At 39.0% G+C, this 144,179-nt stretch overlaps 1 protein-coding gene across 2 annotated transcripts; it reads right to left on the reverse strand.

The window, feature by feature from the left end:
- Positions 1-230: 230 nt before the first annotated feature.
- Positions 231-119,980, reverse strand: LOC124623521 (spermatogenesis-associated protein 22). Of its 2 annotated transcripts, none has more exons than XM_047149043.1 (6): positions 119,852-119,980; positions 80,438-80,525; positions 45,403-45,940; positions 43,155-43,263; positions 27,427-27,568; positions 231-547 (listed from the first exon to the last, which is right to left on the reverse strand). In XM_047149043.1, the coding sequence occupies exons 1-6, from the start codon at positions 119,901-119,903 to the stop codon at positions 391-393; spliced, it is 1,086 nt and encodes a 361-aa protein (XP_047004999.1). In that variant the 5' UTR covers positions 119,904-119,980; the 3' UTR covers positions 231-390. The 2 variants fall into 2 exon arrangements, with proteins under 2 accessions (XP_047004999.1, XP_047005000.1); XM_047149044.1 differs by lacking the exon at positions 119,852-119,980 and adding an exon at positions 119,115-119,391.
- Positions 119,981-144,179: the final 24,199 nt, after the last annotated feature.

A 144,179-nucleotide genomic window follows, 5' to 3' on the forward strand; every position in this document is an offset into this window, starting at 1 on the left:
AAGACACAGATCCATTTTCTTTATATAGGAGCAACATGGCAAACATTTTCGTAAAAAATCATCTAGTGTTAAGAAACTTCATTTTTATTGGTGATACATTTTGGATAAAGATGAAATGAATAAATCCATAACTATTTTATGGAAAAGTGATCAATTTTTAACAATTTGTAATATAGGTCACACTTTTGAAAGTGCAAAGAGATTATTTTTCATTTAAAATATGACCTTGATGAAGCATACTAATTATGCTTGAATGCAAACTAATTCTGCTTGAACATGTAATGTTAACGACATTAAGGCAATGAAGAAGCAAAATGTTTGACTAGCGAACGTATAATTACAAAAGATTCACTTTAAGAACTTAGCACTGACAGGGTCCAACTGAGAGCTTCACTTCTGAGCATTCTTGTTGTAATTATCAAATATATTCTGAGCTGCTCTTTGAGATATAAATCCAAGTCTTTGTATAGTGGATCTTTCTGCAGGGGTCACCTCTCGCACTGACACAATCTGCATCTTTGTTTTTCCAATAAACCACCCCACACACCTTTGAAAAAGTAAAAAAACAATATCAGTATTGCATACATATCACTGTAAGTGCAGTAAATAACCTATAGTTCATTACACAATGTGGACCATTGGTACCCATCTAACAATCTCCAAACTGAATGAAATTTTGTTCAGATGTTCCTTACAGAATAAAATAAAGCTGTGCAAAATTGAACTCAAAAAACAAAATCATTGGTGGTTTAATGAGAGCTTCAGTGAAGGGATGCAAAATGTTATGTGAGCTCTTGACAGTTTTGACAAAATTGAAGATGGTTTAAAGATGAAAGTCTTAGTGGTCAAAAGGATATATTTGGATCAGATTCGCAGATTTTTGTGCTCTTCACACTACTAAAGTTTCAAGGCTGTATCACTCACAATTTTCATTCTACATGTGGCAAAAGTTGAGAAAAAATCAGTTGCAACAATTTTATGTCATTTTGTAACTGCAATAATGTTTGGGCAAATAAAGTCAGAGGAATGCCCTTTATCAGAGAAGTTACATGCTGTCAGTTCTACTGAACTACAAAAGTTATTTGTGAGTATTCTAGAAATTGTTATAAACATATAGAAATTGTTATAAACATCCATCAAATATTTTTGCATGAAATTTGTGCACATTTTGATATCATTACTAATCATAAGCACCTCACATTTTCACTATTTTTGTTTCATTAGAAAGAATGGGTATTGAAAGGTCAGTTTGTTTTGGAGACACTCTAGATTACATTAAAGAATGAGCTTGAAAATCCTACTGTCCAACATTTGCAAACCATCATTTCAACAAGTACATTTTCTATAACAAGCACAATAACCTTGTTTTCGTAGCTATATTATTTAATCAGACTATGAAGTATAGTTTTTTGATTAAAAAAAAAGTAATGATCCACTTACTGCATTTTCATTCTGGATAAATTCATTGTCCTACATGAAAACTAAAACACTGATTTTTATGTCATCAGAAAGGACTTTTCCTTTCTTCTTGCCAGGCATTACTAATGGAACTACCAACTGTTTATACTTTCTCAGTTTTTTGACCATTCAACCACATTTTAGAGCAAGTGTCAACATTTGCAAATTTTACCATTTGTAAAAACTCATTGCGCTCTCTCTCTCTCTCTCTCTCTCTTTCTCATCATAACACAGCTTCAACACTGTTGATCATTTCACATTTTCTGTATTATATCTGGCTTAAGCTCATCAGAAATGACAACCTGACAATACATTTAAATTTGTACTTGACAAAACCAAAGCTTTATGTAGCCTTGTGAACCTTCACTTGAGAGTTTTTAACATTTCAGAAGAGAATGACCAAGACTTGACAAACATGAGTTGACCCTCTCAATAGTTTCCATTTGTCCTTCACCTTCCACACATGAAGCCTTCAAGGAAAACAACAGAGCAGAAAGTTTCTTGTGAAACTCATTTTGGCAGCAAGTTTCATGTGGAACTCATTTTGGCATACAGAGCACAGTACTTGGCCTGGTAAGACTCTGCATCTTGTTAGCTTTCTTTATTCACCTGTTCTTGCTTCACCCAGAGCATGTAATCCCCCCCTCCCCTCCCTCCAAAGGTATTGCAGCTTTGTTTTTGAAAGAATTCAAACAGTCTTAAAAGAAAGGATTCATGATAGAAGGAAGGATTGGTGATAGAAGCACATCAACTGATCTGTTCAAATGTCATAACTAGAGTATAGTTACAGGGCAGTCTTATGGATCAGGTTATAATTCATTCAGTATCATTATCTGAATCGAGTCCTTTCTTTACAGTTACTAAAAAGAAAGGCCAGATGGCTATCCTGAACTGCCCAAACGATCCGTTGTGCAACACAGTAAGTCCAGGCCATCATATGGTTCTATCTGTGATGTAATAAATAATTTTAATTATAGGTGCTTGTGGTACAGCATGCAGCTGACCCCTCCCCCCCTCCCCCTACCCCACCCCGCCCCACGCACCCTATTTTTATTGAAGGCTTCACAACTATGTCCTTGAATGCAAAAATGACTGGTATCTTAGTCATAATTCAGAAAGTTCAGACCACCACTCACCTATAGATCATTACAAATGCACTTTTTCAAGTATTAGCCACATCTATGCATACTTGTTTCCAGATACAAGACACACTAGCTAAGATGTGCTTTGTATTAATTGTTAGTGGCAGCCACTAACCATTATCATTTTACTAGTTATGATCATATACAGACAGAAGTAAAAATATGGGCAAATATACATAATTACACCACCTAAAAATAACAAAAATCTATCAATCATAAAATATAACAACAACATGCAAATTTTTGATAGTATTACTTTCAAACTAATTTTTTACACCTTATCCAGAGCAGCACCAAAACAAACAAAGCCTTTCTCAGTATAAAACCATCTCCTCTAACTACTGACAAAAACAGACAGTAATAAACAGCAATATGATGTCAATTCACGCACAAAGTTGGTGCAAAGGTTTTTGATGTGATGTTTGCACGTTAATAAGTTATACAGTACTCACAAATAACTGTTGTAGCTCAGTACAGTTAATAATGGGCAATATCTTTGTGGAAATATTATAGTATAAGCAGTTCGTTCAAAGCTTATTGTAGCACAAATTGTTGAAAAATTCTCAAATTGTTTCTCTTAACTTTGACCTCTTGTAACATGAAAATGGTGGATGACACAACCTTGGAATTTTTGTGAATAGCATCAAAAGTGTGCATCTGATCCAAATATCTATTTTGGATTACTATTAGTTTCAATTTTGATGCATGTTAAATTCAGCCAAAACTGTCAGAGAACTAACATTACCTTTTGCAGCCATCTACTGAATGCCTCTTAAAACCTTGATTATTTTGTACAATCTTGCATAACTTGAATGTGCTCTATAGGGAACATCTCTGTAAAATTTCATTAAAATTGCAGATGGTCAGGTGGGGATGATTTTCAAGACTGGGCCATGTGATGTGGAATGACTGCAAAGCAACATTTATGTATGGGCCGCTACAGTAATGACGAATTTTCTGTCGTATGATAGTGGCATTTGATTGTGGGAGCACAAACAAAGCTAATATGTTTTCCTCTTTAGAAATCTAAGCGAAAACATGTGGAACCAGCTCCCTCTACATCTACATCTACATGGATACTCTGCAAACCACATTTAAGCGCCTGGCAGAGGGTTCATCGAACCACCTTCACAATTCTCTATTACTCTAATCTTGCATAGCACGTGGAAAGAACGAACACCTGTAACTTTCCATACAAGTTCTGATTTCCCTTATTTTATCATGGTGATCGTTTCTCCCTATGTAGGTCAATGTCAACAAAATATTTTTGCATTTGGAGGAGAGAGCTGGTGATTAGAATTTCATGAAAACATTCCGCCGTAGCGAAAAACTCCTGTTTTGTAATGATGCCCATCCCAAATCCTGTATCATTTCAGTGACACTCTGCCCCCGCTATTTTGCAATAATACAAAATGTGCTGCCCTTCTTTGAACTTTTATGATCCACTCCGTCTGGTAAGGATCCCACACCACGCAGTAGTATTCTAAAAGGGGACGGACAAGCGTAGTGTAGGCAGTCTCCTTAGTAGATCTGTTACATTTTCTATGTGTCCTGCCAATAAAATGCAGTCTTTGGTTAGCCTTATCCACAACATTTTCTATGTATTCCTTCCAATTTAAGTTGTTTGTAAAAATTATTCCTAGGTATTTAGTTGAATTTACAGCCTTTTCATTTGACTGATTTATCATGTAACCAAAGTTTAACGAATTCCTTTTAGCACTCATGTGGATGATCTCACACTTTTCGTTATTTAAGGTCAACTGCCACTTTTCGCACCATTCCGATATTTCTTCCAAATCATTTTGCAGTTTGTTTTGATCTTCTGATGACTTTATTAGTTGATAAATGACAGCGTCATCTGCAAACAACCGAAGACGGCTGCTCAAATTGTCTCCTAAATCGTTTATATTAGATAAGGAATAGCAAAGGGTCTATAACGCTACCTTGGGGAACACCGGAAATCACTTCTATTTTACTCAATGACTTTCCGTCAATTACTATGAACTGTGACCTCTCTGACAGGAAGTCACCAATCCAGTCACATAACTGAGACGATATTCCATAAGCACGCAGTTTCACTACAAGCTTCTTGTGTGGTACAGTGTCAAAAGCCTTCTGGAAATCAATCTGAAATCCCTTGTAAATAGCACTCAACACTTTCTGCCAGTAGTGAGCTAGTTGGGTTTCACAAGAATGATGTTTCCTAAATCCATGTTGACTGTGTGTCAACAGATCATTTCCTTCAAGGTAATTCACAATGATCGAACACAATATATGTTCCAAAATACTACTGCATATCAATGTTAACGATATGGGCCTGTAACTTAGTGGATTACTCCTGCTACCTTTCTTGAACATTGGTTTGACCTGTGCAACTATCCAGTACGGATCTTTTGTCGAGAGAACAGTTGTATATGATTGTTAAGCACGAAGCTATTGCATCAGCATATTCTGAAAGGAACCTAATTGGTATACAGTCTGGACCAGAAGACTTGCTTTTATTAAGGATTTAAGTTGCTTTGTTACTCCAAGGATATTTACTACTACGTTACTCATGTTGGCAGCTGTTCTACATTAGAATTCTGGTATATTTATTTCGTCTTCTTTTGTGAAGGCATTTTGGGAGGTTGTGTTTAGCAGCTCAGCTTTGGCAGCACTGTCCTCAATAGTATCTCGATTGCTATCGTGCAGAGAAGGCATTGATTGTTTCTTGCCGCTAAAGTACTTCACATACGACCAGAATCTCTTTGGATTTTCTGCCAGGTTTTGAGACAAAGTATTGTTGTGGAGACCATTATAAGCATCTTGCATTGAAGTCCGCACTAAATTTCGAGCTTCTGTAAAAGATCGCCAATCTTGAGGATTCTGAATCTGTTTAATTCTGGCGCATTTGTTTAATTGTTTCTGCAACAGTGTTCTGACCCGTTTTACGTACAAAGGAGGGTCAGCTCCATTGTTTGTTTACTTATTTGGTATAAATCTCTCCTCAATTGATGCCAATACTATTTCCTTAATTCAAGCGACATCTGGTCTAGACTTATATTGTTAATTTGGAAGGAGTGGAGATTGTCTCTCAGGAAGGTGTCAAGTGAATTTTTATCTGCTTTTATGAATAGGTATATTGTTTGTTTATTTTTGGAGGGTTTGTGGGTTACAATATTCAATTTTACTATGTCAACCCTGTGTTCACTAATCCCTGTATCCATTTTGATGCTCATTATCACCTACGTCCCCGGGAGTAGAGAATATTCCATTAGAACTACTGACAGCCTTGGGAGAGCCAGTCCTGACAAAACTCTTACCATCTGGTAAGCAAATTGTATGAGACAGGCGAAGTACCCACAGAGTTCAAGAAGAATATAATAATTCCAATCCCAAAGAAAGCAGGTGTTGATAGATGTGAAAATTACCGAACTATCAGTTTAATAAGTCACGGCTGCAAAATACTAACTTGAATTCTTTACAGACGAATGGAAAAACTGGTAGAAGCAAGTGAAACATGGAGGATAAATAGTTTAGACAAGAAGAGAATAGAAGCTTTCGAAATGTTGTGCTACAGAAGAATGCTGAAGATTAGATGGGTGGATCACATAACTAATGAGGAGATATTGAATAGAATTGGGGAGAAGAGAAATTTGTGGCACAAGTTGACTAGATGAAGGGATCAGTTGGTAGGACATGCTCTGAGGCATCAAGGGATCGCCAATTTAGTATTGGAGGGCAGCGTAGAGGGTAAAAATCATAGAGGCAAACCAAGAGATGAATATACTAAGCATATTCAGAAGGGTGTGGGTTGCAGTAGGTACTGGGAGATGAAGAAGCTTGCACAAGATAGAGTAGCATGGAGAGCTGCATCAAACCAGTCTCTGGACTGAAGACCACAACAACAACAGCATCAACTCAGGATAATTTGTTGCTAAGAGGTCAAGTGTGTTTTCACAACCGTTTACTATTCGTGTCGCTCAAGAACTAACTGCTCGAAATAATTTTCAGAAAATGCATTTAGCGCAATTTCGGATGATGTTTTACGCGTACCTCTGGAATTAAACACGTATTTTCACCTCAATGCTTATTCCGCATTCCTTACTAAAAATTTTGGGATGCAAATATATTAATGCTCTTTTAACACATAACATTCTAAATCCTTTAGCGCAGTCTCTCTCTGTGTAGTTAAGCCTTCATACTCAACGTCTCCCTCTCACTGCCACAATCTATATATGTCTTTCACCCACAGTCTCTTTTTTCTCAAATAGATTTACACTATATTCCATTGCCACTGTCTCCTCTCTCACTTCCACCGTCTCCTTTTGCCTTTCTTCCTCGCTTTCCCTGTCTCCACCAGAGCTCGGAAGCTCAAAAATTCTGGGGCCTCTAACTTATGTTTTCCACTATATCAAAGTGTTTAAAATTTTGGTCAAAATTGCACCCTCACCTACACCTATGTGTAAGTCTGCCAGCCTGGGAGGGTCTAGACCACCAATCTTAATGTACAGTCTCCATTCATCTGTATTTTTCATTTCCACTGTCACCTCTGTCTTTTATTCCCACTGCTACTATCTCCACCCATCTCTCTTTCTGTTTTACTGCTGCTGTCTCTCTGCCACTCTCTTTCAGCAAATAAAAGTGTGAATATGTTCCCATACCAAAATTCTGTTGAGGATGGCAGACTGAAGATTGAGGAAGCTGGTACCATAGTTTATTTACATACTTCGACACATTTATATACTTTGACATGTGTAAGCAACAAAGAATCATGCATGATACGAGCTTAACACAAAATCGTTTGTTTTACATTTTTCCTGTATACTTCACTCAGTGATCACAGTTCATCGGAAAACACCTGGCTTCTGATTTGTAAGTTACAAGACTAAAAATAGTATTACAAAAAGTTTACTGAATTTGCAGTCTCTCCAGTTTTACGTAATTCCTAGCAGTAATTTTATGTTCTTTTAAGGCATGTTAAGACCCTTTTCAGTGCTTTTTCTTTTTTATTATTATTATTATTATTATTATTACTGCATCTTCATATAAGTATGAAGTGCCAATTATACAGAGATAGAGCATCATAAAGTCTTAATGGTAGAAAAAAATGCTGACTGAAAGCATAGTTTTTTTTGTTGACATGTACATGTACCGTGGTGGACAGTGTAAATTGCGAGTGTGTTAGGTCTAAAAATATAAAAGTAAATTGATCAAAAAATGTATGACATGCGTAAAAATCAGTGATTACTGCAATCGTAAATGTGTTGTGCATAATATTATCACTCAAGTATCCAGAAAGTCATTCTAGAAATAGTGAATACCGGTATGTCTATGAAGTCAAATCAAATGGCTTACGAGTGTGATGTGCACAATGTTCTACCTCACGAAAATACAGCCATTGAAAGTGAAAATATCTTCTTCTTCTTCTTCTTCAGTAGCGCTACAGCCCTTGGTTTCTTCAACAATCTTCCTCCACACTTCTCTGTTATTTGCTGCTCTTTTCCACCCCCGGACTCCCATATTGGTGATATCCATTATTACCTCGTCAATCCATCTTCTTCTAGGTCTCCCTTTTCACCTAACTGAATGGATCATACTTTTCACCATTTTCTTTGGAATTCTATCCTCCGCCATTCTCTCCAAGTGTCCTAGCCATCGTATTCGGTGTGATTTGACAAATTTTACTATGTCCCTGCCTTGTATTAACTCTTGTAATTCGGCATTGTAGCGTATTCTCCAGCCATCTTCCTCCCTTATTGGCCCATAGATTTTGCGTAGTATTTTCCTCTCAATGCTTCTTAGTGCATTTTTATCGTGTTCTGTCAACGTCCATACCTCTGAGCTGTATGTGATAACTGGGCAGACTAGGGAATTATATATTAGCAGTTTAGTTTTTCTTGTGACAAGGCTGTTTTTGAAAAGAGTGCATCATAAGTATGCAATGAGCGATTCATACTTTAAAGAGTGATCTAACGAAACTTCAAAATGAAAATACTGAACTGTTAGATTATCTGAAATCGAGTGCACCACTCAAAACAAAATCTACAAAAACTGTAACCAGTGAGAAAGAAAAGCAGAGTGAAGGGACCAGAAGCAAAAATACTGCAGCGAGGGACTCAAGTGCTTGTGTTATGAATCACCCTGATAAAAATAACAGCATTAATACAAATGAAAACTGTAAAAAAAGTGATCGACCAGTGCCCCAAAAAATGATACACAGTGAAAACAAGAGTCAGAAGGTATTAATACTTTCTGACGGTCATGGTCGTCACTGTGAAAAATTATGATCAGTTTTCAAAATCAAAAACACTACATCTCTTCTGTTATAAAACCTAACGCTCAGTTAAAGGATGTGGTTTGTAACATAGACAGGAAGATGAAAGAATATACGAAAAATGACAGTGTCATCACTGTAGGTGGAACAAACGACATCCTAAAGAAATTTGTGGATTTCAAAAGTGCCTTAACAGATTCTCTTCAAAAGACAATCCACACAAAAGTAATCTTGTGCACAATTCCGTACAGGTACGATGTGCCAAAACTGAACAACAGAATCTAGGCTGCAAACAAATTCTCAATGAGCACTGCAAAAATTATGAGCATGTAATGGTAATGGACCTCCCCCCATCAACCATGGACCTTGCCGTTGGTGGGGAGGCTTGCGTGCCTCAGCGATACAGATAGCCATACCGTAGGTGCAACCACAACGGAGGGGTATCTGTTGAGAGGCCAGACAAACGTGTGGTTCCTGAAGAGGGGCAGCAGCCTTTTCAGTAGTTGCAAGGGCAACAGTCTGGATGATTGACTGATCTGGCCTTGTAACAATAACCAAAACGGCCTTGCTGTGCTGGTACTGCGAACGGCTGAAAGCAAGGGGAAACTACAGCCGTAATTTTTCCCGAGGGCATGCAGCTTTACTGTATGATTAAATGATGATAGCGTCCTCTTGTATAAAATATTCTGGAGGTAAAATAGTCCCCCATTCGGATCTCCGGGCGGGGGCTACTCAAGAGGATGTCGTTATCAGGAGAAAGAAAACTGGCGTTCTACGGATCGGAGCGTGGAATGTCAGATCACTTAATCGGGCAGGTAGGTTAGAAAATTTAAAAAGGGAAATGGATAGGTTAACGTTAGATATAGTGGGAATTAGTGAAGTTCGGTGGCAGGAGGAACAAGACTTCTGGTCAGGTGACTACAGGGTTATAAACACAAAATCAAATAGGAGTAATGCAGGAGTAGGTTTAATAATGAATAGGAAAATAGGAATGCGGGTAAGCTACTACAAACAGCATAGTGAACGCATTACTGTGGCCAAGATAGATACAAAGCCCACACCTACTACAGTAGTACAAGTTTATATGCCAACTAGCTCTGCAGATGACGAAGAAATTGAAGAAATGTATGATGAAATAAAAGAAATTATTCAGATAGTGAAGGGTGACGAAAATTTAATAGTCATGGGTGACAGGAATTCGGTAGTAGGAAAATGGAGAGAAGGAAACGTAGTAGGTGAATATGGATTGGGGCTAAGAAATGAAAGAGGAAGCCGCCTGGTAGAATTTTGCATAGAGCACAACTTAATCATAGCTAACACTTGGTTTAAGAATCATGAAAGAAGGTTGTATACATAGAAGAGCCCTGGAGATACTAAAAGGTATCAGATAGATTATATAATGGTAAGACAGAGATTTAGGAACCAGGTTTTAAATTGTAAGACATTTCCAGGGGCAGATGTGGACTCTGACCACAATCTATTGGTTATGACCTGTAGATTAAAACTGAAGAAACTGCAAAAAGATGGGAAGTTAAGGAGATGGGACCTGGATAAACTGAAAGAAGCAGAGGTTGTACATAGTTTCAGGGAGAGCATAATGGAACAATTGACAGGAATGGGGGAAAGAAATACAGTAGAAGAAGAATGGGTAGCTTTGCGGGATGAAGTAGTGAAGGGAGCAGAGGATAAAGTAGGTAAAAAGACGAGGGCTAGTAGAAATCCTTGGGTAACAGAAGAAATATTGAATTTAATTGATGAAAGGAGAAAATATAAAAATGCAGTAAATGAAGCAGGCAAACAGGAATACAAACGTCTCAAAAATGAGATTGACAGAAAGTGCAAAATGGCTAAGCAGGGATGGCTAGAGGACAAATGTAAAGATGTAGAGGCTTATCTCACTAGGGGTAAGATAGATACTGCCTACAGGAAAATTAAAGAGACCTTTGGAGATAAGAGAACCACTTGTATGAACATCAAGAGCTCAGATGGAAACCCAGTTCTAAGCAAAGAAGGGAAAGCAGAAAGGTGGAAGGAGTATATAGAGGGTCTATACAACAAGGTTGTACTTGAGGACAATATTATAGAAATGGAAGAGAATGTAGGTGAAGATGAATTGGGAGATATGATACAGCATGAAGAGTTTGACAGAGCACTGAAAGACCTGAGTCGAAACAAGGCCCCCGGAGTAGACAACATTCCATTGGAACTACTGACGGCCCTGGGAGAGCCAGTCCTGACAAAACTATACCATCTGGTGAGCAAGATGTATGAAACAGGCGAAATACCCTCAGACTTCAAGAAGAATATAATAATTCCAATCCCAAAGAAAGCAGGTGTTGACAGATGTGAAAATTACCGAACAATCAGTTTAATAAGCCACAGCTGCAAAATACTAACACAAATTCTTTACAGACGAATGGAAAAACTGGTAGAAGCCGACCTCGGGGAAGATCTGTTTGGATTCTGTAGAAATACTGGAACACCTGAGGCAATACTGACCTTACGACTTATCTTAGAAGAAAGATTAAGGAAAGGCAAACCTACATTTCTAGCATTTGTAGACTTAGAGAAAGCTTTTGACAATGTTGACTGGAATACTCTCTTTCAAATTATAAAGGTGGCAGGGGTAAAATACAGGGAGCGAAACGCTATTTGCAATTTGTACAGAAACCAGATGGCAGTTATAAGAGTCGAGGGACATGAAAGGGAAGCAGTTGTTGGGAAGGGAGTAAGACAGGGTTGTAGCCTCTCCCCGATGTTATTCAATCTGTATATTGAGCAAGCAGTAAAGGAAACAAAAGAAAAATTCGGAGTAGGTATTAAAATCCATGGAGAAGAAATAAAAACTTTGAGGTTCACCGATGACATTGTAATTCTGTCAGAGACAGCAAAGGACTTGGAAGAGCAGTTGAACGGAATGGACAGTGTCTTGAAAGGAGGATATAAGATGAACATCAACAAAAGCAAAATGAGGATAATGGAATGCAGTCGAATTAAGTCAGGTGATGCTGAGGGAATTAGATTAGGAAATGAGACACTTAAAGTAGTAAAGGAGTTTTGCTATTTGGGGAGGAAACTAACTGATGATGGTCGAAGTAGAGAGGATATAAAATGTAGACTGGCAATGGCAAGGAAAGCGTTTCTGAAGAAGAGAAATTTGTTAACATCGAGTATAGATTTAAGTGTCAGGAAGTCATTTCTGAAAGTATTTGTATGGATTGTAGCCATGTATGGAAGTGAAACATGGACGATAAATAGTTTGGACAAGAAGAGAATAGAAGCTTTCGAAATGTGGTGCTACAGAAGAATGCTGAAGATTAGATGGGTAGATCACATAACTAATGAGGAAGTATTGAATAGGATTGGGGAGAAGAGAAGTTTGTGGCACAGCTTGACCAGAAGAAGGGATCGGTTGGTAGGACACGTTCTGAGGCATCAAGGGATCACAAATTTAGTATTGGAGGGCAGCGTGGAGGGTAAAAATCGTAGAGGGAGACCAAGAGATGAATACACTAAGCAGATTCAGAAGGATGTAGGTTGCAGTAGGTACTGGGAGATGAAGAAGCTTGCACAGGATAGAGTAGCATGGAGAGCTGCATCAAACCAGTCTCAGGACTGAAGACCACAACAACAACAACAACAACAACAATGGTAATGGACTTCAATACATTCCTCAGCAGAAGCGAATATACAAAGCATGGACTTCACTTGTAAATGGAAGGCAAAGAGAAATTATGTAGACATTTACAGCTAGCAGTAGGTGCCAACTGCAAATATCAGCTCTAACAACAATACAAGGGTAAGTCAATTATTATCCACAATTTAGTTATATTTTTTTTATTTTGGTAGTACTGTTGTTTTACGTTGATGACACATGCTTTGATTATTTACTGTTGTATCTTTGCAATTTTCAAGTTGCTAGGTTAGTTTTGTTATCACTGCCGTGCTGTTAAACATGGCTGTTCCGCTGTCTATTTGCACCAAACAAGAGCAATGCTCAGTGATCCGTTTTTTGTGGTCGGAAGGTGTATCGGGGGCCGAAATTCATTGAAGACTTTCGGTACAGTACGGGAACAGTGTTTTGCCACAACAGAGTGTCTAGAAATGGATTGAAAACTTCTGAAATGGTCGCACAAGTGTTAAGCGCGATGAAGGAGCCGGACAACCATTTACCGCCACAAATGAAAAAACCATTGAGCGTTCAAGTGAAATGATTTTCTCAAACAGATGATGAACTATTGGCGAAATGGCACATTGTCTGCAAATTAGTCATGGTTCTGCCTACGAAATCATCCACAACAGACTTGGGTTTCATAAAGTCTGTGCAAGATGGGTCCCAAAATAACTCACAAAGTGGTACATAAACAAACACGCTTGGACATCTGCAAAAAACATTTGTATCGCTATGGTAATGAAGGGGACAACTTCTTAGACAGGATCATTACTGGTGATGAAACATGGAACCATCATTATGATCCGGAGAGTAAATGCCAGAGTTGGAATGGCAACATCCACATTCGCCGTGCAATAAAAAGTTCAAGACCCAACTGTCCACAGGAACACTGATGCTTAGGGTTTTTTGAGGTGCACAAGGCCCAATACTGGAACATTAATGGGTAAAGGGGCACAACAATAAACAGTGTACATTGCATGTGAGATGCTTACTGCCAGGCCAAAGCCTGCAATTTGAAGCAAACACTGAGGATTGCTGTCAAAAGGTGTAGTATTGTTGCACGACAATGCCCGTCTGCATACTGCTGCCCACACTGTTGAAATGCTCCAGAAACTTAAATTTGAAGTACTGGATCATCCTCCATATAGTCCTGATCTTGCCCCTTCTGACTATCACTTGTTTGGTGCATTCAAACAGGCATCAAGGGGCCATCGATTTGCCTCGGACGAAGCATTGAAAGAAGCAGTGCATTCCTGACTCGCAGCTCAACCGAGAACCTTCTTTTATGAAGGCATCAGGATCTTGTACAGCGATGGACCAAGTGTGCTGAAATGCAAGGAGACTATGTCAAAAAATGATATTCTTGTAAGTTTCCTGTTTGATTACAATAAAATGTTATAACTACTTTGCAGGTAATAATTGACTTACCCTTGTACAATATGAAGACCTTTCACCAAATATGAGAGTGAAAACACAAGAAAAATCAACAGCAAAAACGGATTTATCCAACTCAGTGATGAAAAATAAATGAGGTGTTTCAAGAAAAAACTGTACTACACCTTCATCACTCAAAGGAGACACAGCAAAACAAAACTACCATAGACTAAACCATGCTATAATACCAGCAGAAGAATCTAACCCGAAAATAGCAACTCAACCAAGTTCCACACCCCAAGATATTCAAGATACAACAAAAGGAACTCTGCACTGGAAACCAGTCGCAGTACCTACAGGAGACCCACTAAGGATGACAGCAGATCAAGTCTCAAAAAGTACCACCAAGGACATCTAATTTTACATGTATCAGTGAACACCAACAATCAACTATTACCACCCCAGCAACAGGAAGAAGTTCAGCAATTTCAGTAAGAAGAAATGTAAGGTGACCATGTCATCTGCAAGACTTTTTATTCCCAAAAGGCCTCAAAACCAACTTAAGATAAATACAGCACCTATCAACAACACCTCCAGTAGTAGTCCATGCAGCAAAACAGAAACCACATCAACATCAACCACACAAGAAGAATGACCAAAGAGACGGAGAACTGCCCCTTTTCACCATCAGGACATTTTCTTATGACCAATGGAGAAAACCAACTCACACTTCAAGATGAGAAGGAAGATTTCCCACATAATTTAAATTCAGGAATAAAGGTAAATGATCAACCAAGTACAATCAGAACAAACCTAAAATCTCACCAGGTCACTCTTCTTCATCAGAACATACAGTAACTTAGGAATAAATTAAGAGAGCTGGAAATCTTGCTATCAATTGAACTAAGATATGTTAATATACTTTGCTTAACTGAACACTGGCTGAAAGAAAATGAGTTAAACACAGTTAAAATAACAGATTATGTGTTACCAGCACAAACTTAGGCAGAACTTTCAGTAATGCTGCAGTACAAACATTCCAGAATTATCTCCAACAAGAATCGTGGGAGCTAGTGTAAGTAAAGAAAACATTTCTGATAAGTTTCGGACCTTCAGGAATAAATTTAAATATTATTTTGATTTTGCTTTTCCACTGACAGCCAAAACAACTCAAACCACTAAATGCAACAAGTGGATTACTAGTGATATAAGGATATCCTGTGCTACAAAACGGTACCTACACAATATTGCAAGAAGTTACAACACAACTCCAGAGTTTGATAGTTACTTCAAAAAATATAAATCTATCTTAAATAAAATAATAAAAGAGGCAAAGAAACGAGACAATGACAAATACATATAAAATGCTTCAAATAGAACCAAAGCAATCTGGCAAGCTGTAAAGAAAGAAACCCAATCTGACAAAAGTAGAGTTAATAATACTGAATTAAAGGGTGGCTTGAAAAACATTAATAACCCAGAGGAAGTAGCTAATATGTTTAATAACTATTTTATAAATGTAACGGAGAAACTACTACAACAGACCTCCAATAGAAAACAGCATCCAGAAACAGGGAAAAAAAGGCACAAGTAAATCAATGTTTCTGTACCCAACAAAAGTAGAAGAAGTACAGGTTACAATAAAAAGTCTCAATATGAGACACTCTGCAGGCGTAGATGATATACCTTATTTCATTATAAAGGAAATGTGGGGACTTGATTACTGAGCCCTTAACTCACGTATGTAATCTATCTCTTGCTACAGGAACTTTTCCTTTGTTTGAAAATAGCAAAAGTAAAGTCATTGTATAAGAAAGGAAACAAAGATGATATTTCCAACTACAGACCATTCACACTTCTGTCTGTTTTCTCAAAAATATTAGAAAGGCTCTTCTATAAAAGACCAACAGACTTCTGAGAGGATAATGGCATTCTGTCAGAACCCCAACATGGATTTGACAACTGGATCAGCTCTTATCTTAAGAACACGGAACAATATGTGGAAACAGATCATTAAAGGGATAATGTCATTAGGAAATATAATTCCAAGCTACTGACTGTTAAATATGGTGTGCCACAAGGATCAGTAATGGGTCCAGTTCTGTTCTTACTCTATGTAAATGATCTAAACATAAGCCGTGACAGCAGTAAAATATTTCAATTTGCTGATGATACGAGCAATATAATTACAGGAAACTCAGAAGAGACTCTTGTAAAAAACACAAGGGAAGCCACTGACAGGCTAACACGTTACTTTGATTACAATAACTTAATAATATACAATGGAAAAACTGTAGCTATGGATATACACACAGCACAAACAAAATATTTGATATCACTCAATCTAGAGCTATATGAACAGACAATTACCAAAACAGCCTGTACCAAATTTCTTGGACTTCATCTACAAGACAACTTGAAATGGAAAGCACATAATGAGCAAATGAACAAAAAATTAAGTACGACTTGTTTTGTGTTGTGTACATTAAAAAATTGTACCAGCTAAAACACTCTTCAATATGTATATTATGCACTCGTACAATCTCAACCCCGGTATGGAATTATTTTCTGGGGAAATTCTGGAGATGCCATCAAAGCATTCAAAATTCGAAAAAAAATTATAAGAATAATGGAAGAAGTAGATATTCGCAAATCATGAAAAGACCACTCATCACTCAAAAACACACAACACAGCTGTGATACCAAACAAAAATTGGATGTACATGTTCAAAGTGCCAACACAAAGTTATTTCAAAACAGTCTTATCCATCCTAGTATCAAACTATACAATGCCTCACCAGATACCGTTAAACACATACAAAACAATGGTCACTTCAAATCTAAATTGAAGTTGTACTAGGTTGATCACTCCTTTTACACAATAAATGAATATCTACAAAAATAAATTTTTCTATGTTAACCCAATGCAGTCTCATAGAGAGGAACATTTGTATATAATCTCTCTGTATATAGCGCCAACATTTGTTTAAGGATTCATCATTAATTGATACATCAATGTGTGTTATTATGTACAAAGGTATATTATATGTAAAATTGTTAATATTAACATAAAAATCCAAATACGTCTTGCACATTGTGCAGCTGTAGATGAAAATGGATCAATAAATAAAAGAAAACCTCATAACCCTCACAATTATCCTAGAATCTTTGCCATGTGTTCACTACATCACTTAAAACTACCTTGTTGCCTAAGTCTGGATATTATTTGCATAAGTACAGTAATTTTGAATCTCTGGATCTCAATAATGGGTAATTTTATCAAAAAAAGTTTGAAGGTTCTCCAAGAATATTGCCTTAAGAACATATGGTAAAAATTTCAATGATTACCCATGAATAGAAGTGGCCATACCCACAACCAGCACTTTTGGTAACCAAAAATCATAGTTTTTCAGGGTTTTCTCAGGAATTACCCACGAACAAATTATGCTTTTATAAGCCACCTAAGGTCCACAGTAGACCACGCCAGATGCAACACAAAAAAGCATAATTTGCCTGGGCTGGAGGAAGTGTGTAACATTTAAATTTTGACACTTTACTGTAGGGAACCTACAGTATGCCCAGTCTTCTGGTAGGTACACAAACTGTCACTAGGGCAAGGGCTTGGCATTCTCATCTCTGTGTTCAACAGAACCTGACTTATGACCTCTGAAAAATCACATTGTTGCACATACCTTTTTTGGATCATATTGGTACAGTGTACTCTCATGCTTGGAGTGATTAAGCAATCTTGTTGGTTATTGAGTTTCACCTTATCTAACTAAAAGAATATGAAACATTACATCAATAAACCTAGGGAAAGTACACTATGAAACAGTATCTTCAGAATGTGAAACAATCACTACAGGGTTCCCCACTTGTATCACTGTTGTCTCCAATCTTTTTCTTGTTAAACTTTGTGTGTGCCCCAGGGGAGTGTGTTGGGACATTTGCTGTTCATGCGGTATATTAAAGACTTTACAGACAATATTAATAGTAACCTTAGACTTTTTGCAAATGAGGCAGGTATCTATAAAGAAGTACTGCCTGAAAGAAGCTATCCAGGTATTCAATCAGATCTTGATAATATTTCAGAGTGATGCAAAGGTTGGTAACTTGTTTTAAATGTCCAGAAATGTAAAATTGTGCTTACCACAAAATGAAAAAATGCAGTATCCTATGGCCATAATACCAAAGAGTCACAGCTGGAATCAGTCAAGTCATACAAATACCTGGGTGTAACAATTTGTAGGGACATGAAATGGAACAATCACATAGTTTCAGTCATAGGTAAAGCAAGTGCAGCCTGTAATTAAGTGACAGAATACTAGGTCAAATGCAATCATTCTATCCTGGAACATTGCTCAAGTGTGTGGAAGCCATACCAAATAGGACTAAAAGGGGATACGGAACAGATACAAAGACGGCAGCACGAATGGTCACAGGATTGTTCAACCCATGATAGTGTGTCACAAAAATGTGAAAGAACTGGCTAGCAGGTGCATGAAGATAGAAGCAAACTGTCCCCTGAAAACGCACTTAGAAAATTTCTAGAACCAACTTTAAGTGACGAATCTAGGAATATATAACAATCCCATATTTATTGTTTCAGTAGGGATCGTTAAGACAAGATTACACTAATTACAGCATGCACCGAGGCATTTAAGCAATCGTTCTTCCCATGATTCATTCATGAATGGACGACAGAAAGCCCTAATAAATGGTACAATGGGACATTTGCTCCGTCATGGGTTTCACAATGGTTTGCAGAATACAGATGTATTTGTAGAAATGATCTGCTGTTGTATATTCAAGAAGCTGAAATAGTCCTCTTTAATGATTACCGTATTTACTCGAATCTAAGCCGCACTCGAATCTAAGCCGCACCTGAAAAATGAGACTCGAAATCAAGGAAAAAAAATTTCCCGAATCTAAGCCGCACCTGAAATTTGAGACTCGAAATTCAAGGGGAGAGAAAAGTTTTAGGTCGCACCTCCAAATCGAAACAAAGTTCGTCTAGTTGTAATATGAGACACAATTTAGGTCGAATGAATGACGATACAGCTGCAGTAGTTTGGTTCGAGTCGTAAGCTTAGCAGTTACGGTTTACCAGGTAGTCATTGCTACGCGTCACGCGCTCCGTCCGTATTTATACGGATATCCTTCCTTTTTCACGTGCTTCGTCTGGTTTGAATTGATTGCTTATTTTTCTTTGATCTGATAAGTGCCGTTCTCTTTATTATAGGTGTTTACGTCACTCCAAGCTGAAAATGCATTACTGCACTGTGTCATGCATTGTTTGTCGCATTCTGATAGTGCGTGTTTACGGCCTGTCGCCGCTCGCGGCGTGGCTTGCTTTTGTGCGCGCTACCGCCGCTTGCAAATAAAAAATAGAGAGGAGTCGTCTCATTAGCGAAACATTTGTTGTTACTTACACTACTGCTTTCTTTGATAATGATCAACAAGAACCAAATAACAGACTGCGTCTGATAGATGATGTTCTGAACGAAATTTTAGCGAAAATTTTTCTCCGTTCCAAAATCTTTGCAGGCGCCTCTTTAGTTCATTACATTCTGCACAGAAAAGAGACATCTTAGATTTAAAAATCTAGTCAGTTGCCGTGCTTCATTTCTGACTGTATCACTATCAGCCATAAGAATAATACGAATATAAACATGACATGATATGTATATTCTTCCCCGTTTGCTGTTGTCTCACTCTAGTTTCGTAGTTTATTAGGCAGACAGGATTTAAATGAGATAGTAGCGAACACGAAACAATACATGGCAAAATGTTTATATTCGCATTAATCTTATGGCGAAGAGAATACTACATGTGATTCACAATTCAATTCATAAAAGCTCCTATTAGCAACCATCTCTTCTCACAGGTAGGAAAAAATTCAGAACATAGAGTTGGCCATTGACAAACATCCCAAACAGTCTTGCCAGTCGGATTTTCGTAGTACATTGAAATGCTGCTACATTCGAAGATCAACAATACAGAATTTGTATTTACTTCGTTGGATAATGTACCAAAATGCAGTGGTCGAAACTCTGGGCGGAGGAAAAAGGCTCGTCTTCCACTTTTTTTTAAATTTATTTACTGACGCAGAGATTTTGGTGCCAGTATGTATCTTTGTGCCTACAAAGCATGCCTGTGTGGCGCTACATATATTCGACGGCAGAAGTTAGTTGTGGCGGCACCCACCAACATTTTTCAGAACTCCCGCTTGCTTTGCACTCGATTCTAAGCCGCAGGCAGTTTTTTGGATTACAAAAACCGGAAAAAAAGTGCGGCTTAGATTCGAGTAAATACGGTATGTATTATAATCAGTCCTAATAGAGAAACTTCATTACTTGAAAAAGAAAAAAAACTGTCTTAAAAACCTACATTCAGCCACAATGAATCACAGAAAGGATAGGAGACTGAGCAATAAATGCTTTTACCACTTACTCAGTGATGTAAAGAATCTGACAAATAATAAAACTTACTTCAAACATAAAGTGAAATCTTATCTGTCTGGCAACTCCTTCTACTCTACAAATAAAAAAGATGCATAAGGATTAAAGCAGAAGACAAATGTGTACCTGGTCAGCATACTGCCATATTTTCTTCATTGATGAAATTTATTACGTAACTAAACTAGTCGACACATTCCACATTGTAGTGACAGATTATAATTATGGTCCATATAACATGTAATTAATGTACTAACAATCTGTTCTATGCAAAATATTTAAAATTCCAGGAAACAGGTTTTAAGATATTGTCTCGTTAGAATGAAGTTTCAAGACTCCAGCACAGAAAGGATATATTGCACAAGATGTATAACATCCTTTGCAATACAAAAAACAGCATTGTTTTCCTCAGCCTGTCAAGTCAGCAGCTGACTTGGTGTGTATAAAATATGATCATTTGGCACATAGTCTATCATAAATACAAATTAATTATTTAAAACATTAAAAATCCAGAGATTCAATCATCTTTGTAAATTATGCTTATGTAATTCCTCAAACAATTTGTCCAGGTTAAATGGATTATAAGTAAACACCTGAGTCCCAAAACATTGTTAATGAGCCATGAGAGACACAACTCATATGCAAAATTCTGAAGCATCAGAGTTCTGACCAAAGTTCCTTCCGTTGAATCACTGAGCTTGTTCTCCAATGTTGTACTGTGTGGAAATATCTATGCGGAATAATGCAGTCCTGTGAAGAACATCACTACTACTGCTTTCATGTCTTGTATGATGACCAGTTAATGAGAGTTGATGAATAATTGGGATAGATTCACATTTGTGAGTATATGTGTTGCTGAGTGCGAGAATTGATAGGCTCCCACAAGAGGTTCATTTGCAAATGAGTAAAACAGTAAATTGCATGAAAAGTGGCATGAACAAACTAGATTGTTTTTGCAGAATGAATTGGGTTATCGTAAGCTACATAACGTGTTTTGTGATTGAAGGGAAACTGCATTTGGAGGTATGATTTTGGAAAGTGGATTATAGACACAACACACTTGGAATTAAAGGTGATTAACATATTAATGGTTAGGGTTTACCAAATAATAAGAGAAATGTCTCTTCTTCTGGTACCGCATGACACCGAATTTGAATCCACACCAGACCTCATGGACGTCGAAGACCCATAGAGGTCTCTGCACCATAAGCTGTTGCAGCGTGTGCTTCCTGGCCCGCTTTTAGTGTGGGGGCGCCACAGTGGAACACGTGGTCACAGCGGCCAATAGCGGCGCCCCAGAGAGCGTACTTAAGCGCCAGCCACTCGCTCATCCAGTCAGTCTAATCTCGCTTAAGTCGGTTTACACCTCGCTTGCGCTAGACTGCTTTCTTCCTGGTTCGTGTACGAGTTTGTTTCCTTGTGACTGTTGTTCGGTCTTGTCGTATTCATTCTGTCCTACGTTGGGCGTGTCCGTCCTTTTCCGTTGGGTTGTTGTTCGCGGGCATTCCGCGGGTCCCACCGCGCCTTCCGTCAGTGCTACCCCGCGACCGTCCTGGTCGCAGTTACAACACTTCTGTCATGGGGAACTGCTGAACAATTTAAGCTCTTTAAGACTAAGTGAGTAGTTATTTAGTGAAGGGGATCTGATCCTACATTAATTCAAATTTTTCATTTAGTCTACAGTTGCGGCTTAAACTCTGAATTTCTTGCCAGAGGCTAATACTTTTCTTTATGTTAATCTGCTCAAGTTCTAAATGTCATGCAGGCTGCATTGCCATTTACATCCACCTTTGAAGCATTATCTTTATATCGCTGTCCAAGTAACACACATGGGGACTACTGGCACATTCCCATCTTAAACAGATCTACACAGCAAACACATGTGTAAGATTCAAAATTGATTTAGAAAATACTGAGTAAAGTGACGCAGCTGTTAAGGTGCAAGATACATGTTCTCATCTAAGTTTTCTGTGTTGATTAAGGTGAATGTCAGACTGATTCATATAAAAAAAAATTACACTGAACATTTACTGCTCCATCCTAGTGTAATATGAACTTGTGCTCCATATCTGATAACATCGTTATGACAGAATTTTAAACCCAAACTTTCTTTCCTGTCTTGTTTTCAAACATACCATAAAACTCAAGAGTGCTTCCACTACTAAGCCCAAATACTGCATGTTTATGTAGCATGGAGCTATACTAATGTTGAAGATGTTCTTAGTGAAATATGTACAAATTTGTAAGCTTTCAATAGTATCCACCACTCTCTTTATCAGGAAATCTACTGACTATTAAAAAAAATTACAGATTTCCACAGCTGAAAAATGATGCAGTGGTGGCCACTGCAGCCAACATTGGCTGATTGTTAATATGTCATCTGCACCAATATTGTTCCCACCTTGATGTGTAATACGGTACACACCCAACTGCAATCTCTTTGGACCACACACTTACTTCCAGATGCCTTTGAGTGTGTAACACAAGCATGTATTACAATTGAAATCACACTCATATTTTTATCCTCACTGACATCAATCTGTGGAATAGTTCTGTCAAGTTTTGGAAATATTTTAGGACAATAAATGATAAGAGCCTAATAATTTTCAACTATAGCCTGCAAGAGATAGACTGGAGTCCAATATAGCATGGAGCTATATTAATGTTGAAGATGTTCTTTGTGAACCATTGGCTGATTGTTAATATGTCATCTGCAGCAATATTGTTCCCACCTTGATGTGTAATATGGTAAACACCCCACTGGAATCTCTTTGGACCAAACACCTATTTCCAGATGCCTTTGAGTGTGTAACACAAGCATATATTACAATTGAAATCACACTCATAATTTTATCTTCACTGACATCAATCTGTGGAATAGTTCTGTCAAGCTATGGATATATTTTAGGACAATAAATGATAAGAGCCTTATAATTTTCAACTATAGCCAGCAAGAGATAGACTGGAGTCAATTTTTTGATTAAAAAGATGTAAATAAGAAGTATAACACATACACACAAAAAGGTTTAACTTATGCAAGCTTTTGGAGCCAGTGGCTCCTTCTTCCAGCAGATGAGTGTAAGTAGAAAGAAGAGGGGTAAGGGTAAAGGACTGGAGAGGTTTAGGAAAATGGGTACAATTCGGAAAATCACCCATAACCCCAGGTCAGGGGACACTTACTGGACAGGACGAGAAGGAAAGTCTTTCCTTTTCCCGTACGGTAAGTCTCCCCTGACCCAGGGTTCTGGGTGGCTTTTCCGAACTGTAGTCCTTTTCCTAAACCTCTCCAGTCCTTTTCCTTCACCCCTAATCCTTCCCCTTCAACTCTTCTGCCGAAAGAAGACACCACTGTCTCCGAAGTTAAACCTTTGCGTGTGTGTGTGTGTGTGTGTGTGTGTGTGTGTGTGTGTGTGTGTGTTTTCTCCTGCCGCTGCTTGGTGGGTAGATTTTTTATCTATCCAATTACATTATACTTACATCCAAACAAAGATAATAAATCACTCTAAGAGTACATGCATAAAATCTGAAACTGAGAAAACAAAACAAAAACCATATTGAATGTGATGAAAAGAGAAACTGGCAGAAAAACAGAGAACATGACACACACACACACACACAGAAATTAATCAATATTTTAAAGACACTTGAAATGGGGTTTTAGAAATCTTGAAGTTTTTACAGTTCCACAAGAAGTAGTTGTCCATGACAGACTAAAACTGGCTGTAGTGATACAGGTCTTTCAAAAATGAGATATAAGTAATGTCAGGCACAGACTGAGTCTCTATTCTCTCACCTTCCACAATATCCTGAACAAAAGTCAATTTGGTGTGTGTGCTGGTCTTTGTACTGAAAAAGCAATCTTCTTCTTTAACAATAAAGTTTTGGAAGCCATTAACAGGAAAAATCTCCAGTATCATTTGCGATCTCTCAAAAGCCTTTCACTGTGTCAACCATCAAATTGTTTTGAAAAAGGCAGTATATCATATTTAGGTGGTACTGTCAGTTCATGGCTTCAGTTATACCCAAAGGACTGAAAGCAGACTGCAATGCTGGACGGCTCATCCAGAGAAACTGGCTCATCTGAGTGGGACAACAGAAGCTGCAGTGTATCACAAGGCCCTACTTTAGGTTGACTGCTATTTCTTAAGTTCATTAACAACCTCCATCTTTGATCTGTAACAAAGAGTAAATTTACCCTTTTCACAGATGATATTGCAATTCTCAGTGGTGAATTGCCAGATAATATTGGAACAAACTGTGAACAAAGTTTTCACTGATATCTTAAACTGGTTTTCGCCAAACAGTCTCTCACTCAATGCAGATAAAATCCATTATATGAGGTTCCATAAACCACAAAGAAATCTTGAAGCAATTAACGTAAGTGTAGAGATCAACCAATCTGAAAAGTTGAAAGGACAAAATTGCTGGGTGCCTATATTGGGAGCAAATCTAATCAGTCATTCCACCTTCTTCAACCTTTTAACAGACAGCTCAACAATATTTGCACTGTGGGTTATTGCTGCAGTGACTCAAGTAGAAAGAATTAAGCTTCCCTGCTTTGGCTACTTTCATTCATTAATGTTGTGTGCTACTATATTCTGGGGGAATCAATCTCTTGCAAAAAATAAATTAATTAATTTAAAAAATTAAAAAATCATTTCATAAAAAAGCTGTCAGAATAATGACTGGTATCCATTATAAGCACTCTTGCTGGTACTTGTTTTGAAAGAGGGGGTTCTTTCCATCTCCTCACTGCATATTTTTCTCTCTACAAATACAACAGAAAATATCATGGTTGCAACACAAGAATAAAAACAGTCTGCACATTGAGCTGAATAGTCTTAATCTGGTTAAAAAAGAAATTTATTACTCCAGCATTAAGCCGTTTAATGCTATACCATCATACATCAAATGTCTTCAGAAACAAATGCCAAAATTCAAACAAATTCTCAAAGAGTACCTAATAGAGAAAACTTTTCAAATGGTCAATTAACTTCTGAGAGAAAATGAATGTCACCACTAAACTTAACAATTGTTTTCGAGCTAGTTTTGATTAATTTTATTTTGAGCACTGCCAGAGACGTGTGAAAATTTGGTTTTTGGTATTCATGTATTTATTTTATACTAACTGAAAAAGACCCTCTTCACATGGTTTTTATTTTCATTTGTTTCCTGCAAACACCTCCAGATCACTCAATAACACTGAGAACACAGTAAAAATGAATATCCAAAAAATCATAAAAATTAGTATGTCACACTAAAAAGTACTTTCCAATGTTTGAAATGAAATGGCGAATCATGATGATGCCCTGTTCTCTATGTTGTTAGTAGTACGTGCTAATTGTCGCATTGGACATTTTATTTGTGTTAAAGAAGAGATGGACATGTCGATCCCTTCGTGTCCCTGTCACAGTCTATATGGGATGTTTTGCTGGATGAAACCATGTCCTATAGTTCATAAATTGAGACGATGGACTCGTCATAGGTGCAGGATGACTACAGCTGAAAAAGGGTCATCTTTAACTTCCGCCCATCCATTTTTAAACCATGTGAACCATTCATAACAGCAAGTACAGCTTAAGCACTCATCACCGTAGGCTTCCTGCATCATTTGGTGTGTGTCTGCAAAGGTTCTCTTGAGTTTCATGCAGAATTTGGTGCAGACACATTGCTCCTCTAACTCTGCCATCTCAAAATTTACAAACTGTGCAACACAGCATGCTACTCAATACAGCACTGAACAGTAACTACCAAACAGACAACAATGCAACTTCTGGCAGTTACATTAAACACAGGCACGTGCAGGGATGCCAACCGCATTTCGCTCCAACACACCACTGGTGCAAAATTGCAAATGCATAGCTTGGCCATTTTGTGTACTGAAAACTGACCCACACAAAAACTGTTACTTTAAAGGGAATAGTTTGCATCACTCTAGCCAAAAGAGAGCTGTGCTTAACACTGTGATACATACAGCTAAAAGTACGTTCCAAGAAACATTTTGATGTGATGCTTCCAATCTGTGCAGCAATATCACATGAAATTGATAACATATTCAGCTGATTAAATGAACTGAAGAGATTCTGCATCCTGTGAAGTATAGTCATGGCCTCAGAGTGCCATGTATTTAGAAAATTTCATATGAGTGTGGTAGGAGCTATGTGTGACAGCCTATGCAATTTCCCAACATTGTACTGAAACACAACATTCTGGCCCGAGATGATGCAACTGGCAGTCGTGTGTGCATGAGGTGTGTGCTTGCTTGCTTGTGTGTGTGTGTGTGTGTGTGTGTGTGTGTGTGTGTGTGTGTGTGTTTGTGTGTTTTACTGTGCCTGTCTGCAACTTGAAGTGTCTTCTTTACAATAAGTAGCAATCTGTCTTTCTTACACTGGTGATATTGCTACATGGAGTTTCCATTGTTTGTACTGAAACACAGCAGTATATTTCTAATACAATCATTTGTAACTGAACACAGATTATGAATATGCACAAGATTTTGTCAGAGCGCACACATCAAAATTACTGGGACTCAAGACATCAAAGCGGATGTGTCAACAGTTGTAACACATGTAAGGGTTGCCACTCAGTGACATGTGGATGCAGGAATTTGATCCCAAGATATTACAAAGTGAAATATCTCATATTACACACCATATTTGGACCCATATTGCTGTGAATAGCCTGTTCACATTCAAGCCAATATAATCTATGGTTGCAGGGGCCAACACTACATCATCTTTACTTTGTGGAATTCTGCCACTTTTTTGACAATCAGTACATTTCCTGGCAAAGACATGGATGATGCTATTGAAATTCCATCATTTTATACACATTTAACACGGCTAGTTCACTGAGAAAATTTTAAACGTCAATACAGTTCAATGTTCAATCTGTTGCCTTGGTTATTGTGTCAATGTCTCTCACTGACAGGACCAGTTTTACATCCGACAATGTCATGCTCACTCGTCATATTCTGTGAACTGAGGTGATAGCAGTGCCTTCCTTCCAGTACAAAAGCTGTCTCTAATTCAGTCGCTTACCATATTACGTTGCCTCATAGCTTACCTTATGTAGTCACCTGTCTGTAAGGATGGCAGCCTACGGTCAATTTCATAGAAGATACACTGCAAGATAGGCCCTGTTGGCTCCCGAAGCATAAGGACTTTCTGAGGGTACTTCATCCCTGGCTGAACAGAAACTAATGAACCTGTAAAGATAAATAAGACATAACAAAATAAATTCTTACTGAGAAAAATTATTCTTCATATACATGTGTTGCTGCGGGTTCCACTTACAAAAAAAAAACTAAACAACAGAGCTGTAAAAAGTATGTACAAGTTCAAAAAGTATATGTAAAATAACACAATACTACATTAAACAATGGAAACTCCAGGAATATCAACAATGCAGGAAAACACAGATTGCTACTTACCGTAAAGAAGAGATGTTAAATTGCAGAAATGCACAATTAAAAGACAGTTACACAAAGCTCTCGCCACAGCCTTCTCCAGCAAAAGAGAAACGCACATACCATTCATACACTCAAGCACACCTGATTGCTAACTCCTCGATCTGGCCCAAGATGCTGGATTTGGAGATCGTGTGTGCATGAGATGTGCTTGCTTGTATGTATGAATGGTGTGTGTTTCCCTTTTGCTGATGAAGGCTATGGCCGAAAGTTATATGTATATATCTTTTAAATGTACCTATCTGCAACTTAATGTATCTTCTTTATATTACCACATCAGTATGTTTAATCACTTTCAAATAGTTCTGGGTCATAAATAAATAAAGAATGATAAGCAACTGTAGGTACACAAATGCCATCAACAGGAAATATCTTCAGTTTCACAAAGCAGTTAAATAAGATAAGGACTTGTGTGGCAAATACATCACAGCAAGTGCCTGACTATTTGTCAGTTTATACATATGAATTAAAAATCTCTAAAGTGCACATCCTCGAATTCTAAGCACTTAAAGCATACAATAAATGTCTCAAATCATTAATATTTTGAATAACTTGGTGTTCATATCGACAGCTAAACTGATGTAGATTTAATTGTTATGCAAGTGACTAGCAGAGGAAGGAAAATCAAGGCAGTATTATGTTACACTACAGATATCCATCCATCTATCAGAACTTGAATCTGTTGACAACAAATACAGTGTGGAGCAGAGGAAATGGTACTAGTATTTGGCAACAAGTCAGGATATTGATCTTGAACGACCATTGGCAAACAGCTCAGACAATGCAGTTTCAGTCGCTATGCTCGACAATGCAGGAAAACACAGATTGCTACTTACCGTAAAGAAGATACATTAAATTGCAGAAACACACAATTAAAAGACAGTTACATAAAGCTTTTGGCCACAGCCTTCTCCAGCAAAAGAGAAACACACATACCATTCATACACTCAAGCAAGCACACATGATCGCCAACTCCAGCATATGGCCCAAGATGCTGGTTGAACAGAGAGATCCATGTGTTCGTGGTCGAGCAGTTCTTTAGAAACAATGATTCTGTAGCCATGGTTCAATGTCTTTTCTGTTGAAAGTTTAATGTTGGGTGTGAAGATGCAGTCAAAGATCAAAACACTACACTCCAATGGGTTGCAGTATTTAGAAGTACTCGATTTGTGATGGAGAAGAAACCACTTGGTCTTTCCCGTTCAGTTCAAACTCCAGAAAATGTAAATAGATCAAGAATGGCATTTCTTATAAGCCCGAAAGGATCCAATAGGCGACAGGCAGATTTCACTAGTGCAAAACAATGATTATCCAGTAGCTAAGTGAAATGGATTTTGTGTAGTACAAAGAATTTTGCAGTGTAATGGACACTGTTCTTATGGAAGATGCAGATTCCCAGTACTCATGAGTGATGAAGCCCTTTTTCATCTGTATGGTTATGTTAATGCACGAACTGTTGGTACTGACCGTTGGAGAACCAACTTGAACTTCACTAAAAACCTCTTCACAGATCAAAAGTAACAGTGTGATGTGGTATCTTCACAATAGGGAGTGTTGGACACCTTACTTATTTTGAAGAGGGAGGAACTGCAGTTGCTGTGTCATCAGTGCGCTATGTCAAAATGTTAAACAACCTTCTTCACTCACAACTTGAAAGGCATTGAGTGAACCTGGGAGAAATTTTGCCAAAAACAGGATCGTGCCACAGCACACAAGGCAAGAGCATCCATGGAAGTGGTTCGAGAAATGTTCCCAGGATATGTCATTTTATATACGGTGGTGTTCCTGGGCCTCCATGTTCACCAGATCTATTGATCTGTGACTTCTTCTTGTGAGGCTGCTTGAAATCATGAGTGTACATAAACAAGCCCCATACAATCGATGACCTCAAGATTTCCATTCATCAGGACATTGAAGCTGTGCCTAATCAAATGTTGGAGAGAGCCATTCATTAACTTTCAGGAGAGGATTTAAATTTGTATCCGTCAAGGACATCAATTAAGATTTTAAAAAAATAAAACTAGTTTCCATTACTGAGTAGTGAAAAACACGTGTTTCCTCTGCTCCATCCCGTATTTTATAGCAGTTCCTGTAGCACAGTTGTTTAATCCTTGTAGTCATCACAAAAATGCGAAGTGTCTATTGAATGATGAAAACCAACATTTTCCTTACAACAGGCACATCAGATAAAAAAAATTGATGCAGTCAAGCACTTCATAGTAATTACCAGTTTATTTAAACTGAATTAGGATGGAGTAAGAAATGGTCGTGACTGTTAATCTGCACAGCTGTGTAGCAGGCATACTTGACCACATTCATAAGACATGGTGATGCAAACTTATAATGCACAAATGACAGAAGTTTAACAATACTGTTCCGCTGATAAACCTTAAGTGACTAAGACCTATCAGAAATTATATTGTCCAACAGTTTTCTGAAAAATGCTTTCCACTGATGAAAAATTTCTTTATAAAGAGGCTGAATCACACTGATGGTTCTGGTTGAAATCCAGACTATATTAACAGTCTTTTTGCCATCCTCCTAAAGACAGAGGTGTAGAAGTGTATTTATATTAAGGCCAAGAGTCCAACAAAAGCAAGGACCTGTTTTCTGCAACTGGTAAGATGTTTCAGATATAAAATTGAAAATTATTCTCTCCTGTTTTTCCAAATTTTGCTATGCTCATTATAAGATTTTTGGAACTAAACAATCCTTAAAAAAAAATAAAAAAAATAAAAAAGTAAGTGCTCCTAATTTGCCTTGAGCCTCCTGAAGATAACTGTAAAGCTGAGGAAACAGTAATTCACTGATACTTGTCACTGGCATTGTTGTATAAGAATGTGTCATAGCATTCATCAATTCCATAAGCAACTCCTGTCTTTTTTTCATTCGAAATAATAAAGAGCAATTTGCATGCAGTTCTTGCATGAATCTGAATGATTACTTATTCACAGCACTTTAGGGGATAACCATAAACTTCATCTTCACATCAGCTACGAATTTCTCTATATTAATGATATCTCCTCTACATGTTTAGTTGAAGTAACCTTCGTAATTACAAGACTTCCTTTTCCGTATAATTTCCTGGATCTGTTTAACCAGGTCAAAGAACTATGGAAATCAGTAATGTTTATCTCACTTGCAAATCAGTGTGCCTCGTCTCATAGATCTCCCTCAATGAAGGTGCACTGACTTCCACGAGCAATTCTAAGACTTTTGGATAGTTTTTCTTTCACATTTTTGAGAGTTTCACGTAGAAACATTTTTTATACTTCATGTAAATCTTTTTCCTATTTATATAATTCACATCCAGATTTTAGTAAACGAAACTGGCTTTGCACATTGCTTTTACTTCAAGCATTTTGTCTCTCCTTCATTTAACCAAAAAATTTACAGCCTTTTTTTGTCACTGAAAGCTATTATTGTACATGTCTTCTTCTATTACTGTACATGTCTTTCTTCTAGGAATGTATTGCAGTTTTGTTCTTTATTGTTTGAACCACAGTTCATGGAATTGTAAGATTTATTTTCTGGTTCTTTTGTTTCCACAATCTCTAACGAAATGTCGACATCAGTCAAATGAAAGTCAAAGAAATTGGCTGATAAGTAACACATATGTAGGTCTTCAGGAGAAGTAGGTGAGTTTGACTGTATACAACGTTCCTCATATATTATCTTTGTAAGATTGAAAACATTAACTGTATTCCACATTACTATGAAACTCTGGAACTTGTACAAAGACAATTAATTAAGTTTTATCTTCACTGTCAACACTTAGCGGTACTGCAAAGGCAAATGCTAAATATTATGGATATTGAATGAGTTCCATATCCGAGCAAAGAATAACTGTCAACAATTCTGTCAGAGAAACTATCAACAGAAACCAAAATTTGCTTTGCAAATTATGATCATATTGTACTGTGTTTACAAATTTTCTATCTGCCAAAGATTCATGCCTGCCACAACAACTATGGTATGGGTGTACATTTCTCCAGCCGCCTGGCGAGCTACAAATTTGACAATTTTCAACATTTGTTTAAAATACTTGCAGTGTGTCTGGCAGCTAAAATTCTGCCATTGTGTTTATTTCAATGTATTCTTCCTTTGTAAAATATTTCAGACCAAGTTTCGACATCGTATTAGACTGTTCCCTTGTTACTTGAAAACCTGCATCCCTGTTGATAAAATTGTCTAGAATATTGATATGTATGGCCACTTTAAAAACACAATCCCAGAACGATGATGATGAGTATAAAACTTCAGTCTTTTTGTAAAACAAGTATGAGAAACACACTGCAGCACTGTTTACCATATGCTTACCTCAACCTATTTCTTATTTACCAAAAAGTAGAGATTGTCGCCCTGGGAAGTCCTCAGTCTCCCATGGTGGCCAAATACTTTATGGAAGACTTTGCGGAAAAAGTACTGCGGTCAACAAGTCTCTAACTTCCTGCTTCTGGAGGTATGTAAACAGTACATTTGTGGTGTTTCTACATGGAATAGAGACATTACCTATGTTTATTCAGCATTTGAACTCATTCCTGAATATTCAGTTCACCATGGAAATTGAAAATGATAGCATCTTACCATTCCTGGATGTCATGGTTACAAGAAAACCTGACAGTACACTGGGAGGGGCATAGTGTCTACCACAAGCCAACATGCAGAGAGATATTTGCAGGCCACAAGATGTCATCATCATGCTCTTGTCCTTATGCTCTCTTGTACGTAGAGCAGCACTTGTAGTCTCAGACAACGATAGTCTGTTGGGTGAGTTACACCATGTAAGAATGTTGCTCTAAGAGAACAGTTATTCTGATAAACAAATATGCAATGCATTCTGATCAAAGCGAGATCAATACAGGGGCATCCAGTTCAAGTGTTCATTTGTTTACTCACTTGAAGTGTTTGTTTATTCAATCTTGTCGCAGAACTGAGACAATATGTAGTTTAATTTATTTGTTATGGGTTTACTCTATCTTGTTGTGTAATAAAATCTCCATGGTGCCCTATTTCATAAAATTAACTTATCCAGACCAGCTAGTAAAAGCCAGATAACAATACTTCTGCTCTTGCTACTGGACTTCCTCCCCTGTGCAGTGTCTTCTGTGTTAGACACTGAAAGACAGCTGGACTCTTTCTCAATTTTACATACTGACCAACAATATTTCTTCTTTTGACACCAATCTATTTAAGCTTCTTTACACAATGAGCAAACTGTCATCAGATATGTATATTACAATCATATCACAAATGTTTGGATACAAATATATTGTACAGTGAAAATACATTTTGACAAGCCAGAATGATAGTTTATAAAACTTCTTTTGTTCTCGCTTATACAATGTCACTTTTGTTATGGCGAGCACCATTCTACCACGACTGTAACACACATCCAACCTGTGATATCTAAGAACAAGCAGCCCACAGCAGGCAGACATGCTAAACACATCATACCATCTTGAAGATAAGCATGTTCAGCAATCTAACTCATACATTAAAAGAGGTCTGTTCTGAAGACTTGATATTAAAAATTTAACATAACCAATTTTAAGCTCAAGAACAATAATTGTTATGTGCAGCCATCAATAACCTAACAGAATGAATGTAAAGTCGTATGGACCAAATGCCAATAAAAATACTATGTTCTAATTCTATCTCATTCTTATCCCTACACGTTAAATATTCTTGGAAATTCTACTGTTGAATATAGTGGGAAGTCCGCTTGTTCAGCACTGTGTGATACATCATCTACGAAAGATCTGTTTACAATTTTATGTGCTGTTTGAAAAGTGCATATTATTTATAATGGACTGTGATTTCTGGTAAGTTATATATATGAAATCTTTTTTTGCCTAGTTTCTTGCAACATGAACTTTAAATGTGCAAACAAATTCAAAAATTGCAGATTGTCCAATAAGAATGTTTTGTATAACAAGATGGGATGATAGACGAACAAACAGATGGGAGGTCAGACTGGAGTTTAGAATGCAAGTGACTATTATGAAACTGACATATAAATGGGTTGGGTATGTATCAAGATGAAATGATGGGAGATGGACAAAGAAGGTTATGTGTTGGGCTCTTTGTGATAAGAAAATACCTAGAAGACAGCCTCATAGAAGATCTGACATGAAAGAACTTATATGCAAAAATCTGAAGACTGTGTGTATAGAGAAGACTGGAAGATTCTTTTATCCAACAGCAGATGACAATTGGTTGATGATGATGATGGGACAGAATAGTCCATTTCATGCACAAATCTGTATCAGATTTTATACATGTGGGTACTGTAAAAGCCTACAACCTTCATTTGCATATCTCATCACAACGTAATGCCACCAAGAACTCCTGATGAGCCCTTTGTGGAAAGTGCCATTGATTCCTCCACTTTTACAAACTTTTTTACTAGGTGAGGTACATCAAAACTAAGTCTTCTGAAATTTTTGTCACTTTTCTTTCAGTCTCATGCACATGGCAGGCATTATTTATTGTGGAATCCAAAAGCCACATCAGTACTGAAGGCAATACAATACTGGTTGACGCCCTGGTTCCACCCCTGTTTTTATTGTACATATGAATTGCTGCTGGGTTGGGACATTTGTGTGTTTTTCATTCTGGGAACGAAATATTTTTATGAACTTGAGTGGTTTTTCCCCTAGCAAATCCGAGACAACAATGTCCACAGTACTGTCTATCCATTTTACAATTAAAATACCACCTCTTCTTCTTTTATGGTTCTTCAAAATATTTCAGTTTTACCGAACATCGCATAAAATTCTGAAAAACAGCAAACAGTCTCTAGATGTAAACAGTTGCTTCGTAAGTACAAGATAATAGTTACTGAACTATGCTGATGGGAAAGATAATGTAACACAATGTTATCTATACAGTTTGTACTGTACTGTACTGTACTGTACTGCCACACAATGGCATCTTCACTGACCTGTGACCCCACGTTCCGTCGGACATGTCTGATAGACGCTACTCAAATATATACATTTCTGTAAGAGCGCGGTGGCTGCTTGACATTTGTTTCAGTGTGGACGCACTAATATCATCCAAACTCCTATGGCAGTCAATAATTTGCAAGTAGGAGGTTAATAGGTGACAGACATTGCATTTCAGTGTGTGGTAAGTTCGAAATTTGAGTCAGTCAGGAGCCACATTCTGATGGCAGAAGCAGTCTTGGCAATCAGTCATGAGAAGCAGTAAGCCTGGGTTCGAGTCCTGGTCAGGCACAAATTTTCAACTTTTGCTATTGCATTACCACAATGCCTTGTGCAGCTGAAAGTCACAAAATGCCATCCATCCCTTCCTTCCCTTTCTTTCCCCATTATTGGTTTCATATAAATGTATGCACCAGCCATGTCATCATAAGTTGTATCTACTCTGTTGGACATGTCCAATACAACAGACAACAATTCAAATATATATATTACTACAATGATGTTTGTACAAAGCAAGGATCTATGTAAATATGACTGTGAGGTATGTTTTCACTGTTTTGTTGCACAGAAATTTGTACTATTGGCTTTGGATTATATTGATGTAAGTTTATTTTATGTTGTTTTACAGTTGTCATTTCCTTAAGAATGTGAACACTATAATGACAAAGTGTTTTATTTATTCTCTTGATTTAAACACCGCATGTTTCTATCCTGTTACGTACTTCTAACAACTTTCACATAATTATTCTTTTTAATGTTTCTGTGTTCCAACATATTTTTGAGTTGTGACCTTCTACAATTTCCAGATATGAAGATGACCATTTAAGTGGTCAAAACAAGTAATTATTGTTTTCTAACTGTGATCATTGCCAAATACAGGTTTTAATAAAATCTAAAACATTCAAGTTGACAGATCACTGTCTTCATTCTGATTATGTCAGATAGTTAAAATAAATTTTATTTCCAACTGCAATATGAATGTAACGTGAAAACTATGGACAGTTGTGAAAAGTGCCCTCTAAGTGTACATTCACTTGTTGTGTTCATGTGTCCTAAGAACACAAATTTGTCAATGGTGTCATTAATCTTTGCTACTTTCCTATCAGCACACTCTTCTTCCAAATAGGCCCAGTGGTATGAGTGACTGCCACCTCCACCGATAGTTGTCACCAGATGCAGATATGGAGGGGTATGTGGTCGGCACATTGTTCTCCTGGCCGTTGCCAGCTTTCATGACTAGAACCACTGCTTCTCAGTCAAGTTGCTCATCGATTGGCCTCACAAGGACTGAGTGCACCCTATTTGCCAACAGTGCTCAGCAAGCATGGACAGTCACCTATCCGAGTGCTAGCCAAGACTGACACTGCTTAACTCTTGTGATCTGACACGAAACGGTGTTACCACTGTAACAACAACAAAGGCTATCAGCATGCTAATTGACCATTATTTTGATCTTACTTTAATCTTACATCTGGCCCACTATAACACTTGCTCTGTTCAGTTCCTCCATCGTTCACTGGAGTTCTTCTGTACCAAAACCAACCAAAAAGCTGTTATCTCCAAATCATAGGTGGTTCGCATAATCCATTTATGCCTATTCCTTCTTCATCCCAATTTAATTGTTAAATTATGTTATCCTTGGTTGCACAAAATAGTTTCGGTGGAATGGATTCACCTTGTATAATTTATTTCTCAAGTTTAAAGTTTTCACTCTCTTGATATAATAAAATGGAACCAGTAACCTCCTTGTATAAATTCTTGAACAAACTGAAGTAGGTTGATTCTATTCCTTGGTTCTCAAATGCTGCCAGCATAGATTTTATTGCAGCAGAATCAAGCACTTATCATAGTCCAGGTATGGGGTTTCATAAAAAAGTAATAAGAATTTTTTAATTTTGCGGGCATTATAAATCTGCTTATCAATTTTTTTTATCTTATTGGTACACATGTATAAATTTAGTTTATTGTTGGCAGTCAAAAAGGTTATACATGTGAAATTACTGTGAATAAGACAAGAGGTTGTGAATGGTACAAATGTTTCAAAGAAAATCGAGAAGATGCTGAAGACGACAACCACCCTGGATGCACTAGCACATCAGTTACTGACGACACTGTGAAAGAAGTAGAGAAATGGTTCTGGAAAATCAGAGATGTTGCTCACAATGTCAGCACATCCTCTGACTCATGCCAAGCAATTTTTTCAGATGTTTTGAGCATGAAACATTCAGCAGCAAAGTTTGTTCCAAAACTCTTGTATATCGACCAAAAACGACATTGTGTAGACGTCACTCGTGAATTGCTGTAAGAAGCCGACAACAATCCAGAACTTATAAATGAGCTTAAACAACTGACAAAATGTGTGTACAGGTGTGACGTCGAGACCAAGGCAAACTGCCTGATGAGCCAAGGCTGAAAAAAATTCGACAGTTTCGATCATATGTGAAGGTTCTTTACACTGTTTACTTCGATTACAATGGCATAGTGCATCATGAGTTCCTGCCTTATGGTCTTACAGTCAATAAGGAATAGTACCTGGAAGTTATGTGCTATTTGTGTTGAGCAGACATAAGACAACAACCAGAAATTGCATCGTGATAATGCTCTTGCTCACACATCAATGATTGTTCGTGCTTTTTTGCCAAAAAGCAAAACCATTATGTTGCCTTAGCCATTGTGTTCACCAGACATGATCCCATGACTGCTTTTTATTCCTGAGGCTGAAGGAACTATGAAAGAATGTTGTTACGGCACCACTGATGAGATAAAAACAAAATTGCGGCAGGAGCTGAACACCGTAACAAAAAGTGAGTTCCAGAAGTACTTCCGATATTGGACAAAACGCTGGCTCAAGTGTACTATACCTGAGGGGGATTACTTTGAAGGGTATACAGCTGGTATCAATGCATAAATGAAGATTCTTTAAGAAAAACAAAACTTCTTGCTACTTTTCGGTGGTGGTGGTTGGTGTTTAACGTCCCGTCGACAACGAGGTCATTGGAGACGGGCTACTTTTTGATCAAACCTCATATTCCATACAAAGTTGTAACTGGTATTCGTTGCATCTTTCAGTAATCTGTGGGTACTATAGATGGCTCACTGAGCTACAATCACTTCTCAAAGCAGCTTGTTCTTTCCACTGGTAAATTTCTGAAGTTCTTCTAGTTGTTCAGAAAGAATTTTTGTAAAAGTCTTGTTTACCACTGGTAAAACCCAAATGAATCAGTTGTTCACATATTCTCTGCTTCTTTTCTTGTGGATTACAATCACAGCTTTGTTCCAACTATCTAGTATTGTCTGCTTACACAAACATTCTGTGAATAATTGCACAAGTTTTGCTTTCACCACCTGCCTCCCTGCTTAAATCATTTCTACTGCTACTCTATCCTTCCAGAGCTCTTTTTCTTCCAGTGCACAAAATTGCTTTCCCTTCTTTTTCTGGCAGTACTTTAGAAATGCAACCATTCTTCCACTCTATTATCTGAATGTTCATTTCCTTAGGTGCAACTAAATAGATTTTTGAAGAAATATTTGAGTACTTTTAGTATGAATTAACTATTCTCTCCTGACTTGTGGTGTTGATTAATGTGACAAGTGCACTAACAAGGGAACCTCCCCATCGCACCCCCCTAAGATTTAGTTATAAGTTAGCACAGTGGATAGGCCTTGAAAAACTGAACACAGATCAATCGAGAAAACAGGAAGAAGTTGTGTGGAACTATGAAAAAAAATAAACAAAATATACAAACTGAGTGGTCCAGGTGCAACATATGCAACATCAAGCAATGTGAGCTCAGGGGTGCCGTGGTCCCATGGTTAGCGTGAGCAGCTGCAGAATGAGAGGTCCTAGATTCAAGGCTTCCCTCGAGTGAAAAGTTTTAATTTTTTATTTTCAGACAATTATCAAAGTTCAGGCACTCACACATAATCAACTTTGCTCTCCAAAATTCCAGGATATGTTTACATTTGCTTGGACATATGCAGGATTTGTCGATCTACACACGGAAAGATTTGAAAACGTTAAAAACATATGTTTTGACAGAGCACAGGGAAAACTGTGCGACTGTGAAACTGTTGCATTCATTTGTTGCAGTTTATGTGACAAACTCTTACGTTTTCATCACTTTTTTGGGAGTGATTATCAAATCCACAAGAAAACCTAAATCGGGAAAGGTAGAAGAAACTTTTTACCCATTCGCCAAGTGTACAAGTTAGGTGGGTCGACAACATATTCCTGTCATGTGACGCAAATGACGTCACCAGTGTCTTATAGAATATATCAGACGTGTTTTCCTGTGGAGGAGTCGGTTGAGCTATGACCTTGCGATCAAATGTTTTCGGTTCCCATTGGAGAGGCACTTACCTTCGTCTACTAATCGCACGGTTTTGCGATGCGGTCGCAAAACACAGACACTAAACTTATTACAGTGAACAGAGACATTAATGAACGAACGGACAGATCATAACTTTGTGAAGATAATGAAAGTAAACTTTTCACTCGAGGGAAGACTTGAACCTAGGACCTCTCGTTCCGCAGCTGCTCACTCTAACCATGGGATCACGGTGCTCCTGAGCGCAATTTATCCTTGATGTTGCCTATCTTGCACGTGGACTACTCAGTTTGTATATTTTGCTTATTTTTTTCATAGTTCCACACAACTTCTTCCTGTTTTCTCGATTGATCTGTGTTCAGTTTTTCAAGGCCTATCCACTGTGCCAACTTATAACTAAATCTGAGGGGGGTGCGATGGGGAGGTTCCCTTGTAAGAATGGTTAATACAGCAAAGACATTACAAAAGTCTTCATGAGTACCTTTACAATGGTCTCCCAGTCATCAGGTCCATCTGACATCCTGACATGTGATATGATGTCTACACACCCAAATGCCTGTTCCATTTTTTCATATTGTCTATGTTATAGTCTTATTATTATACTTTTTGGATTGTCTCATAAATGTTTCTGAATACTTTTATGTAATTCAGTTAATTCTGTCTGAAATATAAGTTTACTATTCCCACCAGTGGACATTTGTATGGACACAGATGAGCTATTATAGGACTTGTGGCAAAGCAGTGCAGAAAGCTATAACAGACAGCAAGTGTGTAGTACAATATGTAATTAAATATTAAAGGGAATTTTTGTTTTTCTCGAAGAATCTTGATTTATTTTTCGACGCCAACTTTGTCCCATTCAAAGTAGCCTCCTCAGATATAATACATTTGTGCCAGCACTTTTTCCTATCTTTGAAGCACTTTTGGAAGTCACTTTTCATTATGGTGTTCAGCTTCTTCAACGATTCTGTTTTTATCTCATTAATGGTGGCAAAATGACATCCTTTCATTGTTCTCTTTAGCCTTAGGAACAGAAAGTAGACACAGGGGGGACATGTCTGGTGAGTACAGTGGCTGAAGCAACATAACGATTTTGTTTTTTGCCAAAAAAAATCATGACTTGGCTCTTCAGGCAGTTTCTATTGGGCCTTGGTTTCAACATCATACCCATATACTTATGTTTCGTCATCTGTTATAGCCTTCTTTAGAAGTTCTGGATCATTATCAACTTCATTCAGCACTTCCTTGTGTGATAAATACATTAAATAATTTCTGGTCCAAATTGAACAATTTCGGAACAAACTTCACTGCTACATGTTTCATGACTAAAACATCCAAAAAAAATTGCCTGGCATGAGCTTAAGGACACACGATCATCAGCAACTTCTCTGATTGTGATTTGGCAATTTTCCAGAACCATTTTCTTAACTTCATGCACGTTGTCATCAGTAATTGATGTGCTAGGGCATCCAAGATGGTTACCGTCTCCAATGGCATCTTGAACCCCCTTGAAACGTTTATACCACAACTAAACATTTGTCTCACTCTCAGTTGGTTCACTGTAAGCCACAGTCAACATTTCAAATACAGTGTTACACTTTATGCAATTTTTCAAGCAAAATTTAATCCAAATTCTTTGATCCATCTTTCTTGAACGTAAAAATCTGCCAAGCTCTTGGAAAGGCATATAACTTTTTGACTGCCAACAATAAAGTAAATAATCAAAACAGTTGGGAATGTAAACATGCATCAGGAACAGGTTTAGCAACAGGATATAAAAAGTTTAAAATCAGATGTATGAAGCACACGGAATTAAAAAATTGCCTTCATTTTTTGATCACACCTCATGTGGGCAGACCTGCTGCCCCAGGTGTTTACTTGTCAGCAGTCAGTTTTTTACTGAGATCGACTAACAAGGACATGGCTTCCACATCACACCAAGCTCTTGATTCTACATGTTACTTGTTCTCATCAATCATGTTGGCTGCATTTTTGCAACTACCTACGCAGTGTCCACACTCTCTGCTTGCCATAGGTCATAGGTCTTTATATGCAGAAATAAAATTTTTTCAACAATTGCCCAATAGCATAACGTGCCTGACAGATGGCAGAGCAAACTTTAAACCTAAGCTGTAATAATTTTTCCTGGACAACTCATTCTATTCCATGGATGACTTTCATTTAAAAACTGGTAGACTGAAAAAATAAAATAAATAAAACACACAGCTGAGTCAGACTAAAAAAATAATGTGTTGATTGACGTTAACACGAATCATGTTACATATCCTGTAAGTCGTTCCATGTCATTTCAATAGAAGGATCATTCAAATGATATATGCAACATGTAACTAACTAGTTAACTTCAGTGGTAGACCCTCTGCCCAGGAATAACACACCCTCTCCAATTCTGTGACAGTGGTCATGGCAGAAAACAGGCCATTTTCAGCCCTATGTGACCTTTGAAGCAGAGGGATTTAGTACACCTGCCAATGGACACGCATATGGACACAGGTAAGCTGTCAGTGGTCTCATGGCAGAGTAGTATACAAATATGGCACACGCAGAGTGTTATCTGGGCAGACTCCCTGACACAGGTATTTATTTGCAGTCAGTGATAGTCAGTCAGTTCTTACACTGAGATAAACTAAAAGGGATCTGGCTTAGAAAGTGTGTTGTATTCTTGGTTTCAAGTTTGAGTTGCGTCAATCATTCGCACTAGTTGCGCTTGTGATTTCTCTGTGCCTACACAGAGTTCTTTCTCTCCACTCCCCATAGATTGACCCATATGGCAAGCTTTTTCTCTCACAGGGTTCAGCTTTCCAGTTTCCCAGTCGAGCACCTATCTTCAAGCTAGAATAGTGACATTTGTGCCAACAGGATGGTTTAGAGGCATTGTTACACCCATGCAGATACAAAAATAAGAAATATGTTTTAACTAATATTATACTGCAAACAAGTAGAGATGTTGCAAGGGCACCGAGGAGCAAACAAAACAAAGTTTCAGAGGACAGAAGACAGCTGATTCTTCCATTCCATGCGAACTAGTAATTATCTGTCTTTTATTATGATTTATTTTCTATTTTGTGTTTCACCTTGGATCAATCAAAAACATGTATATTAATGTTGAAATAAATTTATATAATGTAGAAACTTCTTTTTCTTTCCACTCACTTCAGTTTCAATGCTACAAAAGATGAGTATGGCATAATCAACTTAAGGTTGAAGTTCTTTTGTCTGTGTTTGCCTTAACAATACATATGTTATTGGCTGTGGTCCACCTTTAGCAAAACACAATTTTGTTTTTCATCCCAAACATGTTTCACTGCTGATGCTGCCAACTGCAATGAAACATGTTTGAGATAGAAAACAAAATTGTGTTTTGCTTAAGGCGGACCCCACCAAAAACATCTGAGCATGATGTGTATCAGTATATGAGACATAGCCCTGTTCCCCACTGAACAGTTCCTAGATTTTAACTAAAGTAGTAAGCTAAAAATGACAACATTTTCATTTTCAAATAAAATATAATTTATGTAATTCCAACTAACACTGACCTTCAGTATCAGGCTAGTACCTTGAATGTATTATAGTAATGCCCCACTTATTGTGTAAATCTGTTTTTGGAGATGTGTCATAAGTGTATCAATGGAATTATTCTCTAGCAAGCACTTGCAATGCAGGCATTGGCTTGAGAGCGAATGTTAACATTTGAAACTGGTCCCCACCAAGAAATTGTACACAAATCTGACAGAAACTGAAACAAATGAGTTAACAAATTTAAGCAAACATTGCTGAAGACTCTTTATTTGTGAAGACTTTAACGTTTATTTTCAACATCTGTCTCAGATGTTGATTCCCAGCTTATTTTTCGCAATAAAGTTCTCAACATGGGTAGGAGATTAATAGTTCTGTCAGTGAGTGACTTATATATAAAAGTGAAAATATTGCAGAACCACAGAGAGGTTATATTTAAATATGTGTTAAAAAGTGGGTCCAGTGGACCCCATTGAAAAATACTTAACCAAAAATGGATTCCTGTTTACTTACCAAAGACTTCAAATAACAAGTTTGCAAAGCTCAGTATTTTTTCCCATTTCACTATCTTGTCCACAGTGCCAGATAGAACTCGTAAACCTGCAGTAGATGATACAACTTCCTGTTCAGCAGAGAAAGAAAGAAAGCACGGGATAGCACATCACTCATTTGGACAGTAAAAAACATCGGTTTTGTACCACGAAATTTACAACTACAAGTAATGCTGCAATAAACTGACCCATAAATTCAAAGCTTTAACAAACTTGAAGCCTAATTAAAGAACTCAAAAATAACAAAGATCCTGGAGAGGATTCAATTATCACAGAAATGTGGGAAAGAGCCAGCAACTAAGTAACTTCAATCACTTTTGGGGGAAATTTGAGAAACAGAGAACAAGAAAAAAAGATGGACAAAAATAGAGGTATCTGTTTAGTGGCTGTTACATACAAAATCCTATCCAGGGCCCTTAAAAATTATTTAGGATAATTAGACCATCAGCTTGATGAATACCATGTAGTTTTTAAAATCAGCCAGTTCTGTGTAGAACAGATCATGAATTTCAAACCGATCATAAGGAACCATTGTACAAGAAGCAAGAATCTCGGTGTAACCTCTGTAGACTTCATGAAATACCACAACTTCATAGACAGAGGAACAGTCATACATGCTAGAAAAAGTCAGTACAGACAAAAAACTTTGGCAACAATTGAAGAAACATGGACAGAAACATTGTCCAGAATAAAACTATCTAGCCTTTGCAGATGATTTAGTAATATTTTCTGAAAACATTGATACAGCAACTGAGCAAATCATCCTTTTGAAAAAGACTGCAGAAAAGATTGGATTACGCGTTTCTTTTGAGACGACAGAATTCAAAATAAACATTAAACATCCTCTAAATTTCTTAAGCACAATATATGTTAGAATCAACAGAGTGAATAAATTTAATTTCTTGAGAAATAATAAAACCCACAGTCTAGATAAAAAAGAAAAAAAAACACAGTCCAGAAAATGGATATGGCTTATCAAATAATGAGGGACATTTACAATAAAAAATCACTCTTAATAAAAACAAAAATCCAATGCTACAACATTGTCATATAAGTGGAGAGACTTTATGCAGCAGAATGTTAAGTTCTTAATAAAATGGGAGAAACTGACCGAGTTGGAGAAAGAGGAAAGAAGATACTGCAGAAAATACTAAGTCCAAGAAAAGTTGGGAGTACATGGATGAAAAGAGGTACATAATGAAGAAATCTGCACTCAAACTGAAAACTGTCTGATGCCCTCAGGAAAAGAGGAACTTCATTTTATGGTCACTTGGTTCAGTGAACCCAGAAAGACTGACTGAAAGAAATATCTGACCATTTTGGCAAAAATTCCAAGATGCAAAACAGTTTGTTCAGGGGAGTGAAAAAGGACATGCAGAAATTAACATTACAAAAGCTCAAATTTTAACTGTCTTATCTTTGCAGATGATTTAGCAATATTTTCTGAATACATCGCTACTGCAACTGAGGAAATCAACCCGTTGAAAGACACAGTGGAAAAGTCTGGGTTACAAATTGCTTCTGAGAAGACAGAATTCAGAACAAATATAAAAATGCTCCATAATTCTTAAGCACAAGGCATGCTAGAATCATCAGTTGTATAATGTGCCAACCAAAGGTGTTACAAGATCAAATTTACTCAGCTATGTGTGTAAGTATGATAGGCATATCCATTCCTGTACATATTTGCTGTAACATAATACACTTTTACTGAAACTAATTGCACATGCCCTCATTACAATGGCCTAAACAAGATAATTGCAGTTAAGATACCTTACATGCAAACCCCCCCCCCCCCCCCAAATGGCATTAACTAGGAAGCTCATTAGATATATAGTATATACATACACAAAATAACCCATTTATAATGGTACAACAGTACTATAAAACATGTCTGTATGAACGTGGAATGATAACAAACTGTGATCCCTCAGATTTTCTCAGGGTGATTTATTAATGGTATGCTTTGGGTCGATACCTTGGCTGAACACCTGAAAGAACATCATTAATAAGAAACCATCTTTTTCTCAACAATAACTTCAGTAAATTTTGTTAAAAAAGTATTCCAATTTTGATAAATAGATACCAGCAGCTATTAAATGGAAAAAGGGCAAACAGAATAACACGAAATGAGACAGAAATAGTAAAAGCAAACTCATTAAGTGCGAAAAATTAACTTCTCAGCTGCAAAATAATAAATTTGTAGTTACCTGTGATATTTTATTTGAATCTGATATTTTATTTGAATCTACTGCGATAAATTTTGTTGGTACAGAGTTGATTTCAGGCTTCTTTAAGCCACTTATTCGAATCTGAGATGTACCAGGCATTTCTGTATGAAATTCCTTGGAAAGTGAGGCATTCAGATTTTTCCTTGATGAAGAATCAAAACTGTCTTTAAATGCACTTTGCACAGTTTTAGATACTGGCTTTGTGCCAATAACTTTGGTACTTCTTTCATAAGACTTGTTCATTGTTGCTGTTGCAGAGGCACTTGGCATTTTTATTGTTCTTAAGTCATCATCAGTTATAGATGTTGACAATTCATTTGAATTATACAGTGGTGAATATAACTGTGGACTAGATCTTGAAGCCACACTCAAAGGGTTGCCAAATCCCAATGCTAGTTCTCCATTTGAAACATAACCATAGTTAGGCTGTGGACGGTATGGGTATGGATGTGTGGAATGTTGCATCATACTGTGAGGAGATGCTGCAACAGCCGCTTCAGGAGCTTCCAGACCAAACCTGGTAAGAAAATGCAAACTAAGAAATACTTCATATCATGAAATATGTAATATAAAAGTACATTTACCACATAAAAATACTATATTTAAGTAAATGGTAGAAATGGGTGTTATAGGGGACAATATGTCAGCTACGACTAAATGTACACCTATCAAGCCATTATAATCTGTACTTTTGTAAAAGACAATCTACACACACAACCAATGGAGCTTGCCCCATTTTATTCACAATAAGAGATGTATACAGTATGCTCCTCCGAATCAGTGCAAACTATCTTAAGTCCATGTTCCAAAGCAAAGTTCAGCTGATGCCAGATCAAAGGTCTGCCTGTGACAAATTAACTCTACAATATAAATACTTCAGCCAACCCGATGGCACACTCACCACACACTCCATAGAAGACATTCCAGCTGAGTCAGACTGGGCCTGGGCCAGCTTATAAGATGGATTCTAGTGCGGTCTCATTAGAGGGCATTCATGATAACAATCACCCCCTGGGTAGCAGCAGTAACACAGCTGTTGACAGTAATGCTTTGCCAGCTTTTTGGTTTGCATAGTGACGATTGGGAGGTGCCACAACATCTCCTCCCCTTCTAAACAGTAAGAAAGCTTCAGAGGGAATTATGTGCAGTGTTAGATATCATTTTCCTTGTGGAGCTGGGTTTTGAAGGTGCAGATACATTATTCTACACGAGTGTTTAAGACCATGTGAAAAGGCATGGTTTGAATGTGTTGAGACCAGTTATGGGCACAAAACTTTTCAAAGTCACAGGAGGACAATAAAACAATTAGAAAGATTCATATGTTCAATGAACTAGAGAAAGAGGCAGTAGTGTCATATTTCAAAGAGAACTTGAAACTTTTAGCTCAGAATAGGAGAATGTTGAGGAATTATAGCTCAAGTTTAAAAGAATAGCTGACCATGCACTGGATAGATATGTACCTAGCTGAACAGTTTATGATGGGAGGGGTCCTCCATAGTATATAATCACTTAAATTTCTAAAGAAACAAAGACTACTGCATAATAGGTGTAAAAGAAAGCACAAGGCTACAGATGGTGAGATGCTGAATGAAATACATTCAGCTGTCAAGAAGACAAAGCATTAAGCCTTCAGCTCCTGTTGTAGCAGAAAATTATTGAAGTATCTTTCACAAAACCCAAAGAAATTCTGGTTGTATGCAAAGTCTGTCAGTGGTTCCAAAGTTACTATCCAGACACTCGTATGTATGGGTAGGCAGTAACAGTTAAGAGCACTTGTATGCTGGTCTTCAATTGTTTCATGATTTCTTACTTGAAAATCAATGAATAAAAGACTACTCAGACCTAGTTTTCTGACTGAGAAAGACATATTTGATAATTACTGGCAGATACAGCCATTTTGTGTATTACAATTTGAGAATTATTTTGACTTAAGTATTAGTTCTTAAATAATAATCTAACATCATGCCAATGATTTATGTTTCATATTTGCACATCCATAAGTGGTATGTTATTGTTTCTGGCTAATGGTGAAGCACAATAGGACCTGCATCTTCAGAGTTTATGAATTTATTACTATTAACAAATAAAAATCTTGCCATGACCATTGCTCAGCAAAGTGTACATACACTGCACTGAGCATGACACATCACCAGCTACAGAAGCTAACAAAAAATATACATGAAATTAAATAATAAAAGGATAATAACAAGCTGCCTACAAGCAACTTTGAATCCAGCTATGCTATTGCTTTCTGTGGAAACTCGACAAAAAATACTGTGGATACTAAAAAGACAGAAAAAAATCATTAGAAATATGTGCACTGCAAATCATAAGGAACCATGTCACCCATCGTTAGAAAACTTAAAATATAAGGATGAAAACTGGAAATTTGAGATGGATACAATGTGTTATATATTCTAAGAAATGTCATTATAGTGTATTATTTATTTTAGTTATATTATTTATTAGTGTAAAAATCATTGTAACTGTATTATAAATTATTGACATGTGTACTGTGTGCAAACCAAATGGATTGTAAATATACATCATGAGATGAATAAACCACAATTCCACAAAATATCTAATTGAATCAGCTTTCACACCACATATAAAAATTAAAAGATATTCTTTAATTGTTATGATATTCTTTGTCAACAATTATTCATTAGTTGTCTAATGTTTTTCAGGATGTAGTTAGTAGTAGATAGTAAGAAATATTCTTTGAATCATTGTATGTCCCCCCTCCATGAACCAGGGACCTTGCCGTTGGTGGGGAGGTTAGCATGCCTCAGTGATACAGATAGCCATACCATAGGTGCAACCGCAACAGAGGGGTATCTGTTGAGAGGCCAGACAAACGTGTGGTTCCTGAAGAGGGGCGACAGCCTTTTCAGTAGTTGCAGGGGCAACAGTCTGGATGATTGACTGATCTGGCCTTGTAACAATAACCAAAACGGCCTTGCTGTTGTGGTACTACAAACGGCTGAAAGCAAGGGGAAACTACAGCCATAAATTTGTCCTGACTACAGCTGTAAATTTGTCCTGACGGCATGCAGCTTTACTGTATGGTTAAATGATGATGTCGTCCTCTTGGATAAAATATTCCATTGGTAAAATAGTCCCCCATTCGGATCTCTGGGAAGGGACTACTCAGCAGGACGTCATTATCAGGGAGAAAGGAAACTGGCATTCTACGGATCAGAATGGAATGTCAGATCCCTTAATCAGGCAGGCAGGTTAGAAAATTTAAAATGGGAAATAGATAGCTCAAAGTTAGATATAGTGGGAATTAGTGAAGTTCGGTGGCAGGAGGAACGAGACTTCTGGCCAGGTGAATACAGGGTTAGAAATACAAAATCAAATAGGGATAATGCAGGAGTAGGTTTAATAATGAATAAAAAAAATAGGAATGCGGGTAAGCTACTACAAACAGCATAGTGAACACATTACTGTGGCCAAGACAGATACGAAACCCATGCATACCGCAGTAGTGCAGATTTATATGCCAACTAGCTCCACAATTGAGGAAGAGATTGATGAAATGTATGATAAGATAAAAGAAATTATTCAGATAGTGAAGGGAGACGAAAATTTAATAGTCATGGGTGACTGGAATTCGATAGTAGGAAAAGAAACAGAAGGAAACACAGTAGGTGAATATGGATTGGGGGTAAGGAATGAAAGAGGAAGCCACCTGGTAGAATTTTGCACAGAGCATAACTTAATCATAGCTAACACTTGATTCAAGAATCATGAAAGAAGGTTCTGTACATGGAAGAATCCTGGAGATACTGGAAGGTTTCAGATAGATTATATAATGGTAAGACAGAGATTTAGAAACCAGGTTTTAAATTGTAAGACATTTCCAGGGGCAGATGTGGACTCTGACCACAATCTATTGGCTATGAACTGTAGATTAAAACTGAAGACACTGCAGAAAGGTGGGAATTTAAGGAGATGAGACCTGGATAAACTGACAGAACCAGAGGTTGTACAGAGTTTCAGGGAGAGCATTAGGGAATGATTGACAAGAATGGGGGAAAGAAATGCAGTAGATGAAGAATGGGTAGCTTTGAGAGATGAAATAGTGAAGGCAGCTGAGGATCAAGTGGGTAAAAATGTGGGGGCTAGTAGAAATCCTTGGGTAACAGAAGATGTATTGAATTTAATTGATGGAAGGAGAAAATATAAAAATGCAGTAAATGAAGCAGGCAAAAAGGAATACAAACGTCTCAAAAATGAGATCGACAAGAAGTGCAAATTGGCTTATCAGGGATGACTAGAGGGCAAATGTAAGGATGTAGAGGCATATTTCACTAGGGGTAAGATAGATGCTGCCTCAGGAAAATTAAAGAGACCTTTGGAGAAAAGAGAAGTATGAATATCAAGAGCTCAGATGGAAACCCAGTTCTAAGCAAAGAAGGGAAAACCAAAAGGTGGAAGGAGTATATAGAGGGTCTATACAAGGGCGATGTACTTGAGGACAATATTATGGAAATGGAAGAGGTTGTAGATGAAGATGAAATGGGAGATATGATACTGCATGAAGAGTTTGACAGAGCACTGAAAGACCTAAGTTGAAACAAGGCCCCAGGAGTAGACAACATTCCATTAGAACTACTGATAGCCTTGGGAGAGCCAGCCATGACAAAACTCTACCATCTGGTGAGCAAGATGTATGAGACAGGCGAAATACCCTCAGAATTCAAGAAGAATATAATAATTTCAATCCCAAAGAAAGCAGATGTTGACAGATGTGAAAATTACCGAACTATCAGTTTAATAAGTCATGGCTGCAAAATACTAACACAAATTCTTTACAGACGAATGGAAAAACTGGTATAAGCCGATCTCGGGAAGATCAGCTTAGAGTCCGTAGACATGTTGGAACAAGTGAGGCAATACTGTCCCTACGGCTTATCTTCGATTAAGGAAAGGCAAACCTACGTTTCTAGCATTTGTAGACTTAGAGAAAGCTTTTGACAATGTTGACTGGAATACTCTCTTTCAAATTCTGAAGGTGGCAGGGGTAAAATACAGTGAGCGAAAGGCTATTTAAGTTTGCACAGAAAATAGATGGCAGTTATTAGAGTTGAGGGGCATGAAAGGGAAGCAGTGGTTGGGAAGGGAGTGTGACAGGGTTGTAGCCTCCCCCCATGTTATTCAATCTGTATATTGAGAAAGCAGTAAAGGAAACAAAAGAAAAATTTGTAGTAGGTATTAAAATCCATGGAGAAGAAATAAAAACTTTCAGGTTTGCCGATGACATTGTAATTCTGCCAGAGACAGCAATGGACCTGGAAGAGCAGTTGAACGGAATGGACAGTGTCTTTAAAGGAGGATATAAGATGAACATCAACAAAAGCAAAACGAGGATAGTGGAATGTAGTCAAATTAAATTGGGTGATGCTGAGAGAATTAGATTAGGAAATGAAACACTTAAAGTAATAAATGAGTTTTGCTATTTTGGGAGCAAAATAACTGATGGCAGTCGAAATAGAAAGGATATAAAATGTAGACTGGCAATGTCAAGGAAATCATTTCTGAAGAAGAGAAATTTGTTAACATCCAGTACAGATTTAAGTGTCAGGAAGTCGTTTCTGAAAGTATTTATATGGAGTGTAGCCATGTATGGAAGTGAAACGTGGACGATAAATAGTTTAGACAAGAAGAGAATAGAAGCTTTTGAAATGTGGTGCTACAGAAGAATGCTGAAGATTAGATGGGTGGATCACATAACTAATGAGGAGGTATTGAATAGAATTGGGGAGAAGAGAAATTTGCGGCGCAGCTTGACTAGAAGAAGGGATCGGTTGGAAGGACAAGTTCTGAGGCATCAAGGGATCACCAATTTAGTATTGGAGGGCAGCGTGAAGGGTAAAAATCATACAGGTAAACTAAGAGATGAATACACTAAGCATATTCAGAAGGGTGTGGGTTGCAGTAGGTACTGGGAGATGAAGAAGCTTGCACAAGATACAGTAACATGGAGAGCTGCATCAAACCAGTCTCTGGACTGAAGACCACTACAACAACATCATTGTATGTATTGTACAACAAAATTTTGTATTTTTTCTGTTTTGTGTACTTAACTATGGAAAACTGGAAAATTAATAAGAAGAAAGGTGCCTGCAGTGCAGGACTTTGTCAGTGAAGCTACAAACCAAGTCTTGGAAAATTATATTGTGCTTATTCCTATGTTCTTTTGTGATCAGTTGTATACAAAGTACAGAACTTTTTTAAGAAGTTCCATGCTGCATAAACTTAATCATGAGGTGTACTAGATTTAAAAATTTTATTTTTATTCTTTTAACTTTGGGAATAGTATTAGAAGTTAATTAGTAATAACAAGCAATTACATATATGTGATAGGATTAGTTAATATTGAATCAATGGATAGTTAGTGATTTTTCAAACTCATGGAAAATGTTTGACTTATTGTGGTAAAGACTACAAAACAGACAAAGATGGATTAACTGAGGAAGGCAACATTAAGCCAATCACTGAAAATGTTGAGCAAACTGCTCAGATCAGTAAAAAAAAAAAAAGATTCAGTGGTAGAATATTCCAAAAACTGGAGGTGCTAGCAGGGACGATGTCCACTGTATTGAATCAAGAAGGTGTTTTGTCAGAAAAATTGGAAGATTTGTGAGAAAAACAGGAAGCTTTGCCAACAAAGCAGGAAATTTCCAAAATCCAAGCTGCATTTGTGGAGGAAAATTCCAAAATCCAGCTGCACTAGTGAAGGGAAGATGTGATTTACCAGCTATATGACCAAAGAAATTTCTAACAAGATTAATGAATTGAGGTAAGTTCAGGCTGGTTTGCCTGAAGCAATAACAAAACATACAGGAATAACTGTCAGAAACCATTTGTCGATTATGTGAGTGAATCAGCAATTTATAGCTTGAGCAGGAAAGAAAAATCAACAACAGTATGATTTGCATAGAAAACAGTTTGCAACCGAATTTGCAAATTGGGCATCTCAGAAAGACGAATAAACTGCAAAAGAAACCTGACAGTAAAGTTCAGGCTGCAATTAATCGTGTCTTAGGTGAGCATGATCTTTCAGCTAACACAGTGAATAACAAGCTACAAGAGATGAAAAACAGTTACGCAAGAATTTTTTGCAATTACATGATGCCATTAGCAAACAAATTGAGATGGTAAATAAAGAATTAGCTGAGGTTAGGTAGGTTCTTATGGTGTCATCGATACATCAAAGAGCAAGTCTCACAGATGGCATGACCACTGACATCACTAGCACGATCAAGTCACTGAGTCCCGAAGGGACTACCGATGACATGGCATATGGGCATGCCTCCAAGGAAGCTTCAGTGCGCCACCACTGCCAATTAGTATTTACCTCTGACCACAGAGCTGAGTGGGCAGTCTGTATTTGCCTCAAGTCTCATTACTACGGAGCTTATCAAGTGTGCTATAGAGTAGTCAACAAGCTACAATGGGCTCAGTACAGGCTGCCTAATCCATGTGAAAGGACTCTACATATTATTGAACACTTATCAGTGACCTGGACACTATGTTCTTTGTACAGTGTATTGATGTAAGAACACACTCGTGGTTGACACCCTCCTATCAAGTCAATTGTCTTACAAAACCAGTATATTTTAGTTAAGATCGTGTCACCATTCTCTACTGTTTTAGGACTGTTTGTTTGTACCTCCAAGCAGTGACACAACATTGGTGACAAGAATTTTGAACTTACAGTGCTGCATTCTTCCCCAATTGAGGGCAATGTTATTGGTTTATATTGTTTTGTGAGCATTAGCTTCAGTGAATTATCCTGTCTGTGCCATCACAAGAACATTCTCTGATGGATGTGGTTCAGTTGCAGGGGCAACAGATCAACAACTGGTGCAGAACATCACTCAACTGACACAGGTACTTGCTGAAATAAGTACAGTCACACCTTAATACCAATAATTTCATGGCCAGCAAGAAGACTAGGCTGAATACCATGCTCAACTTAAAGCCCATTTCTCTACTTGCAACATAAAAGATATGAAGCATAAGCTTATTTCCTTTCTGACATGGGTGTTGAAGTGTTTTGGTTAAGCATCAAACTGTTTCTGGACTCTGATTCAGAGGAAGTTGATTATGAGCAGTTACTTCAGAAGTTAGATGAGCACTTTGATTCTCAGGTGCATGTAGCAGCTGCCAGATACAAGTATTTTAAGCTTAGGAAGCAATCTGTTCACACAAATAAACTGTGGGTTGTGGAACTAAGAGGTTTTTGTTGTATCACCTGGTAATCAATTCCTCAGCGCATCAGCCAGGCTGTGACAGCAGCCATCCTTTATGATCCGGGCTGTTTACCACAGAGTTACACATTGCCTCCATAGCATCTGTCAGCACCAACGTCACTAACAGGCAGTGTGCCTGTTACAGCAGAGAGCAATGTTAGCAGGGCACTAATTTGGTATGCTAGGTCACATGCCCTCGCAGCCCCATCAGGATATCCATCCACTCCAGACTATTTACGTCACCGCACAAACTCCGTTACACCCTATGTCTCAAGTCAGCAGTACCAGCAGTTCCACCCACCTGCAAAACAGTTCAGTTCCAGCACTACCATTTGGCAGTACCAGCAGTCTCAGTACTCCACGCCAGAAAGCATGGCCCAGCTCATCCTGGTCTGCACCAGCAGCACACCAGCTGTCCAGCAGCACATCAGCTGTTATATGCCAGCAGCATTGGCCCAGTAACATCACAGGTCTTCACACCACTGCCTACTTCAACTCTCGAGTGTAAGCACATCACAGACAATGTCACAGGAGAGGTATTTCTGTCATACGTAGTTGTGTGGATATTCATTCAAGGACATTATAACTGAGTTTCATGTTGTTAATAAAGTTAGTCTTTTAAAAGTGTCTTCAATCTCTCCTCAGAATGAGGACACTTCAGTCATTGCAAATTTAAGTGTTCATGTGGTTTACTCTATAGTGATGTCATACTCTGTGATGCAGTTACTCAAAATGTATGAGATGCTCGCTTAAGTGCTCCTATTTTGAAGACATTTAATCCTGATTTAGAAAGTCTGCTTTCTGTCACTGAGTCTCAGAAAACTGTAGTCATAGCAGAGGTAGGTTCAGAGATTCCAGTCTTTCCTGTAGTTCAAAGTGGACACCACACTCAGTTCTCTAAGCAGACGGAAGTCAAATGGTAGGTAAAGCCAAGGGTTAAAAACAGTCAAAGGGGCCATGCACACACTGCATTTCAGTGCGGTACAAAGGAATCATGCCTGCAGTGTTACACAGAGCGCAACTGAAAACAATGCCCATTCAGGGAGGTGCAGTGCTTTTCCTGTGGGAGGTATGACCACATTCAAACAGTGTGTTTGAGAAACAGTCATGCCAGGTGGCAGTCAGACTCCAGTTCACAGTGTCCCTCAACAGAGGTAAATTTAGAGTAAAGGGACAAAGTTATAAAATGAGAGTTGGAACCACCAGAAGAAAGCCATGTTAAAACCAAGCCATCAAGTTGTCGCAACCGGTGATGGAATTACATAGTCAGTGACTTTGCAACACTTCTGTGATGGCAAACACACTTGCTGCCAATGTGTGACACAGCCTGCAGGAGTATTGCAACCCAATTACAATAGCTTGGGGGGGGGGGGGGGGGGGGGTTTACTGACATGTTCCGTATGATTCGGTGTGACACACTACACACTAAACATGGGAAACACCAGAAATCAGCACAAAGAAGCAGTATTTAAGGAAACTTGAACCAGCCTGTCATCGTTGAAAAACTGGTCAGTGATAGATTTTGAACCTGTGTTACTCTGCACTGTGCCTATGATGCAGGCACTTCTGCCTCAACCAGCGCATTAACTGCTGCCTACTTCCTAAGCCTCTGGGCACCAGGGGCAGCTCAGCACTTGGCTGCCATCTCTGGAGTATGGTGGGAGATTCCCAGCGATCTCTGCCCTCCCCAGGGCACCAACAGAAGACCATTATGCCCCAAACCCACGAGCATGATGCAGCCCAATGTCCTTGTAGCCACCGCTGCCAACCACGCTCATTATGACCAGGAACCTGGCAACACAGCATCAACTGCCCATCAGCAGAATGCGCAGTTAGCAGCTAGAGGCTACTGCCTTGGGGAGACACCATCACATTCTCCACACTGCCCAATAATGGTTGTAATCAAGCCCCAATAAACAAGTCATTGTAACCATTACTGAACTTTCTTCAGATGCCCAACACACTCCCTCAACGGAGAATCCTAGCCCACACTAAGCTATCAGATCCATCCTGTTATAACTAGTGTCAGAACAACTGCTGAGGGTGAACATAAAGGAGAGTATGTACAGCCAGAAGACAGCAGCCAGAACCTTGAATCTCCTGATGCAGGGGTGTCTTATGCAAAAATATGAATCAGTACTGAATTCAGTGTTTTGTCTGAGCCTGAATGGTTGTTTTCCTGTTCTTTCTTCATTACGTCATTTTTTGGGTATACTGATACCTGGGCTGGTAGTAAGAAGGCAATATGGAGAAAGAAGTTTCACCTCAGGACGCTATTCAGTAGGTAATAAATCAAGTAGCCCAGTAACCTGCATAATTAGGGCAACTAATGGAGGAAAGGATGGATTGGATGCTTCCTATTACACCTATCCTGGATACCAACAGCACTGCATTGGTTACATCATTTTCCGGTAAATCAGGGGAGGATACCTTTTTATTTTTTGATCATTTGGACATAGCCCCTAGGTTGGAAAATTGGAGTAATGAGTAAACAGTTGATTATAGCCCAGCTACATAAATTAGCAGGGGATGCTAACACATATGTGATGTCCCATGAAAAGTTAAGGGAAGCGCAGTTGTTCAATGTCTTCAGGAAAGTGTTTGTAGACGGATAGAGGAGGAAGAACACATTGACCTGCTACTGTGAGCAACTTAAAAGTATGTTTCAAAAGTATGGGGAATGAATATACAGTCTTGTACACTGTATACGCAAAATTAATGTCAGTACATATGAGCTCACAGAAGATGATAATGCTAACAAAGCCAACATGCAGGAAGCTGAGCAGAGAGCACTTGACATGTCTTTACGGGGTTACAGGCACAAATGTCTTGAAGATTTCAGATGGAATTTCCAAAAACTCTAAACAACACTGCAGAAACAGCATTACTGCTAGCCAAAATTGATGAGATCGCCAAGATCGTACTTAATATAGACAATAGATGTTTTAGCTGTGGACATAGGGGTTTATGAAGCATAATTGCAGAAAATGGCAGTGCCAGATACGTGGTCGGTTTGGATATTTGAACAGTATTGTAAGGACAGAAATTCACAGAGGCATGGAAGGCCACATAGTTAAACAGGGCAGGGGGCGATGTGTCCACTGTATAATGCTCCCTGTAAGAGTTAGCACAAGTGGGAAATCAGTAGCAACCTTTTTCCTGACAGGTTATATAAAAGGAAAATTGTGTGAATTTTTATTAGATACTGGATCTCCAGTACCTGTGGCAATTAAGGGTATACTTGGTGAAGTGAAATTAAATCTGCCACACTGGGCATTAAGCAGTGTAGGTTGGGGTTGTGTAGGTTTACTGAGTTCAACAATAATAGGTTTCCGAGTGGGGGGAGGTAATTTCTGCGATGAGGTAGAAGTTCTTCCCTTACTCAGCAGTGGCTATGAAGTCTTACTCGGTTTAGTTTCTAGTTGCACTTCGCACCTAAGTTGACTTGGAACAGTGTATAGTAGTTTCATCTTGGCTCTACAGCCAGAAACCATTGCTCTTATGAGGTTCACCACTAGGCCTGAGGCAGCCATTCAAATTGCACACAAGATCTCTTAAAGTCAACTCGTGCAATATCATAACAAAAGGTACAAGAAAGATAATCTGGGTTGATGTAGGAGCTGATTTGCTGGTGAATTCTTTGTATGTTGTTGAACTTTTATCTGAAAATGAAGAACTGGACAAGGTGAAGTGTTTTGCACATAGTTTATTCAACACAGAGGAAACTGAAGGAAGCATGATACCTTTACCCCTGAGGAGGTACAGCTATCATGCAGTGCCCTGAGAGTTAATTTAGAAGTACTTGATGAAGACAAATAGGACAGGAATTTCATGTTAAATTACAGAACACCGGCACAGTCAGTCAGCTTGACCGCACTGAGAAATAAAATACCTCCTTAGAGACCATTAATTATCCAGTCGGCTATTTCTTAATATCTGCATGTGTAACTGAATTTTGATTTTGTTGGGGGGGGGGGGGGGGGGGTGATGAACTGTAGCAAACTGGAAACACTCCATCTGTTATTTTTTCTACTCCCATCAATAATCAATATGTTTTTGATTTTTATTTTATTTTCAATACAATTACCAATGAGTTTTTCTACATTCCAAAAACTGCACATATTTCACAAGGTAAATTACTGTTAATACTTGTGGTTCATCCTAACAAAATTTAAAATATTCTATTTTCAAATGATTATATAGCTTCTGAAATCAATAAATATATTTTTGCTAGTTTTGAACTCTTTCACATACAACTAATTTGACCAAAAAACACCTCTAGAAGTACACGACTTACTTTTATTGTCAAAAATTCATACAAGCAACATATTTATAATAGAATGAACATAATTATTACCATTGTACACAAAAATTCAATTTTTATAATCATTGTTGGTCACAAGGGAGGTGGTTCATTTTTTGTACCACCGTGCATCAAGATGCATGATAGTCTTGGAAGCATGTCTTCCTTTTCCCTAAGCATAGAGGAACCTGACACACACTACACATCCAGTCGGTGCGAATTTGTTGTTTCTTGGAATTACATGCTGCACATCTCCTCCTTGTAGATCTTTCTGGCCGATGAGATGAACTTTCAAGACCCACAGATTTCGGAACATTGGGTTTCTTCTTATTGAACTGGAGATGGCTGCTCAGACTTCGCTTTTTACCTCTTGAAGCTACCAAGGCAGGTGCCACTAAATCCCTTGCGATTTCTCTTCTGAAGTCCTTCTGAATCATCTTAGGCAACTTCATTTCTTTATGGATGATGAAAGCATTCACCACAGTGGCATAAATAAACTACCAAAATATTCTGTGCCACCACTTTCTGCTCTTTCTGTCAGTTTCATATACGCCCTTCAGCTGGTCAAATTTATCTACACAATTCATGTTGGCATTGTAATTGGAGAGAGCAATCGGGCAAGAAACTTTTATTTCATTTCCATCTTTTTCCTTTCTTGTAACCTCTGTTGTTTGAGTTGGGTCATGAAAATCTGAAAGCAGATGGACAGCTCTCTTATCTTTCCACTTCATCACACTAAGGCCTGTATTGTTAGTAGCCCAATCATAGTCACCCCTTTTCATTTCCTTGTCACTTTTCAGCATAGGTAAAGATTTTCTACTTGGATTCACTGTACCACAAGCATGTATTTTGTTTTCTTTCAAATCTCGAAGGAGATCTGGGCTACTGAAATAATTATCAAAGTAAACTCAGTGATCCTTACCTTTAATATTTTCAATGAGGTCTTTCACAGCTCTTTCTCCCAATTCCTTTTCCACAGCATTATCTTTCTTTCCTGTGTAAATATCCAATTTCCATGCATAGCCAGATTTGTCTGCTAGTACCCACACCTTGTAGCCTCTCTTGATAGGCTTCTTTGATAAGTACTGTTTTATAGGAGATCTTCCTTTAAATTTAATCATAGATTCATCCACTGCCATACAGTCATTTGGATTAAGTGCTTTCTGAAAGTTATGCGAAATTCTTTCTAGGAAAAGACACAATTTATAAAGTTTATCATAGTTGGTGTCCCCTCGTTGTGGCATTTTACTATTTTCATTCAAATGTAAGTTGGTGAGAAACCATTCGAAATGCCTCCTTGACATCAGCTGGCTCACATAACTATCACGTAGATCAGCACTTGAACTGCAGTAGTCTCTGTAACTAGGAAGTGGTTTTATGCCCATTGAGATATTTATCCCTAAGAAAGTTTTTAATTCTTCCATGGATGCTGGCACATAAGGTTTACCAGTAGTCAGAGATGACTGTTGCGCATATAAGTTCGTCTGAAACAAAAATAAATCCATAATATCATCTGAAAGCAGAACTCCAAATAACTGATATGGTGTTGGTGTGCCTAACTCCACAATAAAAACACTGGGACCACACTGGGAAGTAAATACAGGGGCATCAGCAGGGCATTCAGTTTTGCTCCACTTATGTTCAGTCTTTGACTGATGATCAGCAATCTCAGATGGAGTCTGATGCACTGTGACGGTTTGACTTAGCTCAGTCTCTGGTGGCCTAATTACTGAAACGGTAGCTGGGCACTCATCCTGAGAATCACTTGACGTATCAGAATCAAACAGAATAGTTTTGGATGTAGTTGGTTCAAGACAATAAGAATTGTCATTGGTGTCATTACTGTCCCCACTATCAAATGATATGTCAGATGGAATATCCTCTTCAATGGCTTTCAAAATTTCAGACTCAGTCAGCTTTCTCTGACCCCTCATTATTACTGAAAAGTAAAGAGTAAGATTTACCTATGTTTGAAGTAGACTGACTGTTGTAGTACAGTGGTACATATTTTGAACCGATGAATAATTAGCTACATTTTAATAATTTCTCATAGAAATAATCTGAACAACACAAAAAACTACAATAAACAAATGTACTTACATATCCCAATAGAAATTTTGTTGGAAACTTCCGTTAGCGGGTAACAAATAACAATGTTGCACAAACAATGTCTCCACAGTGTACTTGAGCACACCTGATGAAGAAATATGAAGTACTGGTGCTGCTACAAGAACCCAGTAACAACTGCCACCTGGTGCATACACCTAAGAACTACAAAGAGCATGCCCTGCTAGTAGTTCAAGTAATCTACAATGAGAATGCGCTGTTCTACGCATCCAAATTGGTGGTACAAATAATGTACCACCATACAACCTCGGTGCAACATAAGGTGGTACACAAATTGTACCACCAGACTTGAAAGAGTTAAATAATCAAACCCCACCCAAAATCCTCAGTCTTGTGTGCACTAGTATGCAAGAAACATCTCTGTTGGTATCTGTAATAATGTTCCAAAGTCTGCAGTCTGAAAGCTGACAAGCAACATCTATGTCGAGAAAATCCACACCCAACTGTCATATTGCTAACGTCTATTTGTAAAAAGTGCACAAGAAAGTCTGGGCTCAGATATAGTAATGGTACCACTTGTATGTAACTAGTCCATATGAAGTCTGCACCTAGCTACCAAATGTGTGACATCTTTATGCAACACTGGCAAGTAAAGTTCATATTCAGAAAGAAGACATAAAATATCTAAGTGTAACTGTTCCATAAAGTTTACTCACTATTTTAGTCACATTGTTGACTTCCACCATGATGAAAATGTGTATTATGATACATTGCCACAGAGTGTGTTAGGTTATTGTGTTGATTCTTTGTTCCTGTGTTATGTGGCTAGGATATTCTATAAGAACTGCAGTAAGAGATTATTGTCGTTCTGAGAACTATGGCTCACTATAATGCTTGCACAAGTGCCACAATTGTTTATATCTGGAGAGAGAAGTGTGCACAACATGTGTGAATGTGAAACTGTACCTGTTCATTGCACTGTCTACAGTGCTAATAAATGTGTGGAAGAACAACATATTCTAACATCAGCATAGTGTAAGCCATAAATATGAATACAGAAAACAGTTTTCTGCTATCTGACGAACATGTCAAGCTACAAGACGCCGAAGACTGGACAGAATATGCAAGCAGGGCACTGTCACATTTGATGCCCCAGTTTTCAGTGCATATCACAACAAAAGCAATGTGTTAATTAACTTACATGAGTGTGAAAACATTGACATGTGAACATTATGAACTGATGGACAATAAAAATAAGATAAGAAATGAGTAAGGAAAGATAGACTTGCAAGCACAGTGTCAGTCAACATTAGTATGTGGCAAAGGTGTACCTAGACAGTGGGACAGTGCAAATAATATTAATGGAAGAACATAATGAATCTCCGAGATGTGAAGGCAAACAACAACCACGTGCTGCCCTGGTGGATTCATATTCTTTCAGCCAATACAAAGATAGGGTCAGAGAGCACTACTGCCAGAGGGAACAGCCAATCGGTGGAGACTAGCCAATACCTACACAGCAACACGGAAATATATATGGATTTCTAGAAGACAATAGTTTGACAGCAGCTGCATTCTACTCTGAAATAATCTAAGATAAAAGTGTTCTTGTTAGCAAATGTTGTGTACTATCTGGTCACAACGAGTGACAAAAAGGAAAATGACAGTGCGTTTAATTTTAAGGAACAAATGGTAAAAATCAACAGTAAACCTTGTAATGGCAATATATTTGAAGATACATATCAGGAACAAAAATTCATAAAGGAACAGAGGGCAGTAATTAAAAGTGAGCTTCAGAATCATGGTGGGGTAAATTAGAAGAAGTAACCCTTTATGGTGACGTAACAGATAGTCAACTAGCTGACAAAATATCAAGGACTTCACCTAACAAATATTGTGATTACATACAGACAAATATGAAGTAGGAATGATGAGTAATATAAATGCATTTGGAACAGGGTGTTTGGATGAATAACAATAAGCAGAGTTTAGTGGAGCTGTTAATGGAAATGAATCAAAATATACATACCAAGAACAAAACAATGGAAATTCCAGGTCAGAATATCAACAATTATGAAAAGGATAGATTGTTAATCAGCCTGAAGATGACACACTGAGTTGCAGGCAGGAACAATGAAAAGACTGTTATACATTTAGGTTGGTTGGTTGGTTGGTTTGGGGAAAGAGACCAAACAGCGAGGTCATCGGTCTCATCAGATTAGGGAAGGACGGAGAAGGAAGTCGGCCGTGCCCTTTCAAAGGAACCATCCCGGCATTTGCCTGGAGTGATTTAGGGAAATCACGGAAAACCTAAATCAGGATGGCCGGACGCGGGATTGAACCGTCGTCCTCCCGAATGCGAGTCCAGTGTGCTAGCCACTGCGCCACCTCGCTCGGTTTATACATTTAGCTTTCGGCAAAAGTCTTCTTCAGAAAAGAAAGAATACACACATTCACACAAGCAGGCACCCCTCAAGCACACGTGACCATTATTTACAGCCGATCTAGCCAGACTGTAACTGTTGCGTTGAATGAAAGCAGCAGTCAGGAGTGGTACAAGGAAGGGGAAGGGATAGCAGGGTATGAGTGGGGGAATAGAAGAAAGATGTCTGGCAGAACAAGCAGAGATTAGAAGGCACCAGAACAAGGCTGCCTGATGCAGTGTCATGGGGCTGTAGAGGATGGGGAAGGGGAAATGGGGGGGTCAGAAAAGGAGGCGATCAGAAAGGGGAGAAGACTGGTGGTTGCATTGTCAGAGAGCTGTGCACAGTGAGGGTGAGGGGATATGAATTGAGAGAAGGTATAGGACAGAGGGGGGGGGGGGGGGGGGGGGGGATTTTGGGTGGAAGGTGTGGGGGCAGTACATTATGGTAGGTTGTAGTTGGGATGATTTCTGGGGCAGAGAATGTGTTGTAAAGTTAACATCCATCTGCGCAGTTCAGAAAACCTGGAGGTGGAGGGGAGGATCCAGATGGCCTGGCTGAGAAGCAGCCATTGAAATCCAGTATGTTACATTCAGCTGCATGTTGCCCACTGGTTCACTTTATATTTGGCCACAGTTTGGCAGTGCATCCATCTTGGTGGACAGCTGGTTAGCCATCATACTAACAAAAAGCTGGGCAATGATTTCAGTAGAGCTGGTATATGAAATGTCTGCTTTTACAGGTGGCCCAGCCTCTGATGGAGTAGCATAAGTCTGTGACAGGACTGGAATAGAAAGTGCTGGGTAGGTCAATTGGGCAGGTCTTACATGTGGATCTTCCACAGAGATATGACCCCTGTAACAAGGGCCTGGGATTGGGAGTGGTGTAAGGATGGACTAGGATGTTATGGAGGTTGGGTGGTCAACAGAACACATCCTTAGGAGGGATGGGAAGGATCTTGGGTAGAATGTCCATCATTTCAGGTCATGTAGATAGACAGTCAAAGCCCTGACAAAGGATGTGGTTCAGTTATTCCAGTCTGGGCTGCTACTGAGTGACAAAGGGGGCACTCCTTTGTAATTGGTTCTTGAGGATGGTAGGACAGCTAGAGGTGTGTGAGGAAATGGCATAGGAAAATTGTTTGCAGACTAGGTCTGCAGGATAGTGCCTCTCTGTGAAGACTTTTGTGAGACCTTCTGCCTACTGGGCAAGAGAATTCTTGTCACTGCAGATATGCTGTCCCCAGTTGGCCAGGTTGTATGGGAGGAATTTTTTGGTGTGGAGGGGATGGAAGCTGTTGAAATGCAGGTACAATTAATGGTGGTTGGTTTAATGTGGACAGAGGTGTAGATGGAATCATCAGAGAGGAGGAGGTAAACATCCAGGAAAGTAACATGCTGAGTTGTGGAGGAACAGGTGAAGCAAATGGGAGAGAAGGTGCTGAGGTTGTGAAATAATGAGGATAGGTTGTCTTGGCCCTGAGACCTGATCATGAATATATCACCAATGATTCTGAACCAGGGGTTGTGGTTTTGGGAGGCTATGAAGATTTTCCCTACATGGTCCATAAACAGTTGGCATAGGAGAGGTGCATTTGTTTCTATACTTCCCCTTCAAAGGAGAATTAGTCATGTGTTATGGTAATGTTAGCAAGTTGTATAAGGAATGAGATAGTAGTTCTGGTGTATGAAGGACATTTGGAGAGGTAGTAATCAACAGTGGAAAACGATGGGCATGAGGAATATTAAACTATATGAAACTGGTGTCAATAGTGGTTAACAGGGATCCAGTGACTTAAAGGGTTGGGGGATGGTGGAGAGTCACTGCAGGAAGTGGTTGGTATCTTTGACATGGGAGGCTAGATTTTGGAACTGGAGGTATTGGACAATGAAGGCCGAATTTCTTTCAGTCAGCACAATAAACAGCTAACTGTAGTACAATAGGTTGTTGATACTGCCAGAACTGGTGTGTCGAAGATTACTGCAGGCGCCACAAGCACCATTTTGGACATCGCCATCAATGAAAAACCTGCTGACCAATGACCAATTAAGACCATCAGGACAGTGTTATAAGAGGCAGCCACATTGTCATCCGTTAGCTAAGTCTACATCTACTTCTACTTGTAGTTCCATGCTTCTAATGAGAGCTCCGTGTTGCTAGTTGGTGCCCAACTTACTCCAAGTTGTTGATAATTAACTCTACTGGCAAACATTCAGTATACAAATGCACACCAGTGTCAGGCCTCTGCTTATTGCTAACCGTGGCTGTAACAAGTTCTCAACGGTGTAGCAGTTCTTCAGAATAAGTTGAATACAATATGTTTACTCAAACTGCATTTGTGTCAACTAATTGTTTGCTTGCCTGTCCAGATTCCTATGGTGACGGATCCTTTGGCCATTTTCCACTCATTTGTCATTAGCAACAAAGGGCGTAATGGTTGTCGACACACAACACAATGCCAACCAGCTACAGTGAGGCAACCAGGATTACTAGGTTTTTGGATTTTGGGGAACATATAGAAGGTGTGTGTGTGGGATGTCATAGGGGGTGAGAAGGGAAATGGATTAAAGGGAGAGGTTCTGGGAAGGGACTGGAGTTTATGTTGGACTTCTGGGATGGGATCACTCTGGCAGATTTATCGGTGGAGGAGTCAGACACTGGCCACTGCATTCTGCTAGATAGGCACTTGTTTCATAATGATGGTGAAACCTTCGTACCCAGGTAGGATGATTAGTTGGGATCTGTTTTGAGACTGTGTATAGCTGTCCTTTTTTCTGCTGAAAGGTTAGTGTTCTTAAGAAGGGACTTGGGGATGGATGGTAAGGTCATGTTGGAGGTAAGGAATCCCTAGAAGACAAGCAGGGGGTGGTTAGATGGGAGGAGGTGGGGGAGGGTCACAATTGGATGGTGGTATGAACTTGGAGAGGCAGGGTTCAGTGCTGGGGTTATGTTGGATTTGGTTGGAGGGTTCGGGAGAAGGAAAGTAGGTCTCTGAAAAATCCAACGTGGTTGAATATGGGTATAGGGCTGAAAGTTAGGTCTTTGGATAGGACTGAAACTTCTATGGGACTAAGGATTTTGATGGGAAGGGTAACAAAAGAGCTCCATCATTGTCTCTGTCCTTGATTTATTGGAGTGTTGGTAGTGAGTTTTGTGGGATCAGCAAGACGAGAACGTCAGCTGGGCAGGGTCTGGGTTCTATGAGCGGTTGAAGAGGAGGAACACTGTGAGTAGGATAGGGGTCGGACAATGGTGCCCCAAGGGGCCAGTAGCATGCCAACAGGCTGGATAACTTATGGAGGTGCTGTCTGGAATGCTTATCCAGGTGCTGGAGAGCAAGGGATTCAATTCCAAAGGTGTGATGTATGTAGTAAGGATTGCACAGATTCAGTATCTTGCGGAGTGTGCCAAGGTCATTCTGGGATGCCTGTGCCATGGGGATGTGTTTTTTCGGTACCAGTTTTGTGAGGTACAAAGATTGGTGGAATCAGAAAAGGGGAAAGTCATATCCCTGTGGAATGCCTAGGTCCAAGACCTGCCCAGTCCACCCACTTAACACTTCCTATTCCAGTCTTACCACAGACTTATTCTATACCAGCAGAGGTCAAACCACCTGTGAAAGCAGACATGTCATATGGCAGCTATGCTGCAGTCATTGCACAGCTTTTTATACCGGTATGACTACCAACCAGCTGTCCACCAAGATGAATGGCCACCCTTATGCTATGGCCAAGGGCAAAATAGACCACCCTGTGGTACAAAATTCAGTTGAACATAACATGTTTGATTTCAATGGCTGCTTCACAACTTGGGCCTTCTGGATCCTCCCCTCCATCACCAGTTTTTCTGAACTGTGCAGATGGGAGTTATCCTCAAAACACATTCTCTGCTCCCAAAATTATCCCAGCCTCAGCATACGATAATCTACTGTCGCCACAACCTCCACCCAACCATTTCCAGCAACTCTTTTCTATCGCCTCCTCTCAGTTCTCATCCCCTCTGTCTCATTTTGCACTTCTCTCTGCCACCATACCCACCAGTCTTTTACCCTCTCTGCTCCTCTCCTTCTACGCTTCCCGTTTCTCCCCTTACCCCCACTCTACCCCTTACAGCACTGCCTCCCAGAGCTGCACCAGGCAGTCTTGTTCAGGCACCTTCTAATCCATGCTCACACACCACACAGCTCTCTTCTCTCTATGCATCTTGCAACAGGACGTCCTCCTCTACCATTACTTTTCCTCAACAGTAGTTGTCAATGGCAGTATTATTTTTCAAATTTTGGACAGATGCTTTTCTACTTTTCTGAAAACTTTCATATAATTTTATACACAATATGTTATACTTCAAGCTAAAACTTATGAAAAGGAATTGCTTTATTTTCGATGTTACAACCAACAAGTACTAGCTCTGAATGTACAGTTAAAATTACCTTTTTTACATACAACTGAAATTATGAATTATTTGGCACACCTAAAATTTCTATTATTAATTACGCAGTCTAGTACTGTTTACTATGTTTATTTCTGGATTCATTTCTGAAAATAATTGAAACTAATAGAAATTCATTTGTCAAGAAAAATGGTAAACCCTTTGGAATATTGTTATTTCCACTGAGTGAGACAGTAGTAAACATGCTTCTGATGTGATCAAACAATGTAATTTCGGCTTTGTTAATGTGAAAAATCAAAAGACTGTATGATATACTAAAAAGTGCCAAAAATAATAACATAACAACAAAAATTCTGCAACAACAATCTTCAAATTTATTTAGATCAATTCAACCATGAGGACCTAAAATGTGAGAATTTCAGCTTCAAAAATCAGACCCCTAGAAAATAAGAACTGGAGCCAACTCTATGTGAAAAGGTAAGTAATAAGTAAACTAGAAAGTTTATTGTAATCTTCGTTCCTCTCAAATCTTCATAAAAGACTAATGTGGACAATAGCTGCAGCTAAAAAGAAGAGGGTAGATTACAACCTGTACTCTGCTATCCCAATCCCTCACCCCCTACCCAGTCCATTCCCGTTTTCTGCTTTTGTTCAATGCAACAGTTGCAGTCTGGCTAAAGCACCCAGAGATAGTGGTCATGTGTATGTGAGGTGTACCTGCTCGTGTGAATGTGTAAATGTTTTCCTTTGTTTTCTGAAGACAGTTTTGGCCGAAAACTAAGTGTGTAACAGTCTTTTCATTGTGCTTGTCTGCAATTTGACAGTCATCTTTATGGTGAGTCACAATCTATTTTTTTCATAATTGTTGATATTCTGACCTGGACTTCCCCTTATTTGATTTTGCCTATTGGCTTTACTTCCATCCCACAATCCTGTAATGTTTTCCTTTGTTACTCTTCTCTAAAGTGTTATTTACTCATTATCCATTCTTTCTCTTCTTTCCTGCCCCCCCCCCCCCCCCCCTCCATCGCCTTCCCATTGCACGCGTTCTGACATCCACATCCGAGCCACTCTTTATCCACAGTCTCATCCACACACAGCTATGCGACTGTGTGGTATTGTTGGTGCAGTTTCTCATGTCCCAAATTCTTCCCATCAATAATTTTTATTATTCCTATTGATCCCATCATGTATTTTCGTATGTTATTTTCCACAACTGCCAGTGCCACACACAAACTTGTGAACCTTGACATAACCAATCCGCAGTTCCCCTCTCTCTCTTTCCATTCATCCTTTTTTCCCACTGTTTTGTATATTTTTTAAGTATTTCTATAATTTTTACATATTTTCACATATTTGTGCATATTTTTACGTATCTTTGCAAATTTTTGCCTGTCTGTGCATATTTTAAGTGTCTTTTTCTATTATCCAGTCCCCCTCACAACCACCTAACACCTTCATTTGCCTATTTCCTATGTCATTTCCTGTTTCCCCAACACCTTCCCTACCACAGTTGACCCCTCCTCCATCTTTCTGCACCAGTTCACAAAAGTGTTCGTTTCCCAAACTAAAACCTAGTCCCACATCCTGATCCTTAAATGCTGCTTAAGACCTGTACTGCAAAAACATATCTCCAACACACAGGCATCCCATAACAGCCTCCACTCCCTCCATAAGATACTGATACTGTGCAATCCATACTACATACATCACATCTCGGAAAACTGAATCCCTTGGTCTCCAGCACCTGGACGAGCATTCAAGACAGCATCTCTATCAGTTATCCAACCTGCTGACAACCCACTGTCACCTTGCGACACCACTATCCAACCTCTGCCCTATCCACAGTGTTCCTCATCTTCAACCCTTCATGACATCCGGACACTGCCTAGCTGACCTTTTCAACTTGCCACATCCACCAAAACTTCCTGCTAACACTCTAAAAATTCCAACCCAAAACAAACCTGGAAAACTGTTTTTAACCCTTCCAACAAAATCATCAGCCCCATACAAGATTCAGTCCTATCCGAAGGCCTTACATTCAGCCCCACAACCAAATTTAACTGTGGCAGACTCATCAAAGATGTAGTCTCCTTCTCCCGATCCCAGCAATGGAAACACTTCACTTCATTGCGACCAATCCCTCCAACCAAAAGCCAATCTAATCTCAACATGGAACCCTGCCTCTCCCAGTTCATACCACCATCCAATCATTGACCTCCCCCCCCCCCCACCCACCTCCTCCCCTGGCCACCCTCTATCCTAACAGACAACTACTTCTCCTTCAGAGGGAAGGTATACAAACAGATCCCGATCCCAGCAATGGAAACACTTCACTTCATTGCCACCAATCCCTCCAACCAAAAGCCAATCTAATCTCAACATGGAACCCTGCCTCTCCCAGTTCATACCACCATCCAATCATGGACCTCCCCCCCCCCCCACCTCCTCCCCTGGCCACCCTCTATCCTAACAGACAACTACTTCTCCTTCAGAGGGAAGGTATACAAACAGATCCGCGACACAGCCATAGGCAACCACACGGCATCCTCCTATGCCAACTTGTTTATGAGCCATCTAGGGAAAATCTGCGTAGCCTCCCATTACTCCAAACCCCCGATCTGATACATGATCTGGACTGAGGGCCAAGATATCTTGTCCTCTTTCTTTCACAACCTTGACACCTTCTTTCCCATCCACTTCACCTGGTCTCCCTCATCCCAGTGTTCCACCTTCCTAAATGTTGCCCTCCTTCTCTCTGATGGCTGCATCCACACCTCCGTCCACATTAAACCCAACATCATTAATTGTACCTGCATTTCAGCAGTTTCAATCCCTTCCACACCAAAAAATTCCTCCCATACAGCCTGGCCAACTGGGGGCAGCATATCTGCAGTGACAAGAACTCCCTTGCCCGGTGCGCTGAAGGTCTGCCAAAAGCCTTCTCAGAGAGGCACTATTCCACAGACCTAGTCCACAAACAGTTTTCCTGTGCTATATCCCCCCCCCCCCCCCGACACACATACACCCAATCATTCCACCACCCCCAAGAACTAATGACAAAGGAGTGCCCCCTTCATCACTCAGTACCTCCCTAGACTGGAACAACTGAACCACATCCATCTTTATGGCTTTGATTACCTATCATCATGCCCTGAAACGATGGATGTCCTACCCAAGATCCCCCCCACCCAGTTAAAGTGGTGTTCGATCACCCACACAACCTCCATAACAACCTAGTCCAGCCTTATGCCAATCCCAGCCCCTTCTCGCAGGGGTCCCTATGGAAGACCTAGGCTGAAGACCTGCCCAATCCACCCACACCATCAGAGGCTGGGAAACCTGTGAAAGAAGATATGTCATATACTAGCTCTGCTGCAATCACTGAGCTTTTTATACTGTTAGTTCAGCCACTGCCGAACTGTGGCCAAGAGCAACATATGGCACAACATGTAGGTGAATGTAACGTGCTTGATTTCAATGGCTGCATCACAACCTGGTCATCTGGATCCTCCAACCCACCACCAGCATTTCTGAACTGCGCAGATGAGAGTTATGATTACAACACTTTCTGCGCCCTTAAAATCATCCCAGCCTCAACTTATGATAACCTACTGTCTCCACATCCTCTGCCCAACAGTTTCTACTCCTGCTGTCTTATCACCTCCTCCCAATTCACATCCTCTTACCCTCATTGTGCACTGCTCTCTGAGAACATCACCAACAGTCTTTTCCCCTCTGCTCTTCTCTCCGCTTCCTCTTCCCCCTCCACCACAGCCACCTGACACTGTGCCAGGTAGCATTTTCTGGCTCCTTCTAGTCCCTTCTCGCTCTGCCGGACAGCACTCTTCTCTCTCCCTCCCGCTTCTCTGCCTTACTCCCAATTACTACTTCCATCCAACAGTTGCAGTCTGGCTAGAGAGGCCGGAGATAACAGTCATCTGTGTGTGAAGTGTGCCTGCTTGTGTGAATACATGCGTGTTTTCCTTCCTTTTCTGAAGAAGGCATTGGCTAAAAGCTAATTATGTAACAGTCATTTCATTGTGCCTGTCTGCAATATGATGTGTCATCTTTACAGTGAGTAGCAATCTACCCTTTTCATAATTATACTAAGAATGACTTTCATAACCTAAACTGGAAAATGGGCACAAATGTGTATGATTTAAAACTAGAACCGAAAAGTGACATACTTAGTTTAAGGTCAGATTTAGACAGACAGGTTGAACAGATAGAATTAATGAAAACTTGTTTTGAAAATTAGTTAGGAAAAACAGCAAAGGATTTTGGATCAAAATTAGAATCCATCTGATCTACATCTACATCTACATTGATACTCCGCAAGCCACCCAACGGTGTGTGGCGGAGGGCGCTTTACGTGCCACTGTCATTACCTCCCTTTCCTGTTCCAGTCGCGTATGGTTCGCGGGAAGAACGACTGTCTGAAAGCCTCCGTGCGCGCTCTAATCTCTCTAATTTTACATTCGTGATCTCCTCGGGAAGTATAAGTAGGGGGAAGCAATATATTCGATACCTCATCCAGAAACGCACCCTCTCGAAACCTGGCGAGCAAGCTACACCGCGATGCAGAGCGCCTCTCTTGCAGAGTCTGCCACTTGAGTTTATTAAACATCTCCGTAACGCTATCACGGTTACCAAATAACCCAGTGACGAAACGCGCCGCTCTTCTTTGGATCTTCTCTATCTCCTCCGTCAACCCGACCTGACAAGTTGTCAAGTAAAAATGTAACTGAGAAAAAATGTAATATGGGAACGGAAGTTGTGGTTAATTGCCAGACAAGAAAGTCCAAATTGTCCTGGTGATGATGCTAATGAAATGGTTTCCAATATAAAGTGTGTGTATGCTGTTGATGTCATTGATATGATGATAGTGCAGATTAGATTAGATTCAGTTCCATTTTCGTTCCAGAGACCCAAAAACGAGATGATTCTCTTGGGTGAGGAACAAGTTAGAAAGTATAACATAAAAACATAGAACACCTGAATATAATACTCACTACCATGATCATTTGTCAGGAGATTGACAAAATATGTGAATACATTACAGTATACGGGAATTGCTGATTTTTACTGAATTAATACACTGGTAGGAAGAAACACTGTTATGCACATTTAATAAATTTGTCATACACAAAATACCTAATATTAACTGTTGTGACTAAGTGCTGTCAAAACTGAAATACAACAGATGTTTGTACTTAAGTTGGTCTAACAGTCCCCCTTTAAGATATTCATCTATAGTTTAGAAGGAGTTACTTATCAAAAAGTCTTTCAAACTCTGTTTGAACTGTGCTTTATCTGCAACCAAATTTTTTATGGTTGCTGGCAATTTACTGACAATGTGTGTTCCTGAATACTGGACCCCTTTTTGGACCAAGGTAAGTGATTTTAGGTCTTTATAAAGATTATTATTATACCTAATATTGGTACTCTGTACGGAGCTATTGGTTGGAAACAACAGACACATAATATCTACAACAAATTCCATTAAGGAATAAATACTGTATACTGAGAAGCGTGATTAGAAAACCCAGTTGCTTGAATAGGTTTTTACATGATATTCTTAAATTTACACCCCAAATGAGTCTTATTACATGCTTTTGCACCCTAAAAACTTTTGCTCGGTTGGATGAGTTACTCCAGAATATGATCCTATATGACATAATAAAATGAAAGTAAGCAAAGTACGCAAGTTTTTTTTTTTAATATTTATATCTCCTACATCTGGCAACATTCATATTGCAAATACAGACTTGCTTAGGCACTTGAGAAATTCTGTGGCATGCCCTTCCCTTAACTCCAGAAATTTGACACTATCAACCTCTTCGATCTGCATGTCTTCATATGTTACACACATAGTGGAAGGAAATCTCTTACAGGTTCTGAGCTGCATAAGTGGATCTTTTCAAAGTTTCATGACAGTGAATTAGCTTTAAAACATTTATTAATGTAAGTGAAAAATTGATTAGCAGCAATTTCTAAATCTGTACTTGACTTACCATTTATTGCAACGTTTGTATCATTCGTAAACAAAACAAACTTAGCATCTGACAATGTAACAGACTAGAGTCATTTATGCACACAAGACAAAGCAACAACCCAAGATGGAACCTTGAGGAACACATAAAGGCTGATTGCTTATTCCACGTGTATTTTGCAATGACACTCTTTGTTTCCAGTTAGTTATGTAGGGCTAGAACCCTTTTGCAGCCCTATTAATGACACTATAATTTTATAATTTACCTAAGAGAATGCTGTTATTTGCACAGTGTAATGCTTTTGTCAGGTCACAAAAAATGCCAGTAGCCTCTAAGTTGTTATCTAATGAATTAAGTATATTCTCGTTGTGGATGAAAATAGCCTTCTCTACAGGGTGGTCCATTGATCGTGACCGGGCCAAATATCTCATGAAATAAGCGTCAAACAAAAAAACTACAAGGAACGAAACTTGTCTAGCTTGAAGGGGGAAACCAGATGGCACTGTGGTTGGCCTGCTAGATGGCACTGCCATAGGTCAAACGGATATCAACTGCGTTTTTTAAAAAATAGGAACCCCCATTTTTTATTACATATTCATGTAGTACGTAAAGAAATACGAATGTTTTAGTTGGACCACTTTTTTCGCTTTGTGACAGATGGTGCTGTAATAGTCACAAACATATGGCTCACAATTTTAGACGAACAGTTGGTAAAAGGTAGGTTTTTTAAATTAAAATACAGAACGTAGGTATGTTTGAACATTTTATTTCGGTTGTTCCAATGTGATACATGTACCTTTGTAAACTTATCATTTCTGAGAACGCATGCTGTTACAGCGTGATTACCTGTAAATACCACATTAATGCAATAAATGCTCAAAATGATGTCCTCAACCTCAACGCATTTGGCTATACGTGTAACGACATTCCTCTCAACAGCGAGTAGTTCGCCTTCCGTAATGTTCGCACATGCATTGACAATGCGCTGTCGCATGTTGTCAGGCATTGTCGGTGGATCACGATAGCAAATATCCTTCAACTTTCCCCACAGAAAGAAATCCAGGGACGTCAGATCCGATGAACGTGTGGGCCATGGTATGGTGCTTCGACAACCAATCCTCCTGTCATGAAATATGTTATTCAATACTGCTTCAACCGCACATGAGCTATGTGCCGGACATCCAACATGTTGGAAGTACATCGCCATTCTGTCATGCAGTGAAACATCTTGTGGTAACATCGGTAGAACATTACGTAGGAATCAGCATACATTGCACCATTTAGATTGCTATCGATAAAATAGCGGCCAATTATCCTTCCTCTGATAATGCCGCACCATACATTAACCCACCAAGATCGTTGATGTTCCACTTGTCACAGCCACCGTGGATTTTCTGTTGCGCAATAGTGCATATTATGCCAGTTTACGTTACCGCTGTTGGTGAATGACACTTTGTCGCTAAATAGAACGCGTGCAAAAAATCTGTCATCGTCCTGTAATTTCTCTTGTGCCAGTGGCAGAACACGACGTGCAAAGTCATCACCATGCTTATTCCTAGTGCGTAGAAATATGGTACGGGTGCAATCAATGTTGATGTAGCATTCTCAACATCGACGTTTTTGAGATTCCTGATTCTTGCACAAATTGTCTGTTACTGATGTGCGGATTAGCCGCAACAGCAGCTAAAACACCCACTTGGGCATCATTTGTTGCAGGTCGTGGCTGATATTTCACATGCGGCTGAACACTTCCTGTTTCCTCAAATAATGCAACTATTCGGCGAACGGTCCAGACATTTGGATGATGTCATTCAGGATACCGAGCAGCATAAACAGCACACGCCCGTTGGGCATTTTGATCACAATAGCCACACATCAACACGATATCGACCTTTTCCGCAATTGGTAAATGGTCCATTTTAACACGGGTAATGTATCACGAAGCAAATACCGTCCACACTGGCGGAATGTTAAGTGAAACCACGTACTTATACGTTTGTGACTATTACAGTGCCATCTATCACAAAGCGAAAAAAGTGGTCCAACTAAAACATTCATATTTCTTTACGTGCTACACGAATATGTAATAAAAAATGGGGGTTCATATTTTAAAAAACGCAGTTGATATCCGTTTGACCTATGGCAGCGGCATCTAGCGGGCCAACCATAGCGCCATCTGGTTTCCCCCTTCAAGCTAGACGAGTTTCGTTCTTTGTAGTTTTTTCGTTTGACGCTTATTTCGTGAGATATTTGGCCTGGTCACTATCAATGGACCGCCCTGTTTATCAGAACCCTTAAAGAACCCAAACTATAAATTGGACAATATATTATTTGCAGTCAGGTGCTTAATGAGACACTTGAACACAACCTTTTCAAATATTTTTGAAAAATCCAGCAAAAGTGGAATTGGTTGATAGTTCGATGGTATCCCTTTATCCCCCTTCTTGTAAAGAGACCTAACTTCAGCACATTTTAACCAATCTGGGAATGTACCACTGATAACAGATTGATTACACAAATAACTTAAGACAGACCTCAGTTCACATGAGCACTCTTTGCATAACTTCATTGTTATGTTATCATAACTAGTACAAATAGTTTGATTTTTAGGATTTTATGATGGATGCTACTTTTTTGGGAAACGTGTATGTCATTTCCGTTTTATTATTCATAGAGACTGGTCTCACATAATCCACTGCACTGTTTAGAGAACCTAAAACCCAAAGCTGTCAGTAACAGAAACAAAGTATTACATGCACTTGTTACCAATGTCTCATTTATTTTAGAGATATCTCCTCCTCTTCCTTTTTGACCCCAACTGTTCCGTCTTCACCATATCTCTTATAGTTTTTATTTTGTTGCCTGATTTAATTATCTTTGCCTCATAATAAAGCTGCTTAGATTTCTAGATTACTTGCGTCAATATTTTGCAGTACTCTTTGTAATGCATTACAAGGCTAACATCAGATCTGTCCCTAGATAGTAAATGCAGTCTCCTTTTGTCCCACGATTTCTTTGTTCCTTGTGTAATCCAAGATTTATTTTTAAACTTCTGTTTGATGTGAGTTACCTTTAGGGCAAAACAATTTCCAAATGACGAAGTAACTTTATTAGTGAATGCTTTGTATTTCCCTTTTGTGTCAGAAGTATTGTAAACATCTATCCAGTTCATGACTGAGCAATCTCCTAAAATTCTCAATTTTTTACTGATTTAATACTATCCTGCCCTCACATTTAAAAGATTTTTTATACTGACAAGTTTCAACATTTAACATAAGATGCTGCATGTCATGATCAGATAGCCTATTTACTATTTGTTTTGTGATATGACTTTTTCCCTAGATTTGTCTACAAAGATATTATCAATAACAGTCTCAGGGCATTTACATACCCTAGTTGCACAATTCACAGTAGGAATTAAATTGAATGAGAGTGTTATTGATTGCAATAACTATTCACTTACAGAGCTTTTCAATAAATCCACATTAAAATCACTAGCAACCACTATTTCCTTGTTTTTTACTGTAAGGTGGAGCAACAGAGTTTCCAGATTTTTTATGAAGAGGTTAAAGTTTCCTGAAGGTGCTCTGTACACACTTACTATTATAAAGGACTGATTATGAAATACTACTACCGTTGCACAAGCTTCTAAGTGCTGCTCTGAGCAACAATTTATTAATATCAACATTCTCGAAATTATTTCCCCATATTTTCTCTCCAAAAGTAAGAGGCTAACTTGAACCCTGTAACATTAACATATCTATACCAGTGGTCACACAATGTTCACAGAGGAAAATTATATCAACTGGTTTGCTCAACTCTAATTCTTCAACACAAATAAGTAACTCATTAAGCTCAATCCTTGGATACTCTGATGCAATAAGGATAACTAATTTTGTGCACTGACTCATTTGCACCTGATTGAACCTAATTTATCTGTCAATTTTTTAATATCTACAGTTTCAATCAGAGGCTCTTTGCATGAATTGTGTACATTAAAATTTGCTTTCTGGCTAGCTATTTTATCAATTGAATGTCACTTTCAACCTGTCTCTGAATATCTTTTGTTTCTGCCCTCCCTACCCTACAAAAAACTGCTGTTCTCTCACTTGTAACCACTGATACTTTACCAAATGCGATAGCACCCATCCTTAAGTTATTTGCTATTAGCCCTAACAGTTGTTAATATAAATATTTATACAGTTTCTGTTGACATAGTGTGTATGGAAGTAGTGAATGAATTTATTCAAAGAGTGGATGGAAGTGTAAATGAAAGTCAGTTTGAGAATGAGTACAGAATCTTGGAGATTAACAATAATGTAAATAATTTGCCATTAACTGCATGTAATGTAAGTGATGGTGAGATATCTTGTGCGCAGTTAGTAAATGATATGAATGCCAAACTCGCAATGACACAACGAAAGAGGAAATGTTTCATTCATATCAGATGGCCATATTTAAAAGTAAGTTAACCATTGAGGGGCAGTTAAAAGTGATGACAAAATGTTTTAAGCAAGTTGGTAATAATATTAGAAGTTAAATAATAGAGAGATTGTATGATATCATCTTTAATTTTTGTTCTAACTTAGACCCAGTGCAAGATTGCTTAGTGAAAGGAAATGGCACAGAAAATATAAGGGAAAAAATGTTGAATTGAAAAGTGTACAGGTGGTCAATGAATGTGGTAATAATATAAATGACCTTGCTAAAGGAAAGTGTTAAGTTTCTGTAGTTAGTAATAAAGTGAGCAAAAAGAAATTCGTAAAAGTCAAAGCAAGCAATGCTGCGATGAAAGGTGCGCAAACTGAAAAGAGAAAGGTTGTTAAAACAAAGACGCTTATCACTAAGTTTCCAACTGTAGATGTGGACAAGTTATTAGAAGCTGATAATGAGGGAACGGTGTGGTGAATGTAGAAGACTTATTGGAGTTGACAGAAAAGTAGATAATTTTCAGAAAGACATGTTCAATATAAATATGCAAAAGACAATTCAAAATGTGGACATAGCTGTTGTGAAATGTTCAGAAATTTTGTTGTGTTTTGTAGTGGAATGGGTAAGGTTTTGAATATGAGTAAGGTTCCGCTCAGTGTTCTAAAACTAGATGGGCAAGCAGAGAGGTCACATTCATTGTTAACCCATTGGTGGTTAGGGGGTTCACTGCTCTTTAGTGACAATTATCCGAATGACTGCTTAACCAAACTGGTACTCACTCCCATGTGCCGCCCTCTCCTGCTATGGTCTTGCCCCTCCCCGTAGAATAACAGGTTGCCAACAACAGTATCCATTTGCACTCTGTTATGATCATTTGTGTCAACTTTGTCGTGTAAAGTAAATTTGCAATGTAAAATGTCTAAAAATGTAAATGTATTGTCATTTCTATGAGAAATAAATACAAGATTATTAAAGGGATAGAGGAATATGAATCTGCAAACAAATTATCGAATAAGTAAAATGATGGTAAGTCGACACAAATACTGGTATAAAAAGCAAAATATAAGCTTTACAAATTCTACTGATGGATCGGTATGTCATAAAACTATGAAATTTGTCAAGAACATAGATCCAGATGATGCTGTTTGCAAGTGGTTTAAACAAAAAAGATCACAAGGGCAACCTATCTCTGGTCCCATTCTATGTGGAAAGGGAATTCAATTCAATGAAAACCTTGCCGGGCTATCGAATTTTAAAGCAAGCATGGGCTGATTAAAAAGCTTTAAGTCAAGACACAGCATTTGTGAGCTCCAAATACAAGGAGAAAATCTGTCTGCTGATTCTTCAGCAACTGATACTTTCAATATCAGCCTAAGGGATGTGTTGAAGAAAGAGGATTGTGCTCTCAAAAACGTTTACAATGCTGACAAAACTGGGCTCGATTCGAAATTTTGACCACGAAAAACTCTTCCTTCATATCATGAATTAGCAGCACCTAGTCATAAAATAAGCAAGGATTTCTTTACTGCTGGTAACCACCAAGTGCCTATGCTTATTACTGGTAAAAGTAAGAAATCATGCTTTTTCAAACAAGTTAAGACATCTGTTATGCCTATTTGTTTACACCTCATAAAAGAGCACCTGAAAGGTCAGTATAATATACACTGAATGGTTTATGGAATTCTTTTTTTCACCATCTGTAAAACCTCAGCTATTAAAGGATGACAAAAGGGACACTGCAACATTTCAATAACATATTCCAATTTAATTGAAAACTAATGATGCAAACTGCGATAATTTGCTACAGCAGATTTTGCCTCAATGCTTGCAACACTACACTTACATGAACTACATGATATACATCAGTAATTGATTAAGTATCTCATTAATATTATGCAGAATTTAACATCATGTAACATGTTTTTTGAAATGGCAGCTGCCCTTGTAAGTAGGGTACTTCTTCCAGGGCAGATCCATACAATAGCTTCATGAGGTTTCCCACATTCCAAAATCCACACATATTTCACAAGCCAAATTACTGTTAGCACTTATAGTCAAACCTAAACAGCAAAATTTAACCTAGTCATTTTTAAAATGATTATGTAGTTCTCAAAGTCAATAAACATCTTTACACCAGTCTTTAAATAGTTGAACCCCACCATAAATACTCAGTACTGGGTGCACTTGTAAAAAATGAACACCCCTGTTGGTATCTGAAATAACGTTACAAAGTCTGGAGTCAAAAAGCTGCAAAGGAACATCTACATTGAGAAAGTCCATGCCTAGCTGTCGTATTGCATGAAACTTCATCGGATTCTTCTTCCTCATCCACCCTACAACCCGGATCTCACACCTTCCAACATCCACCTGTTTAGGCCAATGAAAGATGCACTCCGCAGGAAGCAGCGCACGGATGATAAGGAGGTTATTCATTAGCAAGATGTTGGCTCCAATGTCGACCAGTAGTGTAGTACCATGTGGGTAAACAGGCCCTCCCAGTATGGTGACATAAGGCTGTTACACTGGATGGAGATTATGTTGAAAAATAGAGTTTTACAGAAAAAGAGTGGAGAATAATATGGTGCATTGGAATCCTGAATAAAACCAACCTGCTTTTTTTTTACAAAAAAAGAGGTGTGTCTCGTTGCTATAAACAGAATGCAAAAGACTTTCATATAAGAGGCTATAAATACCAGCACAACACAGAGGGGAAAATTAGTATAGCTATTCCAAGACAAAGACTGGTAAAAGCAGCCCACTTCCCCCAGAGTAAGCACCCTAAAAGGGCACTAACAAACTGCCACCCCTCAGCATGGTCCATGTTGTCTAAATTATTTTTACAAAAATATATAAATGGTTGGCTGAAAATACATTCTATTACATAAAAGAATTTTTTTAGGTACAGATGGTGAACATGTGTTAAAATTTAAAACATTTACTAAACATCCATAATCGTGTAATTAAGTATATCGATGTTATGTAGGCAAGATGGAGGCTATTTTGTTGTATTCATGGTCAGTGGTGGCCAAAGATGAATAAAGACATCTTCTGGTTGCTTCACTTTCTTTTCGTCAGACAGCGTATTTAAGAAAATGTAACAGGCCTTGTTTTAATCTACCTTGCAACAAATGCTTTTCTTACCTAATCTGACTATCATGAGGATATCCAACTGGTGGGTTGTAGCAACTATAAGCAGATGATGGACCTGGTTGTGGATTCTGGTACAAGCCTGTAAGGGAAAAAATCTTTTAACCAGATTAACGCAAGCCCAGCGCAGGTAAAAGAAATCAATGTAGCAATCAAGCATTCACACATACACTGTGGCTATCTAAGCAATGTGCAACTAAACATAAAATCTAGTTAACTGATTGTCCTTCCTTAGATATCCAAAAGTACAACCAAATTACATTTTGTGGCGATGACTACAATTAGAATGAATGCACGTAAAACGATGAGGTGCAAATGGTGCACTTATTTTTTTAAAAAAAGTTTTTCATAACCTTGTCACCTTTAACGTACTCTCCATTATACATCATACATTTGTCCAATTCATGAATTCCGAGAAAACAAATAAACATGCTAAACTGGCAGAACCATTGTGTTCCTGCAATGCCAATTAATATTTTAAGCACAAGTCATCCTCTCATACTGGATGATGGACTAAGGGAAATGGACACTTCAGAACACATCTAGAAATTGACGTAGAAAGCTGTGACAGTTGTGATGAGGACAGTCACGAAATTCAGGGAATGCGGAGACTGAAATTCCTCTTACATTATCTTTCACTGTAAATGTGGTGGCCAGACAGTGCTGCCAACAGCATTGCTCTCTTATTTATTTTAATTTTTTTCTGAAGGCAGCATCACCACAATAACTATAGCACACCCTATAAAGAAGGCAACCCAGGCCATGGAGTCGGTTTGCTTACTCCAGCCATATACTGTTCAGATGCCACATGGAAGCTAATCTTACTATGATTATTGATGTGGAACAGTTTACAAAGTAGATACTAATTCTGACAGGGCCTGTTATATACTCTGTTGATGATTAGCTAGTCTCAGTTAACAGTGTCAGTATACTTTTATCAGTGCTAATATGTTTTGACATGTGTTGCAATAAACTGTGTTACATGGACTCCTCTACAAGATGGACTTATCAAGCAACAAATGTTGTTGGGACTGCTATAAAACTAACAGGAACAGAGGAAACTTCTCCAACTGCATTGCAGCCAATATCACCAGCGACCCCATTACCCCCTTTTAATGAGAGAACTATCAGAAATACCCTTATCATCTTTTTGATGTACACTGGGAAATGAACCCAACAGTTCAGCAGACACTGCTTTTTGCTTGGTCTTCTCAGAGAATAGTTTTCTTCACAAATTGTGCTCTCTGTAGAACTCCAATACTCCACACTTTTTCAGTACTTGTGAGTTGATGTCTGCAATACTGTAGCGAACATACACATGTAGTTGTAGCATGCTTGCAGATGCTTCAATTATAGAAGTTCCTGCCACAATCCTACTCAGACTGGGTGACAAAATTGAAACACTGAAGTCAATATTGTGGATCTGTTTGCAAGAGTCCTCAGTGGGGGAAATCTTATGCAGGCTCCAAGATTCATGATTGCATCATAAAAAAAGCCTCAGATAAAGAGGTTCGAGTACAGGCATTATGTTAGCGAAACCCACCATTATCTGAAGTTTTGGCATAAAGTAATGAATCAGTTCAGGCATTAGAACAGCACCTTCAGTGCTGTCAGCATGTGGCCATAATGAACAGTCAGGTCCTGGTCATGCCCCATCTAGCTCTGGTACCTCCTCCTACCATGGAATGTACACATGTCACCTGGCCACTCCCCAAACCCCACATATACACTGAAGTGCCAAAGAAACTGGTATAGACACGTGTATTAAAATACAGGGATATGTAAATAGGCAGAATACAACCCTGAGGTCGGCAACGCCTATACAAGACAATAAATGTCTGGCGCAGTTGTTAGATCATTTACTGCTGCTACAATGGCAGGTTATCAAGATTTAAGTGAGTTTGAATGTGGTGTTATAGTCGGCACACAAGCAATGGGACACAGCATCTCCAAGGTAGTGATAAAGTGGGGATTTTCCTGTACGACAATTTCATGAGTGTATCGTGAATATAGGGAATCCAGTGAAACATCAAATCTCTGACATCGCTGCAGCCGGAAAAAGATCCTGCAAGATCGGGACCAACGAAGACTGAAGAGTATTGTTCAATGTGACAGAAGTTCAACCCTTCTGCGAATTGTAGCAGATTTTAGTGCTGGGCAATCAAGAAGTGTCAGCATGCAAACCATTCAACGGAACATCATCAATATGGGCTTTCAGTGCCAAAGGCCCACTCATGTACCCTTGATGACTACACAACACAAAGCTTTATGCCTTGCCTGGGCCCATCAACACCTACGATGGACTGTTGGTTACTGGAAACATGTTGCCTGATTGGACAAGTCTCACTTCAAATTGTATCAAGCACATGGACATGTACAGGTCTGGAGATAACCTCATGAATCCATGGACCCTGCATGTCAGCAGGGGACTGTTCAAGCTGGTGGAGGCTCTGTAATGGTATGGGGCATGTGCAGTTGGAGTGATATGGGACCCCTAATACATCTAGATACAACACGGGCAGGTGACACGCACAGAAGCATACTGTCTGACCACCTGCATCCATACATGTCCATTGTGCATTCTGACGTACTTGGGAATTCCAGCAGGACAATGTGACACCCCACCCGTCTAGAATTTCTACAGAGTGGCTTCAGGAACACTCTTTTGAGTTTAAAACACTTCTGCTGGCCACCAAACTCGCCAGACATGAACGTTATTCAGCATATCTCGGATGCCTTACAACATGCTGTTCAGAAGAGATCTCCATTTATGAACAGCCCTGAAGGATTCATGATGCCAATTCCTTCCAGCACTACTTCAGACACTAGTCGAGTCCATGCCATGTCATGTTGTGGTACTTCTGTGTGCTTGCGGGGGTCCTACATGATATTAGGTAGGTGTACCAGTTCTTTTGGCTCTTCAGTGTAAGTCATAACATAAGCTCAGTTCACCTGAATTCTGCATAACCGCCAACAGATACATCAACAAGTCATATTTCCTTGGTTCCTCACCACAACTATCTTTTGTCATGATACAGTAATTTTGTCACACATTCTCACCAGAACTTTGGACAGAAGTGGGCTCAATATTTCTGCTACTAGGAGTTCAGTCATTTTTGTTCAGTTTGTCAGTCTCTTGTTATCTGTCGTGTACCCTGATTTGAGCAGAATGATGCACTGACATACAGTGGCATCTGACAATGGGTAGGCCTCACATATTATTTATTTACTTACTTATTCTGGGCCAATTCCTGGTTTATATGGGAAGAACTCTCTCACTGACGCATTGACAAACTTATTTGCCATAGGGATTCCAAAGCTGGTACCTCACAGGCTGTGTGAACCGCGAAACTAATGTTGCAAACGAGTGTATCACTGAAATATGCACTAACTTTAAGAATGTCGATATTGTAGACATAAACAGATTGGAGCGAAGGTTCCATACAGTCCATGAACTTCATTTAAATATGCCAGGAAAGAAATTACTAGCCGAAAAAATATGTATTCGCATTTCGAAGAAGAGTGAAGAAAAAAGTATAAGTGACAAACAAACGAAGATTAAGAAGTGCTTTAGACGAGTTAAAAGCTGTGTCATCGGCCAAACGCAAATTACGAAGTGGTTTAAACCGATTAGGCAAGAAGCAATCAATCAAGTCGTCAGCCAAACGAAAATTACGAAATGGTTTAAACCGAAGAGGACAGATGTGGATGAAGCAAAACTTTTACAAGCTCCAGAAGTTAACTCACCTGCTGATTGCCACCAGCGAACAGAAGCCACACACAAGAAAGATACAGAAAAATTTTTAGGGTAAGTGCTGTATTAGAAATGCCATTAGATAAAGAATCAGAAACCGTTTCAACTAAAGCTACTAAGTACCCAGATTTTGCTATACTACACCATAATGCTCAGTCACTCACAAATAAAATTTCCATGTTGGAAGCACTACTCCAGTATGCACTAAACATAGACATAATTTGCATTACTGAACATTGGCTATGAAGTGACGAAGTAAAATTAACCTCAATCTCAGGATACAGATTAGCAAGTCATTTTAGCCGAGAGTTTTCCAAACATGGTGGCTCTGCTATCTTTGTGAAAGAACAAATAAAGTTCTGTGATGTCAGTAAAAGTTATATTGACTCAATTGAAAAAGACTTTGAACTTTCCATTACCAAACTGCCAGAGCTTAATTTCATAGTTATTAACATATATAGAGCACCAAGTGGAAATCTGTCAGTCTTCATGAATAAACTAGAGGTTCTGCTGAACAAGATCAGTACACTAAATATGAAGATAGTGCTTTGTGGGGATTTCAATATTGATTTTTCAAAAGATAGCAGTGGCAGAGATGCTTTGATAAATATGACCAACACATTCAATATGATCCCCACAATACACTGTCCAACAAGATTAACAGAATGCACAAATTCCATTATTGACCAAATATTCATCTCAGAAACAACTTACAGATTCACAAGCAGAGTACTGAGCATGGGTTATAGTGATCATGAGGCACAGCTGCTGTGTATAGAAATGCCAACAAGTAATAGCAGTTCCGGAAAAGTAGTTGAAAAAAGAACCTTTTCTGAAGATAACATTAGAATTTTTAATCTCTCACTGGCGAAGGAGAACTGGAAAATCATCGCGACTCAGAACAATGTTGATAGCATGTACATGAGTTTTCAGAGCATCTTTCTTCACTATTTTAATGTAGCATTTCCAAAAGTAGTAGAAACAGTAAAACCTAACAATAATTAGCAATGGGTAACTAAAGGCATAAAAATTTCCAGTGAGAGGAACAGATTTCTGCAGTACTCTTGTAAGAAATATAGAGTAACCCAAGAATTCGCAGATTATTCAAAAGCCTACAAAAGAATCTATGGTAGAGTAGTCAAAGAGGCAAAAATTATGTGGAATGACAATTTGATAAGAAACTCATCTAACAAAATGAGATCCACGTGGAGATTTATAAAGAAAGAAATTTGTAGTTCAGTGCCAAAGAAAAAGAATGTATCATTAACACTAGAAGGCTCAAAAGTCACATACCCAAATTCAGTTGTGGAAAAATTCAATGAATACTTCACCTCACTAGCTGAAGACCTCATTCAAGTACACCGTCAAGGACCAGTCTCAAGTTTCTCCAGCAAGTCAGTGACCTTCAATGCTTCTATGTATGTGTATGAAACAAACCCCAATGAAATTATACGTAAAATTAAATCATTAAGCAATAAAATGTCAAGTGGTCTTGATGAAGTACCTGATTTCATATTAAAAGCATGTGCTCACCACATAGCAAACCCCTTGGCAAAAATTTTCAACCTCTCTGTAAAAACTGGTGTATTCCCAGATATTTTTAAAATAGCAAAAATTTCACCACTGCTAAAAAAAGGTTCTTCTGAAAAAATATCAAACTACTGACCCATGTCACAGTTAAGTTCCTTCTCAAAAATTCTAGAAAAGCTCTTCTATGACAGGCTTTTAAGTTTCATAAATAAATATGCACCTCTTACAGTACAACAACATGGTTTTAGAAAGTCTAAATCTACACAGACAGCAATTTTCGAATTCTTAGACTGCATTTTAAAATCCCTTGATCAACATAAATTAGCTGCAGGTATTTTTCTAGACCTATCAAAAGCCTTCGACGTCCTGGACCATAACATTAGAAAGACGAGGAGTAAGAGGTGTAGCACATAGCTGGTTGTGTTCATATCTAAAAAACCGCAGGCAGGAGGTATCACTTCAGTATGAATTCAACAAAATGAATAAAACAAGAAACAACTCCTTTCTTTCTAGGGAATTACCAATAAAATATGGTGTACCACAGGGCTCAGTCTTAGGTCCACTACTCTTCTTGATTTATGTGGATGACTTAGTTGAATATATCAGTCCTACAAAAACTATCCTGTTTGCTGATGACACCAGCATATTGCTCACTGGATCCAGTCCAGGAACTTTGCGGTCCACAGCAGAAAGTTCTATGAAAAGACTTTCTGAGTGGTCTACAAAAAACAAACTCAATATAAATACTGAAAAAACTGTGTGTGTCGATTTTCATTTAATTCCTCCAACTAACCAAATGTCTATTCAAGCCCAATTAAAAAATGATCCCCTGGAAAATGAAAGTGTCACAAAATTCTTGGGTCTTTGGGTTCAGCAAGACTTAAAGTGGGACACACATATAAATAACTTGTGTAGAAAACTATCATCTGTGTGCTATGGCCTAAGAATTTTAAAGGTTACAACAAGCAAAACAACAGTACTGCAGGCATACTATGCACAGTTCCACTCACTAATCCGATATGGGATCATTTTCTGGGGATACTCAACTCACAGTGTAAAGGTTTTTAGAATGCAAAAAAGAGCTTTAAGAATAATTTGTGGCCTTAAAAAGATGGAGTCCTGTAAATCCCATTTTACTGAGCTTGGTGTTCTAAATGTTCCAAGTTTATTCATTTTTGAAACTATCTTGTTCACTAGGGGCTACCTCCTGAAAACAGGCAAACTGCTACAGAACAAAAGTGTACACAACTATAGTACCAGAAGGGAATCAAATATACATCAAAAATATCACAGAACAACCACCTATCAGAGGAGCACAATTAACATTGGTGTAATACTACACAATAAGATACCAGAGGAAATAAAAAATACCACTCATCCAATATTTAAAGCTAAACTAAAGGCATTTCTAATAAAGCACTGTTTCTATTCTGTCAGAGAATTTCTGAATAAGTAACAAAATTAATTGTAGTAGGTACCTAATTTTAATTGCTAATACTATGTATTATTGTAACTTATCTTTGACCTGTCCAATATCAATTGCACAATTTGTGCTATATGATAAAACTGGACCAATAAAAAATCAAATCAAATCGTGAGGTCGAAGGCAGTTCAAATCCAATTAAAGATCAGTCCACAGTCCCAGTAATTGACAAACACATTTACAGGAACATAACCTTTTTGGTACTACTGCCCACAAATGCTCTATAGATATTTGGACTAGATTCTTTTAATCAGTATGGTTTCTTGGTACATGAACAGATTTCCCCAATTTCTCCATTTATGTTGAACCAAGCAGTTGAGAATTTATGCATGGAATTTACTGATTTATTTGTCCCCAGTTTAGGATATGTTAAGGAGTTTGCAGTATGTATTACAATGCAAGAGTTAGCTACAATACAGTTTGTTTAGACTCTTTCTATTCCTCATGTAACACATGAACAAGGCTGAACTACACTGAACCAGAATGAAAGGTTGTTTGTCACTCCAATCTAGCCAGTGGCTGGCATGCGTCAAAGTGATTTGTAAACAAAATGGTTCAGCCATAGTCCATATCAATTCAGGCAGGCTAGGAAAAAATCTTACCTTCATAGTCTTGGATGTTGTTGAATTTGGCGTATGTTAAAATGAATGACTGAATAAGGAACATGTATTTTTTTTTGTTTTCTCCAAAAAAATTTCTGCTCCAAGACATAGCCCTCCAAAGATGACACTGCACATAACATTTTGAAGATGCGAATTTTGGAAAAAAATTTTAAAATGCTGTATCTCTGGAACAGTTCTAGATACTTTGCTGTTTTTTTTTTTTTTTTTTTTTTTTTTTTTTTTTTTTTTTTTTTTTTTTTTTTTTTTAGTTGGAAGGTAACTGCTTTATGATTACAAAGAAATCCTCCATTTGGACTATCTGTCAAAATTCTTTTACTATAACGTTCTGAACTTTCACTATAATTTATGGAAATTGTTTTTTCCAACTGCTTTTCTCCCCCGCTCATTTATTTCTCTGTTGTTTTTTAAATCTTCCTGTATCAGGCTTCCTAGGTGCTTGAAACTCACCACTCTCCTCAATCGTTCCCCACCAACTGTTATTCCCGTTGTTCCCTTCTCCTTCATCTCACTCTTACTTATACTAAATTTCATCCCATATTCTTGTACTATTCGTTCCTATACATCCAACTGCTCTTGTACTGAAACTTCCTGGCAGATTAAAACTGAGTTGTGCTTGGGTAGCTCAGTTGGTAGAGCACTTGCCCGCAAAAGGCAAAGGTCCCAAGTTCAAGTCTCGGTCCGGCACATAGTTTTTGCCAGGAAGTTCCATATCAGTGCACACTCCACTGTAGAGTGAATATTTCATTCTGGAAACATCCCCTAGGCTGTGGCTACGCCATGTCTCCACAATATCCTTTCTTCCAGGAGAGCTAGTTCTGCAAGGTATGCAGGAGAGCTTCTGCGAAGTTTGGAAGGTAGGAGACGAGGTACTAGTGGAATTAAAGGTGTGAGGAAGGGGCGTGAGTTGTGCTTGGGTAGCTCAGGTTGGTAGAGCACTTGCCCGCAAAAGGCAAAAGTCCCGAGTTCAAGTCTCACAGTTTTAATCTGCCAGGAAGTTTCATATCAACACACCCTCTGCTGCAGAGTGAATATTTCATTCTGCTCTTGTACTTCCTCCTCCTTATCCCCCCAAATCATCAGCTCATCTGCAAACACCATAGCTTTCAGCTTCCTTTCACCAATTACTTGTGCTACTGAATTCATTATAAAATCCATCACTACAATGAAGACTAATGGTGAAAGTGCACTTCTCTGCCTCAAGCCATTCCTCTGTTCAATCCAATCTGATCTTTCTCCTCCCACTTTCACACAGCTCACATTTCCATGATGCATTTCCCTTATCCTCCAAATAATCTGTTTTGCTACTCCTCTATTCTCCAGGGCTTTCCACACTTTACTTCTACGTACACTATCGTACGCTTTTTCAATGTACACGAAGGTCATTAGTGGATCTATTCCATATTCATAGTGCTGTTCCTGCAGATGTCATCCAGCAAAAATTAGATCCATCGTGGACCTTCCTGGTCTGAAGCCATGTTGCTCTTCTCTCATTCTTCCTTCTCATTTTGCACGAATTCATGCTTCCAAAATTTTCTCAACCGCCATATACTGGCCCGTACCAAGTTCTCCAGTGCTCATCCAACACCTATGACATCCAGATAAAAGATTCAGCTGTTACAGTCTCTCTCAACAGACTTAAGCCTGCTCATGTCAAGCCCATGTCTTGAACGTGCCCTCGGTCGAGGTGTTTGTGCCTGTCCCCCCAGACATAATCCATGACATCTCTATAATACTATGCGATGACACGTTGTTTGTCGTATGTTTCCCTTCATCTGGTGCTCATGACACAACCTCCGCCATTCCCTGCCCGACGTCGACCTGGACATGCTTCATGTGTTCGCCACGCCCACTGGAGACATCGTCGTGTGGCGCCAATGAGATCGACACCAGTATTGATCTGAGCATTATCTTTGAACATAGCAAAACATTATCTTTGTGTAGTTCCGCTATTCAGTTCTCTGTAAGCCTTACTTGTGTGAAGAGGTAAATAAATGAACTCCTGATTATAAGGTGTTGTTTGGTGTATCACACCCGAGCTTCCACCTCACAAAGATACAGCATTTTCAAAATTTTTCTGGAATTCTCATCTTCAAAATGGTGTTTGTAGTGCCATCTTTGGAAACAGAAAGTATCTCGGGACAGGATTTTTTTTGGAGAAAACAAAAAAACACGTGTTTCTTACTACTCCTGAATTTTAACGTATGCTGAATTCAATGACATCCAAGACTATGAAGGTAACCCCTGTTTCTGAAGTGATACGGATTATGTCATTCAGATTATGTGGTTATTTTAAGAAATCAATGCTCAATCTGCAAATAATATGTATTCTTTCACCTCAAAGGAGGTGAATGTTATATGACAACAGATTTATGAATTGTAAACCTCCATATTATGCTGGATGCAAAATTAAAGTTTTTTTCTTGTAGTTAATACTTCTTTCAGCCTATTTCAGTATCAGAGGGTCCATTTCAGTGTGGCCGGTACTTCCTCACTCTTTCAATACTCCTTAGTACAGCTTATACCCAGCAGAATCTTACAGCTTTCCCTCTAACATATAATTGACACCCTCACTCATATGTGTAACTGCTTATGAGTGTCATGCATTTTTCCTGATCAGCTAAAAGCATTCAAAGTTATTCATATATTCAAGCTGGTGACAAAGATAAAGTGAAAAACAACTGCCTCATTCCAATAACAACCTGTTTTTCAAAAGTATTAGAAAAAGTAATGTGCAATAAATTAGTAAGGTTTATGAACAAAAATGGAGTATTAGCCATGGCTTTCATACTAAGAAATCAACTGAGATGGCAATCTATGAATGCATAACCACTGTTTTAAAAGCTATTGACCAAAAACAGGAAACAGCAGGTACACTTTTAGGCTTGACTAAATCTTTCGACATGGTAAACTGCAGAATTCTTCTAACAAGCTTGAGTACTATGGCAACAGGGGACAGCAAATCTGCAACTACATCTACATCTATACTCTGCAAACCACCATGAGGTGCATGGCAGAGGGTACGTCCCATTGTGCCACTTATTAGGGTTTCTTCCTGTTCCATTCACGTATGGAGCATGGGAAGAATGATTGTCTGAATGCCTTTGTGCATGCAATAATTATTCCAATCTTAGTCTCATGATCCCTGTGTGAGAAATACATAGGGGATTATAGTATATTCCTAGTCATTTAAAGCCAGTTCTTGAAACTTTGTTAATAGACTTTCTTGGGATAGTTTATATCTATCTTTAAGAGTCTTCCAGTTCTGTTTCTTCAGTATTTCTGTGACACTCTCCCACGGATAAAAAAAACCTGTGACCATTTGTGCTGCCCTTCTCTGTATGTGTTCAATATCCCCTGTTAGTTCTAGTTCGTATGGGCCCCACACTCTTGAGCAATATTCTAGGATGGTTCGCATGAGTGATTTGTAATCAATCCCCTTTGTAGACTGACTTCACTTCCCAGTATTCTACCAACAAGCTGAAGTCTTTACCCATGACTGAGCCTATGTGATCATTCCATTTTATATCCCTACAGAATGTTACACCCAGATATCTGTATGAGTTGGCCGATTCCAACAGTGATCCATATATATATTTTGTGAAGTGCAAAATTTTACATTTCTGAACAATTAAAGCAAGTGGCTAATCTTTGCACCACTTTGAAATCTTATCAAAATCTGACTGAGTATTTATGCAGCTTCTTTCAGATAGTACTTCACTATAGATAATTGCATCATCTGCAAAAAGCCTGCTGCTACTATTGACATTGTTGCAAGGTCATTAATATACAACATGAACACCAGGAGCACCAACACACTTCCCTGGGGTACACCTGAAGTTACTTCCACATCTGATGATGACTCTCCATCCAAGATAACAAGCTGTGTCCTCCCTACCAAAAAGTCATCAATCTAAAAAAATTCACTTGATACCTCATATGATCATACGTTTGACAGTAAGCATAGGTGTGGTACTGAGTCAAATGCTTTTTGGAAATCAAGAAAACTGCCATCTTCTTTGTTGCCTTGATTGAGAGCTTTCAGTACGTCATGTGAGAAAAGCGCTAATTGGGTTTCACATGATAGATGTTTTCAAAATCTATGCTGGCTGGCACTGAGGAGGTCATTCTGTTCAAGATACCTCATTACATTTGAGCTCAGAATATGTTCTAAGATTCTACAACAAATTGACATCAAGGATATTGGACGCTAGTTTTGTGGAGCACTTCTACTACCCTTCTTGTAGATGGGTGTGACCTGTGCTTTTTTCCAAGAAGGGGACATGAATTTCTGTTCAAGAGATCAACGATAGATTATAGTTAGAAGAGGGGCTAATTCAGCCACAAATTCAGTATAGACCCTGACAAGGATTCCATTGGGGCCTGGAGATGTGTCCAATTTTAATGATTTCAGCTATGTCTCAACACCACTCACACTAACACTTATTTCATTCATCTATTTGGTGGTATGAGAATTAAATTGGGGAAATTCTCCTGTGTTGAAAATGGAATTAAGCATTTCAGCTTCTGCTTTGCTAACCTCATTTTCATGCCTTTATATATGACCAGAATTTCTTTGGGTTCTGTGAAAAATTATTTGACAATATTCTGCTATGGTAGTCATTGAAGGCATCACATATTGCTCTCTTGACAGCCAAATGTTTTCTTTCAGCATCTCTCTATCAATAGCCATATGCTTTGTTTTAAACCTATTATGCAGTAATCTCTGTTTCTTTAGAAGTTTCTTTACACTGACTGCATACCATGGAGGTTCCATCCCATAATGGACTTTTCTACTGGGTACATATCTATCCAGTGCTTGATCAACAATTCTTTTCAACTAGAGCCATAGCTCCTCTACATGCTCCAGCTCTGTGCTGAAAGTTTCAAGTTGCTCGTTGAGGTATGGCATTACTGACTTTTTTATCTAGTTTTCTGAACATATATATCTTTCTGCTTGTTTTAGTTGTCCTTTGTAATTTAGTAAACACTGTTTCCACAATCGCGTCATGGTCACTGACACCAATTTTGACATGAATATCCTCAAAGACATCAGGTCTATTTGTTGCTATTAGACCCAATATGTTTCCATCATGAGTGAGGTTTCTAAATATCTGTTCTAGGTAGTTTTTACAAAAGGTATTTAGTATTGTTTCACAGGATATCTTATCATGCCCACCACTAACAAAACTGTAATTTTCCCAATTAATTGTTGGAAGACTAAAGTGCCTACCAATGATTACGGTATAATTGGAGAACTTATGTACACGTGAAATGAGGTTTTCTTTAAAGTTTCCGCTTACATTAGGAGGCGAGTCTGGTTGGCGATAGAAGGGTCCAATTATCATTTTATGCCCGCCCTGAGACTAAGTGTTGCCCAAACAAGCTCATATGCAGCTTCAGTTTCTATCTCAGTGGAACTGAATTTCTTGTCTACTGCAACAAATACACCACCTCCATTTCCCATTTGCCTATCCTTTCGATATACACTTAAATTTTCCTCAAAAATTTCACTGCTATCAATTTCAGATTTCAACCTTCTCTGTACCTAGTATTGTGCAAGCTTCACTGCTTTTATGTGCACTTCAAACTTTGGCACTTTGTTGTGAATGCTTTGGCAGTTTACCATTGGGATTTTAGCACTATCAACTATATGAGGCATTTCTTTCAATCTTACACTGATACTTCTGTGTTCCCTACAGCTAACGTTATCTGAATTGGATTGAGTGTCACCTAATCTAAAAAACCCTTTTGTGCATCCCACACATAGTCAGCTTGAATAGATTCCTTCATTTCTCAGTGACCTCAAGCAAAAAGTGTGCATTAGACATATTCATGAAAAAGCACAAATTGTCTCTGAATACCTGTCGGAAGAGTGCCCAGTCTATGAGGTACCTCAAGGGTCAGTAATGGGACCTCTTCTTTTTTTCATATAGAGGGTGAGCACAAAGTCTTGCCCTGACTATAAAAATTTATAACACAATAACAGTTTGACATAATAAGTTATATTTGATGCCATTACATAGGTTAGTGTTACTAGATTTTTTTTTAAGACCACTTACTTTAGTAAACCTCAACGTGTGCTCCCTTGGTAGCTCGGAGAATGTCGAGATGGTATTCCAGTTTCCACCAGGTATTTCATAACATGTGTTCTGTCATAGTACCCACAGCAGCTTGTATCCTAGCCTTCAGTTCGTTGATGTCAGCAACTGGTGTGACAAAGACTCTGTCTTTGATATACCCCCCAGAAAAAAAAGTCAAGGGGCGTAATGTCTGGAGAGCGGGGTAGCCAGGGTGTTGGACCGTTCCCGTTCCTTCCAATCCACGGATCTGGACATTACTCTCCTCTCCAGACATTACGCCCCTTGACTTTTTTTTCTGGGGCTATATCAAGGACAGAGTCTTCATCACACCAGTTGCTGACATTGACGGACTGAAGGCTAGGATACAAGTTGCTGTGGATACTGTGACAGAACACGTTATGAAACACCTGGCGGGAACTGGAATACTGCCTCGAAATTCTTCGAGCTACCAAGGGAACACACGTTGAGGTTTACTAACGTAAGTGGTCTTAAAAAAGACTAGTAACACTAACCCATGTAACGGCATCAAATGTAAATTATTAGGTCAAACGGTTATTCTGTAATAAATTGTTATAATCAGGGCAAGACTTTGTGCTCACCCTGTACATCAATGACCTGGGTGTGCATGGTGAATCACACAAAATAATCCTGTTTGCTGATGACACAACGGTATTAGTAAAAGCAGCAAAAATTGAAGATATTCAACATGAAGTAAGTTCTGTTACAGATCAACTAAGTAAATGGCCAACAATGAATCAGCTAATAATAGACAATAGGAAAACAGCAGCGTTAGATTTTCATAATTGTCAAAATACTACCTTGCATTATTCAGATATCACCAACAACCAGCAAAACCATTGTGAATAAAGAGGTAACAAAATTTCTTGGTATTTGGATGCAAAGTGACCTAAAATGGGACAAGCATTTTGAACATATTAATGCCAAGCTGAGTGGAGGCTGGTATCTTCTGAGGGCTCTAAAAGGATACATAAATGCATAGGTACTAGTGTCTACCTATTACACACATTTTAATGCACATTTAAAAGACGGACTCATATTCTGGGGAAAATCACCAGCATCTCTGGGGTCTTGAGAATCCAAAAGAGCCATTAGGATTATTACAGGCAGTAGAGTTAGACAGTCATATTTAAAACACTGAAAGTTCTACCACTATCATGCTATTCCTGACACACTAATGCATATTTTAAAAATGTAATTGGAAATGATAATAGTATTAGAAAAAATTGTGACTTACATAATCACAACACTAGATTAAAAAATAACTTACATTTTCTCCCAGGCAATAAAAGTTTGTAACAGAAAGGTACATGCTATATGGGAATTAAACTATTCAATAAGTTGCCAAATGATATAAAATGTATACTAAATACTAATGCTTTCTAGAGATCTATTACAGAATATCAACAGTACTGCTGTTTTTGTTCAGTAATTAAATACTGAATTACAATAAATGCATGGATCAGTAACTTTTGTAACGTTTAACTTGTGGAAATACATACCATCTTGAAAACTGTTCTCTGTAATGACTAGAGTTAAGTCCACTGCCGTTTTGTACATTGTTCTATAGATGACCAAAGTACTAAATACATAAATATTCACCCATTTCCTGGGTGTGTCAATTACTGAAATGATTTTCAGACACTGAAACTAAAATTAAAATCCACACTAGGCTTTGTTTTGTGTAGCCATGTCAAGCCCTCTCTAATAGCTGCTGACACAACAGATTACGGCATAGGAGAAGTTCTTGTTAATAGAGAACCAGATCAAACTTTGAGAACCTCACAGCATATACGAGGTCTGTCTAAAAAGTCTCCGACCTTTGATTTTCCCGCCCAAAATAGAGACGATAGCGCGTCACCACTGTACACAGTAAAGTAAGAGACCTTTATGTGCATGCGTGAATTTTGTCCCCGCCTTCCAGCGTGTCAGTCGCTGCCTGTCGGTCACTCAGTGAGGTGCTATGCAATGTGTTCGTCGGATTATCGATTCTCTCATGATGACTGAACGTGTTGAGCAAAGATACTGCATCAAATTTTGTCAAAAGCTTGGTGATCCTCAAAGCAAAACAATTCATAAGATTCAGCAGATATTTGGAGAATATGCGAAGGGTGTAACACAAATTAAGGAGTGGTTCAACCGATTCAAAAATGGCTGCACATCAGCGGAGAGTGACCAACGTTCTGGCAGGCCCCAAACTGCTCGGAGTGCAGCTGTTGTTCAGAGGGTGCAAAATTTGGTGATGGCAGATCGTCGTTTGACTGTGCGGGAGATTGCCCAAGAGGTTGGAGTGAGTAAAGATTCTGCACATGCAATTTTGCATGATGATTTGAACATGCACTGAGTGGCTGCGAAATTCGTGCCCAAGTTGTTGTTGCCGGAACAAAAAGACCTCCGTTTTGACATTGCACAGGACCTTCTGGACACTACCAACACTGATCCTGGGTTTCTGAACACCGTGATAACTGGAGATGAGTCATGGGTGTACGGGTACGACCCAGAAACCAAAAGACAGTCATCGCAATGGAAGCATCCCGAGTCTCCAAGGCCGAAAAAAGTGTGGCAGGTGCGAAGCAAAATCAAGGTGATGCTGCCTGTCTGCTTTGATGTCCGCGGAATTGTGCATCTCAAATATGCACCAGAAGGACAAACAGTGACAAAGGGATACCATCAAGATGTTCTCCAGCAACTCCGTGACGCAGTTCGGCGCAAAAGACAAGACGTGGACAGCGAAAAACTGGCAACTGCATCATGACAATGCCCTCGCACGTTCATCCCACTTGATCCAAAATTTCTTAACCAAACATGGAATTACAGCCATTCGCCAACCTCCCTCCTCCCCAGACATCACTCCTTGCAACTTATGGTTGTTTCCACAATTGAAGACGCCACTGAAAGTATCCCATTTTGAGAGTAGAGAAGAGATAATGCAGAACATGATGACAGAGCTGAATGCCATTCCAAAAGAAGACTTTCAGAGGTGTCTCGGTGGGCTAAGTGTATGCAAGCACAATGGGCCTACTTTGAAGGGGATTAGGGTTCCAGCCCCGTCAGGTATTCAAAATATTTTTTCTGGCCAAAGGTCAGATACTTTTTAGACAGGCTTCATATATCTGAAGCATTAAACCCAGCAGATGGAATTACACATAGACTGAAAAAGAGGAAATGGCCATCATTTGCATGATCCAGAAATTTCACTTTTATTGCTACAGTGTAGAATTCCAACTGATAACTGACCTTGAAATCACTTACCCTTTCTGACATCTTTTAAAAGTGAGCCTAACAATGACGCTGCACACGTGGTGCACAGTTTCAGAAGTGGTATGCAGAGGGTTTTAAACTCATTTACCACCTCTGACAAAATGCTCTCCACAATTCTCAATTTGTACGCCTTGTAGGAATAAGTGTTCCACATAACTGTTATGTGAACACCAACTGCACCTCCATCATTTGTGGCCCCCTGGCACCACAGCCACAAAGCACTGGATGCTCTGGTCAGGCACCATCACTATGGCCAAGAGTACACAATGGTTACCAGCAAAGGTCTAGTGCAAGGAAACTGTCTGCAACTTCCCCTGCTGGTTTGGGCACCCCTACCTGTGGAGTGCCCCCTTAAAGGTCCAGAATCTCCTTCCAGGTAGTCAGAGACTTTCAACTACAGTGACACAAATACTCTAGAACCATCAGCACCTCCAGATGAGGTGGTTCTTATCATCATGCAACCAATGCAACAGTTTTACATCCCCTGACAGAAACCTGTCCATTTGTTGCCATATGTTCGAGACCCATTCAGGAGAGTATTTGACACAAACAGTCTTGATATCAATATGGTCACCAAGCTTCACCAGTCAAGGTATTGTGATCACTGCCAGAGAAGATGTTCTCTAATTTATTTGAAACTTTGGATGAAGTGATGTTATCACTCAGTCTACAGTGCCCTATTCAGATGGCCAACCCCGGCTGTTATGCAGTCTACTTACTCGAGCCAAGTACTACTCAGATGACACCAAAAGCCAGTCTTACATGTTAGGGAACTGTTTATGAACTGAATATTGATTTTGGCTGGTCAGTGCAGTGGCATATAGTTACACTCTACATACATTGTACATATTCTTTAAACTTTGTATATTCCATTAATTGTATCTATCTGTATTACCTTTTTACTAAAGTTGTTTATTTTTATTGTTTTTTTTTTTTAACTTCATTTTTTCTTGTCTACAATATTGCAAGAGAGTGGCAAGTGCACAGTTATTTTTAATTCCATTTTTTCACACAATATTTGACAAATACTATAGTTAAAAGAACACAAAATCTCCATGACTGTCAGTGGTTTACAGATGCCTTAAACTTAGCCAACTTCAATGGGGGAGGGTTTTCGTAGTTTCCACAAAGAAACTCTGTCTCGAAATCTGGCAAAAAATCCAAAGATATAAAGTATGGCAGTGGCAAGACACCATCAATGCCTCAACAGTGTGATAGCAGTGATGTCAGCGATGACAACACCACTCAAGAAATTCTTTCACAAAAAGATGCAGCAAAAACAAAACAGTATTTAAATCACAAACAGCTGCCAACACAAGTTAAGTTGCAAGTTGATATCCTCCTTGAAGCAAATCAACTTAAGTCACTTCATAAAGGTAAGGCTACTTGTCCAGATTGTGTACCAATTAGGTTCCTTTCAGACAATGCTGATGAAATAGCTCCATTTTTGGCTATCATAAACAATTGCTCACATGACGAAAGATTTGTACCCAAAGACTGGAAAGCTACACAGGTCACATTAATAAAAAGATATGAGATAGTTTAAATCCACTAAATTATAGTCCCATATCACTGATATTGATTCATATTAGGATTTTGGATTGTATAATGTGTTTCAACATTATGAAATACCTTGAAGAAATCATCTATTGACGCATAACTAGCACGGATTCAGAAAATATAATTTTTATGAAACAAAACTGGCTCTTTATCTCTTAGTAATGAGTGCTATAGACATGGACTCTGAATTCGATTACATAGTTCTAGATTTCCAGAAGGCTTTCAACACTGTTCCTCATAAGTGACTTCTAATCACATCGTGTGCCAATTAGAGTATAATTACCGCTGTGTGACTGGATTCGAAATTTCTCGTCAGAAAAGTCACAGTTGTCAGTAACTGATGGAAAATCATCTAGTAAAACTGGAGTTATATCTGTGGTACTCCAAGGAATTGTTAAAGGCCTTCTACTGTTCTTAATCTAAACAATTAGTAGACAATCTGAGCAGACCTCTTAGACTGTTTGCCTATGATACTGCCATTTACCCTGTGGTAAACTCATCAAAAGGCCAAAGAAGAATTACGAAATGATTTAGATAAGATATCTTCATGACGCAAAGAGTGGCAATTGACCCTGAACAATAAAAAGAAATTTTTTTTAATTTTGTACATCACACTGCTGGAGCAGCAACCACAGAAAGAAATCTTCATGAGGAAGTAATAAGCAGCTAATCAGTTGCAAAATGGATGGTTTATTTAAACCCTTTGACCATTGTTTCATCATTTATAAAAACGTCTCCTTCAGAAGAATATTAGTTACAACCTTACCAGGTTAACAGTGGATACATGTTAAGATGTATATACAGGAACAATAGTAACTTGTCACGGATACGAAAATTATTCAGGCTCACTGTGTAGTTAGCTGGGTACCTGTATGTAGTAGCAGATGTTGAAACCATGGTCAAGGGCTTTAAATAAACCTTCTGTCTTGTACGTGATTGGCTGCTTATTATTTCTTCACAAAAAAGAGAAAAATTGTGAGGTCCTCCACATGAGTACTAAAAAATTCCATCAAATTTCAGTTACACAATAAACTGTGTGAACTTAATGACGCGATTCAATTAAATGCCTAGGGATTACAATTACAAAAAACATAAACTGGAACAATCACACAGAAAATGTTGTGGGGAAGGCAAACCAAAGACTGTGTTTGAGTGGTGGAACACTTATCTACCAAAGAGACTCCCTACACCACACTTGTCCTCTTTTGGAGTACTGCTGCACAGTATGGGATCCTAACCCCACAGGACTGATGCAGTGATGATAATAATAATAATAATAATAATAATAATAATAATAATAATAATAGCTTTATTCAACATCGAATGGTACATTGCACATGTACAAAGAAACAGTTATGATTACAGTTATTTGCACAATACACAAGACACATTCTTCTGAATACGTCATTAATTTACAACAAAATTACAATAAGATGTTTACTGCTTTCTATTTACATAATATCACAAAGTATTTGTTGCTCTTCATATAAGTATGGTATTCCTGTAAGGTGTAGAAAGGGTGTTTTACTAAAAGTTTCTTAAGCTGATGTTTCAGTTTAATTGTAGGAAAAGCCATGACTGCACTAGGCAGTGCATTAGCTAATTTTATGCCTGCGTACTGAGGCCCCTTTTCGTAAAGTGCTGTTCTGTGGCTGCCGATGTAAAATCTTTCTTTACTTCTAGTATTGTACTGGTGGAAATCCAAATAAGTGTTTGGTTGCACTCTTTTCACAAGCAATATAGCTTTTAGAATGTATGTATTTATAACAGTTAACACCCTTGTTTTTGGAAACAAGTTGTGACAAGATTCCCTATATTTTGCTCCACAGATTATTCTCACACCCCTCTTTTGAAGAATGAGTAGCTTATCTAGATTAGCTTTGGTTGTTGCCCCCCAAATTTCAATACCCTAGACCAAGTGGGAGGAGAAAAGAGCTTGGTATGCAGTCTTTAGGACTACAGTGCTAATAGTACTGATTGCAAATATATTTTTTGACAACTTAGTTGCTAGGGAGCCAATATGTGTGTCCCATTTCAGGTTGCTTTGGATTGTTAGGCCGAGGAATTTTACACTAGGCTCTTTCTTTACCAATTTGTTGCTAACGTATAATTTAATTTTATTATTAAAACTACTTTTGTTAAACTCCATCAAACATGTTTTACTGGTGCTTACATTTAAGTGGCTTTCATTAAAAAACTGAACAATTTCTTTTGTCACATTATTACACTTGGCATCTAGTTCATTACATGATTCCTTTTTACACACAATGGACGTGTCATCGGCATACAGAACAACTTTTGAATTTATAGTACAGTATTTAATATCATTTACATTGATCAAGAACAGAAGGGGACCCAACATCAAGCCCTGGAGCATGCCATATTTTATGTATGTGATCTCTGATTTGTAGACACCACTTTCCATTTTAAGCAAAACAAACTGTTTTCTATTGCTCATATAACACTTTATTAGGTCATAAGCAGTGCCTCTAGTGCCCATGTTCCATAGCTTGTCTAATAGGATGTCAACATTCACACAATCAAAGGCTTTTTCCAGGTCTAGGCATACACCCGCCACATGTTCCTTGCTTTCGATACCCCCTAACATCTCTTCAATTAGTTGAGCAGCTGCAGTGCTAGCTGATTTACCTTTTAGGAATCCACTTTGATTTTCAAACATCAGGTTGTGTTTGTTAAGAAAGTTTATAATCCTGTTGTATATAACTTTCTCAACTATTTTGGAAAAGACAGGAAGGATCGAGACTGGTCTGTAGTTTTCTATTTTGTTATGGTCACCTTTTTTAAAAACATGTGTTACCTGTGCTATTTTTAGTCTGTCTGGAAAGGCGCCAGATTCTATCATATTGTTGACTGCTACAGACAGAGGTACAGAGACATTTTGGCTACAGGCTTTTAAAACTTTGATATTTAGGCCATCATGCCCAGCTGAATTAGAGGGTTTTAGAGAGCTAATGATGTCCATTATTTCTGCACAGTTTGTGGGGGCTAGATACGAGGGTTATTCCAAAAGTAAGGTCCGGTTATAAAAAACTAATCAAAACTAAAATGTTTTTTCAAAACAATTGTTTTATTTACATTCCTTACATCTTTATCTATTTTTCTACATAACTTCCATACTTATTTAAACATTTGTCACATCGTTCAACAAGCTTTTGAATGCCCATGTTATAGAAATCGGCCGCCTGTGACGATAACCAGTCCTTAACTGCTTCTTTCACTTCATCATCTGTGTCGAAGCGCTTGCCGCCGAGAAACTCCTTTAAGTAACGGAACAGGTGGAAATCACTTGGCGCCAGGTCCGGACTGTAAGGAGGATGGTCCATCTGTTCCCATCCAAATTTCTTGATCAGAGCTTGCGTTTCATTTGCAGTGTGGGGTCTGGCATTGTCATGCAACAACAAGATTCCAGACGACAAAAGACCACGTCGCTTATTCTGGATTGCACGTCGAAGTTTAGTCAGGGTAGCGCAGTAGGCGGCTTTATTAATCGTTGTTCCTCTCTCCATAAAGTCGACTAACAATACTCCACGTCTATCCCAGAACACAGTTGCCATAACCTTACGTGTTGAGATTGTCTGCTTTGCCTTGACCTTGACTGGCGATGACGTGTGACGCCATTGCATTGACTGACGTTTAGACTCTGGAGTGATGTGAGAAACCCATGTCTCATCCCCTGTGACAACATTGTCTAAAAGACTGTCACCTTCCTTATGATATCGTTCCAAAAAATCAAGAGCAAAAGCCATTCTTTTCATTCGTTGGGGCTCAGTAAGCAGCCTGGGAACCCAACGGGCACACAATTTGTGAAACTTCAAATGTTCAGACACAATTCTGTACAAAGTTGTTCTACTCACATTCGGAAAATGCATGTCTACGTCTGTAATAGTGAAACGGCGATCTTCACGAATTTTTTTGTCAACCGCATTGACCAAATCATCTGAAATCACTGATGGTCGGCCACACCGTGGTTCATCGTGCACATTATCCCGTCCTTCATTAAAAGCTCGCACCCACTTGCGCACTTTACTGTCGCTCATTATGTTAGGACCGTACACTTCAGTAATCTGCCGATGGATTTCCGCTGCTGAATTGTTTCTTGCAGACAAAAACCGTATCACTGCCCTTACTTCACAATCGGCGGGCTGATCAATTGTCTTAAACATTGTAAAGTGACACTGTGAACTACACTCAGCAACAGTAACAAAGCGAATGGCGGCGTTTGACGCGCAAGGCTTGCTGGGAGTCGGCGCGCATGCGTGTTTTGTCATTGGCGCCAAATTTCAATAGTTACGGCGAATCGGACCTTACTTTTGGAATAACCCTCATATATACTATGGTCACATGCATTACCTTAAAACTGTAGTGCATGTTTTTATGTTTGTCATTTATGGCTTCCCCTATGGAAGAAAAACATTGATTAAAAATATTTACAATTTCCATTTGGTCTTTTATGAGCATGCCATTGTGGTTAATAGTAAAGTCCATACAGGATTTGTCATTGCAGGTTCTAAAAGTGTTTATGACTGCCCAGGTGCCAGCTGTTACGTTGTGTAAGTTTTGATGCTTATTTGCAACATAGTTGCTCCTGGTCTGTGTGAGTAAGTCCTTATAGTGTGCTTGATATATTCTGAAGGCTTCCTTTAGCTCAGGAATCTCTCTAATATTCAGCATTGCACTGTGGAGTCGTTTTAATTTTTCTCTAGCTTCAATTTACCCGAATATTTTTGTTTATATTTTTTTGTTTGTTTCATTTTTGTGATTACAACTGGGCATGTGGTATCAAAGCAGTAATAGAAGGCAGCAGCAAAGCTATCATACGAAAAGCTATTATTTTTAAACCATTTTATATGTGCTACCATGCAGTTTGGTCGTGGGGTAGGTAGGTCATGTTTGTTATTATATTATCAAGTCACATTTTACTATTGCCAATTTCTCTAGTGGGTTCCCGAATGAGTGGGGTCAGGTTAAATTCATCACACAGGAGATGTAACTTTTTGGTGCTGACATTGTTTGTTAATAAATCTATATTTATATCCCCTGCAACTATAAAATTTACAAGACCATTTGGCCCAGAAAATGTTGTGTCTATATATACAAGCAAGTCAGAAAGATTAACAAAAAACCGTATCTGTATTTGCTGCAGGTGGCCTGTAAACACCGATAACTGTTATGTTATCTCTACCCCATTTTAGGTTCATTGTAGCAAATTCTGAGACTCCTTCCAAGCAGAAGGCACTCACATCAGTAACATTAAAATTACTTTCATTTACAGTGAAAATTGCTACACCTCCCCCAGTCTTGTCTTTTCTACTGAAGGCTGTGCAAAATTTTATACACAGTGGTTACAGAGCATCAGAATAGTTTCGGATAAGTAGTCCGACAGATGGCATCAATGGCACATATCGAGGTCATGTTTAATTAGTAGCGTCTTTGGAAAGAATGCACACCAAGTTTCAGCCAAATTAGTCTATTTCTTTGTGTTTGGCATTCGTGTGAATCAAGGAAGTCGAGTGACTGTCAAAAATTGGACGAAAAAAAATTTTGTGTGGTGATTAAACATTACTTTATGAAATGCAAAATCCTCAGGAGACTAAAGAGAAGGTGTGTGAGATTGCTAGTGCTGTGGGCATCTCAAATGAATGGGTACATAATATTTTGCATAAACATTTTGACATGAGAAAGCTATCCGCAAGATGCATTCCGCGATTGAATCGTGTGAAGTCTTGCAAGGATGGTCCGCAGTTGTTCAGGAAGAATCCGCAGGACTTTAAGCATCGTTTCATCACTGTGAATGAAACATGGATACATTACTATACTCCTGAGACCAAGGAAGAATCTGCACCAAAAAAGGAGAAGACCATTCCTTCGGCCAGAAAGGTTATGGCGACTGTCTTTTGGGATTCGCAAGGGATAATCTTCATCGACTATCTGGAAAAGGGTAAAACTATTACAGGTGAATATTATTCATCATTATTGGACTGTCTGAAAACCGAGCTGCAAGAAAAATGCAAAACAGTCCTTTCCCATCATGACAATGCACCAGCACACACCTCAGCAGTTATGGTCGCAAAATTATTGGAAATAGGATTCCAACTCATTTCACATCCCCCCTATTCTGCAGACTTGGCTCCCTAGGACTACTGTTTGTTCCCCAATTTGAAGAAATGGCTGCCGGGACAACGATTTTATTCAAACGAGGAGGTGATTGCAGCAACTAATAGCTATTTTGTAGACTTGGACAATTCCTATTATTCAGAAGGGATCAACAAATTAGAACAGCACTGTACAAAGTGTATAAGTCTAAAAGGAGACTGTCGAAAAATAAACTGAATTTACTATCAAGTTGAAATCCCAAGAATTTAACACTTCAGCCTCTTTTATCTGCTGTTATTATATTTTAGATATATACTAGGGGAAACCTCTTACAAGCATGGAACATTATACAGTATGTCTTTTCAAACTTTAGTGAAAAAATATCATTAGTTGATCTTTCTAAAACTATACTCAATTTGCTATTTATTGCAATGTTCATCTGATCAGTAAACAAAACAAGCTCCCCTACACTCTTGGCACCTGTGGGAACCATGTTTGTAGTGGGAAGAAAGGAGTCATCTTAATATGAAGACAACCTTACCAGAGACTCTACAAGCTGTCGAATTCAGTCCAACTACTCCACAAACAAGATTTCCAACTCCATATCTTCTTGAACTGCCAACAAACCAGCCACCAGTATGAACCAATAATCAACTATACTCCTCCTGCTACCCAAACATCACTCTGGCCATGAAAAACTCAACCAGTCCCCTTGCCAGAACTTCATCTACTTCTTGAGATCTGAGGTGAGATATCCTACTCAAAATCCTGCTTGCAGCTCCCAAATAGGTATTCCTTCATTTGCCTATCCTATGTAACATCCAACTCTGTCACTATGCCACATCTGCTCCCAATCCTGCCTCTCACGAATCACCTCTGTGAATGACCTAGGTGCAAGGCCAATCCCACAAAAACCTTTCTATTGTAATCCAGTCACAAGAATTTCATATTAAATCAAAAGAAGAGTCATTTGTTAAAGTTGCCATGCTACAAACTATCTATGCTACAATTATCATGCAGTGTTCTATGTGAATTGATAACTAACCTCCTGCCTTCCAGTCTGAATGGCCACCAAGAAACTGTGTTAAAATGCAAACTCAATTACCTGCCCCAAGCACCAGCTCTTCTGCCCTCTTCAAGTTGGAACTCTCTCTCCATCACATTCTTCATTCACACAATCACTGTCCTAAGTCACCAAAACTCTCTACCCTTGGCCACCAATTTCCACTCAATTGCCCCAAACTTTCTACCATTTCCTCTCATTTAATTACCCCGTCAATATCTCACTTCCTTTCCTGTTCTGATATTGCACTCCATCCCAGTCTCTCTCTCTCTGTTTTGTAATTGCCAACCCCTCCTTGTCTCACTGGATTTTGCTCCTCCTGGCTGACCCACTCCTTCAATTTCCACCAGCAGATGCCTGTCAAGTTCTTAACAATATGACATTCTGCTTTACATATTGCCTTCTTGCCTTGTTTCTACTGGTTTTGTTGAAATTATAGACTATATTGTACAGAGCCACATGAACTGTGCTATGTCTGAATTAAGTAATAGTTATCAGCCCTTACAGAAGTACATTTATGATCAACTTATTTATGCCACTTGCATTATCAACACAAACAATTCTTTTCCACATTCTTAGTATTTCATATACCACCAACAGACATTAGTTTACAATATAAAATGCCTACGAAGATAACAAAGTTTATTTAAATATTTTATTCTACGGCCTTGCTGCAGTGGATACACCGGTTCCCATGAGATCACCGAAGTTAAGCACTGTTGGGCGTGGCCGGCACTTGGATGGGTGACCATCCCTCTGCCATGCGCTGTTGCCATTTTTCGGGATTCACTCAGCCTCGTGACGCCAATTGAGGAGCTACTCGACTGAATAGTAGTGGCTTCATTAAAGAATACCATCATAACGACCGGGAGGGCGGTGTGCTGACCCCATGCCCCTCCTATCCGCATCCTCCTCTGAGGATGACACGGCGGTCGGATGGTCCAGGTAGGCCACTCGTGGCCTGTAGACGAAGTGCTAAATATTTTATTATATTGTTAATGAACAAATAACTGGCATTTTCATGGTTCCCTTGAAAGGGCACAGCTGATTTTCTTCCCCATTCTTCCCAATCCGATGGCCTCACTGTTTGTTGAGTTATGGCAGCAGATGACCAATGTGAGTGCCTCTGCCAACAGCATGACATCACCTGCAGCACCTCTCCTGGGATCTTGACCATATCGGTTGCATCACAGACAACAGGAAAACCATGGCCTGGTTAGATAAGCCCTGATTTCAGTTGGTAAGGGCTGACAGTAGGGTTCGGGTGTGGCACAGACTGCATGAAGCAACGGACCCAAGCTGTCAACAAGGCACTGTCCAAGCTGGTGCTGGCTCAATAATGGTGTGGGCTGTGTTTACATGGAATGGCCTAGGTCCTCTGGTCCAACTGAACTGATTGTTAACTGTAAATACCTGTTTTTGGCTACTTGGAGACTTTATATTCCCATACAACAATGAAATTTTTATGGATGACAATGTGCCAGGTCACAAACTGTCCACAACTTTCACAACTGGTTTGCAGGACATTCTGGACAATGCGAGCGAATGATCTGGCCATGAATCCCATCGAACACTTATGGGACATAATCAACAGGTCAGTTCATGGTTGACATCCTGCAGTGGCAACACTTTCGCAGTTGTGGACTGCTATAGAGGCAGCATGGCTCAATATTTCTGCAGGGGACTTCTGATTTCTTGAGTCAATGCCATGTTGTGTTGCTGCACTCTGCCAGGCAAAAGGATATCCAACACTATATTAGGAGGTATTCCAAGACTTTTATCACCTCAGTGTGTACAGGGTGCAGCACAGGAACTCACTTATTTGAAATACATACGACACAGTGGCAGTTACTTATTGCCGTGTGGGGTTGAGCACATTTGAAGTGGCAGAACCTAACTTTTTTTTTTAGGTTAGTTTAGTAGCGATCATGCAGTGGATGAGAGAGAAGCACATGTTCACCGCGGCAACTTACTCTTCCAACAGCCATTCACTCACCGCAACCAAGTGCGCATTCAGAGAACTGTTCAACAACGCGCTGCAGGTTGTGTTCCTGATCAAAAATCGATTTTTATGTGTATGAACATGTTCATGGATACTGATAGTGTGTATGAAAAGAAACCAGGACCTTCCAGAACTACCAGAACACCAGAAAACATCAAGAAAGTAAGGTTGGCGATTTTGAATTCCCCCAAGTGATCTGTATGCAAACATGCAACTGCACTGGGAGGTGAATTTTTCATGATGACCTGAAATTTCATCCATACAAACTGGCAGTCATTCACACAGTTAATCCACACAATTTTGTTTCACAAAAAAATGCATGTGATGCCTTGAACAAAAACCTACCTCATGACTGGATGCGTGAATAAACAAACCATACAACATCGGAATGACATGAACCCCTGAGAACTTCAGGACCAGCTCCTGCATACAGAACGTGTGACTATTTTGAGGACATTATCCCAAATTGGCATTATTAGCCCATGGTTTTTCACAAAGAACGACAGGATAGCTGTGGTCACTCCTGAACGTTATGTCCAGATTATTGAGGAGTTTTTTCTTCCCAAACTTGAAGAAATGGATGTGGGGAAGGTCTGGATCCAACAGACAGCACCACAGCACACATGGCACTTCCACAACCATCTCATCTCTTTGAGGTGTGATCTTCAGTGGCTGGCACATGTGCACATTTAGTCTCCTGTGGCTCTCCTTATGGGGCTATCTTAAATCCTTGACGTATGCCAATCATCCAGAAACCCTGACTGAGCACTAGACCATCACACCAAATGCAAATTCTGTCATGCTTTCTGCTGCCTCAAGGCGCTGCTTCTCTCTCAAGCTATGACTGGTGTTCACTAGGTGGGAGTGACACCATTTTTACAACTTAACTGTTATTCATCATAATTCAGGCAATTTGTACACAATATTTATAAATGACAATATTATGAAAAGGATAGTTGCTACTCACCATATAGGAGAGAAGCTGAGTTGCCAATGGAAACAACTAAAAGTCTGTCAAATGAAGCTTTTAGTCAAACAGGCCTTCATCACAATTAGGCAACACACACACACACACACACACACACACACACACATACACACACTCACTCACTCACTCTCATGCAAAAGCAACTCACACACACATGAGCACAGTCTCTGGCTGCCAGATAAAATACCTACAGCAGTTTCTGAAAACTTGAGTCTGTATATAACTAGCCACTTGGCCCAGATTCAAACACATAGCATTAATTCTCTATGGCCGCAAGACGTGACTGGTATATGGACCACGAATTATTCCCAGAACAACATTAAGTAAGCAAATATCAACACTTTCATATAGCTTATGTGATGTAAACAGGGCATGGCAAGGAAACCGGAGCCATGAATATTACGTGTTCCGTATAGAATGAGCATCTGGATTGGCATCTCACAGCAATGATGGGAGCACACTGTAATGTAAGGAACCAATGTAAATACTGTATGTGAATCATGAGTTATGTGTGTGTTGGTGATTTAGTATGTACTGGAGGTTGGCTAAGGTGGCACAATAAAAGAAAAAAGAAAAATAATATGCATGATGTACACATTTACGTCATCTTACAGCACACTTCACAAGAAGTGGCTTCTTGGCTTCTTGTGAAGCTTAGTATGCACTGTGATGCGCTGTTGAGACTCATTGCCACAATTCTTTGTCATGAACTCCTTATGGCCAACTTCTTCACAGTGTCACACAGAGAATCGTGTCTAAATATAGGTTTGATTCAATGAAAGCAGAAAATCAAAGTTGAATCACCTCTTGCACTGCTGAAATAATATACTGCACGTAAAAAAAAATCAAAGTTGCTACAGTGGTTTTTCAGAAAACTGTTATCAAACGACTGGTTAAAAATATTTTATTATTTCAAATTGTATGTATTTTAACTAAAGTTCAGTCTTGATCACAACACTTATGTCTCAATAACATAGGTGACCAGTTTCGGTTATATTTATATAACCATCTTCAGACCCATGGCTTCCTTGGAGGATGGTAGGCGGAGCTCTCCTCAGCTGCTACTAAGTCAACTACCATCCTCCAAGGAAGCCATGGGTCTGAAGATGGTTATATAAATATAACCGAAACCAGTCACCTATGTCATTGAGACGTAAGTGTTGTGATCAAGACTGAACTTTAATTAAAATATAATAATCTATTGATCACTGTACACCAAAAATGTTTACCAAAATTGCAAATTGTATGTCTCTCGTCTCATGAGGCAGTTATCTTTTATTAAAATATCTGAAAGTTGAATAACTCACTGCCCAGTGTTCAAAGAATTCGCTGATTGTGGATGTTAATGTGAGGGAAGCAGCATCTAGCTGCCTGAAATTGTCATATTTTGAAATGTTTCACCAATGGAGATTCGTTTACCAGTGCTCTGCATAATTTGAAAGTGTCAAAACAAATAATATCTTTCCCACCATAAGCAGAGAATTACTTTTGCATTTACGTTTGACTCATGGAAAGCAGAAAGCTGAAAGTTGAGTCATATACTGCACTCCTTCAAATATTCTTCACATAAAAGAAAGCAAATCTGCAACCCATTTTCATTTTACTTAATGTATAGCTTTAATTCATCATAATTCAGGCAGCTTGTACAAAATATTTATAAATTATATACAAAAAGGTACTCATGAATCTGTATATCTATTAGTGAAAACTGGATCAAAATCCCTACAGTAGTTTCTGAGATTAGTCTGCACCTAGAGACAGACACAAAGAGGCAACTTGAAATTATATACATTAAGCAACCCGGCCTGGCATAGCATGGGTTGCATTAAGTATATATGGCCAGACGACTTGACTGGTGTATGGACCACGAATTATTCACTGAACAACATTAATTAAGTGAATATTATTACTTTCATGTACATTATGTGATCAAAAGTCTCCAGACACCTGGCTGAAAATGACTTACAAGTTTGTGGCATCCTCCATCAGTAATGCTGGAATTAAACATGGTGTTGGCCCACCCTTAGCCTTGATGACAACTTCCACTCCCACAGACATATGTTCAATCAAATGCTGGAAGGTTTCTTGGGCACGGGCAGCCCATTCTTCATGGAGTGCTGCACTGAGGAGAGGTATCAATGTCGGTCGATGAGACCTGGCACAAAGTCGGCGTTCCAAAACATCTCAAAGGTGTTCTATAGGATTCAGGTCTGGACTCTGTCCAGGCCATTCCATTACAGGGATGTTATTGTCGTGTAACCACTCCACCACACGCCATGCATTATGAACAGGTGCTCAATCGTATTGAAAGATGCAATCACCATTCCCGAATTGCTCTTCAACAGTGGGAAGCAACAAGTTGCTTAAAACATCAATGTCGCCCTGTGCTGTGATAGTGCCACGCAAAACAACAAGGTGTGACCACATGATAACACCACCGCCTTCTAATTTTACTATTGGCACAACACACGCTGGCAGATGACATTCATCACACATTCACCATACCCACACCATGCTATCAGATCGCCACATTGTGTACCATGATTCGTCACTCCACACAACATTTTACCACTGTTCAATCACCCAATGTTTATGCTCCTTACACCAAGCAAGGCGTCATTTGGGATTTACCGGTGTGATGTGTGGCTTATGAGCAGCCGCTCGACCATGAAATTCAAGTTTTCTCACCTCCTGCCTAACTGTCATAGTACTTGCAGTGTATCCTGATGCAGTTTGGAATTCCTGTGTGATGGTCTGGATAGATGTCTGCCTGTTACTCAGTACAATCCTCTTGAGCTGTTGATGGTGTCTGTCAGTCAACAGACGAGGTCGGCCTGTGCGCTTTTGTGCTGTACGTTTCCCTTCATGTTTCCACTTCACTATCACATTGGAAACACGGAACTAGGGATGTTTAGGAGTGTGGAAATCTCACGTACAGACATATGACACAAGTGACAACCAATCACCTGACCACATTCGAAGTTCATGAGTTCCGCAGAGCGCCCCATTCTGCTCTCTCACGATGTTTAATGACTACTGAGGTCGCTGATATGGAGTACCTGGCAGTAGGTGACAGCACAATGCACCTAATATGAAAAACGTATGTTTTTGAGGGTGTCCGGATACTTTTGACCACATAGTGTAACTTATGCGATGAAAGCAGCACATGGCAGAAAAGTTGTCTTGAGGCATGAATGTTATGTGTTCCATTAGACTTGGCATCTAGAGTGACATCTCATGGCAATGATGGAAGCACATTGTAATGTAAGGAATATGTTTACTACCAATGTAAATACTGTATGTGAATCATGAGTTATGTGATTCAGTAATTATCGGAAGCTGGCAGAGGTGGCACAAATAAAAGAAAAAAGAAAAATAACCTCCATTACATACACAATGAGGTCATGTCACAGCACACTTCTTATGAAGCTTAGTAAGCACTGTGATGCAATGTTGAGACTCATTGCCCCAATTCTTTGTTGTGGACTCTTTACGACCAACATCACTGTGTCACGCAGAGAATTGCGTCCAAATCTAGGTTTGATTCACAGAAAGCTCGAAGTCAAGTCATCTCCTGCACTGCTGCAAGGATATACTGCATGTAAACAAAACAAAGTTGCTAAAGCGGTTTTTCAGAAAACTTCTTATTTGAAGCATAAAAAATAAAAGACCATATGTTTTGGATTTGCACATTTTTCGCTGTGCAATTGTTATGAAATGACTGTAGCAAATCTACTGTTAAAAATATTTGATTATTTCAAATTGTAAGTCTTACATCCCCCCCATGAACCATGGACCTTGCCGTTGGTGGGGAGGCTTGCGCGCCTCAGCGATACAGATGGCCATACCGTAGGTGCAACCACAATGGAGGGGTATCTATTGAGAGGCCAGACAAACATGTGGTTCCTGAAGAGGGGCAGCAGCCTTTTCAGTAGTTGCAGGGGCAACAGTCTGGATGATTGACTGATCTGGCCTTGTAACACTAACCAAAATGGCCTTGCTGTTCTGGTACTGCGAACGGCTGAAAGCAAGGGGAAACTACAGCCGTAATTTTTCCCGAGGGCATGCAGCTTTACTGTATGATTAAATGATGATGGCATCCTCTTGGGTAAAATATTCTGGAGGTAAAATAGTCCCCCATTCGGATCTCCGGGCGGGGACTACTCAATAGGACGTTGTTATCAGGAAAAAGAAAACTGGCATTTTACGGATCGGAATGGAACGTCAGATCCCTTAATCGGGCAGGTAGGTTAGAAAATTTATATAGGGAAATGGATAGGTTAAAGTTAGCTATAGTGAGAATTAGTGAAGTTCGGTGGCAGGAGGAACAAGACTTTTGGTCAGGTGAATACAGGGTTATAAATACAAGGTAGATTGAAGTTGCCTCCGACTAATATAGCATGATCCGGGTACTTCTGCGATACAGAATGTAGACTCCCTTTGAATGATTCTAGAACTGTCATGGTGGAACCGGGTAGTCGGTAATAACACCCCACAATTAACTTTATTTCCCCTAGCCCTGTTAAATATGTCCAGATAACTTCACAATCACACTCTACTTAGACCTCAGTAGACACAATATTTTTGTCAACTGCAATAAAGACACCACCTCCTACGGCGTCTAATCTGTCTTCCCGATACACGTTCCAACCCTCACTAAATATTTCAGAACTTCCTATCTCACGGTTCAGCCAGGTCTCTGTCCCGAGAATAATTTGCGCGCCACATGCTTCCTGGAGGGCAGAAAATTCAGGAACTTCATTCCAAACACTCTGAAAATTTATTTCTAATATCCTGATAGCTGAAGTGTCTTTACACTGACATGTCCTGATTTCCCTGCCTGCACGTCGACTGGTGAATGTTCATCAGGACACCTCGCACTACTGCCTAGCCTAAAAAACCCCCATGTTCACACCACAAGTATTCTGCTACCCGAGTAGCCGCTTCCTTTGTGTAGAGCACCCCTGACCTATCAAGAGGTGTCCTACAATTCCCCACCCAATGTTAAATTGGTGATCCCTTGATGCCACAGAATATGTCCTACCAACTGATCCCTTCTTCTAGTCAAATTGTGCCACAAATTTCCCTTCTCCCCAGTTTTAGTCAATACCTCCTCATTAGTTATGTGATCTACACACAAAATATTTAGGCCTTGAGAAAATTAACTTTTTTTGACACCTCGTATGTCTTTTCATGTCTGCCATTCTCGAAATGTCCTAAATTTAGTATTTGATTCAAAGGCGGCCATTTTAAAAATCAAATACCACACCAACGCAACTTTTTCATGCAAAATAGCTAAGTATTGAAGAGAAAAACTTTTTGACACCTCATTTGCTTTCCTGGCATTTTCTGTTCACAAAAGACTTAAATTCAGAATTTGATTTGAAGTAATGTTTTGACAGTAAAATATCACACCAATGTAACTTTTTATGCACAAAATAGGTAGGAATTGAAGAGATAAACTTTTTGGTACATCGTTTACATAGCTAACAACAGCTGCTCACAAACATCTTGATTTTAGCTCCAATCACTAATTAATTTTTTCTCTGCTGCCCTGATTATTTTCAAGCAATTAAATATTTTTTTGTACTACTACACCTCTCACTAGTCACTCTGATACCTCATTTGCTCACTGCCCACTCTTCTTTAGACTATGAAAATTCGGACAATAATTTTTCTTCAAATCACTAATTATTTTTTAATTACTCTTATTACTTTCAAGCAAATAAACCCTTTTTTGCAAAACCAGACCTCATGTTGGTCAATTTAATACCACATTAGTCCATTTCCCACACTTCATTTGGCAACAAAAATTTGTAAAATAACCCATTCTGTAATTTACAGGGAGTTTTGTTTTCACTCTGCTCAAACACCTGGCCAAAAAATAGAGATTGGCAGCATGGAAAAGAAAGTAGCACTGCAAACATTAAAACAATAGGGTTCTCAAGTTCACCAGTCATACATCCAGGAAAGAACTTTGAACCCTCCAGATCGATGTAATTATTATAATCTCAAACTTTTCACAGTTGATGCCTTTACTGAGAAGCAAATGTCATGTGATAAAAATTACGGTACAACTTGACTCAATCCAAATCCCTGAATGCTCACCAAAGGATTTCCTTCATATGATCAGTGAATGAATGAATGACTTTATCAGGGATTTACTTAGGGCTTAATATGATGTGTGGCTGAACGAATGTGGCAGACATTCCATACAACACTGTAATTTAACCCATTAAAGCAGGAGGCATGGTCTGCATCTGTAAACAGGGTTCTTTGTCAACACAATCAAGGAAGCGTGCCACAGTCAATATAAAATCCATAACAAACCACCTTATCTCCGTGTCCAAGACAAAAAATTTAACAGAGGATTGAACGTAAATTGCTAAAGGGAAATGAGCGACTCAGAGACATAACCTGTTGTTGTCTGGTTGGCCTTCCTCCTTAGCATGGTACAGCAAGGCATTGCAAATGTAACTAGATGCTATGTCTGCAGCTACCCAACACTGGAGTCCCTATCTGTCACTCTTGTTTTGCATAAACAGAATGAAACTGCAGCTTACTTAGCTTGTAGTAACTGCTCAATTGTAATATTTTCACCAGGGCAGTAAGAGTGGTGGCAGCTTTGCACACACTTGTTCCATATTTCAGACACAGGAGTGGGTTTGTCAGCAGGTATACGTTGAGCTTGGGACGAATCCTCATCAAAGTGGAGGAATATAGTAAGCTAGTGGAATATGTCTCTTGTCATTTCATCCCTGACAAAATTAGGCCCCCAAAGAGCATGACCAAAGGTCATTCATGGAAACAGCTCTAGCACACAAATCACCTGCAGCATACATGATACCAATCATTGCTTTATCCCTCCAAAATACAGTACAAGTAGTATTTTATTATTATTATTTATTTATTTCATTCCAAGCATTTGAACCTTTGTGTTTTGATATACACCAATGATTCATCAAAAATAAGTGAGGAGGTCAGAAGGCACTGGTGATGGAGTGACCCACTCGGTGGAGGCACATGCAGTGGGCCTCCTTTCTGCTTCAGCACTTTCAGATCAGGCTTTCTTCCATATTAGCAGTCTTCCATTCTGGTCCATCTCTAACAGTCAGCTTCACTATCATGCCAGTTGCTTCCTGAGACAGTAGTTTGAAATAAGATGGGGAGTCATCTATCGATGGTAACTCCTCCTCAGTCTCACTATTTCCATTATCAGTTGTCTCTAACAGAAAATTGCCATCTGAATCTGATGAGTCACTTTCTGATTCGCTACCTAAGTTCTCCAGAGCACACAAAATAGTTTCATTAGTAAGACCACAATGACGCAAAACAATTGAAAATGCTTGTTACAGGGGGAGGGGAGGGGGGGGGGGGAATAACTACTGAGACATGTAACAACAGCAACACATAAAACTCCACCTTAAAGTTATATTACAACATTCAGCACCAGTAAACTTTCCAACAGTAAGTATATCACCATTCGAAGCTGTGATGGTTGACCAAAGCAAGAGGAAATGCAGGTATTTTTGTAAATATGAGACCAGAAACGTTATAAAAAGGAGATACTCCATAGCTCAGTTGACCCCTCCCATTTTTCTAAGTACACATCATAAAATTTTCATGAAATTGCGAAAATTCATCGAATTGCACTACTCTGTTGCCAAAAGTAGAAGAAACAAGAAGTCACAAAGGTATGGTGGAAAGATGTTAAAAATGGAATTCATTATTGTGGAAATAAAGATTTATAGGGGTCTTCTGACCCCTTTTACTGTTCTAGTGTTAAATTTGTATTCAATGCTAGCAAATTACCCTTTTTCAGAAAAGCTTTTCTCGAATTTTCTGTCCTCTCCAGTTCAATCACTCTGAGAGCAAATCTGATCAAGGCCTACTACTTTTAGTGTCTCATTTCCTATTCTAATTTCCTTAGCATGGTCTGATTTAATTTGAATGTATTCCTTTACTCTTGTTTCACTTTTGATGATATTCATCTTATGCTTCTTTTGAAGTCACTAGCCATTCCATTCAACTTATCTTCCACTTTTCACCATCTCTGACAGAATTACAATGTCGTTGTTAAAACACAACGTTTTTATTCCTTCTTCCTATACATCAACTCCTTTTCTAAATGTCTCCTTGGTTTTGTTTACTGCTCACTTAATATACAGACTGAATAGCATTGAAGACAGGCTCCTCCTCTCAATTATTGCTTCTCTTTGATGTTCAGCTTTTATAAATGAAGTCTTGTTTCTGCACATGTTTTAGATAATCTTTCAGTCCTTGTATTTCATCCCATATTTCAAATACGTAGTTTTTTCCAGTCAACATTATCAATAGCTTTCTGTAAATCTACAAAAGCTATAAACAGAGGTTTATCTTTCTATAATCTATATTCTAAGGTAAGCTGAACATACACTATTGTCTCCATTGTTCCTCCATTTCTCTGAAATCCAAACTTATCATCCTTGATGTTGGCTTCTCTATGTCTTTCGATTATTCTGTAAATAATATGTGTCAGAATTTTGTCGTCATTACTTATTAAACTGATTGTTTTGTAGTACTCACATCTGTCAGCACTGACCTTCTTTGTAATTACACATATGCTTCGTTTTATGTACGAACATTAACATGTATTTCTGTTTCCCTTCTGCCAGTGTTACTTCCATAGAACAATACATTATGATTCATTTAACACTATTTGGGACAAAGGATTTTCTAATTACCAAATAGTGGATAAGAGCCAACAGCAGCCAAGTGAAAAGTTTGATGTTCATTCACAAGCTTTTAGAAGTAGGTCTGCCATTACATGGAAGGTAGCAGAGAGGGCACAGCAAATAAATATTATAAAAGTAATGCCTGGAAGAAAAAGTCCTACCATATCCAAGAAAAACAGTACATATTATGGATGAAAGGAATTTAAAGAAATATTTAGAAGTGATCAATAAGATCTGCATCTGGAGTAACATGACATTAGAAATACAAAACGGTTGCTGTAAAAGGTCTTAATGACTGACTAGGCCTACTGATAACATGTTGAGTAAATTCTGAAAACTCTATTATGTCCTAATTATGTAGAGTCATACTCTTCCACTGCTTTTCAAAATTAGGTGACCAAGTAATATGAGATGTAAATGTTGGAATCTCAATACTTGTTTTGAAAAATGAGAGCCAACTCACAACCAAACTTCCACCTTCCAGCATACCCTAGAACTTGCTACAGATCAGTCTGTCACCACAATCTACATTCCAAAAACTAATATAAACAGAAAAAAATATTGTCAATGTTCTGTTCTCTTTCTGTCTACACATGTATGATGTCACATGGCAGATCATTATTACATTAAGCAACAATGCAAACATCTTGCATTGGTAGGTTGAGAGAGAGGATAAGCAGATCACACATGACCTAAGTTAAACTTCTCTGAAGATATATGGTGGTAAGGTCAAGAAAAGACAACAAAGAGACTAGAAATATAATTAATGTTAATAACAAGATGTTAGTCATGAGGAAGTTACTGATAGTGAACAGCAAACAGGCAACAATGGACCACATAATTTTCTAGTGTGAATGACTTGAATACTTATTTTTAAAATACAAGCAAGCATATAAGCAACAGACCTAAAGCTAGCAGTAATAACAGTCACATATTACCAGCAGTGATTCTGTTTCCCTCTTTCTTTTGCCTCTTACAGAGGACTTATACAAAAATAATTAGAATATTAAACTCACAGTATTCAATACCATAGAAGGCAAATAATATTACATTATTAGGAACTATGATGCTCTTATTATTCAGCTACTGCCCATTTATGTACAAGACCATTGTCAACTCACACTTTTCCAATTATTGAAAAGACATAAAGCTGAATCCATTATTCATGTACAAGAAGAAATAAGTTGCAGCAGATTATTGCTCTGTTTCCATTATTCATGTACAAGAAGAAATAAGTTGCAACAGATCATTGCTCTGTTTCACAATTACCTAGTTTATAACTGTGAGGTAATTATAGCTGTTAATGCATAAGCAATTAGAACATCAAAGGCTATCCACTGAGACACTGGATTCTTTGACACACTGAAAGCAGCAAATTTGTGGACTGTACAGGTAGAAAATCGGATCTATAAGAGAGTGCAATTTCTGTATTATTTAAGGTTTTACAATAAATTGCCTCAAGAAAGCAAGTCAATAGTCACCTTTCAAGCTCATAAACCGCCATAACCACACAGCCAAAGCCAATGTTTTTGTGTCTTCTTCAGGAAACAACTTATAAATTTTTACGAAAATATGTTAGTAAGTAAAATTTCATAACACTTTTTAGATATTTATCCTGACTGCGTTATTGCAGGTAAAACTGTCAACAGATTTATGTCTTATGGGCATGGAGAAACTCCGACCATTTCCGGGTGTTAAAATCTTAAATAAAAAACATTCTCAAGTAAATGTTTGACTGACATAATTACAGCAATTCTTTATAATTAAAAATATCATCAGCACTTGCTTCACTTATAACTGGAATGAGCGCAAATGAAATATTAATCCGCCTACCAGTACCGAAAATGTGCCACTTATCAAAGTTGGTCGACCTTCCATTCATACTACGGTACTCTTGACCCTTTTCATATCTGTATTATCCTCACAAATACAAAAGTAGGCCAATAAGAATTAAACCATATACAATATAAGACTCAACTTCGCAACGTCCTATCAATTTCAAAAGACCGAAATTCGTGTCGTCTAATGATTACTCAAGTTCTACATCGTTTCAATCTCTATTGCCACAAACGCAACGAGAGGACTAGTGTATTTTGACAAATAAAATAGCATAAGGTCTTAATTCGTGAAATGACTTGAAATTAACGCTTTGTGATAACTGTATTAAACACTAGCAAATACATTTTTCTTCTTTTTTAATATCTTAAATATTTATTACCTTGCCTAAAGTAATTGCCTGGTGACTGATTGGAAGGAAAATTAAAAGTCATAATTGATTTCTAGTTCTTCTTTACAACAATCAGATTCGTCCTCAGTTCGATTTTCGCGCCTATCGTACAAATGTCAGGATCCAACTTCGTACATATCTTTTCAGCTTCTTTGCTTTTGAAGAAACCTGAAAGAACACAATCAAAACACACTGTTCACATTTTTTTCTTAATTCTTGTTTTCTTAGAAAATAGATTAAAAGTTGAACTAGTAACATGTATAGAAAGATTTTTCTGTGTCATACATTTATAAATATTGCCTACTTATATCTTTGCATCTCAACATTACCAAAATTGTTTCAGATTCATCAGAGTACCGGACAAATACAGAAAAATATTCCTAGTAATTGGTTTCCTAGAATTAATATTCTCTTCTTCCTTAAAACCGAACATAAATGCGGAAGGAACGATTAATATATTGAACCAAGGGCCCCACATACGAGCAGCGATAGGCCACAAGCGTTATCGCTGCAATTGGTCGCACGCCTAGACCCCCACACACGCAAGCAATTTGCCATGCAATTTCTACCATTCAGTTAGTGCCACCGAAGTTAGTGTCCAGACACTCATGGACAAGACAGGAATTGAAACTGAGAGTTGCAAAGCAAAACCAAAAATACTTAACTCTCTTTTCCTATGTTCCTTTACAAAGGAATACACCTTAGTATGGTCCCATTTTAATTCCCGTACCACTGAAAAGATGAGCCAAATAGGTATTAGTGTCAGTGTCGCTGAGAAACAAATAAAATCGTTAAAACTGAACATAGAACCGGTACCAAAGGAATCCCTGTCAGATTCTGTACCCAATTTATGGCTGAGTTAGTCCTTTCTTTAACTATGGTCTTTCGTAGATCTCTCGAACAAAAACGGTCCCCATTAGATGGAAGAAAGCACAAGTCACAACTGATTATGACAACGTTGCAGAAGTGTTCCACAAGATTACCGTTCAATATCCTTGACATCAGTTTATTGCTGAATCTTAGAGCATATTTTCAGCTCAAACACAATTATTTATCTTGAACAGAACGACCTCTTCGGTGCTAACCAATGCGGCTTTCGAAAACAGAGATCGTGTTAAACCCAATTCGCATTTTTCTCATATGGCAATCGTTCAAGGCAGTAATGTAGAAGCAGTATTTCTCGATTTCAGAAAAGCATTTGACTCAGTAACACACTTACGTTTATTATCAAAAGTACGGTCATATGGGCTATCAAACCACATTTGTGACTGGATTGAGGGTTTCTTCGTAGGGGGTACACAGTATGTTGTCCTGAATGTAGAGTCATCATTCAATGTGGAAGTAAGTTCGAGTGTACCCCAGTGAAGTATGTTGTGTCGCATGCTGTTCATGTTGTATATCAAAGGCCTTGTGGCAATATTAACAGTAACCTCAGACCGTTTGCAGATAATGCAGTTATCCACAATGAGGTACAGTCTGAGCTGCACAGATATTCAGTCAGACCTTGTTAAGATTTCAAAGTGATGAAAAGATTGGCAACTTGATTTAAATGTTCAGAAATGAAAATTTGTGTACTCCACAAAACCAACATTGTATCCTATGAATACAACATCTGCATCCCCTGCTTTCTTGAGCATCTAGAGCATATGTTTCAGCTGGCAGACAAGCAGCTGATGCATTCCCTCCCAGCTTACATTTGGAAGTTTTGAAAGACTCCCAAGGAATTACAGAGTTTTTGTGTGTGAAGCCGTTCTCGTGCTGCTTAAAGCCTGTAGGAATGCTCCTTCTGAAAGTTGATGCAGTAGGTGGACACGAGCAGTTATAAAGCTCGCTCCATTAATGATCATAAACACAAGCAATACAATTTCAGCACACAGTACATAGTACAAAAGGCGCCATTAAAACAACACAAAGAAAATTGTATGACAGATATATCATGCCTCACTGTTGATTACTATCTGATAGATCAGCCTATGACATTTAAAAAAGAAAAAACTGGAGCTCCAGAAATGCATGGGCACCAGTGCTTGATTATGCATCAAGGTCATGTCTTTGTTGATGGAAATTCCTCTGTATCTGGCTGCGGAGTCCCAGGGCCAGTGTTGGAGCTGCTGTCACCCACACTGACTGTCAGTGGTGTGCAGACTGCCAGAACAACCCATGCCTGAGATGAGAGGAGGGCGAGTGCCATGTCCTCTGTCTTCATGTCCAGATGAGCTGGCTTAAGTCATTTGACAGACACCACCTCATGTCACCTGTTCCAGAGAAACATAAATGTGTGTGGCCCCATTGTATCACTTCAAATACTTCTTGTAAGGTAACGACATTGGTGATCAAACAGCATCATCTCGAAGCATCATCTCGAAGCCACATCAGCTGAACAGGTCCTTGTGGACAAACATGGGTTTGTCTCTGGGAGGCTCACAAGCCATTAGTTGAAGGAGGCTCACGGTCTCATGGAACTGTCTGCCAAACTCTGAAATCGCCTGTGTTGATGGGACAACTGCTGACTTGTCTAAGACCATTTCGGCACATAGATGTAATGTTTTGCCATTAACCAATTGTGCTGCCATATCTTTCACATCTTTGAAGGATGATTGCAATCCTAACAACACCATCAGTAAAGCCACTGTCCATGTAACTTCCTTGCATATAGCGCTGCCTTCATGGTGTCATGGACTCTTACCTCCATCCCATGGCAACCAAATAACAGTAGCCATTGGAGAATGGTAGTGCCTGACAAGATCCATGAACTCTATTGTAAGTGTTATGACGGATCCCTCTGGTCCTGGCATGTGCCTGCTCATTTTGCATCTCTGACAACAGTCTCGCAATATTGTGCCCATTTATGGTAGTCTTTGTTGATTCTAGGCCACACCACCCTTTTAGTCAGCAGCCATGTTGTAGCCTGTACCCTCAAATGTGCCAGGCTATGGAACACTTCAAAAACGCCGTGCCGAAAAATCCTCATCTGAAAACTCATGTCATGCCATGTGTAACATCGCACTGCACAGTTAAACTGCCTGTTGATGTCTCCATATGTTTCATGTTCAAACAGGAGTGACCTTGCTCCTACAGGGCCCATATCTCTGTGTTGAATGTTCTTGCTTATGTTCCACGGTACACCCTTCACTCTTGTAAAAAATCTTGACACGCAGTCAGCGACTATGTTTTTGCAGCCACTTGTGTGGTGCACGTCCACTGTAAATTGTGATATGAAAACCACATGTCTAATCTACCTGCACGGGCTGTCAGGTGATTCTGTCTTGAATACAGCCATGATTGTTGTGTGGTCCGTATATAATACATCATGATCGCTCTAGCTTCGAGTGAATACCTGAAGTGTCGGACTGCTGCATACAGTTGCCTGTCAAAGGCATTCCAAGACCTCTGAGAATCTGTAAGTACCTGTGAAAAAATGGAAAAGGTTTCCAGGTGACCTCGACGAATTGCTGGAGTACGACCCCACAGCCACCTGAACGGAGTCAATTATGAGAGCCAACAGTGCCCGAAACCACATATGTGCCAGCAGTATCACCCAACAGGCACATTCCTTCACTTTTTTTTAAAGACTGCCACCTGTTCCACACTACAAGATACCGTCTCTGATCCCACCATGATTTTAACTTTGACCAGATTTATTAAAAGTGCCAGCAGTGTTTTGGTTCAGGTATCTTCTAATGTCTTTGAATGTTTTCAGGCTGGGAACATACTAAATGGCTGTTACTCATTCTGCAAGAGATGTGAGTCCTTCTGATGACACCTCGAAACTTAGGAATTTCTCTTTGGCCTGACCAAACACACACATTTCTGTTGACTATAATACCAGTAGGCCGTAGACGCGCAAAAACGTGCTAAACACGTTTTTTTTTTTAATGTTGGTCTCTTGACTGAGAAAAGGCTAAGATGTCCTCTATATAACAGGATAAGCACTCTAGTCCACAGAGCACCTGGTGAATTAAACGCTGCCTTGTTTGGGCAGCGTTTTCTTGAACCCAAATGGTATGTAACAGTATTCAAATTAGCCAAAGGGTGGGGTGATTGCCTTCTAATCCAAGTCACATACTGCCACCAGAATTTGAGAGTATGTGCAAACTCAGTCAACAACAGAGAAGACTGTAGTGCCTACCACTGAACTGTTTACATCCATAACACATGATATAGGGGACCAGTCTGGGGCCATCATTGAATTTAATACCTGTTAATCGCCTCTCAGACTCCACGTGCCATCACATTTCCGCATAATGTGTGGTGGCCAAGCACACTGGCATTCTGAAGGCCTACTCATTAGCTCATAGTTCTGTCTGTCCATGTCTTTTTTTGCTGGTGTAAACTTCTCAGGTATGAGACAGCGCAGTTTAGCTGCCATCAGTTGACCTGACATTGTGCATATGAAATGCCTCAATTATGCTGAATTGTCGCATCAGTCTCTGCCATAGAAGAAATGGCTGGAAATTCATACAGAATGTGGTGCCATTCTTCATCACTACTAGTCATCACTACAGTTGCCTTTTGTAGTCGTCCTCTCTTGACATCCACGAGGAGGCCGAAAAAGTGCAAAAAAAATTTGCTCCCAGGATGGGCTCAGAGGCGATCGCAACACAAAAGTTCCATGTTAAGTGTTCTTGTAAACCAACATCTAATGCCATCTTCTTTTTACTACATGCTTCTGTTGTCGAATTATTCGGAGTGGTTAAATGGAAAGGTGTCGCCATGTCATCTGGGTGAAACAAGTCTCTCAGCAACAGAATAATATCTGGTCCTGTGTCCATCAAGAAGTCCTTCCCTGACTGTCTATGCATCACAGATTGTTGCACTGTGATATTTCTAAATCCGACTTTAAGATGTTGCCCCTCACGCTCACAGTTACTCTCTGTTGGATTGTGGCTGTAAGATTGCAACTCTTTAGAGCTAAAATTCTTGCATCTGGGTGTGAATGTAATATAGTGTCACCGCATGTGCTCTAACTTCCTGCCTGGGATGGGCTCAAACTTATGACGCTGCCCATGTGTCATTTCCTGCATGTTAAATATATTTAACGCCTGGTATGTTCCTCTGGTGCTGTTGTCACTGTCTTCAAGGACATGTACCCACTTGAATAGTTTTATGATTGAAAAACGAAGATCTGACATGTCCGTCACAGACATCTTCTTGCTCTACGCATCTGGATGCGTACAGCCGAAAATATCGTTTGCAAAGGATCCCTGTGACTGCAACACGGTAAACACGGTAGTGGAGGGTGGGGGAGAGCGACTGAGAAATCTTGTGTGATGATCTGCTGCGCTCTTTACAGCTTGTTGAACAAGTTTGGGTACAGACACAGAGCTGTGCAAATGCATGTCTTATTCCCTAACCACTGATTGAATCGACACTAGCGATTTTTTTCCTTTCGTAGCCTGTCGTCGTACTTGCCGGTGCCAACCAGTGGATTCTAACACATGCTGCTTGTTTTGCCATTTACATGGACAGAACCTCAATACTTTCTGCCTGCTGCTCAGTAGTGGGAACCACTGCTCCCACTTCGATGTTTGTTCTGGGGCTGTTGCATATGACCATCTCTGAAATGCTTGGTTTGTGGCCTTCAGCTGGAGTGATTCTGGCGACAGCGCCGCCAGCTTTCAATTCTAAGCACGCCAAGCACCCTCAGCCTTTTCTACAAACATTTGAAGCGGGATGTCTTTGTCTGCAGCCAAAATTATTCTCATGTTTTCTGGTAGTCTCTTATGCCAATGTATGTGCAAAGGCTGCTCACACAGCAAATCTGGTTCTGCTAGTGAATGGAGTTCGCACAGACATTGACAGGGTGTCTTGTCACCCAAATCTTTGCGAACCATTAACCTCTTTAGTCTGTTTTTGGATGTTGGGAGAACTGTTTAATTAAGCAGCCCTTAGGCACCGCGCAACTGGTAGAAAGTAAAAGCTCCTCTGATAGAATCATTTATGGCTAGCTGAGGTGTAGTATGATACAATGGAGCTGCACTTTCTCATTGTGAATGTTTTATTGGCAAAAAATGATCTCTGTGTGCAGAAACCACAGTTTAGGTCTGGATGTCCAGAACAGCGACAATTTGATGTGCTCTTTGGCCCTACCTTGTGGTGTTGACGGTTGCAATTCGGCTTAGGGCGTCAGAAGTACCTGATCCACCAGCTTGGAGCCGTTGTCCTCCTGTTTTACGCTGTTGTTGCGTTGTGGAGTCGTCATTTTTTGTCAGACCCAGGGTACTACTGTAGGAATGCCCCTTGTGAAAGTAGATACAGTAGGCAGGCACCAATAGTTATAAAGCACACTCCTTGCACAGGATAGACTATCTTGGGGAACTGTGATACATATTATCAACATTACATTGTATTAATACTTATTTCACAGATCATGAATATGACATTTTTTTGTGATGTGGAATGTGTCAGCTTAATCCAAGTGTTTTATTTACACAATATCACTATTTCCTACTTCACATCTATTTTTTTTTAGAATTGCAACTTTATAACTAAAAGTTCATCTATTGAGTAGGAGTTTCATTCAGAAATTATTTTAATTCGTTTTTAAATGCTGGTTGGCTATCTGTCAGACTTTTAACGCTATTTGGTAGATGACCAAAGATCTTTGAGGCAGCATAAGTCACTCCTTTTATGTGCCAAAGACAGATTTAACACAGAATAGAGGATGTCATCCTTTCTTCTAGAGTTGAAGCTATGCATTTTGTCATTATTTTTTAGTTGGAATGTATTATTAATAACAAATTTCGTAAGTGAATATATGTATTGTGGAGACACTGTGAATATCTTGACATCCTCCAATAAATGTCTGCAAGGTGATCTTGGGTGGGCTCCATTTATTATTCTGATCACATACTTTTGTGCAATGAATACTTTTTCTCTTAATGATGAATTAACCTGAAATATGATGCTACTTAATAATTTTCTGAAAGACATTATTTACAATTTCCCCAGGTAATTCTTATTTGTTGGTTGTACAACTACACTTGTATCATCAGTAAAAAGAACTGGCTTTGCATCTTCATGAATATAGGGTGGCAAGTCATAAATATATATTAATAACAGCAAGGAACCCAAGACTAAACCCTGTGGGACACCGTTCTTGATACCCTCCCAGTTAGAGGACTCTCCTGATTTTTGTGGACTATCTGTCCTATTAATTTCAATCTTCTACATTCTTCCAGTAAATACAAATTAAACCCTTTGTGAACTGTCCCAATCACACAACAATACTTAAGCTCATCTAGAAGAATTTCATGAATCACACAGTCAAAAAGCTTTAAGAGATCAAAAAAAATGCTAATGGGTAATGTTTAGTTATTCAAAGCATTTAATATTTGATCAGTGAAAGCATGTATAGTGCATTTTGTTTTGAAAAGCCTTTCTGAATATCAAACTGATATTTTGTTATTAGGCCAACTTCATTTTTACACATATGTGAAGCTGCTCTCGAATAGATCACTTTTTCAAGAATTTTGGATAAAGCTGAGAGATATGAGATTGGATGGTAGTTGTTAGCATCATGCCTATCCACGTTTTTATGCAATGATTTAATAACAGCATATTTCAGTCTATTCAGAAAAATGTCCTGTTTTCGTGAGCCACTACATATGTTGCTGAGTATCCAACTTACCTGTTGGGTACCAGCTTTTAGTACAATGTTAGAAGTGCCATAAATTCCATGTGAGCTTTTACTTTTGAGTGAATTTATTACTTTCCTAATTTCAGCAGGAGAGGTGGGTTGAATTTCAATTTTAGCATATTGCATAGGTATTGCGTCTTGCATATAAAGCCCTGCATTTTCTTATGGACAGCTGGATCCTATGTTCTCTGCAACATTTAAAAAATGATTATTATTATATTTTCTACTTCTGACCTTTTGTTAACAATTTTTTCATTGAGTTTGATAGAAATACAGTCTCCCTGTGCTCTTGGTTGACCTGATTCCCTTTTAACAATATTTCAAAACGTTTTAATATTATTATCAAACGTGTTAATCTCAGGCATAATTCCAGTTGGAAGATAGGAGACGAGGTACTGGCAGAAGTGAAGCTGTGAGGATGGGGTGTAAGTCGTGCTTGGGTAGCTCAGATGGTAGAGCACTTGCCCGCGAAAGGCAAAGGCCCCAAGTTCGAGTCTTGGTCCGGCACACAGTTTTAATCTGCCAGTAAGTTTCATATCAGCGCACACTCCGCTGCAGAGTGAAAATCTCATTCTCGAAACATCCCCCAGGTTGTGGCTAAGCCACGTCTCCGCAATATCCTTTCTTTCAGGAGTGCTAGTTCTGCAAGTTCGCAGGAGAGCTCCTGTAAAGTTTGGAAGGTAGGAGACGAACTACTGACAGAATTGAAGCTGTGAGGACGGGGTGTGAGTAGAGCACTTGCCCACAAAAGGCAAACGTCCCAAGTTCGAGTCACGGTCTGGCACACAGTTTTAATCTGCCAGGAAGTTTCATAATGCACATACTTCTGGAGTTTTAAATTACTTTTCTTAATACAGTGCACTATTTTCTACAATGTTTGACTGTTTCTGGATCATTGCTCCTTCTAGTTATAGGATATATTTCTCTTCTCTGTTTACAAGATATTTTTATCCCCTTAGTAAGGCATGGCGTTTTAGATGGTTCCTTACAATTATGTTTCACTATTTTCTTAGGGAAACTGTTTTCCAATTTACTCACAAAGGTACCGCGAAATAGGTTAAATTTTAAATTAGAATCATGTTCCCTGTACACTTCATCCCAGTCTAACTGTTGCATGCTTTCCCTAAAATTTGCAATTGTTAGATCATTGATTGATCGCACTATTCCGGACTGTTTTGCATTAGTGTATGGAGCTACGTCATATACTGTAACTAGCTGTGCATCATGATCAGAAAGACCATTCTCATCAGGAAAAGTATTTATTTGATTAAATGTATCCTTGTCTATGAATATATTATTTATCAGGGTGCTGCTTTCCTGTACTACTTGAGTATGATAGTCAATAACTGAGGTCAAATCGAAAGAACCAAATAATACTTCAAGGTCATGCTTTCTGTCAGACTCCATCAGAAACTCTATATTGAAACCCCACAAATATTTGACATAATTCTGGGTGTATATAGAGCTACCTATAACTTGGTTTCACAATGAAAACATCGTGATTCTATTTTAAATGTGTTATGGCCAAAGAAAATTAGGATGCATCTTCCTTGTACTCCTTTGTTTTTTGGGTTTTACAACATTCAAAATTAAGCATTCTTACACTAAAAATTAAATACAAAATAAATTTGAATCATGCTGCATTCCTAATATTTAAGCTTTCCTATCTAATATTCCTTGCTCTTGGAAGATTTTTGGGTCTGAAATATTGTTTGTAATGTTGAAAAATAACTGATTAAGATAAAGATATACAGGGCAATCCTTCATAGCAAAATTAACATTCTTTGATAGTACCTTCAGTGATGTTTCAAATGCGTGTACCTTATACTCAGAATTCTGACAAACCTAGTTAAATCTGGAGTATTAGACAAGGAAAATCTCAGGGACTACTGAAATAAACAATTCAATGCGACATTTTGCAAATTTTTACTCAGAGCTTTTTTTGTAACAAGTTATACATATCAAAAATTATGACGTGCTACAGACGCGGAATTTAATCGACAGGAAGAAGATGCTGTGATATGCAAATAGCTTTTCAGAGCATTCACACAAGGTTGGAGCCGGTGGCTCATGACATTAGGAAAGTTTCCAACCGATTTCGCATACACAAACAGCAGTTAACCGGAGTTGCCTGGTGAAAAGTTGTTGTGATGCCTCGTGTAAGGAGGAGGAATGCATACCATCACGATTCTGACTTTGATAAAGGTCGGATTGTAGCCTATCGTGATTGCGGTTTATCGTATCGCGACATTGCTGCTCGCGTTGGTCGCGATCCAATGACTGTTAGCAGAATATGGAATCAGTGGGTTCAGGAGACTAATACAGAACGCCGTGCTGGATCCACACGGTCTCGTATCACTAGCAGTCGAGATGACAAGCAACTTATCCGCATGGCTGTAAAGGATCGTGCAGCCACGTCTCGATACCTGAGTCAATAGATGGGGACGTTTGCAAGACGACAACCATCTGCACGAACAGTTCGACGACGTTTGCAGCAGCAAGGACTATCAGCTCAGAGACCATGGCTGTGGTTACCCTTGACGCTGCATCACAGACACGAGGGCTTGCTATGGTGTACTCAATGACGAACCTGGGTGCACAAATGGCAAAACCTCGTTTTTTCGGATGAATCCAGGTTCTGTTTACTGCATCATGATGGTCGCATCCGTGTTTAGCGACATCGCGGTGAACGCACATTGGAAGCGTGTATTCGTGATCGTCATACTGGCGTATCATGCATCGTGATGGTATGCGGTGCCATTGGTTACACGTCTCGGTCATCTCTTGTTCACATTGACGGAACTTTGCACAGTGGACGTTACATTTCAGATGTGTTACGACCCGTGGCTGTACCCTTCATTCGATCCCTGGGAAACCCTACATTTCAGCAGGATAATGCACGACCGCATGTTGCAGGTCCTGTACAGGCCTTTCTGGATATAGAAAATGGTCGACTGTTGCCCTGGCCAGCACATTCTCCAGATCTCTCACCAATTGAAAACGTCTGATCAATGGTGGCCGACAACTGGCTCGCCACAATACGCCAGTCACTACTCTTGATGCACTGTGGTATTGTGTTGAAGCTGCATGGGCAGCTGTACCTGTACACGCCATTCAAGCTCTGTTTGACCCAATGCCCAGGCGTATCAAGGCCGTTATTACTGCCAGAGCTGGTTGTTCTGGGTACTGATTCCTCAGGATCTATGCACCCAAATTGCGTGAAAATGTAATCACATGTCAGTTCTAGTATAATATATTTGTCCAATGAATACCCGTTTATCATCTGCATTTCTTCTTGGTGTAGCAATTTTAATGGACAATTGTGTACTCGACTGGATATATCAGTTAAAGTTAGTTAGCTTAATGTACTAGGATAAAGGTACAAGTAGAAATGAGGTAAATAAATTACTTTCTTTCTTTATTAAAAACACTTTAATTTTCATATCACCATAAAAACCTGATGCATTACTCATTTCTATAAGTCGAATTTCCCCAATAGCTCTATAAATCATGATGTGAACCAAGAGAAGATCTATTTAATTCTTACAGACTGAGTCAACATGTCAAAGTCAGGTGCTGATTGCACTGTCCAAAAAAAAATCTTTTTTTCTCTTTCTGAAAAAATACATAGTGATCCCAGTTGTACTTCGAGTGCTGAATTCAAAACTGTTTTCAGTATTTTTCTGTCAGGGATAGTTTATGAGCAATCGCATTTTTATATCTCTTTTCTGTTTCTGATATAGTGCATCCAACATGATGTGAAATTCGATAAACAAATTTACATTTTTATGATCTTATAAGTTCATTACATTTATGGATGGTGAGATCTAACATATAACACAGTAATATTTGTGTATAACCTTTGCCGCAATTATTTGGCATGATAAATTACAGAAAATTGACAAAAAAGTAAGCCAATGTATTGAAATCACATCACTTTTTTCTCTTGTATTATAAACCTTTCTTCTGTCAGATGATATTCCAGCAATAATCTGCTAATATGGAAGGTACCCATTTCCTTCATAACGCGTTTCTATGCTAGAAATGTCTTTATGGAATCGTTCGCCATGATCATCCAATATCTCACTACAACTCTCTGTCAAGTAGTCCAGATGAGAGTCAATCATATATACCCTCAAGACACATTGCACCCCTATCTTGATATGCTTTGATCATGACGTTCACCATTGCTTTGTAGTTTGTAGCTCTTCTTCTTCCGAGGAAGTTTTCTGACAGCATCTTGAAACAGTACAATGCTGTCTTTTCTTTGTCAGCTAAACGTGCTTCAAAATTTGCATCTTTCTGCAGTTCCTTGATTTGTGGACCCTCAAATACACCTTCCTTTATTTTTGCAGCTGAAGGACAGGGGAATCTGGTAGCTATATATGTAAATCCACTGCCCGTTGGATCCATGGCCATTACAAATTGTTTTATAGGTCTACTTTGATGTGGGGTGGTCTAGTCCATTTATTTTTCATATAGTGAGAATTTCTGTCTCAACTATCCCACGCGCAAAGAAAACAGGCATACTTCGCGTGGCTTTGTTGCATTCCTAGTACCATAGCAATTATTCTGAAATCTGCACATATTTTCCATTTGTACCCATTGTACTGTAATGAATTTAGCATCCTTTGTACGAATTAGTAATTCTCTTTGGTCAAGCTGGGTTAAGTTACTGCAACAGAGGGTATTTTATTTCCGTTATGGAGCGAAACATCATTGAGACTTGTTTTCGATGCATCTATGAAAAGTCTCCACTTCTGTGAACTATAGGTAAAGTTCAGCACTTTGGTTAGGCCAGTAATCTCATTGCAAAATGTCAGTGCTCCATCAGTTGCAAAATAGGTACTCAAGGCATGTATTATGTGCCTGAACATGTTGATTTTAGTATTTTGGTACATTATACTCTTGTAAACTTGAATCAAGCAGCTGCACCTTTTGTTTACTTAGCCCTAGATTGCGCAGTAAATCATTTAAATCTGCTTGTGTTAACAAATGTGGCGATGTCTCACTTGTGCAGTGATATAAAGGTTGATCCTCTGTGATTTCTTCAGTACTGCTCACTTCACTATCACTCCGAATTTGACCTGGAGCTCTTGAAGGTACTGGAAGGCTGTCAGAATTCTGCACCAGCATTCTCGCTGAAGGCAGGTTTGGGTAAACAATATGACTCTTCGATTTCTTGTTTGTAAAATCCTGAATTTTTGTTAGACAGAAATAACAATCAGTAACGTGGCCCTTGGGCTCTCTCCACACCATGAGCACAGCGAACAATGCCACATTCTCTTTACCTTTCCACCACTGAGTTAGTTTGCAGTAACATGTAACACAACAGAAATGTGGTGTACATTCTTTATCTTGGTCTCCTACCTCTACTCAAAAGTAAGGTTTATATGCTTTGTTTATGCCTGTTGAAATTTTTCCCTATTTCTGAGAAAGGTCAACTTCCCACAGATAGAGCACAAGTTATCTGGCTTACATCGACACCCACAACGATGTGGCATTTCTGAAAATTTAAAAATACCTCTTCATTAATTCGCCTATGCTAGATTAATACTAGAGAACTAGAGAAACGCTGATATGTAAAAACAAGCAGTCAATTTACCTTCATCACCAGGCTAAATTAGTTTAAACACAGGAACTTACAAGTTCAACTGTGCTGGGAAATGTGACAGAGACGGTTACTTGTCACCCAAACCACTCACTCGTTAAGATTGACATAAATTACGGCTAACACCACTGTTGTAAACTCGATGCACCTGCCTCTGCGAAGCATGAAGGTCTACTGTAGGGGCAGCGACCGGTTGTCGCCATTCGAGTTCATGAGCTATTGCAGGTTGTTTTAATGATATAGGTGTGGCAGAGAATAACCCAATGACATCTGATTCTTCCCACCTGCTGTATATATATATTTCCCACCTGTGGTTGAACAAGAAATTGTCATGTTCCATCACTACCGGATGTGGCAACATGCCCATATTTCTCTATAACGCTCCTGTGTTTGCCATGAATCGCGGCTGTACACACACACACACACACACACACACACACACACACACATACATATATATATATATATATATATATATATATATATATATATATATATATCGAATAAAAACGATATTTTGTTTACATGTTTAAATTTAATATAGTAAACTGGTTTAGAAGCACACAGATCAATATCAGAAATAGAACCCTAGTTGAACAGTGTTATCACTGATGCCGAATTCCGTCATGGTGTAGATATCCTGCCAAGTAATGAGGTGACTTCTTCAGTATAGAAAGAATCTCTCGCATCCTTAGTAAAGTTACAGCTTCTACAGTTTTTCCTCTAACATTTCAATAGTTCATCAGAATATAAACATATCACTAAAATACTGCTGACTTTGCATGACATTCTACATTCTATCTCATTCTGTCAGGGTCAATCCCAGGTGATGGGAATGTTCTGAACTGAGCAGTTGACACAATGCGTAATTGCTTTAAGGTATAAAGCTTACTGCAGCCAGCTCAAAAGGACCACAACAACATTTTTTTAATGTAAGTAGGATATACAGAAATTATGTCTTTCACAGAACAAAATAGAATTTAAGATATTTACTTTTAATCTGTGGAAGATAGACAGCACTAATATGTTTGGGTGTGCATAGCGTGCCGCATAAAATTCGAGAATATACATCAGTAAATTACTTCCCCTGAGTTGCTCTGAGTAAGATCACAGTGTAATACACTATTTGGTTCCAATGGCTCTGAGCACTATGGGACTTAACTTCTGAGGTCATCAGTCCTCTAGAACTTAGAACTACGTAAACCTAACTAACCTAAGGACACCACACACATCCATGCCCAAGGCAGGATTCGAACCTGCGACCGTAGCGGTCGCGCAGTTCCAGACTGTAGCGCCTAGAACCGCTCGGCCAATCCGGCCGGCACACTATTTGCAAGAAAATTATGACACCAGGTGGGGCAAGACTATTACTACAGGATACCGTAACAAAAATAAATCTGCCCTGAGACAATCATTTTGTGGTAAAATATTGACAACATTTCACAACTGTTATTTTCCAGTCCAGTTTTAGTATGACTACCCTGTATCATGCTGCATAATACACCAGTAATACAAACAGCTTACAAACCATTAGTTTGGCAGTATTGAACAAAAAGAGCACAGGGTCATAGACTAGTCACAGTTTTATTTGCAAATTATGTTTTGATCAAAATTTAAACAGTCTTATATTTTCTCACAGGTAGCTACAGTTAAAGCTCGAACTTTACACTTTCAAAATGGGTACAGATTGTGGTTAACAATAATAAACAATACGCTAGTGAGTATTTGCGATGTCAAAGTAGAATCTTAGCAAATTCATCAGAGAACAGACTGTTATTTTTATACATGCAGTGAAATAAACTATCGGTTTAAAACTACAAGATAATGGAGGATGAAACTAGATAAATTTACTAAGATACTTATTACTGTAATTAGCCAATCGATGGGACAAATAAAGCTACGTTAAAACAATGTGCATCATAAAATAATAATTGTATGCCCAGCGATTGGGATAAATCGTTTCTTTGAATACTGCACGAACATGCTCTTCTTGCACATGTATTCTCAAATTACTCAAAAGCTACAGCCATCTTTGGAGCACCTAATGTAAACTTTCACATTTTGCTCTACTTTATCCACATTCCTCATGTGTGCATACAAAATCTCTGTGCAAATTCATTAACGCACACATTGCACTGCACAGAACACATGATCAAATCCAAGAAGGTTAGTATAGAATTCTAAACTGCTTGATCAAAACCACCTTCAACAAGTGACTATCGCAACAAGTGAGTGATGTCACTTTCATCAAAAGATGTGGCCAGCGATATGAACAGGTCTAAAGTCGGTACTACCACAGTCTAATATACATGGAGGTAAGAATAAGGGGAGATGGCGCTACGTATCCCAGCCGTACTACGTTTTGAAGCCATGGGGGCGTGGCTCGCTGCCATGACACTGACCAAAACATTGCCAGTGTGCTATAGCGCTGCGTGTATTACAGTCGCTAATTGCACCATATACACATGTAACGTCATCAGATTCGTTGTTTCAAAGTTTTTGTTTAAAATAAAATCTCCTAAAGGTGAAATTCCGCGTTTCTTCTGACTAAAAATAGTTTTTAATGTAATATTACGAATAGCTAGTCTTCAATGTAAACGATACAATTTTGTTAATTCAGTAATAAACGTGTAACACAAACTAAATAATAGAAACTGAAAACTAAGTTAGCTATACCCTCCCTCCAAAGCCCCATAAATACATCTTGTTTGTAATACGTACTGGGACATTTCAGTTACGTTACACTACTGGGAAACACTGTTCATTACCACCAATATTTACTGAAATACGGTACACAGAATGGCAAATCTACACAGTGTCCTGTTTAGGCCTATACTTTACGCCAGTTAATGTAGTGTTAGCTTTTAATTTGGTACATGATGAAGACAAAGTGGGTTAAACACTTAGATTATCGACGATACGTATGTATTATACTGAAACATGAACTTGAAAACTAAGAATTTAATTCTTTGAATTAACATACCTTTTGCAAATGTTTTGGGTGTGTAGGGAAAACTGATGGTACAGCATTTTCTCGGAGCCTTACTGTTGAAAGGGAAGTTCGGTCTATGTCCTCTTCTCGGAAATGCTGAGAACATATAGTGCTCCATTTAGACGCACGCCAATTCTTCCTCCTCACGGCATTCTCCCAAAGAGCTTTCAGACTTTCATTTTTAGGAAATCTAAAATCATACAGGAGAAAAACACGCTATAGTACAAGTACCGATGTAGCACACGTTCATTCACAATGAAGTTGTAAAATCACACTTAACGAGACAACTTATACGTGAAATGTTATTCCCTTCGATTTCGCATCACAATCAGAACGATTCGTACATCCGAACACCACACAACTCACCATAATAGAGCAAAATCCTTCCAAAAGCGAGCGACAAGCCTATGCACACAAGCTTACAGCAGCAATGTTTTGGTCGGATTGAGGTGGCTACCCTCGGCTTCACATGGCTTCGTAGCTGTGACGTCACGGCGTCTCCCTCTATTCTTACCTCCATGCTAATATAACAGTCGCGACACTCACTGCTGTAAAAGTTGTTGCCGTCTGACAGATGGAGCGACACTAGCGCTCCAAGCGGCAGGTAAGGTGAACGTCAGACACGTCGTAAGCATAATGTTTGTTTTCATCCATTTCCCACGTAATTTCCGAATTATTTGAGTTATTTTCTTGCCTCCAAGGGTTTATGTAGTATCAGAAGGCATATATGTTTCTAAAAATGATTCTAGAATAAGCGCAAGTATGGACAAAAATCATGAATAGAGTGGCAAGCTACAAAACATTCGTGAAGAAACACTTGTGACATTGGACAGAATTGCAGCTTACCACGTTGATACCAAAAGAATATAAACACATAGATTCACATGTAAGAAGCACAGACATGTACCTCTACATGCAAAGACGATCGAAAGCTCGTTTATCGTTCTGTAGGCCTACTGCGTTTGTCATTGTCGCCTGTTGCCACAAGTACGACCTTCATCTTTATATTATTCTAAGTGGGACAAGCAACTGCCAAATAGTGGGAGAAATATGCTGAAAACATTATAATGAGCTGATTACACTACATTTCACGAAAAATCAAATTTTTGAATAATTTTCAAACAATCTGTCAGTGAACAAGGTGCTGACAAAATAATGTCATCACACGAAAGAAGCAAGGAAAATTAAGTGAATAGCAACAGAAGTGAACGAAATACATACCAAAGAAATCAGCAGCCCAAATGAGCCAACTTCGTCAGTTTCTTATTTGCTTTCTTGTTGTTAGAAATTAAGTCTTGATTCCAGTATTTGAGCCGGTAAACGAGTCTCACTTTAACAAATATCTTGATTAACAGCAGCTTAGTTTCTTCACAACATCCAGGAGGAAAACTTGGGACAGCCATCAACAAGTTCACATATAATTCACCACAGTTTTTCTTGTGAGAATGTTCATCAAAAACTGAAGCCATATGATTTTTACAACCCCTCAAAAATAAACAAATATTTTCACTGCAAATAACCAAGCTTCCAAAATTGTCTTCATAACTTTTGAAATGGCAATAAAATTTGTCATTTGCATCTAAGTCCTGGCTGTTATCTACAAGTAGATTCCTGCACTTGACACAATTATGTAAAGAAAAAAGTTTCTTCAAGATGTAACCAAACACATATGTCATACTGTTTTGTTCTCCAAGGTCTGCTGGAACTTCCACATTTGGTAGCTTTGTTGCAGAACTTGTATCACTACTGCATAACAACTGTGAGACCTTTAATGTTTGAGCAGATTTGATGTCCAGTATTGCCTGACCCCAGTCAATTCCTTTACAATTACTGCTTGCCACATTAGAAGAATTTATCAGTTTGCTTAGTGTACATCTGTTAAATGCAGCACAAAACTGCCTTGGAGAAGGGTTGCTGCAGAAATCACCTCTCTGCCTTATAGTTGAAAAAAAGTTTTCCAATGTGTCTTGGTTAATTTTACGTGAGAATAAGTACAATTTTGTTCCAGTCAGAACCTCTGCAGCAAGCATTTCCAAACCACATATGTTGCTTAGAAGCCCCTTTACACATTTTATCCCAAAGGAGTAATCTTTTCCATCACAGCCTACAAATTTCCAAGAGTGAATCCATGGCTTCATCATATGTAGAACATCCAGATGCTCTGAATCATTCCTAATACAGTTCCTTAGATGCACAGGCACTTTCACGCTGTATGTATTAAAGATATCAAAAATGTCATTAACTTTCTGACAAAAGTCTGAAGTGCCAGTTGCAGATAATGGCATACTACCACAAAATACAAGTGTGTCAATACCAGCTGCCACTGTGTGGCTTAACACATGAACTGCAGTGCCCACTTTCATTTTTGAAAAAGCTGGCAGTTCGACAGCTTTTTTAGTCAGCTTGGGAGCTAACTTGTATTTCCTGTCCAAGTCATTTGAATAGAGCTGAGAAATGTCCTTCCAAGAAGCAGTACCAACCAAACCATCATTTGATGTATGAATTATGTCATACCTAAATAGGTTGTTTCTGATGCTCTTAAACAAATGTGGGGTGTCATAGAAGAAATAGATCTTCTGCTCCTCATATACCAAACTTGGATTGTCTTGCGTAATTCCCAGTCTCTTTCTCTTGAACCCTGATCGGTCACACAGGTCTTCACAACCAAGCCAATTTCCTTAAGACTTTTGACTACTTCACAAAATATAGCAGTCAAACGCATAGCTCCCACTGTTCCTTTACAAAAACAGTACAGCAATGGTTGTTTGAAACATGAAAAAATGCCGTTAATCATTACCACCAACACACTGTTGGCAATTTTAGCTGTGCGTGTAAACCCCAAGTCCTCAAAACCAATAACAGTGTCAGAAGTGCTGTCATATGTCAAATTTGCCATTAGAGACATTTCATCCAATCACATAATCACAAGTTTATCATTATCAGAAAAATGTTGCACCTTTTGCTTTAAAAGATGGAATGTATTGTCACTTATCCCACATTTTATTTGTATGCCTTCCACATACCTTTGTAATGTACGCACTGATGGAAGCATAAAACATTCTGACAAAAACCTGTATGCCTGAGTACTGTAATATAATAAATATAGAGCAAACAGGTTATTTCTGTCTTTCCACCTTGCAGCACGTTTCTCTTTCAATAGCATGATAATCTGGCTTAACAACAAGTCAAGGGTATCTTTTTTTAAATATTGGGATCCTATAGTCTTTAACATGCGTTTGTCCTTGTTCACTTGCTCCTTCTGATACAGTTTCTGTCGCTGTCTGTAGGCACTTTCCTTGTCCCGTAATACTTTCGCTCGAAGTCTAGTGATTTGCACATTCTGACACATCACACGCTTTTGTAAGACACGAACAGCTGCACTTAATCTAACCACTTCATCGTCAAAGCAGGTCTGTGTTGATGATTCACACGAATCTGGCACTGATACATGGAGAGTTGAACCGGCTGCTTCTGTGTCATAGGACTGTTAAAAAACTGCTTTAGGTTGACTGTCGAATCTTTGTGGCAGTTTCCTCTTCATTGTCAGCTGAGGTGGCTTATTTGGAATGTCAAACAGTGTTGGTACTGCATTCCACACGAGTTTGTTGTTGTCTGCGTTCGTGAACTGGATTTGTTCGAAATGTAGCGAACAAAAACTAATATTATTATACAGGTACACTGGGTCTTTCTTCATGAGGTCTTCTCGCCTGCTATTAACAAGCCATTTTATGCTCCTAAAACGAAACATTCATCATTTATATACATATAGTTGGCAAGTGAATCCTGACGATACAGTTTAGTAACATGCTGGTATATACCTCTCAGGATCCTTAGGAAACCTAAAAAAAGACAGCTGTGGTGTCTTCTTCCTGTTGTTGGTGCAATTTATTGTGCTACAAACGCTCCCGCCAGTAAAAGCCATTGTATAAATCAAAATAAACAACCACTATTCTCTTTCACGATCGCGCCGAACTCACAGTGTAACCTACAAGCCGCTTGGGGCGCTGCTGGCGCTGTAGGCAACAAAATCGAGGCGAAGTGTCGCGACTGTTATATTAGACTGTGGTACTACCATGGAGGTAACAAAGTCATACGCTGGATGTTATTTTGAAGCCAGAGTGGGCGCCATTTTAAGTAGCTCAAACCATTAGCAGACCACTACTTACGAGTGCTTCTTGTTCATTATTTCCGCCATGTGCGCGCAGTAACTGTTTTAAATACTGAAAATTATAGAGCTTACATGAATATCAGAGCATCAGAAAGACAATTTCGAACGATTTTCTAGTCTTGAATGCATATTTGCTCTGGTAATACGACAGTCAGAGCAGCGTCACGCGGAAGTGTCATCGTGGTAACTATGGGGGTATGAAAGCGGTGAACCTAATATTCTGGGCTAGTCAAGATGGTGCATATCGGCTTCAAGTTTGTGACGTAATGCACCACATCTCTTTTTCTACCTCCATGGGTATTACATTATCATATTACTTTGACAAAGAAATATGATCAAATATTCGTCAAATTTCTTTGACAAAGATCTTCCATGTGGCGCTCAAAAGGGGTATTTTTTGTCAAAGTTCAAGATAGCGGACAATAACAACTTATTATCCGCTATAGTCGCTACAATTGCATTGTATGTGCATTTGGAAGAGAAGCGGTGGTAAAACAGGAAATTCACTGGGGTGAAGCTGTGGGTCTTATGTCGAGACAATAACAACATTCAGCAAAATTTGTTGCAAGAGCTGCAAGAGGAGAACGTCAGGTCTTGTATAAATTACGAATGGAAGAAAATACAGTTCAGTATTTGCTCAGTAAAGTGGCTCCTCATACTACAGAGCAAAATACTCACTTGAGTAATGCTATATGTGCAGAAGACATGTTCACCATTACTCTGTGATTTCTTGTTACAATAGAGAGATACTTTAGCTTGCTATACAGCACTCGAATATCACAGAGCACATTAACCAAAATAATTCCAGAAAAGTGTGAAGCGATTTATAAAGCACTGAAGGAGAAATAGCCAAAGACAAATAAATGTTTAATTCACTGTATGGGCATTAAGAAATATTGTTATTTTTGAATAATTTAATTAACTGAATTAGCATTCCAGCTATTAAAAAAATAACAAAAGTACGAAACAGATGAAGCAGTTTTAACTTGTGGCATCCAGAGTTCAAAAATAGACAAACTAGAATGGAGAATAAAAAGAATTTTAGAGTGTGTTGTCCTCTATTCCAGCTTGCTGAAAAGCTGCTTAGACGTTTCCAGATGTAGAAATGGATTGCTGTAACCGCAGCATATCCCACCTACCCATCAGCACACTTTTAATAACATGCAGTGTGCCCCTTGCTCACTCCCTCACCCCTATTCCTGTTTGCAAACACAATACAGACCTCAAATAGCTGTAGCGATGCTAGCGCTCCAAGCAATTGCATTTCATATTGCAGTGAACAGAAGATGAACGACTTTTATGACAAAATCTATGGCAAGGCTCTAGATTTGATGATATTTATTTGATAAAAGGCGTGATTTGAGAAAGTTTTCTATTTCACTATTAAATTCCTCTGACATATCAACTTTAACAAAGTAAAATGATAGTGTAATATCGGCCCAAGCCATGTCTGTGTGATGCCAGGAATAGTGTTGATTGCAGTGAGCTCAATTTCACTTCATTTTACACTCCTGGAAATTGAAATAAGAACACCGTGAGTGAATTCATTGTCCCAGGAAGGGGAAACTTTATTGACACATTCCTGGTGTCAGATACATCACATAATCACACTGACAGAACCACAGGCACATAGACACAGGCAACAGAGCATGCACAATGTCGGCACTAGTACAGTGTATATCCACCTTTCGCAGCAATGCAGGCTGCTATTCTCCCATGGAGACGATCGCAGAGATGCTGGATGTAGTCCTGTGGAACGGCTTGCCATGCCATTTCCACCTGGCGCCTCAGTTGGACCAGCGTTTGTGCTGGACGTGCAGACCGCGTGAGACGACGCTTCATCCAGTCCCAAACATGCTCAATGGGAGACAGATCCGGAGATCTTGCTGGCCAGGGTAGTTGACTTACACCTTCTAGAGCACGTTGGGTGGCACGGGATACATGCGGACGTGCATTGTCCTGTTGGAACAGCAAGTTCCCTTGCCGGTCTAGGAATGGTAGAACGATGGGTTCGATGATGGTTTGGATGTACCGTGCACTATTCAGTGTCCCCTCGACGATCACCAGTGGTGTACGGCCAGTGTAGGAGATCGCTCCCCACACCATGATGCCGGGTGTTGGCCCTGTGTGCCTCGGTCGTGTGCAGTCCTGATTGTGGCGCTCACCTGCACGGCGCCAAACACGCATACGACCATCATTGGCACCAAGGCAGAAGTGACTCTCATCGCTGAAGACGACACGTCTCCATTCGTCCCTCCATTCACGCCTGTCGCGACACCACTGGAGGCGGGCTGCACGATGTTGGGGCGTGAGCGGAAGACGGCCTAACGGTGTGCGGGACCGTAGCCCAGCTTCATGGAGACGATTGCGAATGGTCCTCGCCGATACCCCAGGAGCAACAGTGTCCCTAATTTGCTGGGAAGTGGCGGTGCGGTCCCCTACGGCACTGCGTAGGATCCTACGGTCTTGGCGTGCACCCGTGCGTCGCTGCGGTCCGGTCCCAGGTCGACGGGCACGTGCACCTTCCGCCGACCACTGGCGACAACATTGATGTACTGTGGAGACCTCACGCCCCACGTGTTGAGCAATTCGACGGTACGTCCACCCGGCCTCCCGCATGCCCACTATACGCCCTCGCTCAAAGTCCGTCAACTGCACATACGGTTCACGTCCACGCTGTCGCGGCATGCTACCAGTGTTAAAGACTGCGATGGAGCTCCGTATGCCACGGCAAACTGGCTGACATTGACGGCGGCGGTGCACAAATGCTGCGCAGCTAGCGCCATTCGACGGCCAACACCGCGGTTCCTGGTATGTCTGCTGTGCCGTGCGTGTGATCATTGCTTGTACAGCCCTCTCGCAGTGTCCGGAGCAAGTATGGTGGGTCTGACACACCGGTGTCAATGTGTTCTTTTTTCCATTTCCAGGAGTGTATTTTATCATCTTCCTGTAAATCGCTTACAAGATGCAGGTGTTGCCACAAGTGTATTTAACATGCTAAGTACATGTAATACAAACATAATAACAGAATATAACTTAAATAGCTATTTTCAATGCATTTTTGTGAGTACAACATTTGTCATGAACATGTACATAAATGTTAAGACAATAGCTTTAGACACATTCAAAGTACTTATGTATGTCTTTGAAACTTTTGCTTAAAAGGTAATTTTTAAGCATATCTCAAATTTTACTTAATCTGTTATTTCCTTCGTCTATACTGGAAGACCATTGTAAAGTTTTATTCCAAAATTTGTTACACATTTTTGGGTTTGTGGTATCTTTATTTTTTCTACGTGTGAATTTTTACAATTGCAAGTATTATAATTGTGGCAGTCTTCATTGGTACATACATTGTTCAGATGTGCTCTTGTAGATAGAATACTTTTAAACATAAACAGTGATAGTATTGTGAGTATTTGTAATTGTTTGAAGAGGGGCCTACAGTGAGTTCTTGGAGAATTGTGAGTTATAAATCAAATGGCTCTTTTCTGTAATTTCAAAGTATCTACTAAGTGTGATTTAGTATTACCCCAGAATACTATACCATAAGACACAATAGACTGAAAGTATACAAGCTACACTAATCTAGCACACTCTATGCTATATACTATAGATATTATCCTCAATGTGAAACAAGGCGAATTGAGCCTGTGGGAGAAATACTTATATGGTCTTTCCAGCTTAAGTTTTGATCAATGTGCATACCCAGAAACTTTGTGGATTGCACATTCTCTATCTATGTGTCACTCAGTTATAATTGGAGGTCATTCCCTTGGGTTGCTTTGCCATACTGTACATAATTTGTTTCACTTAAGTTAATTGTTAATTCGTTTGCAGTAAACCACTGTTGTAAATATTTCAGGACTATGTCAGTTGTGGTGGATAAGTTTTTTATCATCAATTATG

This window comes from Schistocerca americana, chromosome 1 (assembly GCF_021461395.2).
Source record: "Schistocerca americana isolate TAMUIC-IGC-003095 chromosome 1, iqSchAmer2.1, whole genome shotgun sequence".
Taxonomy (NCBI): domain Eukaryota; kingdom Metazoa; phylum Arthropoda; class Insecta; order Orthoptera; family Acrididae; genus Schistocerca; species Schistocerca americana.

What these genes read in the sequence shown, in the direction of transcription:
- LOC124623521 (XM_047149043.1), bottom strand. Translation starts at nt 119,903, where the DNA reads ATGACTTTTAATTTTCCTTCCAATCAGTCACCAGGCAATTACTTTAGG. An exon ending in AGGCAATTACTTTAGGCAAG is followed by an intron (nt 80,526 to 119,851) that starts GTAATAAATATT and finishes TTTCCCTTACAG; the next exon opens with GCTTGTACCAGAATCCACAA. An exon ending in ATTCAAATAAAATATCACAG is followed by an intron (nt 43,264 to 45,402) that starts GTAACTACAAAT and finishes TCTGCTGAACAG; the next exon opens with GAAGTTGTATCATCTACTGC.